Source organism: Cyprinodon tularosa, unplaced genomic scaffold, assembly GCF_016077235.1.
Source record: "Cyprinodon tularosa strain WSP-4 unplaced genomic scaffold, ASM1607723v1 ctg346, whole genome shotgun sequence".
Lineage (NCBI taxonomy): Eukaryota > Metazoa > Chordata > Actinopteri > Cyprinodontiformes > Cyprinodontidae > Cyprinodon > Cyprinodon tularosa.
This window is the reverse complement of record NW_024039059.1, coordinates 1,410,500-1,552,500: the sequence shown is the minus strand read 5'-3', so window position 1 is coordinate 1,552,500 and position 142,001 is coordinate 1,410,500. Positions and strand designations below refer to the sequence as shown.

Here is a 142,001-nt window from a genome sequence, read left to right as displayed (position 1 = left end):
AAAAGGTGCAGCACAGGAGGTTTTATGTTTTTACAGAATTTGAACTAGTTGAAGATACAACTACGCAGCTGGAGGAGTTCTGGTTCGACCATATTTAGACCATATTTAAAAAGGATTTTTTTATTTAAAATAAATTTTTTAGTTTTTAGTTTTGGCGTAATTACTGCTCTGAGTTGGTTGTTTTTTTTCAGCAAAAGTCATGATTTGGAGTCTGTATATTCTCCACCTAACATTAAATCAATCATTAAATTAGTTTAAGATTATTTATAATTGATTAATGATTAATTGATTGTGTCAGTTTTAGTTACAGCAACATCTAACTCCCCTTTGGAATTAATGAAGTATTACTGAGCATTGAAGTGACAAATACATACATCCGGTTTGCATTATTAGTCCATGACTCATTCTGACCATTTATAGAGCTATTCAACACAGTAATTGAAATCAAATGTTGAAAATGTATTTATTTCTAATCTGGAAAATCCTTATTTGAACCACTATTTTTAATAAAATAAATTTTACCCTTCTGGTGTTGATTTTGGGTTGCTTTAAAAACAGACAAATTGGATTTCTAATCTGCTGTTTTAAACTCTTTCTGATAAACTTCAGTTCTCAAACATCTGATCCAGGCTGAACTGTGATGTGTTTTTTTTTTTTTTTTTGTTTAACCATTTTTATTTGTACCTGGTTCATCTGTTTTTAATAATCATATCAGTTCCGCTTTAGTTAAATATCACTAGCCTAGTTAAAGAGTTATTGACCAACATATGTTAAATTTAGATTGAATAGAATTTGTTCGGAAATTCTTACATATTAAGAGAAGTTGAATTAATGTCATAGATGTTCAGTTTTTGGTTTAAAAAGCTCTGATCACTCTTTCATCCATTGTCTTTATACTGCAGCCATATTGGACTGGTTTTCACAGTGTGATACATAGTCATTTTATTTAATATAAAATAAGATAAATGCTTAATGCTTTTAAACAATGTTTAAAAAACTAAAAAAGTTCTCTTAAAAATGTTTTGGAACATAAGCGGTTGGACAAGACAATGTTTTCATGCTGATATAAAGCTCTTCCACCTTCTTAGAATCCACTGGCTCCATCTGTTATAAAAACAGTAGCACTAGTGACTAACTTCATAGAAATCCAGGGACATGAGTGATCAAAGCAGTTAATGAAAAACTGTAGGAACTTTAAACAGGTTTCTGAGGATTCATCAATACAGGAAGCAGGAAAAGAGTCAATGATTAAAGGCACCGCAAGATTAATGGAACTGTTTAGAATTACATTGGATGTCAGTTAATTTTCCCCTTTTCCTGCTTTGCCTTTAATGGGTCTCAGAGAAAATATGGGTAATAATCATTTTCAGAGCAAATATGAATACATTAATTAAGGCTCAACTAATAAAAACACCAAAAGCCATAAAAATGAATTGTTCAAACTGATACCAGGCAGAAAAATGGAGGGAATTTTGCAAACATTAAAAAAGAAAACCATGTAAATCCTAATAAAAGGGGGGTTACTTTGGAAATACTCACTTCTGCAGGACTTCGTCCCGGCCACAGACTTTAAGCAAATAACTAGAGAAGTCTACCTGGTCCAGTTCGTCATGAACCCAGCAGAGAGTCTGACTGATCAACAGCTCTACTGGAGAACTCACTGGAGAGGAGAGAAAGGGAAGATATACAAGTCAAAGGCATTAAGAAGAATTTTTTTTTATGTTACTGAGCATAAACACAGAAGGACCCATGTGTATTACATCAGATGTGCTAGCTCTGGCCACACACCAATATTACACCTGTTATAAACCCTGGATCATAGAAATGTACATATCATATTAAACAATAAGATTACAGCATCAATTTCCATGAGTTTTTTCTTAATATAAGTTGATTTGAAAAATGAAAACAATCTTGTTCTTAAGATATGCGAGAGTTCTGCTCTGGAAGAAACGAGAAAATACACCTTGCAGACATTACTTTTTTTCACATTAATAAATAGAAAGTAGCCTAATACATGTCATGTGTTCATACTGGCCGTCATCCATCTGGTATAAGCATAAAAAAATATATATTTTGGGGAATATAAACACAAGAATGTGTAGAATTACTTTATTAATTTATGAGAATCATAAAAAAAAAGTACTAAGATTTGGGTTTCTGAATCAGGGATATTCTTTTTTGCATCGATCAGAGCAAACCTGACTTATCAGAGCAAAAGAAAAAAAAAGTCACACAGAGCATCGTGCTAGGCGGTGAACAGTTGAGTCATCAGCTATGTGCTGGTTGGATAACAGGGCTGTTAAAAAGCGATGAGTTTATTATTCTGGAAGCCTAGAAATAATATGGACCACCACAAATTCTTCTCCCTATTGGATTTAAGCCTATGCTGAAGTGATGAATGATGCACTAAATAAAGACATCAGCCTCATTTTGTTTCTTTTTTTTCCCTAAGGACACAGGCATTTAAATATATTTATCCTCTTAAATTTCCTGATGTTCTCATTATAAAACTGACTTTATGGTGATTTTTTAAAACTGCTATTAAAGAGTAGATCGTGTGTCAGAGCAGCTGATTTTGTTTATTACATAATGCCACTTTGCACATACAGAGTTCAGCAGGCTGAGGTGATTTGTAATCGCGCTTATATAGATGGGATGCTCATTTTGTTTATATATAATTATTTAGTAGGCCTATAGCAATGAAAAAAGGAACTGTTTTCCATTTCTCTCTATTATGTAATGAAATAAAAAAACAGCATTTTCTGATAATATTGGTTTTAAGTTAAAAAAATAAATGAAGGGATGATAGAAACATTTACAATTGTACAGACATTGTCTAATGGGTATGATTTACAGTTGATGTTGGCGTTTATTCTAAGTGCTGCATAGATTTTCTTGACTGCTGAGAATGTGCAAGCAGTGCATGATTTCGCAAGCGTCCAGCATTGGTCTCCGGCCACCCCTGGTTCACTTGATTTTCCAAGCTGGCTGTTAGAGGCCTTGAAGAATCCTCAGGGACTCTATGAAGAGCAGAACTAATAAAGTACTAATACATTCCTGAGAATATGCTTGTTCATTTGAAAAATATTTGAATCCAAATCAATATACAAACAAGTAAATGTGATATGTAGAATAAACAAAACAAAATGAATATATCATAATTTTTAGCAGTTGTTTTCTTGTTCTTGGTAGATCATGGTAAAGATTGATATAGATCATAGTAAAGATTCAACGTAAAATTTTTGTGTTAATAAAGAACTTTGCGTCTTGTACTAGTGTCTGTCCTGAATTAGACCAGGAAAGATCAGATGTTTGGCTGATAGCACAAAAAATAACAAAAACACCCAAAGCAAAATTTGACAGCTATAAATGTTCCATTAATACTGGCTTATGTGTGAAAGCTGCCAAAATAAGCACAAAGAATTTTAATTGCTGAAATGTTGATTTTTTTTTATGTGCGAAACATAACATCTATCCAACTTTAGAATAACATACCAGGTTATATTAGACAAATATTGTTCATCAGAAATATATGTGTTCTTAGGACTTCTGTGTAATCCCACTGACTGAGAGGGAGGAGAGCTCAGCATCCACACAGCAGAAGACTGGGAGCGGAGCGCTGCTGATAATCCACAAACTCAGACAAACAGGCTCAGAGGCAAAGAGGGATAGAGAGTTCGCAGCCTGGAACATTTGGGCTTTGGACTCGGCATCTCTGCTCGGGTTACTTCACAGGCAAACAGCAGAGACCACCTCTGACTCCAGCATCAACAGACCACCACCCTTCAGAGGAATGGATTTTTCTCTCTGCTATAGAACTAGCAGCAGTTCTGCTAACAATACAGATCAATACACGGGTGTTTTAAACTAAAGTTTGACCAAGCCTACCTCTAGCAGCTATAAAACAGGTTTGCTTTTATGGTTTAAGCAAGATGAGAGGGTGAGTAAAACCAGAAGTTACTTAATATGTGATAAATTAACCAGACAAACAGTTTTAAAGACGTGGATGCAGAGATGGAAGCAGACACAAGCAAACAGACAACAAGAACCTGCAGCTATGTTTACAATTCAAAATCGGACATCTATGCTGATGAATTGCTTTTTTTTAACCTTTCACTGGAAAATGCAAAACCAGAACAAATTGAACAAATTATACTTTTAGAAAACTTGCTCGTATTTCAATCATGCCTTCTCGGAGTTTACCTGAATAAAGTGCAACTAAAAACAACCTTGCAAACAAACACAATCTGAACTAATTCCACATAAAAGGGATAAGGTTGAAATATTAAAATATTTTCACAGCTAAGTATTTTCAAAACCTGTAATACTAACCTCCAACAATGGACAAGATGGCAAAACATGTTACCCTTATTTTTTACTTTAAGATAATAATTTCCCTAAGTAAAAACTTGACCTATTAAGAAAAACTAACTAGTTATTGTTTTCAAATAGCTGTTATTGTAATAGATTTTATTTCCTTTAAATAAAAAGTTGAAAAATTGAGCCAAGACTTGAAAATAAAGTTACTCTCAAACACTCCAGCACTTTAAATTAGAGGGTAAAACCTCATATCATGTTCTATTTTAAAACCTGAGGGTTACTTAGGACGCCCAACAAGGACAAAAACAAAACCGTGTTTGTCCACTTGCATAGAACAGCTAAATGTGATATGAGCCATTTTCTGGGTAAATATTTTTCTGTTTTCAAAAATCCATAAAAAAAAAAAAAATAAAATAAAATTAACTTTGTTCAATTTTGACTTAGGCATAGGGCAGGGCGATATAGAAAAAAAGATTATCAATAAAAAAAAAATGCATATTGATCGATATCGATAATTATTGAAAAGATTTGAAACCATATTTTATGTGCAACTCTGCCTGGACTTTTTATGATATTGCTAAATGATTTAATTTTAATAAAGAACACAAACACAGACTTCCATTTAAATATTTATTTAACCAACTTTTTTAACCATAACAGAATTGTTTTAAAGAAAAATAACTTAAGAGACCTGAGTTATGTTATTAAATACTGACAAAGAATAAACTAAAGTGACCAGAAAAGTGACCAAAATAAATATAACAAATACATAAATAGAATACCCTATTTGGGTGGGAATAGTACACCACCAGCTTGTGGTAATTAAAAAGATTGTAGGACTAGGCTACCATGTAAACTTCACTCAACAAGAACAAAAACCCAAATCAACTCAACCTTTAGCCTAGCATTTCTATGGGGTATTATTTCTCACCCCTATTCTTCTAGAGGTGCTGCGGGCACCTCGTTATGGTTCAGCTTAGTTTCCTGCTTTTACCTGAGTTATTACTTTGAAGTTGCTGGCCCCTCAGCATTTTCTCTCAATTGTTAGAACTACGTGCCCCGAACTGAATGAATCTATCTATCTATCTATCTATCTATCTATCTATCTATCTATCTATCTATCTATATTCCTCCGAAGATTCCTCGGAGGAGAGCCGCGTCGGGGCCTACACAGCTCGTACTCCTGCGGGTGTGAGCGGCTGAGATGATAAAAAAAAGTTGGTTGTGTTATCAGACTTCGTTTTCACTGGTTCCCGACACATTTTACAGATGACTGTGGTTTGTTTTTTGTCCGACTTGCCATGACCGAAATACTGGCGAACTACAAAAACCCTTCTTTGGAACAATTTCCTCCTCCTCTCCTGCTGCGACATCTTCATGTGCTCTGTGTTGTGGTTTGAGAGGGCGGCGCTTGGTGACGGCGTGCCTGGGTCCGCGATTGTGATTGGTTGGGAGGAAGCAGTGACTAGCATAAACCTACATGCTAGGCTACAATGAGAAGGAAGGAAAACTGCTTTTCTTTATCGAACTTTTATCGACCCTGTTTTTTTCTATTGCGCCACACGTCTATCGATCGATATATATCGTTATTGAATTATCGCCCAGCCCTAGTTAGGCATACATCCTGTAAGGTTTGGCCACTAGGGGCGCTAAATTTATAACTTTCATGTTTAGCGCACCTGGTGGCACTGTCACAAAAGTCAACAAACAGTCAGTCGGCCAGCCTCCCGTGTCTTTTGATTGGGTACTGTGCTAGGCGCCCAGATTCAGCTCGGAGGACGTGAGAAACCCTGCTGCTTTCTGGAGAGCACTGCCGGGGCACGCCGGACCACGCCGCGTATAGGACCAGCGGTGGAGCTCCAGTGATCAGCTACTGGTTTGGATGGGGCATCTCGGTTAGCTTTTGTTTGTAGCCTGCTAGCTTTCTCTGCCTGCATTTTTCTTCTACTAAACATCAAAAGTAATAAAGATATATGACTGTATACTAGGAGCAAAGTGCTAACTTACCAGTCTAATAATTAAGTTGAGAAAAGAGAATCGCCTTTATATCCGGCTTCTTCTTTCAGCCTGTGCCAACGAATAAACTCCTTTCCAAGATCGATTCTTGTTTTAAATCGTGCACGATCTCTTTCACGTTTTCTCTTTTTAGCCTCCTCAGAAGGTTTAAACTTTTTCCTTGCTGGTGCCATGACCACTAGTCGAGCAGGCGGAAAAATAGTAGAGGAAAAGCTCTAAGAACCGATATAACAACCTGTGGCTGTGGTGATATGTTCTTCCAGGTCACATGACGTGGCCAACGACTGTGCGCCTTCTCCCAACTTACATAGTCTCTATTTTAAGAGGGGACCCCCGCTCGTAGCATCGATAGTGTCAAGTACTGTATATTGGCCTGAGGAATCATTTGAAATAACTCATATGCATCAACTATTTAGGTCACAGAGTCCACGGTGTGCCTTTAATAAATTCTGTTTACTAGGTAATATAAAAAAGGCAAACATATTAAAGGAATAGTACACCCAAAACATGATTAGCCTTCATTTTCTACTCACCTCCATGCTGAACAACACTCTGGAGTACTTTTTTGATATCTCAAATGCATCTGGAGATCTGGGAGGCTTCTTGCTGTCTGCTGACATTCAAATAATGGAGGTCCATGGCGCCCGAGACAGAAAGGTCCATAAAAGTCCACAAAAACGTGTCAATATTCCTCCATACTGCTCGTCCAATGTAATCCAAGTGTCCTGAGTGGGTAGCATCCAGAATTTACTCGAAACGAAGTCATTTAGAATGTTTTTAGAGCATAAACAGTAGTGTATAGGATTTCCTAATAGCGCCCCCATGCGCGCTCACGATTCTACGGAAGCCGGCAGACCAAACCAGCGCATTCAGCTCGGCAAAGAACTCATGCTCTTCCTCAACACTGAAGTCCTCAGACATTTTTCTTTCGTTGTTTCTTTCTTTGCACAGGTAAACAGCACATTTCTTCTTCTACGCTTGCATTATCGGCAGACCAGACGCTGAATGCGCACTTTCTTCCGGTTTGGTCTGCCGGCTTCCGTAGAATCGTGAGCGCGCATGGGGGCGCTATTAGGAAATCCTATACACTACTGTTTATGCTCTAAAAACATTCTAAATGACTTCGTTTCGAGTAAATTCTGGATGCTACCCACTCAGGACACTTGGATTACATTGGACGAGCAGTATGGAGGAATATTGACACGTTTTTGTGGACTTTTATGGACCTTTCTGTCTCGGGCGCCATGGACCTCCATTATTTGAATGTCAGCAGACAGCAAGAAGCCTCCCAGATCTCCAGATGCATTTGAGATATCAAAAAAGTACTCCAGAGTGTTGTTCAGCATGGAGGTGAGTAGAAAATGAAGGCTAATCATGTTTTGGGTGTACTATTCCTTTAAGTCATAAGAGTGATGTACAACATTCTGAGTTCCATACAAAAATAACAAATTTAATAAAGATAATTTGCAATATCAGTAATATAAATATTTAAAACAGAAGCAGTATTGATATGTGTCGTCTTTATAAGAGGAGGGAAACTCCTATTTAATCTAAACACCCAAAAAGTCACCTTTACTGCTACGGTGAAGAAGGATGGGGAGGAAGAACAAAGAAGGGAAAACAAATCACATAATTCTAGACTCTGTGCATTATATAATTCTTTCTAAAGTTGGAGTTTTAAGCAGATGAAACACTGATTATTATTCCATCTACTTCAGACAGTTGAACAGTGCCATACCCTCCTTAGGGACTCCTTCATGTGTGCGAATGATAAAGAACATTATCTGCTTTGGCAGATTTTCACCCTCTTTTTATTCTGAATAATCAAATATTTCAATACTGCCCACAGCTGCATCTAACAAAGATAACTGCTGCCATGTTACCCAACAAGTTAAAACAAACATACAGCCTTCCAGGATCTAATCAAAGCTGAATGTGTCTGAACAAACTCTAAGCTTTGCAATAAATCTTCTTCTTTAAGAGGAAATAATTCTGATAGTTCACAGCCTTTACAAAAAAAAAACAAACTTAGAGCCAGTAGTCCTTGCTTTTTCTAAAAAAGCTATAAAAAAGCTGATAGTTTTGTTGTATCCCAAACATTTCTATATAGCAGCCAGTAGCACATAACCCAGCTTTTACATCATTGCTTTTCGTCTTCTCCATTACGCTTAAAATCATTGTTTTTATGCAACTTCTCCAAACTATTTCCAGAAATATGTCCTTGGCTTTTCTTTGTTATAAATTCATGTCTCCTTAACTCCCTTCCCCCTCTCTTTAAACATTCTTCTTCGTTTCATTAGTGCACTGCTTTCCTCCTTCCTCTCTCCTCTCCTCAGCCACAATATGTAAAGAATCCTCACATCCAGCAGCATTTTATTTCCAGGCTCATGAAGATTTAATCTTTTCTGCAAGATCTGTATAAAAACTTGCACAAAGATCTTTGATTACTGCAGCTTATTTTTCTGCACTGTAACTTAACCGATAATATCTTAAAATCAGCCAGAGAAGGGAGGGTTCTATTGTCCTTTGCAAAAATAACAATTCTACACAATTAGGGACACAGTTGCAGCTCATAAAAGTTGATATGAAAAAACTAAAGAAACTGTAAGAAGAGATCAAAAACAGAGATTTGAAAACCTCTGTTTGATAAAGTTAAATTAAAAAAAAGGATAAACAGAAAAAAAAATGCAGAATCAGACCCATTTCAATTGGATGTCTTCACTTCCCTTCATGAAGGCCAGAACTGAGGCCCATTGTTTCTAAGAGAGGATTTTTGTCCCATTAGACAAATGCAGACCTCAACAATGTAGGTCAACACATTGCTGAAGACAAAACTGCTCTACACTAAATAAAAACAAAAGAAACAGGGAAACTGATTTTAGCTAGAGAGTGGGGTAGTGATGTTTAGGTGGAAAGGGAAGCAAACCTGGACAGACTGCAGCAATCCTAAAAGATGAATCAGGTGCACTGTAGATGGAGGAATATAGGGACTATAATTACTATGAGGTGTAGTCAGAGCTGGCCTTTTCAGAGAGGCCCATCAGAAACAGAGAGATTTTTTTACTAAGAATGTTAGCACAAGCAACGAATTATCAAAGTTACTTAAACCATTGGTACCTTCATCCTTTCTGCTAAAAATGCATCAAGCTAAAGAAGGAAATACAATAGAGTAAGAAAACAGGTTACATAAATTAAGCGGTCACAGAGGTAGAGCAGGGAATTGGTTATTATTGTAGAGTTGAATATGAACAGTTTAAATAAACTCTGCTTGCTAACTAGGAGACCTCTGATCTCAATTGGCCACCTGAGGATTTAATTAGAGGCATTGGAGCAGGTTAGAATGTAGATACATGCCACACTTTTAAGATCTGCATTAGTAAGAGGTTTATAAACCCAAGTACATTTTATTTATCTGCCTCACAATTTTTGAAAAACACGATGAAGCACAGCAAACTTTGCTAAGGGTTGCACCTCAATGCAGTTTGAGGACTGATTGTCGAGAAAATGCATTTTTCCACAAAGAAACAACACAGCAGGAAAGATAAAGAACAAGAGTGAGGAGTTATTTGGCAGCTTGGCTTGTGCTTTCTTTCTAGCATCCCTAACTGGACATCTAAACTCCTCACAATTAAAGGGAAAAGGGTGAGAAAATGTCTCAAGATGGCTTCATCTCTGTATTAGGCATTCAGCATATCTGACAATGCATAAATATTGGCAAGTGTCACAATAACATAAAATTAGAGATTTTTTTGCCGTCTCTTGAAGACTTAACCAGCTTAGAACATTCAAATAATACATCATACCACATCCCAACATTTAACTTCTACTCATGCTCATTTTTATTTTCCTTAACTGATTCAAAGAAAGCTACTGGTTAAAATGTTGATTCATGCTAACTTATGAGATGCTTACCATCACAGGTGAAAGTTACAGGCTGCTGAGATTCAGGGATTTCAATAGAAACCTTGACAGAGCAGTTGCTGTCGGTTCCACTTTCTCTCTGCGTGATGACGGGGCTTAGGACGAAGCCAGGGTTAGTTCCTATGTCGCTGTGAGGGAATTTGGAACGTAGGCTGGAAGAGAAAGAAAATCAACACATTTACTTTTAGATACATTTGTCTTCTTGAACAGCATGGAAAAAGCCCGCCTGGTGCATTAATCAGATGATATGGAATAGGCCTCTAGATAAATCATGGAAGAATTAAAATGTAAATACTTGAGAGCAGAATGTCCAGGTGAGGCAAATGGTTTGAAACCTAGCTTATCTGATCAAATATTAAGAAAGTTTTTCCTATGTCACATTTCCAAATGTTAATTGACCGCCCAGGATGTGGAGATGCTGTCAGACATAAGTGTTCATAGTGAAAGCACATGCAGTGAGCACGGTCTCATCAGAGCTCCACCCAAACCAAATACTGTGGGGAGAAATGCTGTGCAGAACCAGTGCACATGCATCTAGAAATTTGCCATTTGCAAACGCTTCAATAATTGAAGCAAAAAAAGTTTCTGCTATATTTCATCCTTTAATTTACTACAGACAAACTAATGTTTTATTTCTTATTTTCCCATTAGCACTGATGCTGCATTTTGATACTTGAACTGATTCAAGGTTGCGATTATTTATATATGGATTGCAAACAAAATGCTGGTTCCATGATTTATTGTTTTAGATTTTTACCTTTAGTTATCAGTTGATAAAATTAGCATTTTAAATTACAGATGGGAATTCAGAACTTTGTTAAAAATGTAAACAAAAGTTGTGGCTTTTTTATTATTTATTATTTTGATTTCTTCTTCTTCTGTCCGCTTATAATATATGTACATCCTCCCAATAGAAGGCAGCACTATGATTGATAGTGGCACTTTACAGCGACACAAACATGGTGAGCAGAACAATCCACGTGATGATCGTTTTGTGACTGAACTATATTAAGAGTTGGATGATCTCTCTCCACCACCTTCACTAGAGACAGAGGAAATTGGGGGAACAGAGGGAGGTTCTCTACAAGATCCCACAACACTGAGTGTACTGGTTTGAGCTTCTGGCTTAGAGCTTATGGACACTGCTCTCTCCTCCCACATACAGTGGTTCTAATACAGAACATCCTCAAATATCCAAACCAAACATCCATATAATCAAGAATAAACCAATGTTATGTCTTCTGACCCATTGATACAAAGTGAATGCCAAATTATTTGGCACTACAAAGATAAGGCAAACTCCTTTCGGTCTAATTTTAATAAATTTTCCATTTCATAGAAATATCAAAATGAATGTTTTTTTAAAGAGCTTTAGGGTCCCTTATACTAGACTAGAAAGATGATACAGACTGTATTTATCCAATTTAATGCATTTAATATTTTCATTATTTGAATAATGTGAAATTTTCTTCTCCGATTGTAAGAAAATCTTTTAATTTATTGTTAGTCTCTAAGCGAATAGCCACGATAGAGCTGCTGATGCCAGTCCTGCTAAATCACACCCCTGCCTCAGCCAGTAGCAAAAACCGGATGCAGTAACTCCTTTTTAACCTAATGTGGGTGCCAAAGAGGCCATTTTAGACACAAAAGCAGGGCTAATGTGAAGTAAAATCTAAAAATAATGCCTGGAACATCTAATTATAGTTTAACGTGCATTTAGGGATGAACTGTCCCTTAAAATGTATAAATATATAAAAACAAACAATATTAATTAAAAAATATTTCTGTATGAAAAAAATAACTTCTTTTAAAATTTCCATGAACACGTTTAAAAAAAAAAAAGAGTAAATTTTTTTTTTTGACAAAGTGAATACTTTTGGCAATATAGAATATAATCCGACATGCAGTTATATTGTAGAAATGTTATTGTACTGCTGATAGAAGTGATTTCATCTTACCTTCCCAAGTCTTTACAAAAGGCAACAATCTCCAGGTTCTGGGCATCTTGCTCCTCCAGCACAGTGTTCTTCACCAAACCTTTGCCCTTACCCTAACAAAGCAAAGGAGTCACAGAATAATGAAAACAAGAACTATTAAAAGAAAAACACAACAGATAAACATAGGAAAAAAATCTAATTTGGCAAAACTAAAAAATTGGTGGTCGGCCGTTAACACCAGACTCCTATCGGGTGATAAAAAAAATTTGATGTTAATCTATTCTCAAAGTTGGTTTGGGAGCTGGGTCTATAGCTATGACTTAGCACGGATGTATATCTGGGGGGGTTGAACAAATCAGTCTTGTGTGTAGGCCTACTGCTAACACATCAAATGTGACGTGTCAACATGGAAGCAGCTATAAACCCCCTAGGTTTGCTTAAGAGAAAATTTTTTTTTAAGAACGACCATGGCGACAAGCTTGTTCTCCAGGTGGCTACAGGTGACCCATGTAACTAACTACCTGCGAGGCGACCTATCATGAAGAGAATACATGACCAGCACACCTTAGAGAAAGCTGCTAAAGATGAGAAGTTGGTCGAGGCGACATGTTTAGCACTAATGGGGCACCACTGGACATCTATCAATAATGACAACTACCTCGCTGATACTGTACACCTCATCGATGCCAGCTGGAAACTTCACTCCTTCGCTTTAAGTGGCAGATGTTATATAATTTTAAATTACATTTAACCACGAATGATTCCCACAACATTATGTTTTCTTCTTGATGATTGCTTTGGTGAATGTGGGTAAATTGGGACACTTTTTGAAAATGTTGGATTAGTGATACTATGTGATGCAAACAGGAGATGAGGCCCTGGTCTAATGCGCCACCTGGCTTCAAAAACCTGTTCAAAGACATACTTTTACTTATCATTTAGGTAGCACAATCCTCATCTTATTTTATTCTCATCCTTATCTTATTTTCTTCTTGTGCTAATCTGATTTTAATTGTATCCTTATCTTATGTTATTCTTATTTGTATTACAATCTTATATTTCCCTCTTCTAGGGATTAATAAAGTAATTCTGATTGTTATTCATGAATCCCTTTGGCAGAATTCAAATGAGCCATTTTAATCTAGATTAATTCCAAGATTATGGTGAGATTAATCTAGATTTAAAAAAAAAAAATCTATGCCGACCTCTATGAAAAATACATATTTATTTAATGACCTAAAGTAAACACTTACATAAACATATATATCTACATTCATAGGGCAAAGTTGGTCAATGTCAGAGGAGCTTTAATGCTTAAAAGACAGATGAAGAGGAATTTTTTATTTAAACTTCCTTAACACGATAAATCCTACAGAGTGAACAACACATCAGGAATAATTATTATTTTACACACTTCAGATCTTTTTTGTTAGAATCTTTTGGAGTGACCAAGACTTAGCCTAACAATTTCTGGGTGTGTATTTTCTTCTAAATTACAGCTCTAAAGATCTTAATACAATAAAGCAGCACTCAAATAAAAGATTCAGAAATTTAGAACATTTGCACATTCATACAAAGAGTAATTAATCCTAAAACAGCTCTGTTTAAGATTTACTCTAAGAAATTCTTGGAGGCTAGAAATCATTACTACTTTCTGACTGTTACTGCTGTCTGGAATGTGCTTCCTGTGGCAAAGGAAATGAGAAGTGTAGGCTCCGCCCCTTCCTGCTACTGGCTCTGGATTGTCTGCAAAAGTGTTTAGTCACAGCTTGAAAATCTGTCTGACATCATCCCAAATGAGCCGGAGAGGGCAGCAAAGACAGAGGAGTGGATGAAACAAACATGCAGAATGTTGATAGTGGTTTGCTCCTTGTTTAGACTCTCATTAGGTTCACTTAGAGCTAAAAAAAAATGGCCAAAATATACAACTGGTAACTGGCCTCACCATGAAAGGGTTAGAGAACTAAAAATAAAAGTAGTAGCTTCAGAATCTAATTTTCCACAGTGTTCTCTATTCCCTTATAAGTGATAAAAATGAGGCATTTTGGAGAGGAAGGCCTCAAAGGCCTTCCTGTCAGGCTTTATCTTGTTTTTATTTCTGTATAATCAAATCACAGAGAGCAGATCTTATGGCAACCAATTACCAAAAGTAGAAAGCTATGAATACGCAATGTTTCTATTACAGGATGAATGGGCAGAGAAAATCTATTCAAAGCATGATTAGTGAGCAGCAAATACTGATGAAGAACAGTTTGGGTAAAGACATGTTTACTCCACGGATGGATTCACACCATGCAAATCATTTGGTCCATTTGTGTGGTGGGGTCTAATGCAAACTTTATTTTACTTTCATTTGGTAAGGTTAATTTCACTCGTTTCTCCACCTGGACAGAAATGACTTTTAAGACATTTTAATTTAAAGTCTTGACAGGAGTCTGAATGCACGCTGCAAGATCAACTCTGGCCTTTTTGAAATTGACCAAACATAGGAGGTGTGAATAAACCCAGAGAGCCAGAAACACAATCAACAGCAAGCAAACAGGTTGAAAAAAATTTGAGTAATGTAATCTCAGTGTAATGACTGCTGGATGACAGCAGACAGGTTTTCGCATCCAAAAACTGTTTTGGCTGTAATAATGGCTGCAGCGGCACAAACAGACTCAGGGAAGGTTCAATTACGATTACTAAATTGGTTGAAGATTATATCAATAATCAATTAATCACAATGAATCTGATTAATTGCTTCACCCCTAATTCCGGGGCCCTTTCCTTTTTAATATCAACATGCTATTCCTAGCTCAGATCATAGCAAACAAGAATATAACTATGCAGAGGACACACAGTTTTACATCACAATGTCACCAGGTGACTATTAACCCATCAGAGCTTTGTCTAGATGCAAAGAACAGATCAATATTTGGATAAGCTATAACTTTCTCCAACTGAAAAAAAAAGGAGGAGAGATCCAGAGTTATCTCACACTTTCAGATACTACAGCTAGAAACCATTGATTACTCTTTGTCTCATGATGTACTCAGACATGAGGTAAAATAAAAGCACATAAAGGCAGCTACTAAGTCAGTATTTTATCACCTGAAGAACATTTCCAGGATTAAATGACTAATGTCTATGCAAGATCCCAAATAACTCTTACATGCATTTATCTTTAGTAGAACTGATCATTGCAACAGTGTCTTTGTAGAAATCCATCAGACAGCTGCGGCTGATCCAAAACGCTTCTGCCAGTGTTCTCACTAGAGCTAAGAAAGTAGAGCACATCAGCCCAGTTCTGAAGTCCTTCTACTGGTTCCCTGTAGCTCAGAGAACAGATTTTACAATCATCCTGATAGTCTATAAATCACTGAATGGATCAGAGATTTGATTATAACAGATTTGTGGTCAGTGGTTCAACCTCCCAGACCACTCAGGTCTTCTAGTTCCAGCCTACCCTGTCCACCCAGAACTAGAACCAAACATGGAGAAGCAGAGTTTAGTCCCTTTGTTCCAATTATCTAGACCAAAGGTCTAGAAGACTGGAAAAAGTGCTAAAAAGCCTGAAGTTTTTTTGCTTTGTGTTTCTGATAGTTAACAACGGCTGTAAGAACAGTGGAAAAAAAAATTTTTTAAATAATTTTTGGTATGAATCGATGTAGGGATAATATCATAATCTATTCAGAATTGGAAAATATTTTGCAAGAGACTCAGACCTAACTGAAACGTGACAAAATGGGAGAAAAAAAAAATCTTGCAGAACAAGACGTCTATGTGACGGGCAGCCACAGAAAGCAACACAGGCGGAGAAAAGGGGAAAAAAGGGAGAGAGCAGTTAAAAAATATAGGATCAGTAGGAGCAACAAAATACCAGGATGGCAGTACTTTAAAGGTGTCACTATAAGTTAGAAGGAAGCGTCTCTGTTCTAAACATTAATCTGCTGCTCGACACTAAGTAGGAATGTGGCAGTCCGGAGCGATGAGAACAGCTCCTTTAGATTCACACATTGTGACTAAACCGTCATCTTTTCTCTCCACATCCGATATTGTGTCAGAACCCAGACTGTAACACCGGGAACACGCTGTGCAATGCGAAGGAAGATTAGTCATTTCACCGGAACAGACGTCATATGAGCCAATCTAAACGAGCAGATTTTTACACATCATCAATCTTGGCATCAACCATCTCATCATTGTTTATGTCTGATAGAATCCCGTTTCAGGTTTTGTTATGTGATTGAATATTTTCCTGCTTTAGAGGGATGTGAGCATCCTCTCTTTATAAACAAAGGAAGGGGAATGCAAGTTCAAATAAAGACAAGTATTAGAATCAATATTCGCTTCAAAGGGGTTCCTGAACACATCATCACAGTGAAAGATACGGACATGAAGTTTGATTTTTAATTTTTTCAAATGTCACTTGTCAACTGAGTAGAAAACGTTTAGGTTTTCAATCTAAAGCATATCTGAAATTTATAATCCTACCAGTTTTTAGTCTGCAGTGTTTTTAAAAATTCAACTATGTAAAAATAGGAAATGTAATTTCAATATATGGCTATTTTATGAAAGACATATTGCTAAAGTAAGCTTCATACCCTTTTTGAAATAATAAACTACATATATTTTACTATTTCAATTTCAAACCTTGTCCTCAATACTGAAGTGACTCTCTTCTAGTCACATAAGAGAGCAGCGATAAAAAAACAAAAAACATTTTACACCTGCCAGTGGTGCTGGCATTAAAACAGACCTTATTACTGTAAGCAAACTAAATTCTTATCAGGAAAGGATTGTTAAATTCTGTTCTAAAGTGAGAGATAATCAATAACAGAACAAATATGTTGAACAAAAATGTTAAACAAATGACACAAATGTTCAACTATTCCTGGTATTTTTTTCTGGGTCGACTCAACCTTTTAGTCCACTGAAGACAACTCTTGTGCAACTCCTCAGCCAATCTGACAAATGACACAATATCACTTTATTGGCCGCTTTCCTGTGAAAACATAACATCTATGAGTTGTTTTTTCTGCTTTTTGCCACACACATTTTCAGCTCATCAAACTGATTTTGATACAAATAAAGATAACATGGGTACATAAATTAAAAACAGTCTTCAAAGGACTTTAGGAAAATTAGATTTCCAACTAATCCGTCTGGATGTGACAAAGTCAATAAATTATTTACATGTTCAGAGCAGGTGATAATCAGGCTGCATTTGGCTTGTGTCATGCTGTATTTGACACCGTTCTTAGATCTGCTGCCTTACAGCAAGAAGTCCTTGGGTTCAAATCCTGACTAGGGCTCTTTCTGCATTTCTATCAGTATCCTGTATTTCTCCTTCTTTCTTTTTGGAGTTTCTATGTTTTACATCGATCTTTGTGGGTTCTCTCCTAATATTTCCTCCCATGCAGGAAATATCTGCATGCATAAATGAGTTTTTCTGATGTGTTTCTGTGTCTAAGAGTTCTGTGTGAAACTAACCACACAGCAAACAAACCCTTCTCTAAAGCTAAGGGACAGGTTAGAACCAGACAGTCGAAACCACGCAATGGAAAGGCTAAATGTTAAATAAGCATGTCAGTGATAAATTCATGAATTAATCTACAGTTGGTTAATCACACTGATCAACTAACAAAGCAGCCTTTTTCTTAGAAATCTCAGTTTTGTTCTTTAATCAAGAGTAGGGGTGGACGATATAACGAATATACTCGATGTATCTCGAGTTTTACGATAGTTAAAATGATTATCGCAGCCATTTAGTACAAATACACATGACGACATTCAGCCGTCTGCATATATTTTACTAAAAGTTTTATTTTTCCCCACACACTTCGAATGCATCATAAACCCCTCCTCCAAACAGGATTATTTTCTGTGGAGCACACATGCACAATGCAGCAACCGCCAAACAAAATATGGCCGTGTTTCAGCTGAGCAATATACGTCAGTGGTTTGGATTTCACGCCGAGGATGTCGAACAAATGGCGTTCATTTGTAAAACCAAAAACCATTACTGCAAAAGGTAGGAGTACACATTTATTCCACCACCAAAAGGTAATCCCCATTCTCTTGGCATTCTCTTGATGAGCTTCAAGAGGTAGTCACCTGAAATGGTTTTCACTTCACAGGTGTCCCCTGTCAGGTTTAAAGAGTGTGATTTCTTGCCTTATAAATGGGGTTGGGATCATCAGTTGTGCTGTGCAGAAGTCAGGTGAAGACACAGCTGATAGTCCTACTGAACAGACTGTTAGAATTTGTATTATGGCAAGAAAAAAGCAGCTAAGTAAAGAAAAACGAGTAGCCTTTATTACTTTAAGAAATGATGGTCAGTCAGTCCGAAAAATTGGCAAAACTTTGTAAGTGTCCCCAAGTGCAGTCGCAAAAACCATCAAGCGCTACAAAGAACCTGGCTCACATGAGGACCACCCCAGGAAAGGAAGACCAAGAGTCACCTCTGCTGCGAAGGATAAGTTCATCCAAGTCACCAGCCACAGAAAATCGCAGGTTAGCAGCAGCTCAGATTAGAGACCAGGTCAATGCCACACAGAGTTCTAGCAGCAGACACATCTCTAGAACAACTGTTAAGAGGAGACTGTGTGAATCAGGCCTTCATGGTAAAACAGCTGCTAGGAAACCACTGCTAAGGACAGGCAACAAAGATATTTGTTGGGGCTAAAGAACACAAGGAATGGACATTAGACCAGTGGAAATCTGTGCTTTGCTCTGATGAGTCCAAATTTGAGATCTTTGGTTCCAACCATCGTGTCTTTGTGTGACGCAGAAAAGGGGAACGGATGGACTCTACATGTCTGGTTCCCACCATGACGCATGGAGGAGGAGGTGTGATGGTGTGGGGATGCTTTGCTGCTGACACTGTTGGGGATTTATTCAAAATTGAAGGCATACTGAACCAGCATGGCTACCACAGCATCTTGCAGCAGCATGCTATTCCATCTGGTTTGTGTTTAGTTGGACCATAATTTATTTTTCAACAGGACAATGACCCTAAAAAGGCTGAGTAAGGGCTATTTGATGAAGAAGGAGAGTGATAGGGTGCTGCACCAGATGACCTGGCCTTCACAATCACCGGACCTGAACCCAATCGAGATGGTTTGGGGTGAGCTGGACCGCAGAGTGAAGGCAAAAGGGCCAACAATGCTAAGCATCTCTGGGAACTCCTTCAAGACTGTTGGAAGACCATTCAGGTTACTACCCCTTGAAGCTCATCAAGAGAATGCAAATAGAGTGCTTAGCAGTAATCAAAGCAAAAGGTGGCTACTTTGAAGAACCTAGAATACAAGACATATTTTTAGTTGTTTTACACTTTTTTATGAAGCATATAATTCCAAGTTTTAATTAATAGGTTTGATGCCTTCGGTGTGAATCTACAATTTTCATATTTATGAAAATAAAGAAAACTCTTTGAATGAGAAGGTGTGTACAAACTTTTGGTCTCTATGTGTATATATATATATATATATATATATATATATATTAGGGCTGCAACAACGAATCGATAAAATCGATAAAAATCGACTTTTAAAAGCGTTGGCAACGAATTTCATCATAGATTAGTTGTGTCGCGCGATTATTGCGTCATCCGCCGCGCCGTCATCACTGCCTCTTGACTGAAAGAGGAAGAAAAAAAAAATACGGCAGAGCGAGTCAGCGCCGCAGGTGCAGTGTTGCCAACTCCGCGACTTTTCAGACCCCTCCAGCGAATGTTTTTCAAAAAAGCGACTAGCGACAAATCTGGCGACTTTTTTCGGTGTCACTGGCGGCTTTTGGAGACTCTTACGTGAAAGCATGCATGTTTCTACTCTGCCGTGGGGCGCCTCCCCCACCCCAACCGCGTTTTCCCGCAGGAGTCCCTCTCAGTCAGAGCCTCAGCGTCCAGACTGCAAATGAAGCGCGCATGCACCGGGATTGACGGCGCAAATTGATCACAATAATTAAAATAGCCTGCGCTTTGTAAAGCGAAAAAAGTGATAACATGCAACTTTTTTCAAAAGAAATTAACATGGCACGGAACCACCATGTTTGTTTGGTTTTAAAGTGGGGAAACGTAACGTTAGTTTCTCAGGTAGCTCATCTGATGCTTTCCTTACCTTGTTAGTAGGTTACAGATAGTGATAAGGTTGGCTACTTATTTTACTTTTAATTTCATTTGAATTAGCTTAAGCAGCGTTTATATTTACTTTATAAATAAATTAACTTGCAAATTATGAGGGCAAGACTTTTAAAGTTTAAATCTTCTGGCAAAGATAAAGTAAAGATGATCCTGCAATTTATAGAAGTAAAGCAGAATAAAATCCAGCAAGATCAGTAATATGTCAATTAATTATCTGCCACATTCCCATGTAAATATCTGTCTTTGGAGGATGTGTTTTTTAGCACCCCTAGTTCTCTCATTTTTATTCCAAATACAATTTATAATTTGAATCACAGGGCTATTTTTATCTCTATGGTTCAGTATTTTCTCAAGTAGCAACTTTAACTGCTATACTTTCCTGTCTTAAAAGGCAGAACTCTTCTAGTCTAAAAAAAACTCATTTGTTTAAATGGGGGGACCTATTGTTTGAACCCCTTAGAGGCTTTTAAAAACAAAAATGTCTTTTTTTGCGCTTTATGAAACAAAGTACCCTATATTTTGTGGATGTACAGCTACATTTCTCATGTAAGTTTGCGTAGTTTTAACACAAACATTTATTTTTCATATTGCACCAGTACAGTTAATGAGCAACCTGTACTTGTGTGCTTGTTTGTTCTGTCTATAATGTTTATTTTGGAATAAAGAGGTTAATATAAAAAATATTTTTTGTCCGATTCATCGATTAATCGAAAAAATAATCGTCCGATTCATCGATTTTTAAAATAATCGTTAGTTGCAGCCCTAATATATATATATATATATATATATATATATATATATAGATACAAAAACCGATTCATAATTGGAAAATTGATTTTTTATAAAAAATTCAGGCCCCAAACATCAAGCACACTCTTTTCTACACAAAAGGAATTAGATATTCACTGGATGTTGACGTCTGCCGAATCTGAATCCAACCGTTCCTTTGAAGAGGCGCCAGAGAAAAGCTAGAGTCTCCCGAGCTGAATAAAAGGGAAGTCTGTGAAACAATAAAGTTTACCTCTACTCTGCTGGGTGTGAGATATTATCATTTTATCCTCTTACACATCTGCTGCCATAAATAGCAAAGGGGCAGCAAATGTGTGTTTAAGAAACATGCAGCCTTTAACCTCTAATAAGGCTGATCAGTTCATATCCAGAGTCCTGGTGTTGAATCTGAATCAATCCCACCAAGTCATTCCTCAGGTATCAGGTTTACAGTAGAGGAAGAGAAAAAGATCCTGAAAACAGAAACACCCTGAAGTGGAGAAGCATTAAAGAATGTTAAAATATACAGCCACACTAAAAACAATCGAACAATGGCCTAATGCCTCCCCACCCTTTTATTTAAGGTTTCTTCTCACAGAGTTAAACCATGTAGGAAATGCTGAGTGACGTTTCACTAGAAAGCCCTGACAGGATGTTAACACTAATGGATTTTGGAGGGGCAGCAGCTCACATCAGCAATACATTTTTGGCAGCATATAGAAAGCAAAGCTTATAGACAGCTAAGCTTAAAAGAAAGGGCCTGCAACAATCTGTAAAGTTTCTATCAGGGGAACCAACTACTCCTCAAGCAGAACTACTTCTCCTTTCAAAAAGGAAGTATATGATAGCTATCTAACTCACCCTTCCTGAGATAAGTTGAAAGCTCTGACTACTATGGACAAACGGATGATGAAACAGTATCTAATGTATTTTTTTCTTGTTTTATTATAAGCTATAGTATGGATTATACTTCTTTTATTAATTTGCACACCTTTTCTGTTTACTTCCAGCACATAAAAAAAACAAAAGCTGCATCATAATTAACCCTGCATTTGCCCACTGGAAGGAAATTTTGGTAGAATCAATGAAGGTGCAGGTTCTCACATTTGTTCATGGTGTGCAATTAAACTATCACCAAAGAAAACGGGGCGAAGTCTGTACTGTGGAGGCGTTGTTAGAAATCTTCTGAAGGTCTTGAAGTGAGCGGGGGAAGAGAGGGTGTTATGTAAAAAAAAAAGAAAAAATATGTACAGTGCACATCAACAAACCACAGGTTTCATTTTCTCTCTCAAACGGTTAAGTAGCACACACTGAGATAAAATGGGTCATCTCAGATAAAAATCAGCCTGCAAGACATTCAGGAAAAAAAGGTACAGGAGAAAACAGGCACACACATGCTCAACCCATCCTGATCTTAAATCAGAGCCGCTTGCTAAGGCATTACCTCAGATTACCACAGAATCAAGATTCCACTTTAAAAATCCAGAAGTTTGTGTTTTCAGGTGTCTTAATTTGATTTGACAGAATGCTTTACATCATTAGGTTCAGGTAAAAACCATTTATGCATCCAGACTGCTAAACTAACTGTGAGTAATAGCAACCTGTCTTTCTTAACCCGGACATGGCAGAGGGTGGTGAGCGATGCAAGAACTTCAGGGCTGCTTGAAGGAAAAAAATAAATAAAGCAAAGATTTGAACAGGCCTGTTTTAGGCGTTGACTGTTTGAGAAGCCTTCAGACGGATGCCTGACTGACTGAACTATAGATAAAGGAATTTGTTTGAATGAAGATCATCATCTACTTGAGCTTTACCTTCAAATAAAGAGGGTAAAACTGACAAAGTAGGTGGGGAGAAGTCACTAAACTATCAGGAAAGACGTAATTACACATCGTAAGATCATACGTATAAGGATGAAAATAGAGTGAAAGCAGTGGGGGTGGGGCTCAAGATATAAAATATAAAGTCAAGTTGATTTACTGTGTTTCACATCCTTCTGCTCAGTCCACCTTAAAATTACAAAATATTCTTCCCAATATCTTCTATGCTTGTTAACTTCTGGCACATTATTATCTTACTTCATAGTAAACATTATGTACTAGGAAGAAAGAAAAAAACCCCTGTGGGAATTCCTGGTGGTTCATTGCTTTTTCCGGTGAAAGCACAAAACAAAAGGCAATCAGACTCAAGATCATCATTCATTTGGGTTTATTTTTGTATACTAGTTAAAAACTCTAATTTATAAAGCCTGTTAATGTTTTAGTTTAGTTTTTCAGGAAATAAAGATGAAAAGTTTTATTTTTTAAAGTCCTTTGATGAATACAGATCAAAATTCACACATTGACTAGTCAACATTTTCATTACTGTTAAAAGTTTTCTAAAGAGTCAGTAGAGGCTGTTGATATCAGTGTTGTTTTTTGTCAACAATGACGATGATGAAATTATTTTGTCAACTTTCCTTTTTTTCATGACGATAACGTAAACTGACAAACTAAACATGGATCTTTGATGACTGAAACATGACTAGTCATAGGTTTGAGTTTTCTACGACGAGACAAGACTAAATAAAAATTAGCGGGTCGGTCAGACATTTAAACCGAAGCATTGTGATAAGTATCAGCTGTACTGATGTGTCCTGTTTGGTCATGCAGCCCCCCTGTCGTGCAGCGCTGCACATTCTGCATGACCGCAGATGAATCATGGCAGCAGCAGCAGGGGAGAAAATAAGCCGGAATGGTACAGTACTATGAGCTCAACTTTGAAAATCTCTGCTCTTCCAGCTGAGCTTGTGCAGAAATGCATCTCTGCACGAGTGTAGCTCAGAATATGCACTTTATGCTCCACTCTGATGGTTCGCTCTCAGCAGTATGGCTCAAACTATATGTGGCTGATCATCCTCTGCCAAGCGCAAAAAAAAATGCCTTCGTCTAACTATAAATATTTTATTTCTTCCAGCTCAGAAGAGGTGATACTAAACATTCTTTAAATTCTACCAAAAGGAATCCCTAAATTATATCCAAAGCAAATATTTCATTGCATCCTGTTTATTTTTGTATAAAGAGCCAGGTGAAAAGGTAGATCTTTTAATATTTCTTTCTCATTGTTTCTCTTTTCTATCTATTTAAATATGATATAAATGTTTCTGTTTATTGTCATTAAAACATTTTCTATGTTTCCTTTAAATATTTCAACATTTTAATTAGCATATTCATTCAATTTAGGTCTGGATTTCCATGACATTACAAGGCAATTATGTAGGTTCTCCCTGTATTGTTTTTTATATCAAAATGATGTGAATTTAAATCTACTTTGACCCCTGAGCAGCAGTAACCAAGGGGCAAATTCTCAGAGATAATGCCAAAATTGGCAAAGTAGAAAGAAGAATGTTTTTACTCTTTGCTTTTTTTGGAGCAATGAAGATTTTATTGATCTGTGTGTAATGCATAATTCATAGTGAATAGGAAGTGTTTGCTTTGGGATGGAAACCTTGTATGTCTAAAACCATTCCTTTATTGGACAGTTTGTTAGCTTTTCTGTCTGCCATATGATCCAATATGTTTTAAACTAGATTTGCTAGTTTCACAACTTTTGTGAGATACTGTTTTATAAAGTAAGGCATTAATTCATAAAAACGTTTATTTGCATTCTATAAAACAAAGTTTTCTGTCCAACAGCAATTATGAACTTTACGACAGCATTCTATTTCTAGCTATTGTAGTATCTAGTATGTATGTATGTATATATATATATATATATATATATATATATATTAGGGGTGGAACGATTCACAAAATTCACGGTTTCGTGGTCACGGTTTTCGGTTCGGTTCGATATATGTTGATTGTTACACCGAAATCCCATAAAAATTTATGAAATTAATGAAAAACTCCCCCAAAAAATAATGGATTGTAATTATTTTAAATGATCCGCGGAAACCATGGATCATTTCCGTATGTTTTGCTGCTTTGAATTTAATCATCTCGCGCATGCCCTCTATGATCTCCAAGGGACTCAGAGCGGAACGGACGGGAGCCACAGTGGGGGCTGTAGGCTTTGCTTTGAGCAGCCGGTCTGGAGCGCAGCGGGGGTTGCTGACGGAGTATGAGGGATTTCGGGGTTAGCATGACATGTTGGTCATGTTGCTGTTAGCATAAACAAAACGTGTTGCACAATGCTTGCACACTGTTGCACTTTTATCCACAACTTTCTTTCAGCCATCATTGTAGGTCACTCTAAATGCAAAGTGGTCCCTTACAGCAGACCTATAAAGTATTGCTTCCAACTCCTGTTCTTTCCCACTCGCCATTTCGACACAATTCTCCACAACAACTGATTTTTTTCTGCTACACCCGGCTACGCTGCTTCGCTTCTTCTTCTTCTTGTTTACTACTGGTGGTTGGCTTTGGTCTCAGTACCGCCACATTTTGCTATGGAGTGTAAACGCTTCGCCTATGAGAAAAAGGAGCAGCGCATGAACCGAACGAAACACATGCGAATCTAATAGAGACAGTCGAACCGAACGGTTCAGACGGTTTTCATAAATCGTCCCATCCCTAATATATATATATATATATATATATATATATATATATATATATATATATGATATATATGATCGATACACACATGCAGTGCAGTGCATGTGTATATCGATCCACAATGTCATGCGTAAGGCCGTCCTACGTGCTCATCCCTAGGTAGCTATCTTTTTCTTCGCATGCGCACTTTCAGGTGTATATCTGTGGTGAGCTACGGTACAGGGTTGTACATGGAAAACCCCATAAAAATCGTCTAAAAATTAAATCAAGAAAATATAAATGAGGATGTGGTGAGAACATTTCTGTAGCCTTGTTCCTCTTCTTTTATGTTACTGCCACAGAAATTCACTGTTACACAGCACAAAAATATATATACTTAAATTAGATAAACGTGGCAATATTTACATGAGACATCAAGTAACTAAAGCTCATTTATTTTTACTTTTTTTTTTTTTATCCTCTGAGATCCAGCAAATGAACGGAGAAGGGTCACCATAGGAAAACATAAGGTTGATTTGTTAGGCTATTCGAGTACTGTTCTGGGGCACAGGGGACTTGTACAGGCTTGTTCCTGTTTATAACAACTCAGGGCACCAGAAGAAGGAACAAGGGAAGCTAGCAAACTCACACAGCGCTGAGTGACCTCCCAAACCTGACCCAAGGAGACTGAAATAGTAAGCCTAGAGTTAAAACGGCCCAAACAGCACAACATCAGTGGTTCAACTAACAAACACATTCAAAGTTAGACATAACATATGGGCAAGAGTAAACAAGCACCTTTTTATCATTTCAAACATAAAGACATTCCTCAACCCTGGAACACTCACTGGGGTAAAAACAAGGAACAAGCTGCCTTTGATAGGAGGGAAAAAAAAAAAAAAAAAACTACAACAACAGAATCCTCTACTAGAGTATCACAGAGACGTCAGCATCCGAACTGCAAATTCGGACTGTAAAGACCTATATCTAAAAGTAGAAAAAATCACAACATTTTATTTACTGCAACTGTCAGAAATTCTATCTTGAAAAAGTTCAAAATAATCAAATTTGCTCAGGAAAAATCTTAAAAAAAGAGGAGCAGGAAGTACCTATTATGACAAATAAGGACAACCTCTCAAAACAAAAGAGCTCATCAGGTGCAAAGAAGTTATTCAAGTATCCTGGTATCCTGTGCTTTCTGAGGGTTGATATTATCTTAGGGATGGAACGAACGGTTATTTTGCAAAATTATTGATCTGTTAATTCTTTTTTCGTTTAATCGATTAATAATGGAATAGCCAAAGGTTCCTTAAAAAAGACTTTTTGGCAAATCAAAGCAGGTGAAACGAAAACTTTTTTCATGAGGAGGCTGAATAGAGCATATTGACATACGACCAAGATTTATTTATTTTTTTATCTTAAAAGGGGTCATAGAATGATTCTATAGGGTATTTGGTGCTGGTCCTTAAGGTCTCTGAATAGGGTGTGTACCACTGGTTGGGCTGAAAATGGCATATTTGCTGTTCTATGAGCCCTAATGCAAGCCTGGTTAAAAGCCCTAGAATGAAACGACAGGGCTTCTTCCTTTATGGTATGCTCATGAATATTTAGCTGAGCTGTGCACTGATTGGTTGTTTTGCAACGAGTGAAGCTGCTGAGCAAAGACGCATCATAGCAACAAGCACTCGCTCACTGAAACATCAAATTGTTGAAATGGTAGGGGGACCAGACGTCCTCTTTTTCCTGGACATGTCCTACTTTTCACACCTAAAAAAATGTTCGGGGGAAATTCTACCAAAAGGAACATATCCCTGTCCCCCGGGGTTTCAGCACCAGCCCAGGAGCTGATGGCTTGGTTTGAATGCCCGGTCCAGTCAGAGGCCCAACATCTGAGAAACCGGCCACAATCAAACTTGCTTGCGAACCTTCCACCACAACTATCCGGCCCTCTTTATAAACGACAAATCAAATTTACTTTATTCACTCATGTAAAGTCGTGCACTACTCGGGAGAATTTGTGAGAAACGGTTGGAATGGCCGTTTCCCTACAACTTTGAAAACATTTACCTTCTTATTTGCACATATGCCTGAGGGATGGGTTGTGAAAACATGATAAGACTTATCAGCTCACTGAGGCAGGCAACACACTTGATGCGAACTAAAATATTCTGTTTTAGCTGAGTAGCTATTTTAAACTGGCTCAGAGCTGATCCGTTTCTCTTCCAGAGGAAAGGTAGTGACCACTGTAGCTACATGCTCATACAGGAGTGAATGCTGCAGGTCAATGACTAATCTGTTGGATTTCCATAGACAGAAAACCTTCAAACCAATCTTTCTGAACTGAATAATTTCACTAAATCAAAATTTTAATGTACTTTATTATTTGAATAATTGTTGCTATGAAAATAAAGTGGGGAGTGGCGGTCCAATGTTGGGAGCCATAGACCTTTGATCCTCAGGTTCTGAGTTCAAGCCCCACTCCCACAGACCTTCACTCTGGGTCTCTGAGCAAGACTCTTAACACCAAACTGCTCCTTGGGTGCCACACAATGGTAGCCCACTGCTCCCCAAGGGGATGGATTGAATGCAAAGATATATTTCTCCAATGTGGGATCAATAAAGTTCAATTATTATTATTAAACTGAACCGATCATTGGGGCTCCTCTTCACAAAAGACATTTAATCCCAGCGCTGTGTATCCTGAGCCCATAACATAATCAATGACCCCTCACACCTCCCCCATGGACTGTTCTCCCTGCTGCCCTCTGGGAAGAGGCTTCACAGCACTCAATGCAGGACCAGCAGATTCTGCAACAGCATTTTCCCCACTGCCATCAGACTGCTGAACTGTTGAAAAACTGAGATTCTGCATCACACTGATAACATCATACTTGCATTCAGATGTTTTCTACTGCATTTTGCACCATATCTATTTATTTATCTTTGCACTGCTCTGAACCTTCCACATCAATGCCTTTTTGCACCATGTCTTCTCCCACACTGTTTATATTTGATCACTGTTGCACTTTATGAATGGAAATGTTCTTTTTTACTGCCAAGCTGTTTCTCATTCACTGTCGGAAAGCTGTAGAAATGAAACTTCAATACAGTTTGTCTAAGTCTATATTGTTTAATGTGTTGCCAGATAAGAACAATGAACAGACTATTATGTGTGACGTTATTATATTTATTCGAGTTATGTCCCTTTCCATGTGGACGATGTCGATAAAGCCTTCATTACATTGGTGTAGATTCCCTAGCTCCAATGCAAACTGGGAATTTGTGAAAGGCTAAAGGTTGTGCAGCAACGTTAAAGACAGCATTTGCAAGTCTACTGTTGTTTGAAAATGAACCCGGGAAAACCACGCTCAGTTGATCCTGATTATATTCACTAACAAAGCCTTCTGTTTCACTGATGGGAAGTTTCAGTTTCAGTGGTTTTAAATGTCATTTAGTCAGCTAAAACAGATGCCGTACATCTCCCTAAGTTTTAGTCCACATGAATCCAGTTTATTTTTACATGTTCAACAAGCTGACAACGAAATTAAAGTAACATAAATGTTACAAATAACATATTTCGGCCGTATTTCAGTCATGCTAACTATGGAATACAGTTTAATTGTCCTAGCAGGAATATCCTAAAATGTATTAAACTGAATATTTTAACTAAAGACTAATTTTGAAGAGGTTAAAAATGCCCAAAGGTTGCAGTTGGGAGAAGCACACAAATTTCTGGAGCTTCTTCCAACAATTTAAAGCAAGGGTGAAATTACAAAAACTGATAATTTGTCCTGAATTAATAAAACCACAAAAACTGCTGAGGAAGTTGAAAGACCTGCACTGATAATCTTCCCTAGGTCAGTATCATTTCCTGTATTATCTTAAACAGGAAGTACAGCTGGAGGAGACCTTTTCTCCGAGAGACATCCAGATCTGCTTAGAACATCCCGAGACCTAAGAAAGATGGCGTATTAATTGGACAGAACTAAACCTCCACAACGCTTATTCCAAAATATTGGTTTGACATAATAATCAGGTGGAGCGTCAAAAAGATGACAACTGTCCACGGAAAATTTAGATTTCTCTTGTTTTATATATCGATTTATGCTATTTACTCACTGAAAAATGTTTTTCACACAATGCTGAAAAATGTTAAACTTGCAAGTCCACACAATGCTGAGTGAGGGGCGTTTGTAGACAAGACATACTTCTTCCCGTGACAAGCCCGATTCTTTCTCAAGTTTATTCATAACATGTTACTGTTTAACCAAAGTGTCTGTAACTTGTTTTGACTTTGACTACTTTCCATTATTGTCAGTAAAGGGAACGAATGCTGCCAGATCAGAACAGGGATGATTACCATGCATAAGAGCCGTATGATGAACTGTTCTCTCTTTGCAAAGATAAATAAAATTGCCGACTGAGTGAAATCCATCAATCTCCTTTTATTTAACTGGAGAGAAAAGTTTAATACTTTTTTCCCATGACAAAACACACCCAAAGTGAAACATGCTGTTGGAGGCCTCATGTTAAAGAGGTGCTTTGGAACAGGATTGAGAAATGGTGGAAATGGAAACAGAAAAAAAACCCAACAACCTTAGGTAAACTGTTGGTTCCCTACAGGCTACTAAAAATAGCAAAAGATTAAGCCAGATTCAAGAACTAAATTAAACAGGAAAATTTATGTTTTTATCTAAACTCTATTGTGGATGGTCGTATCTTAAAGTGTGCGTCTAGACTTCTAAGATCACCCATAAGTCTCTTCCAGTATCATAATCCAACAGCAGCCTTACCTGATTGGTTGATTTCTGCTGAGAAGACGTCCCTGGGATGTGGAGCGAGTGGCTCCTGGCTACAGGTGCCCCGGTTGAAGCTCTTCTTTGCTGTGAATGAACTGTCTGTGAATCATTCCCCTCCAGAGTGGGGCTCCCTTTGCCACCAACATTGCTCCCTTCTGTTTCTAGCACAGCATCCCAAGGATCCCCAGGAGAACCCCCCTGTTCGTTGTGTACTCCACTTCCTGCCGTCATGGTGGCTTCCTCATTCTCAGCTTTATGTTTTGTAAGTGGGTCCAGATCCAGCCACTCAAAGCGGCTGATGGGAGAAGATTCAGCAGCTGCTGTGGGCTGTGGCGGGGGGTTTGGTGCCAGAGAGGCTGTGCCCACTTGTGAAGAGTCTGCCTCAGTGCTGGAGGATCTACCGTTCTTCAAGTATTCTGAGGTGCTTAAAATCTTGTCAAACAGTTTAGCCATTTCAGGGTCCACGGTTGGTTTTGAGTAGACCATCGCTGGAGGAGCCTGGATAGGAGGTAAAGCCAAAAAGGATGGCTGCTGAGGTGGAAGAGTCATGAAGGACGTCATGGGTGGAGTGAAACCATTTTGAAATGTGCCTGGTTTGGGAAATGGAGCAGAAGGGAAGAGTGGGCTGGGTTGATGAGTTGGAGTGCTCAAGCTAGAATTAGATTGAGTGGGAAGAACTGTGGTCCACTGACTGCCCTGGAAAGGAGAGGAGCTGCAGGGGTTACCACCAGGGTAGGAGGCACTGAGGTTGAATCCCAGCAGAGCTGAGGGGCGGGACGCTTTGCTGTTAACGCCAAAGTTTTCATCGAGAAGAAGCTTTTCGAGCTCCTCATTGGTCAGTTTGTCCACGTCAATATCTTTAAACTTGCCCCCCTCTTCCTGCTTCTTGGTTTCTGGGAAGACAATGAGGTCCTTGTCAGTTGCACTTGCTGAAGGCAAAGTCTGAGCGGCATTGGCATTGCTGGACTTTGATGGTTTTGAGGCAGACAAGTGGGTTAAAAGTGAAGGCGTATGTTTTTTCTCTCGTTTCAATTTAGCCAATGCCTCTTCTTCCATGCGGAGGGCTTCCTCCTTACCCACAACCCCCTTTGGCTTTGGGACATCCATCTTGAACCCATTACCATTATGTGTCTGGGCCATTCTGTCAGGTGGAAGGAGCCATGAGTAGGACAGCCTTTAAGTCAGAGTGGCCCAAATGGTTACAGTGCAAAGACTTAAATCCCTAAGAAAAAAAGAAAAGAGAGAAAAAACACTTTAAAAAAAGGGTGAAACTTTTTCAAAAAAAACAAAAAGAATGTAATAAAGCATCAAATAACCAGCCATACCAAATTACTGCCACAAAACAAACCAGTCTGAGTTTTTTGGTTGATTTCCAATCATCAGATTTGGAAAGATAAAATGTACTGATTTCACTGATTTTTAAATAAAATCTAAGAAAAGAAATCCTGCCTTCCTGCCATTAACAGGACAAAGAAGGGGTGATATCACACTCTGTGTAGGAGGTCATAAGGTATAAAGCAACGTTTTACTATAACTATAAAGTAGAGTTATGGATTAGTAAAGAGGTTGATTATTTAGAATCAGTCCATCATCTCATATTAGCATGGCTAGAATGAGTAAGAAAGACCCTCCTTTTGTCACTACTAGGGCTGGGTATTTTTGCCAAAGTCCTAAATCGATTTGATTTTGATTAATACGGTTCTAAATCAATTAATTTGGATTCAATCTGTTTTTACAATAATGAAAGTGGTTCAACTGTGTTTCAAAATACTCGTGTATTTTTTTTTTCCTGTCATATTAAATACAAAATGCAAACTTGTAAATCAGACAGTTTAAACTTGAGATGTGAACAAAACTGTCTCAAAGGGACTTGTCTGTGAAAAGTAAAAAAGCGAAGCCTCACTCGAGCAGAGAGACGTGACACAACAGGGACACAGCAGGCATGCATGAGCTGCATTATCTTCACTGCACAAACCATATGTGCATCGTTGTCTATAACAACTACTGCTGGTCAGCCTCCATTTGTTAATGTATTTAGACAACCTATTGGCTATATCTGGCTTGAAGTCATCTTGAGAGCATCTTTCCGGCTCATTTGAATGTGAACGTCACGCACTTCACTATAAAATTAAACAATCTCATTCCCTAGACATCGATTTTGCAGAAATGTAAAGGAATCGATCCAAAATCAATTAAATAAATTTTTTTTCCCCAGCCGTATTCCCTACAGTATCCAGATTAGAGCAGGGAATATTAGCCCGAAACCGACGGGACCCGAGAGGTCCTGCCGGGTTCGGGCTGTACTTTTTATTATTTCATTCGGGCCGGGCCGGGCTCGGGCTTTAAACCGTTATATGTGCGGCAAATAAATGATCCTGTGATAACGTTCGATCTATACGCGATGAATGCAAAATGGATGTTACAGAAGTGAAACGGAGATTAGCCCTTAATGCGCACAATTGAAAAATGTCGGGCTGCAAACGGGTCGGGCTCTACGAAGCTGTCAATCATAACGGGCCGGGCCGGGCCGGGCACGGGCCTGGTTCTTTCGGACTCGGGTCGGTTTCGGGCTGACTTTCAAGGCCCGTTTCATGCTCTAATCCAGATCCTCTATTAACACCGAGATTCACCCCGAGGCCAGAAACCTTTCCATTTTAAGCATGTTCCAGTTCAAGCAAAGGTTAAAGGTGCAAAAAGACAAAACAAAGCAGCTTTTCTGTAATGCATTTAGCCTTCCTATTATCTACTGATAGCCGTAGCCTCTTTCACTCACTAGGAGTCTAAAATGGACTGTTGAAAGTAGTGTTGTAGGAAAATCAAGATTTTTACATGTACCTTCAGTAACGGCAGTGTTTCCCAACTAGGGGTACGCGTACCCCTAGTAGTCTGCCAGCGCATTCCAAGGGGTACATGAAAATATTTTATTTCTTTGGTAGTAAAATAAAATAGTCCTGGGTTCAATTGAAAAATTAAACAAGCTTTTATCAACCAAAATGTAAATTTTGTTCTTTTTTTTAGTTCACCTTCAGCTTTGACACACATCAAAACCAAGCAGAGTAACAGACTGGATGTACAAAGCAGCCTGGGATCAGCTGTTTCTCAAACTGAACTATCAGAGCTCATCAAAACAGTTTAGGTGTTTTGATGAAAACAAAGTAAAACTAATGAAGTCAGTCAGACTATATTTTTTGGTCTGTATTTTGTTCCCAATTCATCAAGTTCAAATGTGATTGTAAGGTAGTTACTCAGATGAGCTCCAGTTTTATAAATATAGGTTTATATAATGATGTTATTTTCTATTTATTTTGATTCCTCACTGACTTCCAGGCAACATACTTATGATGTTTTTTTTTTTATTTAAGACGGAAAGAATAAAATGATAATTAAAAGCTCAAATTAAAGAACTAAGTAATATAGTCTTTATTTTATTATCAGTTATTGTACATTCCACTTTAGGACAATCATCAATACTTTTGAGTGAGAGGGGTATTCATTATAAGAAAAATCATGATCAAAGGGGTACACAAGTCAAAAAAAGGTTGGGCAGCACTGAGCTACGGGACTAATATTTAAAAGAAATAAGCCCAGTTCTGCCAATTGAAACGAGCGCAATTACACAACTATTATGTGATGTAAATAATAACAAAAGTCATAAAGCTGTATCAACACTGTATAAAGGATTAATAGTTAATAGGAAAACCTCAACACTATATATTAGGGCATAAGTGACGTCATGTGGTATACTATCTGTAAATTGCCGGTTACCACTACTAGTTCTAGGAATTGGGAAATTTACTGTTGGAAAACAGTAGCCAGGTTTTTTATTACTCCATGGATAAAAAAGGCAATGTCATCCTTAAACCAACCCTGCTGGAAAATGTGTGGAGAACAGAATGTGGGTCACGCACATATCTTCTGGCAGTGTCTGCAATTTGTCCCAATTTTTTGACCAAAGAAATTGATAAGATACTAGGGTACAGCATCCCAAGAACAATACTGAAATTACTTTAGTTATGTGAAGGAAGCAGAGGATCAGAAGAAGGATCTTTACTTATTCAAAATTCCGTTGGCAGCAGCACAAAAGGCCATCACACGTTAATGGTCCAAACAAGAACCCCCAACAGTCAAAAACTGGTTGGACATCGTAGAAGAAAATCACAGCATGGAAAGACTCACTTTTATAAAAAGGTTGCAAAAAGCTAAATATAAAGAAAAAATGGACAATGTATATTAATGATCCCTGACCACATATTATCTATAAATTGTTCTGTTTTATATTATTTGTTCCTTTTAAAAATAATAAAATGCAAGAAAAAAGTAAATAGTGTCTTATAAAATAGTTCTTCATAATTCTGGTCATCTTCTTGCCTCATAAAAAAAGAGAAAAACTTACTAAACCTGAAAATAACTGAGTCTCATTCCCTCAACACCCATATTTTCAGAATTTTGTTGGTAGTAGCTGGCTTCTTATCTATTCAACAATTATATTAAGACAGACAGAGTTTCTAAAATCACCCAATGTTTGTCAGCAAGTTCTGTTGACCAGTCTCCTTTATTAGAACACTTATGTGTTTCGATCAACACATGTTTTTTACACCTTTGCACCTGCTAAAATTGGGGGAGTTAAAGTCAACCCACCAATGTCACACCTGGATGACTTTTCTCAGCATGGTGAAACAAGTATGCTGCAGTGGTACGACTGAAAGTTTACTTTACTGCTCCAGAGGGTGCGCACTGACAAGACCCACCTAATTCTGAGGAAATTCAGAGGAAAATATTGTTCGATAAAAAAAAAGAAAATCATGTCTAAGATCGCATACCAACAACTTGTATTTACAGCACCTTAACCAATTTTAAGGAAATCCACTACAGACATTTTACATTTTTGCTCAAATTGCTTCAAGTTAAAACCATGTCCCTTTTATTCTGAAAACACGATGCATACCCTGAAAGCAAAGGGGGTATAATGGGTTTCTAATTCAACCCACTAAGCTACATCAAGGCTTATAAATCATGAATGTTCTGTTGCTCCTATTGACAAGCTGTTTTGTCATATAAGATGCTCGGTCAGCTTGATATTAAAGGAAAAGTCCGGTCATATTCAGAATTCAAACTTCTGAAAGTACTTTAAATATGAAATTATGGGCGTGCAGTTGGCGCAGTGGTTAGTGCGCACGACCCATGTATGGGGGCCTTAGTCCTCGACGTGGCCGACCTGGGTTAGAATCCGGCCTATGGTCCTTTGCTGCATGTCTCTCCTCCTCTCTCAAACCCCTTTTCCTGTCAGCCTACTGTTGAATAAAGGAGCCACTAGTGCTGCAAAAACTCAAAAAAATATATATTTTATATATATTAAATTATTACATACTGTACAAAAAATAAGTGTTTTTAATTAAGAGTAATTTCATTAACAAAGAACTCCACTGCCACCTACCGGTTTGTGATGTCATGGTGCGGTATCAGCTGTTGATCAAGTCCTAATGCTGTATCTGGTGTTTGTCACAACATGCTATTATCTAAGTCATCTTGATTACATTCTTCTTTGAAATCTTTGCTGCATATGACGTGCTTTTCTCTGGCGAGATGTTCGATTACAAATCCTCCCTCTACCAAGTTGGCAATCCAACGATGAACCCCAGTGGATCATGAACCAGAGAGGTGAAATAACTATTTTTTTTTTTCACTTTTACCCGATGTATTACTTCATCCAACTGCCATGCACTTGGGCATTGTCAGTTTAACTATGGCTCTCAAGAATTTCAATGGTAAAGACCTCTGGAAATCTAAAATGTTGTTGATTGCAGATGTGTCTAGTAGTTCTTATTGATTTTGCTTGTAAAGCGGGGAGAATGGCGCTAGGCTTACCGCACCGTCACTGCCGGAAGATGTCAGGAGTGAGGTGTTACTATATTTGGGCAAAAATGGCCACTCCAAGACTCTGTGATTGCAACGAAAATTATAGTTTTTATTTACTCATTAATGCTAAATTCATTAAATCACCACAAACGTATACGTTTTAGGTATAAATAATGATCCATTGATTATTGCTTGCTGACCGGACTCCTTTAAAACCTGGAGCATCGTTTGGGTCTGATTCTTTGTTTTAATAGCCATTACATCCAGACAGAACAGTACATCACAATAAACTCCTCTTTATTAATGTTTACTTTCATATCAGAGCGCCATTAATGCACCTGGGGTGCCTACACTCCAGGATGGCTATGAATTACCGCAAAACAGCTGACTCGTAATGATTGATGAACAGTTTTCTAGTTATTTTTTCAATTATTTTAGCTGAACTAAATCTGCTCAGTTTTTCCACTATTTAATAAATCCTTTTTACATGAATGGAAGAAAAGACACGGATGTGTTCCATACGACCTAAACATTGGCTGACATATTTTTAAGAGAGTGAAGAAACTTTTCTCAGAGCGTCCAGTGGTTCTGGATGACACAGGGTGTCCTCAAAGCAACCATTCATTGACTGATCCCAGAGCAGCTCTCCTGAGCTTCCCCTCCCATTGTGGTGGAGAAGGCTGGCTGTGCCGGGACTCAGGCTCGCCCAACACTATTGTGCAGCTGAGGAATTCGGCATGCTGAAAAGCTCAAAGCATCCCCCCACCTCTTTTCTTTCTCCTTCTGTAGGCTTTACATTAGTGCCATGGCTAAAGACTGTCTTATCAGCTGCATGAACCCTGCATGTATTAGGCATTTCACTAGGGGAGCTTGGTCCCCAGGTTAAAGGCAACAAAACTCAGGAAAAGCAACACAGGATTTTTTTTATTATTTTTTTTCCTTTTTGCAGAAACTCCCTGTTCACTGATACTGAAGCTACATTCCAATTTTATCCAATAAAGAAGTAGAACAAATAAAAATAAAATCCCAGTTTATAAATTGTATCTATGGACTGATATTTCTCCTGTTACTAGAATTAAAATCAATAAACTAGCAGACTCAAGTCTATTTTGGTAGTTTTAGATTGTAGGATTAATGCATCACAAATGGATCAACATTTTACAATTTTGGTTTTTGCAGACAAAATCATAAACACCTATATTTTTCAGTTAAAATCTAAATGCAATCGATTAGGTGGAGAAGACATTTATAAAGAAAGACACCTGTACCTATGCAAGATCTCAGGGATCTGCTGAATGAGCTGAGGAGAGCTGGGACCAAAGGAACAAAGGTACCATCAGTGGCACACTATGCCTAGAAGGACTCACATCCTGCAGGGGCAGGCATGTCCCCCTGGTAAGACAGAACATGGCCTGACCCGTCTGGAGTTTGCCAGAGAGCAGACGGGCGTTTCAGAAGAGGTTTAGGATAACACCATGGGATCCAATGTAACCAAAGTGGAATTTTTTGGCAGAAACTGAAATCATCATGTTTGAAGTAAGAACAAAATTGAACTGCAACAAGAACAGCATGAGGGTGGGGTCATCATGCTTTGGGACTGTTTACCTACAAATGAGACAGGATGACTGCGTTAAGTCAGAGTTAAGCAGGGCCTACACCATGCAATTTTTTACAGTCGTTGCACGGAGCTGCTGCTCACACTGTACGACTAATCGCAGGGTTTAGACGTACAGTGTGAGTTCACAGCTCACGATTTATGTTCATCCCAACATAGATTGATTTTCTCCCGACCTCACGATTCCAGATCAGGGGGTGGACGTGAGAGGCTGATCGCCCCTCTAAACCCCCGTACACTACACGACTCACGATCAGGCTGAAACTTGGCCCGATCGAAAGATTCTCGCACGACTGGAAAGTCGCCCCGAAAATCAAATAAAAACAATTTTAAAAAATCACAAAGTGTATGCCCGGCTTTATCGTATGTTTGAGACAGTCATGAATGACAATCTACTTCATTCTAATACCAACTGGCCACAGCTCCAAAAACAATTCGGATAGCCGAAATGCAATTTATGACCAAGTTTGTGTTTTTTTTGTGAGCCTTTTTTTAACAACACGCATAGCAGTGCCAAATGATGCATTGCTAATGAAAGCCAACCAGACACTGAATCGGCGGAAGTAAATATTTTCATCCGAATAAAAGTCAGTTTCTGGAATATTTCCTTATATAGTTTATTTTCATCTAAAACTTTCTTCTCTCTGTATTACGGTATGGCAGCATGCCCACATTTAGAAACTGTATTTGTGCATAAATCATGGAAAATTCTGCTGCTCTTGCGTTTGATTTGCTGGGGCTACCGTCTGTCTCAAATTGGTCCACATCATTGGATCCTGTAGAATGTGCATTTTCCAAAGAACTTTTAAGCTCCCTGATTGGACAAACGGTTATTTAGATACTTTTACTTAGCTTTATGTATATACTCTGTAATTACAGAATGTAAATAAATACTGCGAACTTGTGATTTTTGCAAGAAAACTGAAATTCTATAACCATATATACAGCATTCCAAATTTTAAATTAAAGTATAAATGCCAGATTTTTAGATATTATGCAAAACTTTGCCAAAACGGCACAACAGGAGTTGGAATGGATTTTTTTTTGCAATCTACACAATTATAACTTCTCAGTTGCTTTTTGGATGGACACCAAACTTGCTACATAAGTAACCAAGATGTTGTATTTGCAGCTTATTATGTTTGTTTAGTTCGTTGCAGGAAAAGTAAGAAGTTTTGTATGTAAACATCTGTGGTTTTCTTTAGGCAGAAGTTTTTTTGGGTTTTTTTTTTTTTTTTCAAGTGGTAGGGAAATCATATTTAAATGTCAGATCATTCTGGCTTAAACATGTATATAAATGTACTCTTTATCAGTAAGTAAGTGAGTAAGTAAGTAAACTTTATTTGTATAGCACTTTTCACAGACGAAGTCACAAAGTGCTTCACATGATAACATAAAAACAACACAAGTAAAAACAGATAAAATGCAATAAAAGCTAAAATAAGTAAGTGAATAAAACAAAAAGCTATGTGCTTTGGAAGGCTAGTGAAAACAGGTGTGTTTTTAGCCTTCCAACAATATTATCCTTTTTAAAAAAAAAATTGTGTCTTAAAATCTGTTGGGGGGGGGGGGGGTATCTTATGCAGGCCAGTTAGTTATATGTCAGCCTGAACACCTAAATTCAGCCAATCATATATCAGCGGTCATCTATCAATCAAATTTTTTTGGTCATAGCATCTTGATTCATATGTCGCAGCTAATATACGCAACGGTTGAAATAACAAATAAAGTGCTGGTTATACTCCTGCAGCAGTGTGACCCAGTGAGCTTGACGCAGACATTTTTCATTTATGCCCAGTATTGAAGCGTGGTCTGCGCTATACGCTGTGGGTCTAGACACGGCCGAGGCGGTGAGGAAGTGGGGGCAAGTTTGTCCAACAACGGAGGGACATGAGGGCGAAAAAGAGCGGGGATCCAGGTGGAAAAAGGGTCCCAGCGTTCTCGCGCAACTCACTCTCCTAGCTGGTACATTTCATGAGTTGTTTTCCACAATTTTGGTCATAAAAACAAAACAAGCCGGCCTCCTGTCTGCGGCACTGTCTGCGGTCCGCTAACAGAACTGGCAGCGTTGCGAGGCAAGGGCTCAAACATGTACGGCTGGAAGCCTTCTACACCAAACCAAGCTTCTGCCGCCCTGGCGTCCTCTTTGAAACATCTTCGTTCCCACTTTCCTCCTCTAAATAAAAAATGTATGACAGAGCAGACTCATCCATGACCTCCTACACTAAACTCTCCTCCTCTTGCATGTTTCCACTGTCCATAGCGTTCCTTGACAGTGCCATTTCTAAGTCACCAATTTATTGCTACTTGGTCCCAATATAATTTCCCATTGGGAACCTACTAGCACTAAATTGTTAACTGGTTAACAAGATGCTTCAGAGAAAGCGGCAACAATCAAACTTGTTTGCAAACCTTCCACCACAATAATCTAGCCTCCTTGATAAATGACCAATCACATTCACTTTATTCACTCGTGTAATGTCGGGCACCACTCGGGAGATTTCGGAAATGCAACACTTGGAACAGCCGTTTCCCTACGACTTTAAACCTTATTTACTCAGGCCCAGAATAATTTACTTTCAAATTTTCCCTAAATTCGCAGTTTAAGCAGTGCATACATTGAGAAATGCATTATAAAGTATGAATATGCCTTTTTTGGAAAACAGACCTGCGGGCTTAAGAGGCTAAGAGAAAGCAACAGTTATCCCTTCAACTGCAAAAAGTATCATTTAGTAATCATAATCGGACTAGTAACATTTGTTAGTCACTTTTGATGATAACAATATAAAATAGTAGAAAAAAAAGAAAATAGTCATGTATTTCACTTCAAATCTTAAAACTGCTCATCCTCATAATTTAAAAACCTATATATCATACCAGACGTATTTTTTAAACAGCATAATTTGGGTTTTTTTGTGTGATTTAAAAGCGTGATGAGCTCTGCCCAATAAGTTTCAGCGTGCAGCACTAGACAGCGGAAAGGCAGAAATTCAATGCTATCTACAGCCAGAGGAAAATCTGGAGCCTTTGCAACTATTTCTGCCTTATCCTTGAAAGTACTGTTATTTACAGCTGCCTTGAACTTTTTAAAGATTGCACCAAAGTAATGCACCTTGATAACTGCAACCAGCATGTTTGGTGCATGAGGGACATTGCGATAATATACAGGAAAGATGAGATTAACAAGTATGTGGGGATTTTGTAATTAATGTGATCATCAGAGTATTGAACAATAATACTGTAGTTGCATGTTTCCTAATATTTTAAAGCTTTTATTAATCATTTAGTATATTCTCATGAAACAATACATGCAGCGTTCATTCTTGATAGAAGATTTTTACATAAAGCTTAATTTAAAATAAACATTTGTCCATTTTATTAAGAATACTTACACTGCTGATTAGGGCTGGAACTAACAATTATTTTGCAAATCTATTAATCTGTTGAATTTTTTTTTTTTGATTAATCGATTAATAATCAGACAACAAAAGGTTCCTTAAAGAAGACTTTTTACGAAATTAAACCAGGTGAACCTAAAACTTTTCCACTTGTCAAGTTCTGGATAGAGCATATTAAGGAATGATTGTCTTGTTTTCCTCTTAAATGCATAATGTGTTTTTTTTTTTTTACAATCTTGAGTGGGTCGCTCTGTCGGCTAAAGGCTTGTTTTAGAGTATCTATACTCCAGTTAACAATTAATTGACTATTAATTAACCTGTTGATTATTTCAATAATTAAGTAATCATGATTAAGCTGATAATTTGTTCCAAAAAAGTAAAAAAAAAAAAGACACAAAAAAAATCCACTGCAGTTTCTTTTAAAGATTGAAGATATTTTTCTTCCAACCAAGGAAGTTTTTTTTCAATTCAAAATAAAAAAAAAGGTGATTGTTTCACCCTTATATCTGATTATGATTTTTTTAATAGTAAAAATGACAAATCGGCGTCAATATGGGTTGATAGGATTTAAACAGTGTGATCTACACTTATTTTCCACTTTGAATTTGGACTGAAATGTGACTTATGGATCTTTTTCCAAAGTTATAAATAATAAAAATACAAAAGTGCAGACATTAACACTAAACTGAGCAGCAGATCAAAGTACAAGCCAAGATCCTTATAGAGGAAAATATGTAACCAAGTCATACAGCAATTTGAAACTCTAAAAGCATCAATAAAGTGAACGATTGCAACCTTCTACCTTTTCCTGCATGGCTGTGGCACTATAATGTGGCTTTTTAACAGTTTATAACTTCACATATATCTAAATAAACTTTATTTTACATCATTTTCTTTTCATTATCAAAATAAATAACTAAATAAAATAAAATAAAAAACTGTGACAAACACCTGGAAGTCTTAGTAAATACAGAAGTAGTAATCTAATCTAATCTGTACTACAGCTGAGACTACAGAGCCAGATCATTTCCTGGAACATCTACTGTAAAAACAACAACAAAAAGAAACAACCAGCTATAAACTAATAAGTATTATAGGTTGTTAAAAACTAAACAGGTTGTTGGATCAGTTATTTCGCCACTCTGTCAGTTGACTCATTTTGTTTGCCATTATCTCATCTTTGTTGGGCTTTTATGTCAATCTTAGACAGTTAAAATCAGCGATGTTAGCATGGTGCGATATTAATAATTAGTACAAAGCAAAGTAGATTAGCTCATATAGCAGCTTTTTGCTACTTCTGGTAGCCGCTTCAATGGAAATCCAACTTTATAGGATGTTTCAGGCTAAGTTAGCTGCTAAACCAGCTCAACCAGTAGCAGCGACACAAAAACACCTAACCTAACCCGACTTAAACCACTTGGTCAGGTATTGAGTGACACTGGTTTAATGATATAAAAGTACTCAAGCAACTGGCAGCTCTGCTCCTTCCAACTATAATCACAATAAGAAGAAATGCTGACTTTCTGAAACGAGAAGCAATCACATACGACGACAGCAAAACAGCTAACAGCACCATCTTTAAAGTTGAACTTCTTAAAGAGACCTGACGTTAAAAATGGTTGTTTCTCACCTTTTAGCGGTCCGGTGTTTGGAGCCATTTTTCCTGCAGCCTGCATTTTTCCATCCACTTGCACAAAGGGGACGTCAGTTCCTGTTGAGTTGGTCGACGGAGTGTCGACCGACTTTTAGATGAAGTGCGGAAAGCGGCGTTTCTGCTAGGATGAGTCATATGGATAGACAGCGCCACCCCATGGACAAAAGCAGGTAGTGCATCAGTGGGCAACACGTGCAAAACAAGTTTTCATCAGATAGCTAACATGGTAGTAAGTAGTTGTTACACAAAATAATATTAAATAACCTTTGAAAAAATACTAATAACTCTAGGTCTCCTTCTACTACTTGAATTTTATTATTTTTCCAAACCATCCTTACACACACACACACACACACACACACACATACAATGGACTGTATATATATATATATATATATATATATATATATATATATATATACATATATGTATGTGTGTGTGTGTGTGTCATCCTCAAGCTCGGGTCCTGGTAGTTTGAGGGTTCTGCGCAGTATCTTAGCTGTTCCTAGGACTGCGCTCTTCTGGACAGAGACCTCTGATGTTTTATCTGGAATCTGCTGTAGCCACTCTCCCAGTGCTCCAATTACCACTGGCACCACTGCTGCTCTTACTTTCCACATCTTTTCTAGATCCTCTTTCAGCCCTTGGTATTTCTCAAGCTTCTCGTGTTCTTTCTTCTTGATGTTGCTGACGCTTGGGATTGCCACATCTATCACTACTGCCCTCTTCTGCTGTTTGTCGATCAACACGATGTCTGGTTGGTTAGCCATCACCTGTTTGTCAGTCTGGATCTTGAAGTCCCATAGGATCTTAGCTCGGTCATTCTCAACTACCTTAGGAGGTGTCTTCCATTTTGACCTTGGGACTTCCAGCCCATACTCATGGCAGATGTTCCTGTACACTATGACAGCTACCTGGTTGTGGCGTTCCATGTGTGCACTTCCTGCCTGCATTGTACACCCTGCTGTTATGTGCTGTATTGTTTCAGAGGCATCTTTGCACAGTCTGCATCGGTGGTCCTGCCTGGTGTGGTAGACCCCAGCCTCTATTGATCTTGTACTGAGTGCCTGTTCTTGTGCTGCCATGATTAGTGCCTCTGTGCTGTTCTTCAGTCCAGCATTTTCCAGCCACTGGTAGGATTTTTTGATATCAGCCACTTCTTCTATTTGTCTGTGGTATACGCCGTGCAGCGGCTTGTCCCTCCATGATGGTTCTCCTTCCTCTTTCTTGTCCTCACTTTCGGTTTTCTCCTGCCTGAGGTATTCACCAAGCCATTTGTCTTTGGGGGCCATCTTCCTGATGTACTCCTGGATCTTAGTTGTTTCATCCTGGACAGTGGTCTTGACACTCACTAGCCCTCGGCTTCCCTCGCTACGCTTGGTATACAGCCTCAGGGTGCTGGATCTGGGGTGAAATCCTCCATGCATTGTGAGGAGCTTTTTCGTCTTGATGTCAGTAGCCTCTATCTCATATCTCCTCTAATGAGGATATATATATATTTATAAGGGATGGAACGGTTTATGAAAACCGTCCGAACCGTTCGGTTCGACTGTCTCGGTTCGGTTCGCGTGTGTTGCGTTCGGTTCATGCGCTGCTCCTTTTTCTCATAGGCGAAGCGTTTACACTCCAGAGCAGAAGGTGGTGGTACTGCGACCAAAGCCAACCACCAGTAGTAAACAAGAAGAAGAAGAAGCGAACCAGCGTAGCCGGGTGTAGCAGAAAAAAATCTGTGGCAAATGGGAAAGAACAGGAGTTGGAAGACGCGCCAGCAGCACTTTATAGGTCTGCTGTATGGAACCACTTCGCATTTAGAGTGACCTACGATGATGGCGGAAAGAAAGTTGTGGATAAAAGTGCAACAGTGTGCAAGCATTGTGCAACACGTTTTGTTTATGCTAACAGCAACATGACCAACATGTCATGCTAACCCCGAAATCCCACATACTCCATCAGCGCTCTGCCCCGCTGCGCTCCAGACCGGCTGCTCAAAGCAAAGCCTACAGCCTCCGCTGTGGCTCCCGTCCGCTGAGCTCTGAGTTCCTTGGAGATCGTAGAGAGCATGCGCGAGATGATTACATTCAAAGCAGCAAAACATCCGGAAATGATCCATGGTTTTTGCGGATCATTAAAAATAATTACAATTCATTACTTTTTTTTTTTTCTCATTAATTTCATTAATTTTTATGGGATTTTGGGGTAACAAACATATACCGAACCGAAAACCGTGACCACGAAACCGTGAACCAAACCGAACCGTGGATTTTGTGAACCGTTCCACCCCTAATATATATATATTTATAATCCATACCCTAACTTTCCTGTGTAATAGCCTCTTAAAATTACTTTGTGTTTGTATATACCATTTGTAATCCATACATGCATAGTTTATGTACACATGTGGATAAATATTTCTATCCTGTATAGCACTTCTGCATAGATGCATTTCGTTGCTTTGCACTTGTGACAATGTAATGTCAATAAAGTCGAATTCTATATTATTCTATGATTAACCAGGGTTCACAAAGTGCTGTAAATATTGTAGATAAAAATAGACCGGAAAAAGAGAGGTTAAAACAAAAATGTAGATACATTAAAAGAAAATAAAAGACTAAATGAAAATATAAATAAAGCCAATTTCTCAGGAAGAACAAAGCTGTTTTGCAAAAAGGTTTGTTTTTTCAGACCGTTTTTAAACTCCAAGGGAGATGAGGTTTGTAATATGTGATGACAGCCTATTCCATCTTCCATCTTCAGAAGCTTTCACCTCTAAGTTTTGTTAATTTTCTCACTTTAGGGAGCTGCTGGTGAGCAGACCTAAGGAAGCGGTCAGGTACATATGGTTTCAGGGAGCTCAGAGAGGTAAGGGTTACCAATCTATTGAAAAATGTAAAAGCAAATAAAAACACTTTAAAATGGATCCTGAAATGCACAGGTAACCCATAGAGTGACAATAAAACAGAGTGCTCAAACCTTCTTGTTCCAGTTAAGAGCCATTCTGCAGCATTTTGAATCTGCAGGCACCTGATAAATTTGTCACTAATAAATACTGTACGCTACAAAAATAATACGCTAGAATAATAGTCTGAGCATATATTACTGTTTTAAGCAACTAACTTGCTTTATTTTGGCTAACTGCCTCAGTGTCATGATCGGTTTAGGGATAAACCCACATGCAGAACACCACTGAGACTTGGTAAAAGGTTTAACAGAGTTTATTAGAGTTTTCACACAAACAAGACAAGATTCAGGTTCTGGTCCGGGCAGGATACTCTGGCGTCTGCAGAGACGGATAGTTGGTTAGCTGGGTATGCAGATAAGTTAAATGGGTTTTCAGATATTTCAGTGGATACCTTGAAGAGGTCCAGGTTTGTTCAGAGAGAGGGAACCGGTTGGGACCAGAGACTGTTGGTTCAGCAGAGTGCTTAGGCAGCAGCAGCGTCTTACTTCTGACTTCCAGTGAACAGACCTTGGTTGAAGTGATTAGCTCTTTCCCAAGAGCAGCAGGTGGATTCCAGAATGTAGTCTTCAGGTTTGGCTCTCTAGGGCAGGCAGGCAGATTCAGGTTAAGCTCATCCAGAGCTTCTCTCGAGAGACTGGTTTCCTAGGAGCGAGGAGACAGAGGCAATCAGAATAAGGTTTCTCTAGGAAGATAACTATTAATAAATTCATAGGCTCAGGTTCGCTAACCAAACTTGGCTAACACTGCGGCATCGAAGCAAGGTCTGGCAGCTGCTTATGAAGGCTGGTCTCCTGATGAGCTGATGAGCGTCAGCTGTGCTGGAGGGCTCCAGCCCAGGAGGATCCACAGCGCACTCTGCTGGAGAAGGTGGAGAATCTCCAGATCCCAACACTCAGATGGTAGGAGCTGGATTTCATTACTGGCCTAATTTGACCATCAGGTATCAGAAAACTGTGCCAAATTGGAAAGATTTACAGAGGAGGTTTCTAACGTATTACTTAAAACCATTACTTCTGTTTTTTGTCCATTAAGATGCAGAACATTTAGAGTCATCCATGCATTTATATCATGAAGGCATTTAAGCAAAAATATAGTAAGCAGTAAAATTGAGAAATTAAGGAATGATCTGAATTTCAGTTGTTTTCTGAAAAGAAAGCCAAATGGAAGTAGGTAAACAGAAAAAAGAAGAGGGCCGACCACTGAGCCCTGTGGGACACTATAACAAATAGAGGCAGATGATGATTCAGAAAAATCTAGTTTAAAGGAGAAAGATTTGTCTGCAACTTTTAACTCCTACTCACTGTTCTAACTAGGCTCAATTAATGAAGTAATCCATCTCTGCCATATACCAGAGAACTGATTTCCTTCTCTTCCAAACAGCTATTGGCTCTCAGACAACAGGTTGACTGGTGGTTTCCATGCTCTTCTCCTCGGGGCAGATCTTGATGATCTGTGCCCCTCCTACCAGGTGATTGTTGTTCCCACTGGGATGTAATTAACCACCTCTGGAACAAGCAGTTCTCCTTTACACCAGAATATGGCAGCAGTGATTCCACCGTGTGGACCGTTTTGTGGCATGGTGTGGAGACAATCCTCTGATCCTGAATGTCAACAAAACAAGGGAGGTGATTGTAGATTTCAGAAGACACAGCAACAAGCTGAATACTATTAACATTATGGGAGAAGAAGTGGAGGTGGTTGAGGAGTATAAATGCATTGGTGCTCACCTAGACAACAAACTAGACTGTAGACACAACTGTGACAACGACAATGCAAGTGAATTTTCACTGTCTCTACCTGCAGAAGGAGTTAATTCTGCAGGTCAATGACTAAATGCGTTGCACTGATGGGTTTCGGATAAAAAAGTTTTAACTAATCCATCTGTATGATTTGTATAGTCTGTGAAGTGCCTAGAGATGGAATATGTGTTGTTAATTGATGCTATATGAGTACATTTTGCTGAACTGAATCAAGAACAAGTTCAATAAAAAACATTTTTTTCTTACCAATTTAAACCATGATTAATTACATGTTTGCACACTGACTGACTGTTAAAGTGTGCTCTTGTCTAGTGTTATTCTTTTTACTCATTTTTATTTTAGTCTTTATTACACCAAAACTTGCAACTAACTTTACATTTGATCAGCCTGACTACACCATACACTCCATCATGGCATAGCCTGAACGATTGGATGATTACACCATTATCAGAAATTCCGTAATATGTTATGATCAAACACCCATATGATAAAAATTGCCCCCCCCCCCCCCCCCATGATAGGAAACCAAAGAGCTCTGACAAAATATGTCATAACTGTTAGATTGTTGCCAGATGTTGCAGACCTGAAGATCTCCTTTACTGACAATCCTTCCTCCAACTACAGTTAGACTTTGCAACCATCATTGCTCAAAGCAAACTTTCAATTAATCAGTTGGTGTTTTATCAGACAAAAACTGACAATTAGCTCACCATTGTGTTATTTTTATGATGTAATATCCTGTATGGTACGCCATCATTCTGATTTTGCAAATTTACAAAACAAATGTCAGTGTCTCTTAACTTTTTACAAATATAACTGGATATATTACAATATTTTCAAGCGTGTCCTATTTCACTTAGATGCATCTGGCATACACTAAATAGAAAGGTCGGTTTTATATCCGTTTTCTTTTTCAAACTTCTCCTTTCGTGTGTAGCAGCATTTTGTGTTTTTTCCACCTCTTAGGGGTGAGTCCAAAAAACTTGTTCTGCATCACAGATCTAGAATCTGCAGGTGCAGCGAGCTTATATTTTTTCAATGTCAAACACGAAAACAAAGGCATTTTTCAGCCACTAGTGGATTTATAACGGAGGTAAAAACACTGCTGGTCGATAGGGTCGAATAAAAAAAAAATGACTTTTTTATTAAAAACCGCCCCTTCTATGTTTGTCTAAACGCCACGTACAGTTTGGCTCAACTCAGCTTAGGTCACCGTTAGAGATCGAGACCCGTTTGATTGGCAGCCGCACCATCCAATCAGGGTCCAACGCGACAGTTTTACGAAGAACTTGGACTTTCTCGGCCCAATGGAAGCAGACTGGGGGCGGGGCGTTGCCATGGTGAACGAGAGCTCTTCTGTTTAGGTTGTGGCTACCTGAGGCTTGTATTGGTGGACAGATGACGGCCGAGAACAAGCTCCGATGAACCTGAAGCTCTGAGAGGAACACGAAGGAGGAGAAGAAGGTCCTAATTTCATATATAAGGTCTTTTATCAGTTAAACATACGACTTGTGGTTTATCTTTTCTACATTTTGTTGATAAAAATTAGCATTTATCTTTTCTACATGTTTCTAACCTGTTAATCTACCATTATTTTATGTGTTTGCTGGTTTAATTGTTCGAGATAATCTTCTGTCTTTAATCATGTGTGTTAGTCGGTCTGGTGGCGTTTGTTTTAAACACCAACTCTAACTTGGACAAACAATTAGCTTTTTCTTAGTAGCAATCATAAGGACATGTAGGCATGAGATGTTTTCTTCTGAGCACAGTGGTTTGCAAATGTGTTCACACACTTTGAACATTTTATTTTCTCCCATCACACATTTTACTGTGATTAGAATGGGACAGAAAAATCGCACATTATTTTCAGAATTATTTTATAAAGTTCTGCATCCATTTGTGTTTTCATCTTCAGTTGGGAGAAACTCCACCTTTCAATGGATTTATAACTCTGGCTATTTATTTATTTATCTATTTATTTTGAGGGGGTGTTCCTTCTCTGAGACCTTTTTACATTTTCTTGTAGCCAAATAGCTCAAGCTTGGGCTGGATGGAGAGGGTTTGAGAAGAGTGATTGAGCTTTGATATGGATTCCTAAGTTGATTTTGACTTGATTATCTTAACACACATATTTCTTTCTGCCTAAATGATTCCAGTGTATTTCTGGCTGTATATGTATTTCAAACTGGTACATGAGGCTCTAGGCCTCTCAAGTATTTTGCAGAATCTAACAGTTTTTTTTCTCCCCCTGGGATTCTCCCATATTTAGCTTCATCCATCCCCACATCAGTACCGTCTCAGGCCTGATGCTTATCATTATGGTGTATTCCAAGTTGGAATACTTTGTTAGTTGTCATTGATAAAGAGCTAAAACTGCATTTTGTTCTTGTGGTCTGCTCCTTATATTACTATGATTTAAAGTGGTTGTGTTTTCATTGGAAAATGGGTTTAATCTTTCCCATTAACGCCCGATTTGAGCACATCTAATAGTTTCTGTCTCTTTAGACTAATTATGTGACTCCTGAATGGATCTTCGGTCATGTTATTTCATGATGGGGTTTCAAAATAAAGTGGGCTGGAAATAAATAAAGTTCTCTCTTGAAATATTCAGAAAACTCTGCATTATTTTCTTCCTACTTCATAGTAATGTGATAGCTTGGATAATCCATCACATTAAATCCCAATAAATGTAAGCTTTGTAATGAGACCAAAGTGGACTGTATGTCATGGAATATTTTTGCAGGCACTGAACAAAAAGAGATACCAAACTATAACTTGTGTGTTCTGTGTTTTTCATAGATGGTGAGCAGTAAAGCCTTGGCCCGCTGCGGGCTGGTGCTGCTCAGTTTGTGGTTGTGTATCCACTCGGTACCTATCAGTGTGGAGCAGGCCAAGGACAAGCCAGAGGTGGAGGAGTTGGAGCCACCCCAAAGTGCTGTGAGTCAGCAGAATTTATGGCAAATGCTAGGATATTCTTTTTAATAAGAGGTTTTACACCTCACACATAAATACTGTCTGGGTTTGCAGTGTTAAACACATGCAAATTACTCTTAACCAGAGGAAAAAGCCCACAGAAAAACAAACAGCCTCAGAAAAAAAGCTTTTAACAGTCATTAGTCAGCGGTAAATGACCTAGAAGGTATTTTAGTAATGGCCCTTTTTAGCATCTGGCTCTTCTGTTTGTCAGGACACCGGCCTGCACTATGACCGCTACCTCAGGGAAGTCATAGAGTACCTTGAAAAAGACCCCCACTTTAGAGAAAAGCTGAAGAACGCCAACATGGATGACATCAAGGTGCACACGAATTTGCAAAAAGCCCACTATTTAGCTACCGATTTGTTTGCACTTGCTCTTCAATTTCAACTCTTCCCTGTTTGCAGCAAGGGAAGCTTTCCAAGGAGTTGGACTTTGTTCAACACAACTTTCGAACTAAGCTGGACGAGCTGAAGAGGGAGGAGATGAACAGGCTGCGGATGCTGATCAAAGCCAAACACGACCTCCTCCAGGAGGGGAATGGTGAGTTCATGCTGTCAGTTAATGCTGCGTCACTACCACATGTGGGCTTCTTAGAATTACACAACATGTTCCGTAATACAAGTCAGAGGTTTGTTCATTTTAACCGGTCGCAACTCGAACAACCGCAGTGTTTTATAGTCTTGAATGTGACAGTTGCAAAACAAGGCAGTTGAATACTTTAGCAAGACTCTGGTGGTAATCTGGGTTTAGCAGAAAAAAAAACATTATTATAAACCAAAGTAAGATTAAAGATCAGAAATACGGGGTCATAGTTCACAACTTAAAACACCCAAACTAGCTCAGTAGTCATTCTTATTTGACTTTGCCTTTTTTCTCTTCTGTCCAGGAAACACTCTGGACCATCAGGCCCTGCTGAAGCAGTTTGAGCACCTCAACCACATGAACCCACACACTTTTGAGGTGGAGGACCTGGATCGCCTTATCCAGTCGGTACGCATAGCATAACCCTAAAACAAAGGACTTTGAGCACATCTTACACTTAGAGCCTCACTTAGTCTGTTGTTTTTTAATGAAAATGTTTGTGCTGGTCCGTGTACAGCCAGAGTCCTAGGAGTTCAAAATGAAAGTATTATAGGAGTGTCAGACAATTAGAAATGCTCTGTCTTTTACTTTAAGATGTTTTATATTCAGAGATGGTAGACATTTGAAAAGCCAGAGCTTTGGTTTTCCTGTATGCTCATAATGCTGAGGAAGTAGCCTCATAGCTAACAGTTGAAGGCTGAGCAGCTGAGCAAAAGGCAAATTATAGATTGAAAAGCCTTTAAAAAAAGCGATGGGTTGAGATTTTTACATATTTGCTACATTGTTTTGTTTTTATGTCTCAGCAACCAGGGTTTGTGTTGCCAAGGTCTTTATTTTTTATCAGGATAGTAGTAGTTCAGTGGTAAAAAGCTGCCTCTGTTTACAGATTAGAGGTTGGTTAATCTTCCACTTTGAGATAATCCAAATACTTTTTCCCTGATTTTTATTTGGGAAACAAAGAATCTAAGCATCAGCTTTCAAGTTTTCCAAAGAATTTAGGTCCTCTTACAAATATCTATACTTTATCCAAACTATTCCTGTATTACAGCAGGATCGTTATCCTAGTAGTAGTTGAACCTTTGTCCTAGATCAGGGGTCGGCAACCCAAACTGCTCAAAGAGCCTGGAATGGCAAAAAATATAAAAGTCTTATATAAACCTTGTATGGCAACACAGGCTTATTAGCCCACTATAAAAAAGGACTGCACTGACCTAAATATATAATAAGCATTCATATGTTGCAGGCTATGACCACTGATCACTGTTTACATTTGTTGTTTAAATTTATTTTATTTATTATACAAATGTTTCCAGCATTGGAAAACATGATGAATGTTTCTTTGACCTCCTGCACACCATATTTAGATAAACAAACCAAAAAAAAAAAGAAACATTTATATATAAAAATATGAAAAAATAAAAATAAATCATACATTTTTTAAAAAGCTCCAGGAAGCCGCAAGGGGGCGCTAAAGAGCTGCATGCGACTCCAGAGCCAGGGGTTGCCGACCCCTGCCCTAGATTCAAAGTTTAATGACCTTTGCTTCCAGGATTGAGCTATTTTTTTAGCAGTTTTCATCTTCTAATTAACTCTGAGCAGGTTTCTGTTTCATGCCCACAGCATCATGATGCCACTACCTTGTGCCATTTCGGGGGGGATTTGTTCAGAGTAGTGTGCAGTGTTTGCTTCTAACACTCGTGGAGTTTTGCATATAGACTAGAAAGTTTAGTCCCAATGTCGTTTCTCAGTCTCTTGCACCTTTTTTAGGTGTTTTCTGTGTTCCTGATATGGCCAGTGACAAACCGCAAACAGAGGTGTCAAGTAACATACACATACTTTGTTACCTTACTTGAGTTTAAATTTTGATTTTCTAAACTTTACTAGAGTGAATATTTTTTAGACAACTTTTTACTTCTACTCTTCATTTTTTTTTTCTTTTTTTTGGCAATTGTCCCTTCTTTGTACTCATTACATTTTAAAAATAGACTTGTTTTGTTTCATTTAAGCTAATTGTCATTATGGCCTGTTGGTTTCATCCAGACTCAGTACTGCACCACCTTGCTGTTCACCACATACAAAAATAAGTAGTTTTTTAAGATGATGCAAAGTAAAATTTGACACTGTTACCATTAGTTATAAAACTAAGAATATTAAGTATCAGGAAGTTATCATCCCAAACTTTAGAATAATGTTCCTTTATTAACTTAATGAGGTAACAATAAAAGTTTTAAAGCTTCTGTCCTTAAAATTTTTTCCAGGATTGCTTTTATACTTTAAGTAATTTTAAAAATGGTACTTTTACATTTTTACTTGAGTAAAAAGATTAAGTTGATACTCTTAACGTCTATAAAAGTGTTTTTAAACAGTAGGATTTATACTTCTACCTGACATCTGACCGCTAATAGCTCTGATGACTTTGTTTTAAGATTGCTCCAAAAATGTCAGATGTGCTGGCTACCCGATGCATCCGGTCTGTTCGTCTCCAGTTAACACCCTTTTTAGATTTGCAGACTTTCCCCCCACTTGTAATTAAGATCTTATTTATTTAGCTTTACACCTACAGCTGACAAATTTTGTCCTGGGAAGAAGTAAACACGCTTTTCTTTTCCAATATTTAAGGCAACCAAGGATCTGGAAAACTATGATAAGGAACGCCACGACGAGTTCAAGAGGTACGAGATAATGAAGGAGCATGAGAGGAGGGAGCGCCTGAAAACGATGAATGAGGAGGATCGGAGGAAGGAGGAGCAGCATTATGAGGAGTTAAAGAAGAAACATGCCAACCATCCCAAAGTTAACCACCCTGTAAGATGGCATTTGTGTCTTTTTAAGGTGGCTGAGTGTGAGAATGTGGTAAAGAGTGTTTTAATTTCAGCTCAAATGTAATCTGGGTAAAGAAGGCCTACCAAGTCAATATCTTTATTTCTAATTATTTTATCATCTTAAAGGTATAGCAGAGGATGTTCTTTTTCTGAGTGGATCATTAAAATAAGTGGTCCCCTTAATTTTCAAACATTCTGGTGATATTTTTACGTAAGGCTGTCCTACAGTACATGCTCGTCGTTAGAGTCTGACATGGTGGAAACATTTTAAATCTTCTTTTGGAAAGTAAGGTTTTATGAGTGATGCAAACAGCAACTTTTAAACAGAGCGTGCATGAGGAGAAATGGGCATTCTTGCTCTTGCACGCTTTTATTTGGCGTTCCCCTTTCGGTAGCGGGTACAGGGTTGTGCATCCAGTCATCCAGGTCATTGTCATTCCAAGAAAGTAAAAAACAATCTACTGAACTTTGTTTCCAAGAAGACGTTTCGCTTCCCATCCAGGAAGCTTTTTCAATTAAAAAAATTTCAGAAATAGCATTTGGTTCCCTCAGGAACTCAAGCCCTCAGAGGGGGTGGACTCGGGTTTCAGCTTTCAAAAAACTTACAATGCAGTGATGCAGTTGATTTCTTCCCGCACAGTTGATATCTTCCCCCCACCCCCATAGGGGGGAACAGAACACCTCACCTGTTCAGCCAGGCCAACAATTTCCTCTAAGGACTCCCCTTTCAGAGACATAGACAGGTATTGGTATTGTAGGCTAACAAAGAAGCTAAAGGACCCCCATTCTTAAGGGGCGAACCCAATGGCGTAACGACACAACAATAGGCCCGTGAGCAACATTACCTGGGTAAGCCCCATGTGAAGTACAACACCTCAACACTACCTCTTTTTGGTATCCATCATCGCTAACACATTGTACATAACGTTTATGGTTTTAATCAATGCTCTGATTACCCATAATTCCAAGTCGTATTGTAAAAAATAAAATACTCAAATACATTGTTCTTTTAAGATATTTTTTGCGGTTTGAAACATATTATATGAGTGTTTATTTTTTTCACCAACTGTCTAATGAACTATACGCAGTTATTAACATAGTAATTAAAAGTACCACTGTCTGCTTTACTATTGGTGTCGTGTTTAAACGGCTCACCATCATGTGGAAATCTTGAATGTGTTCTGGTATAAATATGGTCCAGTCAGTCATTGTAGTATCAGGTGGGTTTAAGAAGAATTTTTCGCCCCACTACATCTGCTAAGAGACGTCCTAGACCACAATTTTGTAGGGGTCCTACCAGGTGTCAGTGATGGGGCCCCTAAGAGGTCGGGGGGCCCTAAGCAACTGCATACTCTGCTTACCGATAGTTACGACATTGGGCGGACCCGTTCCTCCGGTTCAATTTGCATGTTTTCCAAGCCATAACAAGACTTTGTTTTTGGTCCACTCTATAAAGCTTTGAACATTTGTTTGTTTTCTTGAACTAACCAGCTTATAAGTTAATGATAGCATTATCTATTCGAAAACCGGTTTTTAAGCATGTTTAGGATCCTTGTCCCATCTCAACACCTATCCGTGTCCAAATTTTAACCGTCTAGTTGTTGGTTTGAGGTGAAGTTGAAGAGACTGGGGGTACGAGCAGTGCTGGAAGATTCCCGTCATGATGCTGCCGCCATCTTGCTTGTCAGGTGTTTATATGTTGTGTGCCTTGATCATTAGTGGTTCCTGGGTTGTCTTTGACCAGTCAAATAACCCCCCCCCCTATGTGATAGGGTTACTCTTCAGGCCAGGTGGAGAGAATCTGGCACACATTTTGGTATCCTAACAGAAGAATTTTCTAAAACGGTTCAGGCTTGGATGAAGCAGGCTCACATTAAGCCTCTGGAATGGCCCTGACCTTCATAGAGAAATTATGCTTGAAGACAAAATCTGTGGCTGGAAATCATTCTTTTTTTTTTTTTAAGATCAGAACTTGTTGAGGGTCTCTGCCACCTGCTACACGCCATTAACCGATAAATGGAGATTTATGCGCATTTTAATGCATTTTTAGGTATACATTTTGGACACCATGCCAAGTTGAGAAAAAGGAACAAAAAAGATCAACTATTTGTTTGAAAATCCTTCCACCATGGAGAAAGACTAACTCCAACCAACCACTACAAGCTGTCTGTAAATCGCAGTGATGCCATATATAAACGTCAGATTGATACTGTACATTAATTTCCTATTTACGCTTAATGTTTGTGTTCAGGGCAGTGAGGACCAGCTGAAAGAGGTGTGGCAGGAAGCAGACGGTTTGGACCCAGAAGACTTTGAGCCTAAAACTTTCTTCAAAATGCATGGTAACCACAGATCCACAGCGTAGTCCAGCACACCACAGTATTGCAACAACAGCTGTAATTTCCTTGAACCTCCAAACATCTAACTGTAGAAATTCAACAGTGACTTAAAGGGGAACGCCGTTTTTTTTTTTTTTTTACATTGGCCCCTTGATTTTAGGTTATTACATCATGTTCTACTCACCCATATTAGTTTTGTGTCATTTGGAGCTGTTCTGAAGAAATTCGGTTTTGTAATCCAAGTAAAGTCTTCCTATGGGCAACGGTTTGAAGGCACAAACTTAACTTTTCATAATTAATTCTTTATGGTACCCCAGCGTTCATAACATGTAGGCAAATCACTGTCCCCCAGACACCCGTGGTTATATTTTTTATATTTATATTTTTTAAAAACAAAGTGGCGTGTGTACGATATCATCCACTCGCGCCGGCTACCATTGATTCATCCTGTCCGCTGAACTGCTGCTAGTTTTACTTACATGCCTGGAAGATGTCTAGTGCTACTACCACAGATGATCTCGCTCTCAAAACGCAATTAAACGATTCAGATTAGCTACCCGGATGAATAGAAGGGGTAGAGCGTAGCCGCCTGTGGCCTGGGCTGCCTGTCACAACTCCAGTCCGGCGCGCGGATGACGTCATACACACTCCGCTTTGGTTTTAAAAACTATAACATAAAAAAATATAACCGCGGATGTCTGGGGGACAGTGATTCGCCTACATGTTTTGAATGCTGGCGTACCATAAAGAATAAATTATGAACAGTTTAGTTTGTGCCTTCAACTCGTTTCCCATAGGAAGACATTACTTGGATATTTCAAAACTGAATATATAATATCTAATATATATAATACGTAAAATCAAGGGGCCAATGTAAAATTTGCATCTTTGAATACCGACTTATGCTGAAGATCTTTGTTTTAGACAGCAATGGAGACGGATTCCTGGACGAAAGTGAACTGGAAGCTCTCTTCACAAAAGAGGTACTTCTGTGACATCAGGGGACAATATCGAAAACAAAGAAGCCTTTGTAACACCTGTATTTCTGCAGCTGGAGAAGGTGTACAATCCTGCGAACGAGGAGGACGACATGGTGGAGATGGAGGAGGAGAGGCTGAGGATGAGGGAGCATGTGATGAATGAGGTCAGGATGGAGTCTCTCTAGCAATGAAGCCCTGATTAGCTTTGATTAATGACCTGTATGTAGGTCATGGCTGGATCTCAGCACAAATGTTTCATTTAACAGTTTTAAATTAAACAAAAGCATTAGTTTACATTAGGTACCGACTATTAAAGTATGTGTGCAAACCACCAGGTGAACTCTCAATGTGGAAACTGTTCTTTTTATAAATGCAAAATATTAAAGAAAACAAGGTTTGATCTTAACACAAAGATTGTGGATAAAAGCTGCTTTTTGTGCTGATTGTCAGGTGGACACCAACAAGGACAGGCTTGTGTCCCTGAATGAGTTCCTGGCAGCAACCCAGAAGGAGGAATTCCACGAAAAAGAGGAGTGGGAGGTAGGATTACCGAGCCTCTTATCACCTCTCTATTTTAATGCTTTCACTACACCATAGTTCAGATTGGTTTACTACATGCAGTAATCTTGCTAACAGTGAGGGTAGCCTTGTACAGAGGAATGGATAATGGCTGAGGAGAATCATTAATAAACAGTATGAATGTTTTTGATTTAATCTGTTTTTTTTTTCAAATAGTTTGTAATAACATGCATCCAAAGCCTGTGAAGTAAAGCAGGCCCACAGTATCATGGATCCTCCACTGCTCTAAAGGTTATGAGGCGCTTCCCTGTTTTACATTCATAACCACTGTAAGCAATTATGCTCCTCTACTCGTCTCAAATAGAGACTTTATAAATTTGATTTTTAAGGAGTTATATTCTGGTATTTTACTGATACAGTCTGAAGTTGTCTTTAAATTCACATTTGATTAATTTTAGGTGAAAAAAAAAAAAGATCAAATGCTCATTCTGACCCCGTTTTCTGGCACTACTTTTTTTTTCTTAAGAGGTTAGGCACAAGAATTTGACTTGTATCTTAAGTTTTTCAAGCAGCAAAACTTGGTAACTGCCTAAAGGTGAGTCACTAGTTGTTGGAATCGAAACAACACTGGCAAATTTGAGCACCCTTCCATGAGGACCAAAATGACGCTCTGTGGGAAGAACGCCCTTTTAGGATTTTTCCAGAGAAAAATCCAAAAAAAAATCCAGGTGATGACGCCTTTAACCATCCTGTACACCAGTGTTTCCCAACCGGGGTACCACTAGTGGTCCATGAGTGCATTGCAAGGGGCACATGAAAATATTTTATTTCTTAAAGCTACACTGTGTAATAATTACAGGGATATACAGTCAGAAATGTAATATATTATACATAACTATGTTATTTTATCATCATCTACGAGCTCAGCCTCTTAACCTTAATATTTGCGTTGCCTTAGAATTCGTTATTTATAATTACATAGGAGCGGGTCTCGCAGCCATGGAGGCAGACATCTTTGCGCTATGGCAGCGCAGAGCCAACAAACTAGCGATTGCGAGATCGCCAAAACGTCACAACGATGTAGAAAAAATAACGGGTATATTTATTATCTTAAGTCTACATGAAATCTATACCCTACACAGACTAATGAAATACTATCTGTAAAATTATCTATGTAAACAAACCTCATCACTTGAGAAGGTAGGCGATGCGGACGTCGTGGAAGACATTTTGTCCCGTAATGCTCGCCGTACTGTTGGGGGGGAGAAGCGGTGGGGGGGAGATGTTCATGTTGCTGCAGTCTGCAGTCTGACCGCTAGATGTCGCTAAAAGTTACACACTGTAGCTTTAAGTAGTAAAATAAGATTAGGATGGGATCGGTTTTGCTGTGCTTTTGAGGAATTTATTAATTTGGTTTTTTTTTCACTAAATATTTGGAATCAGTCTGTAGAATAGGATGTAGGGAATTGAGCCATTTAAGTCTAACCTTTGTTTCATTGTTTATTCTCCCTGCCCCCCACAGACTTTAGATCAAAACCCCATTTACACTGAGGAGGAGTTGAGGGAGTACGAGCGGCAGCTGGCCACAGAAGAGAACAGCATCAACATGAAGGCAGTGGAGCTGCAGAAACAGAGGGAGGACCTGGAGAGAAAACAGGAAGAACTGAATGCTCAGAAGTTGGACTTAAAGCAGGTAAATTAAGGAACCTCTAGTTTTATATATGTGCTTAACAAAACTAAGATATAGGACTTTAACTTTTGCATAACTACAGATACACTAGCTGACACTGTGAGATCATATCTCAGCTGATCTGTGAATAAATTGCAGGATTAGTTATTATTAGAAACATAAATTGGCATCACTGTTTTAGTATATTTTAAGATTTTTTTTTCACACCTTCCCTCAAATTGTTTTAAAATACAGTTTTGGACCCTGAAATTAAAACACATTTTACTGTAGATGATGCATCAATAAAAATAAGGTAAAGCATTAATGGTTTTTTTTTTTCTTTCCCTCCTCTGCTCAGGCAATGGAAGAAGTGGAAAGGATTAAAACCCAAAGTTATAAAGATGAAGTGAAACGTAAGTATGACAATTAATAAAACTTTATGTGATGGTAAAATATAAATATTTAAAGCCACTGACTGAGTTAAAGGTCCAAGTTTTCCACCTTTGATCTTTAGTTTTTTAGCCTAAGTTATTTTTCAAAGAAGCCAGGTCATAATCTTTTATTTTATTACATTTTGATGAACTAAGCAGCAGTGTTGTTTTTGACAACCATCTTAGATTTAGTCTTAATCTTCAGGACGAAAACTGTTATCAGTCGCATTTTAGTCATTAAGGTATGTGATAGTTTTAGTTGACTAAAACTTAAAAGGGTTTTAGTCTAGTTTTATTCAGTTTTATGTTGAAAAAAAAAGTTAACCTTTACAATTTCAAGTAACAACCAGACTGTTTACCAGACTGACAGCTCTAGCCTAGATACTACAATAGCTGGGTATAGAATGCTGAATGCAGTTCATAATTGCTGTTGGGCAGAAAACTTTGATTCATAGAATGCAAATAACCTCTTTTATGAATTAATGCCCTACTTTATAAAAAAAGTGTCTCACAAAAGTTGTGAAAATAGCAGATGTAGTTTATCACATCATATTGCTTAATGTAGCAGATGGGTAAGCTAGCAAAATTTCCAATAAAGGAATGGTTTTAGACATACAAGGTTTTCATCCCAAAGCAAACACTTCCTGATCTAATTGGAATTATGCATTACACACATTAATAAAATATTCAATACTCCAAAAAAGCAAAGAACAAAACAATAATCTTTCTAACTTGGGCTTAATTTCAATTTGCCCCTTGGTTACTGCTGCACAGGGGTCAAAGTAAATTTAAATCCACAGGGTTTTGATATAAAAAAAAAAATACAGAGAAAACTTCCATAATTGCCTTGTAATGCCATTGAAATCCAGACCTAAATTGAATGAATACGGTAATTAAAGTTTTGACATATTTAAAGGAAACACAGAAAATGTTTTAATGAGAATACACAGAAACATTTACATCATATTTAAATATATAGGAACAAGAATAATGGGAGAGAAATTTTCTAAGATCAATGTACCTTTTCACCTGGCTCTTTATCCACAAATAAACAGAATTCAATCAAATATTTGCTTTGGATATAATTTAGGGATTCCTTTTGGTCAAAATTAAAGACTGTTTTGTATCACCTCTTGTGAGCTGGAAGAAATAAAATCTTGATGGTTAGATGAAGGTGTTTTTTACGCTTGGCAGAGGATGATCAGCCACATATAGTTTATTAAGAAGTGAGGGCAGGAAGAGCCATACTGCTTAGAGCGAACCATCAGTGTGGAGTGAGAAGTGCAGACTCAGAGCGGATTTCTGCACAAGCACAGCTGGTGAGAGTAGAGTTAGCAGTACCAGACCATTCCGGCTTATTTTCTCCCGTGCCGCTGCTACCATGATCCATCTGTGCTCATGCAGAATCTGCACCGCTGCACGGCAGGTGGGCAGCTTGACCAAACCGGACGCAGCAGCATTGCTGCTACTGCTTAACTTATCCAACAGATTACAGCGCAATTGACGAAAACTCACACCTATGACTCATCATATTTTTGTCATCAAAGTTCCATGTTGAGCTTTTCAGTTGTCGTTATCATCATGAAAAAAAGGAGCGTTAACAATGTAATTTCATCATCGTTGATGAACAACACAGCTCAGTAGTGCATCTTTATAAAAATGTAATTTTATTCCTTTTTTTCCCCCCATGAATAAAAATCAGAACTTAGATGTTCATCTGTATTAATCCCAATCTGAATCCATGCAGAAATGTCCCTTCTTAAGAATAGTATCCACACTGCCATGCAGCCACCATAATATTTCACAGTGATGATGGTGTGTAGAGATTATGCACAGTGTTCACTTTCTTCCATACATAGTATTTTGTATTGAGGCCAAGAAGTTATGTTTTGGTTTTACATGTTCCCTACCTGGCTGGTTGTAGCCTGTGAACACAAATTATTAAAAATTTATTTTCAAATGGCTTAAACTGCTTTTGCCCTTGCATAAACATAGCTCTGTGAGATGTTTAAAGATCTTGTCGTTATAGCCAAACCTGGCTCTAAACTTTATCCCAGACCCCATTTGCTGGGTTTCTCTGAGACCAGAAACAAAGCAGCTGCATTTAGAAAAGGGTCAAATTACATGCAGGGGGACATTATTTACCAGATGGTTAGCTTGAAAGGAAGTAGAATTTTAATTTAGGTATATCGTAGTAAAAAGTACTGTAAAACTGTAAACTTGTATTCATGAAAAATAGTGCATACACCCATCCTATTATCTTCCTCCATTTTGGGTGTAATTTAGGTCTGTGATTATGAACCAACAGAATATAAAGGTTTTTAAAAGAAAAAACCTGAATGTAACTCTTCAGTCTGAACAGACAGTGGTGCAAGTAAATCAACGTGAAAGGGTTTTATGTTGATCACTAGTATTTCAACTTGTAACTCCTGTTGCAGAGCCTGGGGGCCCGATAGCAGACGGTGGAACGGCACCAGTCGTACCAGGGAACAACCAACCACTGCCACCTGGTCACCAGCAACAGGAAGTACCGCTGCCTGGACACTCCTAGGCCCCCCATCACCATGCCTTCTAGGAGTGAAAGTCTCAGCATTTTCTTTTAGTGAACCAATTTTCTGGTTAGATTTCCAAAATTATCTCTGATGAAAGGAAAAGCAAAAGCAGCCAAAGCATTAGAAGCCCATGAAGGAAGCTGAATCAGGGCTCAGGTTTAGTGCCAGTGCCAACTTTCCCCTTTCCGGGGCCAAATCAGCTAAATGAGCCAGGCTTTTCTGCACGAACAATCGGTTATTTTGTTTCAGTTATTACAAACTTCCATCACAAAGAGAACTCTGAATCCTCTGTGGGAAAATCCCGGTGTTGAAGCACGGGATAAATTATTGTTTGGTTTTGTGGACTGAGGTTTGTTTATAAAATAAATCATCTACAGCTGAGACTGGACACATATTTTGTAATTAGAAGATAATCCTGAGAAAAGTGAATGTCAGTAAAACATTTTTTTTGGTTGAAGTTATGTCACTTACTTCCTGTTTTAAATGTACCCTTTTTAGTTTTGGATCCATGGTGTCCTCTGCACTGGATGATTGAAAAAAAAATCATCATTCCTGCGCTGTATATTTAATTTGAACATTTTAAACTGTGATTCAGTTCCATGTGTTTAGTATATCAATACTCAGTTTGTGTTTTGTTCATGATAATTAATTTATTCTCAAATCTACTGGAAAATAACCTGTAGAAGTTTAACAAGATAGGTGAGGACTGTGTGAGTTGACTCTCAGGGGACAGATTGTTCTTTTTATTTTTTTTTATCCTTAATTTAATTTTGATCATGGAAATAGTTCAGCTAAAATATAAGCCTGTTCACTCTGTTTTATTTTTCCAGTCAGAAGTCTCCTGTGGAATGGCATCATTCTGTACATTGTTTGACTGTTGCTAATTAAATGAATGATCTTGCAAGTGTAATAGTTGTATCTTTACAACACTTTACAAAAAATGCTCTAAACCTAGAGCCCTAAAAGTAGATTGGTGCATTATCAGTGAATACAATGGATTTGAGAAGAAACACTTTTTAGGAGCACTGGGGGATCATCGTTATTGGCACCCCAAGGTAAGTTTAATTGTATAGCACAATTCAGTACAGGGACAATTTAAAGTGTTTTACATGAGTTGGACAATAGAATAGAAGACAATAAGAGTAAAAGAAAACTAGAAAATTCCCCAAGGAAATTGGTGCATAGTTGTTATATTGCAGTGAAGGCTATATGGGTTAATTGATTATTAATGCGTCTTGAAGGACTGTTTTATTCTAATTATTTAAATCTAATTGTATATATTTTGTCCTCTTTGCTATCGGGCAGGTGAATTTACTATATTGGAGATTAATAATTGAACTTTATTGATCTCACATAGGAGAAATTTACCTCTGCATTTAACCCATTCCCTTGGGGAGCAGTGGGATGCCATCATGGGGCTCCCAGGGAGCTGTGTTGGGTTAAGGGTTTTGCTCAGAGGCCCAGAGTGGCAGTCTGTGGGTTTCGAACTCAGACCCTCTGCATTCAAAGCTCTATGCCCTAGCCACTAGACTGCCATGTATGTATGTATCTGTCTGTTTATCCTCTTTTTTTTTTTTTTTCTTTTTAAGGAAATTTTGAATTTTCAGTGTTTTGTTTTTCAGTTTTTACATTTTCAATGCCAAATCTCTTATTTGATGTCAATGCAAGCTGTCACTGATTTAGCTCCATAAGAACACATCCTCCCACCTTGGCCTGCTGAAGAAATATGACCTGCCGAGGAGAAACATGGCTTTGCTCTGCTGCCTTCACCTGCAGCAAGACCAGCTCCACCAAGGGTCCTTCCCCTCACCACCAGTCATTTACTCAGAGGAGAGGCACAGTTCTCTACAGTAGGTTGAGGGTTGACTGGGGTACTGTTAAAATTCAACAAGCTGTTCTGGAGCACTTAATCTGCTCCTCAGGTTGCTGGAAGGAAGATGATGAGCTGATGATGGAGGCTGCCTCTGCGGCAGAGCAGCAGCTGTCTACTCCTGGTAGGTTGCCGTTACGTGCAGTCAGCGTCCGAAATTAATTTTTTGATTCACCGACCAAGTGGATCATAAGATAAGATTATTTACCTGTCAAGCTTATTTTACCCAGCCAGAAAAAAAAAAAAAAAAAAAAAACATGCTCTCATACATTTTAAAGGAAAATTATATTTCACTAAAGCATTATGTTAAATGGAAACAAAGTGAAAGAGAATGTAATTATATCCAATACATTTGTAATTAAGAGCTTCATTCAATAAGGGGCAAAATGATTTTATTTGACGAGTGGACATGAATAAAATCTTTCAAAAAGCTGCAAACTATTTTACGGAAGAGGATTAGGGCCACTGAAAAAAATAAAATAAAAAGTTGACTGATTTTTACATTTTATTTCAGTTTGATGTGGGGAAAAAAGTCAGAAATCTGACTTTTCTATCTATAAACATACATACATAATTTATGGATTTGTATTAATCAACCTGTTTCTGATAAGTCATCCAAAATGTTTCATTGTGAATAAGTAGTCTGAGCGGTTCAAACAAAATTAACAATATTGTAATCTTTTTTTTCTTTTTTTTTTAGCTCTGAATCTACCGTGGTAGAGTTTGAACTTCTGAGAAAATATGTTGTTATTGTTTTGAGGACGCCACATTATTTGGTTTGCATGCAGAACAACTTTAAATCATTCACGTTTTTCAAGTTACTGGCAATAGAGTATGGTTTTGTCTACTTTTTACTATTGGTCTAAATTGTTTGCTTCACTGGTACAAGTAGAATGACAAAAAGCAACTCAGCACAAAACGTTGATTGCGAGGAAATGTTTGTCATTTCAGAGTTAGGAGATAATATTATCTTGCCCATCTGTGGAAAATCTGTTAAAATAAAAGGAGGGCATAATAGGATATGTGTGATCGAACCCGCGGCCGACGTCGTTTTAATTAGCAAAGCGTCTGCTTACCTGCTGAACTATTGATACAAACACTCCATCTGACCCCACCTGCGATCATCAACCTGTTGAGTGTGTCTGCTTTGCCTGTTGAAGAGCTGGTCTAGATCAACTGGTGACAGTTAATGTTTCAGAGTCCGCTGTTCACTTAAACCATGTTTGAATTCCAGAATATCAGATATTACTATTTTTTCCTTCTTTACTCTTAGAACAGAATGGAGCCTCCCTGTTAAGAGATAGTTAGACAGCAGGTTATGCTATGCTATTAAAAGAAAAAATAATAACCAGATCTTTTTTTTTTTCGATCAGATATCTACCGTAAAATCTCCCTGTTTTATTTATTCATTGTTTGGCAGCAGTTAGCCTGAAGGCTGTGCTGCTTATTTTAATGCTTTAGTACAGCAGGTTCTGCATTTGTTCGCCCCAATGCTGAATTCAGAGATTTCACTCTTCCCCGCAGCAGTTATGTTATTTTGCTTTGTTCCTGCAACACATCTTAAACTTTAAAGACATTTACAACTCCTCTGGAAACGAGTTGGACTGTAAGTGATTAGTTTCCCTCCATATAAACAGTCAGCGCTTTTGAGAAAAAAAAGAGGAACATTTTATTTTCGCTCGTTTTAATTGACAAGACATACAGGACGACAGAAAAATGCAGAAAAATACACCGTTAGATGTTGCCATTGACCTTTTATTGCACAGGCTGTTTTTACTTCTCATACAGCTTTCTGTGGTTTTTCTACTCGGTTCTTTCTCTCATCGCTGAGGCTCTGAAACAAACAGATAAACAACAACAGGACAAGTTCCTCAAATCTCTGTGTGCGGGTTTGGAGAAATCCCTAAAACTGTTGACATTATGAATGTTTTTGTGCTCTCATTTGTTGTTGTTTTGATCATTATTGGATGATTGTTTGTCACATCACGTGACCTGTCTAATTTAACACACTCGTGTATAATAAAGGGTGTGTCCTTCAAAGGAGGAACAACACAGAAACTGACTGAGTCTCATGCTGTCACGTTGAACGCTGCGCCGAAAAGTTGATTCTGCTAACAGGTTATGGGCCCAGAATGTCCAGAATCAATGCAGAAACTGTTGAATGTCCAGACAGACAGTGAGCACCTGCTTTGTAAGTAAACAAGGAAAATGAACAGAAGAGAAAAAGAAATGGCACACAGCCGCTGGTCAAGACTTCTCTTTGATGGAGACGAGAAAAATTATGAACTATGGGAAACAAAGTTTTTAGGACATCTTCAATTGCAAGGGCTGAAACAGAAAATTTTGACAAGCCCCTCCGATGATGACAATGAAGAGGAAGATGCGACGAAAAACGCTGAGGCTTATGCAGAGCTCATTCAGTTTTTGGATGACAAAAGTCTATCACTTATCATGCATGACGCAGCGCCAAAGAGTTTGCATTCCGGGTGAGCGACGCTGACATGCGAATGGACGGCATCAAGAGGAGAGGTCTGATGGTGGACGCTGGTGCGACATCGCACATAATCACTGACATCAGGAAGTTTCGGAGGCTTGATGAAAGTTTCCAGGCCGAGACGCACTGCGTGGAATTGGCTGATGGATCCAGGTGTTTTGGGGTTGCTAAGCAACGAGGAGACGCGGAAGTGTGTTTGATCGACAGCAGAGGTCGACGTCTTAAAACAGTGCTGAGGAATGCATTGTACATCCCTTCATACCCGCAAGACATCTTCTCAGTGAAAGCTGCAACATCCACCGGGGCAACAGTGGTCTTCAAAGAAGGAAAGAACGTTCTTCTCAGAGACGGAACCAAGTTCCCCATTCACGTATGTAACAAACTGTATTACTTACAAACAATGGACAATGAATGTGGTGATCAGTGTAAAAAATGTTATGACTTACAAAGTTGGCATGAGATTCTTGGACATTGCAATTACAGAGATGTACTGAAGCTAGAAAATGTTGTTCAGGGCATGGAAATTAAAGGGAGAGGTGACCCAATGTCATATTGTGAAGTCTGCACAAAAGGAAAATTTGTTCAAACTAGGAACAAGGAGCCAGATGCAAGAGCTAAAGAACCATTAGCAATGGTCCACACAGATTTAGCAGGACCTATAGACCCAATGTCCAATGATGGTCACAGATATGCATTATCCTTTACAGATGATTATTCCAGTGCAGTCTTTGTATATTTTTTGAAAAACAAGAGTGACTCAGTACAAGCAACTGAAAAGTTTATTGCTGACATGGCCCCACATGGAAAGATTAAATGTATGAGGTCAGACAATGGTACAGAATTCACAGGAAAAGATTACCAGGCATTACTGAGCAGAAATGGTATCAGACATGAGACATCAGCACCATATTCTCCACATCAAAATGGTATGGCAGAACGAAACTGGAGAACTCTATTTGACATGGCTAGATGTATGTTAATCGATGGTGAGTTACCGAAAATGTTATGGCCATATGCAGTTCAGATAGCTGCTGCAGTGCGAAACAGATGTTTTAATAATCGCACAAAGCAAACGCCTTATTTCATGTTGACGGGCAGAAAACCTAACATTTCTAGGATGCACGAGTTTGGATGTGTTTGTTACACTTACAAACGAGAGAAAGGGAAGCTGGATTCAAGGTGTGAAAAAGGCATTTTTATAGGGTATGACAAGAATAGTCCAGCCTATATGGTCTACTATCCAAACAGCAGGAAAGTCCAGAAACACAGGCTTGTGGAATTTGTAACCAAAAAGAAAAATGAGATGGATGTAACTTTGGATGATGATGATGATATGTTTAGAATTTGTCCCAGAGCAACCAAAGCTTCAAATGCTGATCCAGTAAATGTTTCTGATCATAAACTGAAAACAGAAGAACCACCAATGGCGAGTACCAGTCAAACAACAAAACAAGAAGAACCTGAGAAGCGATACCCTGTCAGAGAGAGAAAGAAACCCGGTTATTTAGATGACTATGTATGTAGTATTGATGAAAAGGAGATAGCCAACATTGATTATTGTTACTGACTGATAAGTGGAGTACCTCAAACCTACAAAGAAGCTGTAACATCTGTGAATGCAAAAGAGTGGGTTACAGCAATGGATGAGGAAATGGAGTCATTAAAGGACAATGTTACTTTTTCCCTGACCAACTTACCTGTAGGTAAAGCTGTAGTGGGGGGTAAATGGGTGTATGCAATTAAAAGGAATAGTGATGGATCAGACAAATATAAGGCTAGATATGTTGCTAAAGGATTCAGTCAAAAGAAAGGTGTGAACTATGATGAAACCTTCTCACCAACTGCTAGCATGACGAGCATCAGTCAGCATCAGCATCAGAGTGTTGATGCAAAAGGTGGCACAGGAGAACATGTTTGTTCACCAGATGGATGTAAAGACAGCATATTTACATGCCCCAATTGAGTGTGAACTTTATATTGAACAACCAGAGGGCTACAAGAAGGAATCTCAAGAAAATGAAAGACTGGTGTATAAACTGCAAAAATCTCTTTATGGACTTAAACAGTCGGGCAGAAACTGGAACAAAATGTTGCATGACTACCTATGTGAAATCAAGTTTGTTCAAAACCCTGCTGATCATTGTGTTTACACAAAGATTACTGATACTGAAACTGTGTTTATCATTATATGGGTTGATGATTTGCTTATTGCTGCCAGTGATACAAATATCCTTAGAGATGTAAAAGAGAAACTTGCATCCAAATTTAGGATGAAGGACTTGGGAAAGTTGACACATTTTCTTGGCATTGACTTTGAGAGAGATGTTGACAGTATTAAAATGTCAAAGTATGTGAGGAAAATACTGGAAAAGTTCAATATGGAGAACTGTAAGCCACGAACTACCCCTTGTGAGCAGAAACTTAACTATGCTGATAATGCAGAATTAATGAGTGATGTCAGAAAATACAGGGAGGCAGTAGGAAGCTTAATCTATTTGTCAACATGTACAAGACCAGATTTAAGCTATGTAGTAAGTAAACTGGTACAGTACTTTGCAAACCCAACCACAGAGCAGTGGAATACTGTAAAGCATGTTTTCTGGTATCTAAAAGGCACACAAGATAAAGAACTATGTTTTAAAAAGGGTGCCTGTGATGACCTTATATATGCATACAGTGATGCTGATTGGGCAGGTGATGTATCAGATCGAAGAAGTACAACTGGTTATTGTATGAGTCTAAATAAAGATGGTCCGTTAGTCTCATGGAAAACCAAAAGACAACCCACAGTAGCTCTATCTACATGTGAGGCAGAGTACATGGTACTAGCTGCTACTCTACAGGAATGCTTATACCTGAAACAACTGTTGTTCAACATGGATGGTTTGGATTATTTGGCTAAGATTTATGAGGACAATCAGGGTACCATATCCTTAGCCAAAAATCCTGTGTATAGACAAAGATGTAAACATATTGATATTAAATATCATTTTGTCAGATCAGTTGTAAATGAAGGAAAAGTCTTTCTAGAGTACTGTCCAACTAATGAAATGGTTGCAGATGTACTAACTAAACCAGCAACAAAACTTAAGTTGAGGAAGTATGAAATGTTTATGTTCGGTGTATCATGAATGTATTTTGGTTGAAGTATTAAGAGTTAGAGGAAGTTACCCAAATATGAGCAAGTGGGGGTGTTGACATTATGAATGTTTTTGTGCTCTCATTTGTTGTTGTTTTTTTTTATTTGTTTTTATTGAACTTTTTTGCAAAGCAGGGAAACATCAAATATTAAACAGTCTACAAACATTTGAGAGGGATGTACACATATATAAGAATAATAAAAAATAAATAAAAAAAAATAAAAAAAAATAATAATAATAAAAAATAAATAAATAAATAAATAAATAACAGGTGCCCAAAAGCAGAAAAACAAATAAACATAACACTACGAATTGTCCTCTTGTTGCCAGGCTAAGTCAATTAAACCCAGTCTCAATCTCTGAGCTACAGACGCATCCAAAGAGTCCAAAAAAGGGTCCCATGTCCGGTGAAAAAGAAATGGTTTGTTTTTCAACGCTGTAGAGAAGGCTTCCATTGGAATGATACTTATTATAGTCTGTGTCCACTGGCTTATGGATGGAACTCTATCAGAAATCCACAACACCATAATACACTTTCGAGCGCAGTGTAACAATATATGTAGAAGATCCCTGTTACCAAAGTTATCTGGCAGCTCAACATTCAGACCCAGTAGACACGTTCTTGCACCCAATTGCAGTTGGTACTTAAATATTAAACGTAACTTGTCTATAACAGATTCCCAGAATTGCAGAATATGAGGACAACTCCACAGGCAATGAAACAAAGAACCAACAGCAGACTGACATTTGTTACAAAGGTTTGATAACGCTGGAAACATTCTATGTCTCTTCTCAGGTGTGATATATATTCTATGTAGAATTTTAAATTGTCTCTCCCAAGTAGAATTCGATGCTAACGCCTTGAAGGGTCGGCTACACAACTCAACCCAGGCCACATCCTCTATAGGGCCTAAATCCACTTCCCACAGGCCCTTAACTTTGTTAGAGTTATCAGTTTTAAGATCACCTAAGGTATCATAAATCTTTTTAGTTATACCCTTAAGCTGCGTGGTCTTTAACATCAGCGATTCAATAGGAGAGACAGCCAATCCCCCACTATACTTTCTCAATTTAGAACTGATGAAGCTTTTTACTTGGAGGTACTTCAAGAAATCCTTATTAGTAAGACCATACTTAACTCTCATCTGATTAAATTTAAGAAGTGAGCCCTCATGAACCAGGTCACCAACCTTTTTAATCCCTTTTATAGACCAGTCTGCGAAACCACCATCAAGACCAGGAGAAAAGTCAGGGTTTTCTTGAATAGGAGTGAGAAGGGAGAAGCAGTTACTGTATCCTTCCAACCGCCTGACCCTACGCCAGATAGCAATCATATTCTTTAAAACCATATTGTTTTGGATGAGTACTGAGGCTTTCTCAGTGGATGTATATAGTAAATTCCGCAAAGGAATGCCCTTTAATGGGGTGGCCTCAGCGCTCAGATAAATGGAGTCAGGGTCACCAATAAAGCATTCCATAAGGAATTTAAACTGTGCTGCCCAAAGGTATAACGAAAGGGAAGGAGCGGCAAGACCACCCTTCCGTACAGGTAAGCAAAGATAACTATACCTTAATCTGGGAATTTTCTTATTCCAAATAAATGAGATAATTGAACCATTCAATTGTGACAAGACCCTTTTAGACAAAACAAGAGGCAACATCTGAAATAGGTACAGAAGGCGAGGTAGAATGTTCATTTTGACTAAGTGTATACGACCCAAAAGAGACAGAGGGAGGCTGCACCATCTTTCTAAATCACGATTGATTGATAGCACTAAAGGGGTATAGTTCAGATTGAATAGATCTTTTAGGTGCGGTGAGATTTTTATTCCTAAATAAGTGAAACCTGACGGGGACCATCGAAAAGGCTGAGAAATGTTTGAGTCAACCCCATGTATAACAGAAATAGGCATAGCCTCGCTTTTAGAAAAATTTATCTTATAGCCGGAGAAAGAGCCATAATGTAAAATCAGTTCAATAATTTTAGGAATCGAGTGTGATGGGGAGTTTAGAAAAATCAATACATCATCAGCGTAGAGTGAAATTTTATGCTGATAATTATTTAAAAAGAGTCCTTCAATGCTTGCATCTTGTCTAATTGCTGCTGCAAGGGGCTCCATGGCCAGAGCAAATAACAGAGGGCTCAAAGGGCATCCCTGTCGACTACCACGACCAATGCTGAAATTCTCTGATCTGAGACCATTAGTAATAACAGCCGAAAGAGGAGACATGTATAAAATCTGTATCCATTTCACAAAGCCATCACCTAAACCAAATTGTTGAAGTGTAAAAAAGAGATATGGCCATTCTAAGCGGTCGAAGGCTTTCTCAGCGTCAAGAGAAATAAGTAATGCCTCCGGACCAAACTGGGATGAATGCTGGATTATGTTAAGCAGACGCCTAACATTGTTTGTAGAATATCGTCCTTGTATGACTCTGGTTTGGTCATTCTTAACAATAGAGGGCAGCATACTCTCTAAACGTATGGCCAGGATCTTAGATAGTATTTTCAGGTCAAGGTTTAAAACCGATATAGGCCTGTAAGAGGCACAGTCTTCCGGGGGTTTCCCTTTTTTCAAAACTAATGAGATATTAGCCTCCATTAAGGATGGGGGAAGAGCACCAACAACATATGAGGATTGAAACATTTCAGATAGCGGCGAGATTAGAATTTTACTAAATTTTTTATAAAATTCCCCGCTGAATCCATCCGGACCGGGAGCTTTGTTATTTGGAAGTAACTGAATTATTTTCAAAATTTCACTCTGTGTTATAGGCCTGCATAGGTCATCCCTCTGGGTTTCCGTAATTTTAGGTAGGTTTAGTCTTGAAAAAAAGTTTTGCATATCCTGTATGTGTAAGGATTTAAACTGAGAGGCATATAACTGCTTATAAAAATATTTAAACATGTTATTAATTTCTGTAATGTCATATTTAAGGAATCCAGAAGAATCTTTAACACACGGGATATTGCGAGAAGATGTCTTATTCCGAAGGAGATTAGCTAGGTAGCGATTTGGTTTGTTAGCAAATTCATGCAGCCTTTGCCTCATAAAAAACATAGATTTCTCAGCCCTCTTCGTTAGCAGCCCCTCCAAAGAGGTTTTGACCACCTGGATTTCATTCCCTAATTGTTCAGAGAATCAGAATCAGAATCGGGTTTATTGCCATTGTTAGTGAAGAGGTTCACAACTAGGAAATTTCTGTGGTACAGTCGTGCAACATGAAACATATATGAAATAGTAAATAAAATTATAAAAATCTCTAAAAACACTAGGGTATAAGGCATGCAAAAAATATACTAATATATACACTTAAGATAAAAATATGGATAAATATAAAAAGTAAAATGTACAAGATAGTGCAAATAGAGCAGTGTGCAATACAGCAGTGTGAATGGCATGGGCAGGTTATGGAGTCTGACATATAGTGTTCATGAGTCTTATGGCAGAGGGGAAGAAGCTGTTTTTATGGCGGGAGGTTCTGGTCCGTATGGACCGTAGCCTCCTCCCTGAGGGGAGAGGTTCAAACAGTCTGTGTCCAGGGTGAGAAGGGTCGGCTGTGATGCGACCTGCACGTCTCCTGGTCCTGGAGACATACAGGTCCTGGAGTGATGGCAGCTTACAGCCGATCACCTTCTCAGCGGAGCGCACAATGCGCTGCAGTTGGTATCTGTCCCTGGCGGTGGCGCCAGTGTACCACACGGTGATGGAGGATGTGAGGATGGACTCAATGATGGAGGTGTAAAACTGAGGTGAGGCATTGTATCTAATCCGGAGATCATGCAGCGCCAGTTCTAATTTTCTTTGCTCCATCTGATTTTTCTTCTTTAGACCTGCAGAATATGATATAATTAGTCCGCGAGTATAAGCTTTCAAAGTGTCCCACAGTAGACCGGGAGAAACTTTGGGGGTTGCATTTATCTTTAGAAAGTGCTCCAGCTGCTCATTTAAAAATTTCTCAAATTTAGGGTTGTGGATTAAAAAATTATTAAATCTCCAAGTCCGTTACAAAGGGGCAGCATTCAAATGATTTAACTGTATATAAACAGGTGCGTGGTCTGATATAAGAATATCTCCAATTCTACAACTACTAATATTACTCAGTGACCGTTTGGGAGTGAAAATCTGATCAATTTTGCTACTTGTTTTATGAACCCCTGAGAAGAATGTAAACTCTTTATCATTAGGATGAAGTACACGCCAGGTGTCAACAAGATCAAGTTCGTTACAGGTGTCCAAAAGTGCTTTGGCCCTTTTAGGAATTTGAGACTGTCTAGATGGAGATTTGTCCATAATTGAGGAGAGATAACAGTTAAAATCTCCCGCTATCACTGAGTTGTCACAAACCCAATCCGAAAAGGAGGAAAAAGCCTGAGTAATGAAGTCATTAGACTGTACTGGTGGAAAGTAAATATTCAGAAATGACACTGACTGGCCATGTAAGGTGCCCTTTAAAGATATGTATCTCCCAGACTTATCACTAATTGTTTGGGCATTCATCAGTGGCAGGTGCTTATGTATTAGAATAGCCACCCCCCGACTCTTGCTCGTAAAAGAAGAACTAAACACCTGACCAACCCAATCCCGTTTTAACTTAAGGTGCTCCTGAGAAGTCAGGTGGGTCTCCTGCAACAACGCCACGTGCACCTTTTCCTTCTTAAGAAAGCTCAGAATCTTTCTCCGTTTGATAGGGTTGTGTATACCTCCCACATTCCAAGTACAAACGTTCAACACTGAGTTATCATTAATCATCCTGTATTAAGTGTAAACACTGATACAAACCTGAGTGACGATAGCCATGGTACAGACATTTTGGGCTCAAGAGAGATAATAATAAAATAAGGGGGACAGAAAACTAAAGCACAGGTTGTAAGGAAGATACACGTAAAATAGGAGAAACCAACAACCTGCTTTGCTATAAGAATTAACACAAAACTATTTACAAAGAATATGAACATCAAAAAGTAAAGGAAAATAGAGGTCAGACGAAGGTCTCCGACACCCAACATGGGGTGCAAGCAAACTTTCCAACTGGAACAGAGGAAGATGCTGGACCAGGATAAAAGTATTTTCTCCAAAATCAGTAACATGGAAATAGCTGCCAACCTGCAGCTTTATCAAAGTAGCATTCTATATAATGGGCCCATAAAAGAAAGTAAGCATCTCAGCTATAGAAAAGTAGGCACATGTTAATAATAACTATACAGCAGTTTTTGTCAATTATCTTACATTGTGAACCAAAAATAGGATTGCTGAGACCCATTCAAGCAACATATCCAGAATCCCTCAAACAGCCCCTGCTACTGGGGGATATCCCGAATTTTGTGACGATTTATCCAAGTAGGCTGCAACAGCTCCCGGTGCTCTGAAAGATCTCTCCACACCGTTGTGCTTAATCCTGAGGACGGCCGGGTACATCATGGCGAATGAAATCCCCATCTCTCTCAGACGTTGTTTCACGTGGTAGAATCCCTGCCGCTTCTTTACGACCGCAGCGGAGAAATCCTCGAATATCATGATGGGGGCGCCGTTGTAGATTAAAGACTGCATCCTCCTGGCTGCTTGCAAAATCCGAACTTTATCCTGGAAGTAATGGAGCTTTATGACGACTGCACGGGGCCATTGCCCCGGGGAAGGAGGGCGAGCGAGCGTGCGGTGACAGCGGTCAATTTCAACGGCGTCATCCTTGAAACTCACACCCACCAACTGCGGTAACCAAGTCTTAAAAAATAACACTGGGTTGGTACCTTCGCTGCCTTCGGGAAGCCCAATAATGCGTATATTGCACCGATGGCTCCTATTCTCTAAATCATCAATCTTGTCCAAAGCAACTTCTAGCTTGAGCTCAACTTCAGAGAGTTTAGCATGGTGATTAGCCATAGCATCCTCCTGGGTTGATATGCGCCCCTCGGCCTCTTTCATTTTTGCGTCCAGCGTGGCTATATTAGATGCAAATGTTTCCAGTCTTTGCAAAACGGGATTGATCTTCCCTTCAAACGAGGCTTCTACACCTTTCAGCACTTCCGCGGTTATCCTTTCCACCAACCTGTCGGTGTCCACTTGGCCGTGGTGTGAAGAGGACGGAGTGTCCGCCATTACAGGAGAAGCGCCGTCACTCGGAGGGGGCTGTTTTTCTCCGGCTTTGACCGATTTAGTTGCAAGGTTGAGCTTTTTCTGAGTGCCAGGCATCACGCAACAATTAAAAGCTGAGATATACGCTAACTTTGATCAAAATATACCCAAACCAAAACCTAAACAAATGCCAAACTGCGGGAGCGCACGGAAAACACAGCTACTCCGCCATCAGCGTCACGTGACCCCTCCGCTCTCATTTGTTGTTGTTTTGATCATTATTGGATGATTGTTTGTCACATCACATGACCTGTCTAATTTAACACACTCGTGTATAATAAAGGGTGTGTCCTTCAAACAAAGGAGGAACAACACAGAAACTGACTGAGTCTCATGCTGTCACGTTGAACGCTGTGCTAAAAAGTTGATTCTGCTAACAGTTTTCTTAATGCAATTAAATACCTTGCTGACGGTGACTTCTTAAGATCTCAACGTATTTCGCATCGATCAGATAACAAAATAATTTGTAGTTCTTGGAGTCTACACGCAGTTTACTTCCTGTTTGAGGCGAGGGGTCCTGAAAAGCCCCGCCCACAGACACATCTGCAAAAATCAGCGGTTTTCCAGCTGCCGGTCTTGTGCGAAATTCTGTTTCCCCATGAAAATCTGTTCCCCCTGTGTCGGGAGCGCGCATTGCAGCCAGAGAGGCGGATCTGACCATTCTCAAGGCGCTCCTGATCATTTTTCGGTAAAAACAGCTCATATAATCATCTCAACTTTGTAACATCCATTTTAATCGGTTGCTCTTTTTAAAAAATTGTAAAATAAATACATTAACGAGGTCCTCTTACGCTGTTTTGTGTTGTTTTTTTAAACGCCAAGAGAATCTGTATTTCTCCAACTTTTGTCCCTTCAGCCTGACAGAAATAAACGTCAGTCACCGAACACAACAACAGGTAGTGTATTTTTAATTTTTCATTGCTGATATAAGAGGATGGAAACTGGCTGATAGCAGGGCACACGGATTAAGACGTCCTGCGAAGATGAGAGAAGAATTTCTGGTTAATCACCTTCTAATGTAAAATATGACAGATTACTGGATTAAGGACATTTATAGTATACCACATCACACATATCAATTTTAGAGAAATTGGAAACAGTTGCTCTTTGTTTCCCAAAGATATGGGAGGAGGAGAGGAGAGAATGGATGTTTCAGCTGCCTGAAATAATCTGTTCCCCCTCCATAACAGGGGAAGAAATTAATTTACCTGCAAGTCTTTAACTGTGCTTATTCCCCTCATCACCGAGAACAAATCCTGTGGATTTGGTCATATTTACTCTTTATTTGCAAAAATTAAAGGGGGGGAACAGATTATTTCAGCTGCCTGAAATAATCTGTTCCCCCTCAATAACAAGGGAATAAATTGATTTACCTGCAAGTCTTTAACTGTGCTTATTCCTCTCACCACCAGAACAAATCCTGCGGATTTGGTCATATTTACTCTTTATTTGCAAAAATTAAAGGGGGGGAACCATATATTTCAGCTGCCTGAAATATTCTGTTCCCCCTCCATAACAGGGGAAGAAATTGATTTACCTGCAAGTCTTTAACTGTGCTTATTCCTCTCACGACCAAGAACAAATCCTGCGGATTTGGTCATATTTACTCTTTATTTGCAAAAATTAAAGGGGGGGAACAGATTATTTCAGCAGCCTGAAATATTCTGTTCCCCCTCCATATCAGGGGAAGAAATTGATTTACCTGCAAGTCTTTAACTGTGCTTATTCCTCTCACCACCAAGAACAAATCCTGCGAATTTGGTCATATTTACTCTTTATTTGCAAAAATTAAAGGGGGGGAACCATATATTTCAGCTGCCTGAAATAATCTGCTCCCCCTCCATATCAGGGGAAGAAATGTATTTACCTGCAAGTCTTTAACTGTGCTTATTCCGCTCACCACCAAGAACAAGTCCTGCGAATTTGGTCATATTTACTCTTTATTTGCAAAAATTAAAGGGGGGGAACAGATTATTTCAGCTGCCTGAAATATTCTGTTCCCCCTCCATATCAGGGGAAGAAATTGATTTACCTGCAAGTCTTTAACTGTGCTTATTCCGCTCACCACCAAAAACAAATCCTGCGAATTTGGTCATATTTACTCTTTATTTGCAAATATTAAAGCGGGGGAACCATATATTTCAGCTGCCTGAAATAATCTGTTCCCCCTCCATAACAGGGGAATAAATTAATTTACCTGCAAGTCTTTAACTGTGCTTATTCCCCTCACCACCAAGAACAAATCCTGTGGATTTGGTCATATTTACTCTTTATTTGCAAAAATTAAAGGGGGGAACAGATTATTTCAGCTGTTTTAGCTGCCTGATATAATCCATTCTCCCAATAACATGGGGAAAAAAATTACCAGCAAGTCCTTAACTTTGATTCAAAAACATCTGCTCTTCATTTGACAAATGGAATTTAAATCTTTCCATAACTATGTTAAAATAAAGTCTTGGAAGAATAAATATCAAACATAGTTTTTAAAATGTCATTTATGAAGCATTAAACAACATGCATAAACCAGCACACCACAGCAAACTCAGGAACCTAAGGCAAACATGCAAAGCAGTAAAAAATTTTTTCAGTTGGTGGGCTAGCCACACACGCCTGATGGAACCACCTCAGGCACATGTCACAGAGGATCTAGGAAAGAAACCAAAAATGTAAAGTTTTATTTTAAAAATATGTCTTTGCGATTACACTACGCAATCAATAATTTCAGATTCCCTTATATTCCAATTGCTGGAGGATCCTATCAAAGCTTCATTATGCAAGATACAATTTGATAAAACTTGTCCTCTTCATTTAACTTATACTAAATTTTTTAAAAATTCTAAAAAAGTTCTTCCCCAGTTCACGTCCGTGTCACTTTCTATCTCTCCACAGAAGTGACACAAGTCTTTTAGGTCATCTGGTAATAACAACATTATAAAAACATACACACACACACAAACACACATGATTATCCCAGTACAAACAATGTCCATAAATAAATGTTTTCAGATTCCATGTTAATGTATTAATTTTGGGCTAAGTATAGATGTTTCAGTGAAACATACAAATAATGGTAATTGTGATAGCAATTGTCATTAACACTCAAAATAAGAATATTAATGTTATCCTCACCACTGTTAAGGATAAGTCTCACAGCAATTTCAAACCTCATGCTGTAGACTGCCTCATTGGAAACAGGAAAATCCACAACCTCTTTTGCTAGGATCATTTCTGCAAACTGAGAGGCACAGCTTCATTTAATGGATTTAAATTTAAGTTACAAAGAAAGTATTCCCTGTGCATGTGTAAAAATATATATCAAAATCCTGAAGTCATACACTGTGTGACAATATGTATGCATCTTCGGTGCAAATGCACCACATGATGTGCTATCCTGTTGTTTTGGATGCTTGACAGTGTCACATGTCCAACGTGAGACATTGCACCCCTTCTTCCTCATAAATGCCCTGTAAGTATAGATACATTAATAAGAACAATTTTATATGATTTTCATTCTTCATTAAAAGTTTCATTTTTAACCCTACCTTGTGATTTGCAAGCATTTCTTGATTTCTTGTTTTGATTCCCCCAGTGGATCCAAGAACAAAGACTTTTTTTTTGCGGATAGATCACCTAGAACGTGCATTTGACATTATTTATGTGTTTTTTGTTTATGAGATAAGTATGCTAATTAATGTTATTAAAGTAAAAAAAAAATGTATTACCACTAAAGTCCAGTGGTGGTGTTGATTGTTTATTCCCAGAATAATTTCATAATTCATTGGGTTCATCTGTGAATGATAAAAAATTAATTAAACATTTTTATTAATCAAGAACAAAGCATGTTTTGTAACACACAGGTGATAGAAAAAAATTGTTAAAAGGATATAACCATAAACATTTTTTTTTATTGATTCCAAATATATTACTAACACAAGGAGGAGTAATACATATACAGTCAACTGCACATAATGAAATGTGTAAGATACTGTATACCTTTAATCTAGGACTATTTCCCTGCCACATTGCTGTCATTGCAAAGGAATCTATGAACACCGCCTGTCCTGTGTTCTGTCTGTTGTAATCATTCACGATGACAGCCAAAAATGCATTAATAGACTGCAATGTGTTACAAGAAAAAATATTAGTTATATACTTTAACTGCTGTGATATTCCTAAACAATATGGTCATTGTACCTACCTGACTCACCAGTTCCATGCCAGGACCAATTTTGTAAATGTCAGAGTAAAACTTATATGCATTCACTTTTGACAGAAGGACAAAGACGTTTTTTCCAGAAAAAGCTTCATGGACATCTGATGAGGAGGAGGGGTTGAGGAGAAGTGGAAAAAGAAACAAAAGTTAAAGATTATTTTCATTATCATGGCACCTATTTCAATTTTACAACATATTACATATGTTATCCAATGATATGCAATTCATATGATTGGAGAATGAGAAAGTATTAACTTCACAGATTCATTCAGCTACTTTGAACATAGCAATAATAATAAAGCTAGAACTGTTTTTACTGACTCACTGAAATTATTCTTCATTAAAAAAAAGACTAAATTGCATATCCATACAAATACATTTTTAACAGACACATATGTATGATAATACAAAGTGAAATCTATGTGCTTTGATACATCCATCCATTTTATGTCACGCTTATCCCAAGCAGGGTCGTGAGGGGTGCTGGGGCCTATCTCCAGCTGTCTAAGGACGAGAGACAGGGTTGCTTTGATATATATTTATAAGAATTTAAAAGAAAATTTACATTTCTCTGCTAGGGATTTTCTCTGCGTATCAGGTGGTGCTGGAGCAGAGGGAGATAATCCTGGACCAGAGGGAGATGATGGAATCAGAGGGAGGTGGTGCTGGAGCAGAGGGAGGTGGTGCTGGAACAGAGGGAGATGATCCTGGAGCAGAGGGAGATGATGGAGCAGAGGGAGGTGGTGCTGGAGCAGAGGGAGGTGGTGCTGGAGCAGAGGGAGATGATGGGGCAGAGGGAGGTGGTGCTGGAGCAGAGGGAGGTGCTGCTGGAGCAGAGGGAGATGATGGGGCAGAGGGAGGTGGTGCTGGAGCAGAGGGAGATGATGGGGCAGAGGGAGGTGGTGCTGGAGCAGAGGGAGGTGCTGCTGGAGCAGAGGGAGATGATGGGGCAGAGGGAGGTGGTGCTGGAGCAGAGGGAGATGATGGGGCAGAGGGAGGTGGTGCTGGAGCAGAGGGAGGTGCTGCTGGAGCAGAGGGAGATGATGGGGCAGAGGGAGGTGGTGCTGGAGCAGAGGGAGATAATCCTGGACCAGAGGGAGATGATGGGGCAGAGGGAGGTGGTGCTGGAGCAGAGGGAGATAATCCTGGACCAGAGGGAGATGATGGAATCAGAGGGAGGTGGTGCTGGAGCAGAGGGAGGTGGTGCTGGAGCAGAGGGAGATAATCCTGGACCAGAGGGAGATGATGGAGCAGAGGGAGGTGGTGCTGGAGCAGAGGGGGAACAGAATATTTCAGACAGCTGAAATAATCTGTTCCCCCCCTTTAATTTTTGCAAATAAAGAGTAAATATGACCAAATTCGCAGGATTTGTTCTTGGTGGTGAGGGGAATAAGCACAGTTAAAGACTTGCAAGTAAATTAATTTCTTCCCCTGATATGGAGGGGGAACAGATTATTTCAGGCAGCTGAAATATATGGTTCCCCCCTTTAATTTTTGCAAATAAAGAGTAAATATGACCAAATCCAGGATTTGTTCTTGGTGGTGAGAGGAATAAGCACAGTTAAAGACTTGCAGGTAAATGAATTTCTTCCCCTGATATGGAGGGGGAACAGATTATTTCAGGCAGCTGAAATATATGGTTCCCCCCCTTTAATTTTTGCAAATAAAGAGTAAATATGACCAAATCCACAGGATTTGTTCTTGGTGGTGAGAGGAATAAGCACAGTTAAAGACTTGCAGGTAAATCAATTTCTTCCCCTGTTGGGGAGGGGGAACAGATTATTTCAGGCAGCTGAAATATATGGTTCCCCCCCTTTAATTTTTGCAAATAAAGAGTAAATATGACCAAATCCGCAGGATTTGTTCTTGGTGGTGAGAGGAATAAGCACAGTTAAAGACTTGCAGGTAAATTAATTTCTTCCCCTTTTATGGAGGGGGAACAGATTATTTCAGGCAGCTGAAATATATGGTTCCCCCCCCTTTAATTTTTGCAAATAAAGAGTAAATATGACCAAATCCACAGGATTTGTTCTTGGTGGTGAGAGGAATAAGCACAGTTAAAGACTTGCAGGTAAATCAATTTCTTCCCCTGTTATGGAGGGGGAACAGATTATTTCAGGCAGCTGAAATATATGGTTCCCCCCCTTTAATTTTTGCAAATAAAGAGTAAATATGACCAAATCCGCAGGATTTGTTCTTGGTGGTGAGAGGAATAAGCACAGTTAAAGACTTGCAGGTAAATTAATTTCTTCCCCTTTTATGGAGGGGGAACAGATTATTTCAGGCAGCTGAAATATATGGTTCCCCCCCTTTAATTTTTGCAAATAAAGAGTAAATATGACCAAATCCACAGGATTTGTTCTTGGTGGTGAGAGGAATAAGCACAGTTAAAGACTTGCAGGTAAATCAATTTCTTCCCCTGTTATGGAGGGGGAACAGATTATTTCAGGCAGCTGAAATATATGGTTCCCCCCCTTTAATTTTTGCAAATAAAGAGTAAATATGACCAAATCCGCAGGATTTGTTCTTGGTGGTGAGAGGAATAAGCACAGTTAAAGACTTGCAGGTAAATCAATTTCTTCCCCTGTTATGGAGGGGGAACAGAATATTTCAGGCAGCTGAAATATATGGTTCCCCCCCCTTTAATTTTTGCAAATAAAGAGTAAATATGACCAAATTCGCAGGGTTTGTTCTGGTGGTGAGAGGAATAAGCACAGTTAAAGACTTGCGGGTAAATCAATTTATTCCCTTGTTATTGAGGGGAAACAGATTATTTCAGGCAGCTGAAATAATCTGTTCCCCCCCTTTAATTTTTGCAAATAAAGAGTAAATATGACCAAATCCACAGGATTTGTTCTCGGTGGTGAGGGGAATAAGCACAGTTAAAGACTTGCAGGTAAATTAATTTCTTCCCCTGTTATGGAGAGGGAACAGATTATTTCAGGCAGCTGAAACATCCATTCTCTCCTCTCCTCCTCCCATATCTTTGGGAAACAAAGAGCATGTTTCCAATTTCTCTGAAATTGATATGTGTGATGTGGTATACTATAAATGTCCTTAATCCAGTAATCTGTCATATTTTACATTAGAAGGTGATTAACCAGAAATTCTTCTCTCATCTTCGCAGGACGTCTTAATCCGTGTGCCCTGCTATCAGCCAGTTTCCATCCTCTTATATCAGCAATGAAAAATTAAAAATACACTACGTGTTGTTGTGTTCGGTGACTGACGTTTATTTCTGTCAGGCTGAAGGGACAAAAGTTGGGGAAATACCGATTCTCTTGGCGTTTAAAAAAACAACACAAAACAGCGTAAGAGGACCTCGTTAATGTATTTATTTTACAATTTTTTAAAAAGAGCAACCGATTAAAATGGATGTTACAAAGTTGAGATGATTATATGAGCTGTTTTTACCGAAAAATGATCAGGAGCGCCTTGAGAATGGTCAGATCAGCCTCTCTGGCTGCAACGCGCGCTCCCGACACAGGGGGAACAGATTTTCATGGAGAAACAGAATTTCGCACAAGACCGTCACCAGTTGATCTCCTCCCCAGTTGATCTGTCACACTGGAACTGCTGCATTTATTTTTTCTAGGGATTGTTTGAGAAGTAAGTCATTAGAGATGAGCATTCCTGTGGTGGATTTTAGTGTTTATAGTCTAAATAAGGAAGATGCTACAGACGAACAGCTGCGAACCCTGAGTGAGGAGCTGAAAAAAGCATTTTCACAAGTTGGATTTGTTTTCCTCGAAAATTCCGGGATCACGCAAGAGGAGGTAAGTCCTCCTGAGAAAATGTACAGGTTTGATATATCGTCCAAAGTGAATTTCGTATTTTAGTTCTTGCATATTTCCACAGGTGGACCGTGTAATGGACATATCTAAGAAGTTTTTTCTGCAACCAGAAGAGGAGAAGAAGCCCTTCAGCAGGAAGAGTTTCACTAACAGCCCCAACCACGGCTGGGTGTCGATGGAAACTGAGAGGCAGGTCATCCAGATGTAAAATAAACCCTTGACAAAATTAGAAGTGCCGTGTAAAATTATTCACACCATTTCACCTAAGACAGTCTAGCTGTAGACCCGCACCGTGAGGTTTCCTCCTAAGCTGTCAGAACCGGAAATCTTTTCGAGGCCTTTCAAAGTTATTCTTCTTCTTCTTTATAGGATAAAAACGAAGTTAATTCGAAGCTTTTCTAAAATAGAAGCTAGTATACCGCAACATTTAACGTTCCCGTTGTGAATTTGAAAAGGAATAATCCTGTTTTATTGATGTAAAATGCATGTGTAATATAAAATGCATGCATAAGTTTATATGCAAGACTAAATCTTCTCCTACACCATCTTCCTCTCCTTTGCATCGGAAGCTCTATTTCTATGTCTTTAAAACAAATTCTCATTTATTTCCCTAATTTCTGCAGTAAATGAAGTCCCAGTGTTGTGAAAATTGGCACTTCCGGTTGCCATGGTGACTCACCAAATCTTGTTATGCACGTGCTTAACTGAGTGGACCTACTCAGAGTTAGTTCAACTAACTCACAGCAGCTTTTATGAAACTGACAATTCAGAGTTTCTGACCTTAGGCAAGATCAATTCCGAGTTGAGGATTTCAGCCTGAATTTGATAAAACCTGCTTTGTGAAAAGTTTCAATTTGTCCTTACTTAGGCCTACTAGCCTACTTTGCATTATCCTATTGCATAACACCTCAAAACAAAATGCAGACATTTGTTGTGGTAACATGAAAAGCTCATAGGGTATAAATAATTATAGAAAGCTGGGTAAAATAATATGTTAAATCTTGTTGACTGATCTTTAATCTGGAAAATATTTTTTTAGGTTAAACCCGAGCCGGCCTGGAGACCTAAAGGAGGCCTTCAACACTACATCATTTCACCCTGACATTGTAAGCGTTCACAGGGAGGATTTTACTCAGCGTGTCTTTCTGTGTTCTTACATGTGTTTGTGTTCAGACATAATAAAAAAGACCCTTCTACAGTGCCTATCAGTTTGAGGTTAAAGTACACTTCAGTGGATGGTTTCACGTCTGTCTGTATTGATCCAGAGTATTACAGCAATAATGATAAGATTAGGAAATATAAGAAAACTCAGATATTAGTCTCGTTTACAATTTTCAACATTTGAGCAAATGTTCAAAAACTTTTAAATGACATTTCAGCTAACACTATCGCACATTTTATTCTATAATTAAAGTGTACTTGGTATAAAACAGCAAGATTGTAAGTAAGTATTTTAAAACGATAATTTTACCTCATCATAGCCACAGATATTAATTGGTTCTTTGTAAAAAAAAAAAAAAAAATGATAAAGGGACAAAAAAAAATAAAAAATTTTTCCTGTAGGCTATTGGGGAAGGTGTCTCAAAATAGGATTTTTTGAAGACTTGTTCAAATGTAGACAATTGTAAACAGCCCCTTCACCATAAAAAAAAAAAAAAATTCAGTTGCTGGTTTTATAAAGTGCTGATTTTTGTTTATATCAGACCTTAATCGGGCCAGTCTCATAAATAAATCATAAATATACTTTGATGTAAAATATCCAGTTGTAAGTGGCTGTTTGTCTATTGTAAAAACGGAATTCAAAATTAGTAAATATTTCTTCAGAAAAGTGTATTTTCCTAAAATTGGAGCAGATAATTAAATTATCCACTATTAACCCTTTATAGGGCAAGTTACCATTTTTGAACACTTGCATATCCCTTACAAATGTAGTCCCCACCGTCCCTCAGTCAGGTCTAGAAGCACAAGATCTATAACCAGCCATTCAGCAAAGATGCTGCTACATGGCTGTACATCTTATTTTGGCATTTGACCAATTAGATGAAGCCTTAAATGATATATTACCTACTGTAAATTAACTTAAAAAAATGTAGTGAGTCAAGAAATATAGGTAAAAAACTAATTAAGAAGTTAATAAGACTAGCTAACAATTATATTTAGGTTAATAAACTAAAAAAATGTAAGAACCACTATCAGCATTAATGCCTCTATGGTTATGTTGTACAAAACAAAAATGTTTTTCTTTCACTTTGTGTTTTTAAAGAATTTCTAGTAGAATCCCTATTTTTTTTCTTAATATATTCATTATTGACATAAATCTTTGCCATCAAAGTATACATGTTTTTTTTTTTTTTATCTTACAACGGTAATACGGTGTTGTCCTGGATTCCAATAACACTAATGGTTTGAAATTTAGATTTTGAAAGTTATTTCACCAAGTGCTCTCTAAAGGGTTAAAATTACAATTTTTTTAGCCCTTAAAATAAGCTGATTAGATATGTCCTTGATATGTTTTCTTATTTATTTTAAATGTAAATCATCTTATGGTCTTACTTCCTTCCCAAATCGATGGCAGATGCTCTTATTTCAACTAACAGTCTCAGATTTAATTCTTTTCCGTGTTTTCAGACTTTTAACAGGTTTTCTTCCATGAACCCTATCCAGCCTTCATGTTCATGCTGTAATCCCACAGCATGATTCTGCCACAACCATTTGTCACTAAGGGGATTTTGTGCATTATGTGAATAGGTTAAAAAGAGTATTACGGTAATGCTTTTAGGAGGCGCTCAACATATGTAGTCTTTCTGTTGTCCAAATCTGCAAATCCCGTCTGGCCTTATGAAAACTGTACACCGATTTTAAATGTGACTAAGATCTGGAGAAATTCCTGGTTAGGAGCCTAACGTTTCAGTGTGATGATCTTTGACCATTTGAGGTTCTCTTATGTTCAAACACTATCTGACATACAGGAGAGGGAATTGAGCTGATAAAATGGAGAAACCACTCGTCCAAAGTGCATTCTTTTTTGCTCTAACAGATAATAACCAGATGTTTTTTTCTTGGACTTTATTGAATCTAGAGCTGAAACAATTTTTCGTATTACGGTAATCAATTATTAAAATAATCGTCAACTGATTTAATAATCAATCGTTAACTGGAGGATAGAGACTGTAAAACATGTCTTTAGCTGAGAAAGCGACCCACTTAGAGCAGAAATTATATCAGAATTGAAAAAAAAAATGTAAATATTATGCATTTAAGATGAAAAACGTTTTTATCTGTTAATATGCTCTATCCAGAAATCCTCAAGTGGAAAAGTTTTACTTTCACCTGGTTTAATTTTGTAAAAAATCTTCTTTAAGGAACCTAGTTGCAGCTCTATTTGCCTCCCTTTCCATCATTGGGAGTATTTGCCTTGTGTTGGGTAGTTAGACTTTCACTCGCCTACTGCCAGAGTGAGCTCTTCACCGGTGGGAGCATGATTCAGCAATACATTCCTTTAGAAACAGTTGGTGCTTAGGGGGAATTGGGACCCAAAGCCTTTTTACTGCACAGACTCTTCGCCATTTGGACAACTGTGCTTTAATGCCTTTTAAAGCTCTTTTTCTTGGATGTAAAGGAATTAATAAATGATTTAAAAAAGATCTTTGGGAATAAAGCAAAGTAATAATGCTTCAAGGCATTTCTTTAGTAGTAACATTTCTAATAATATACAGCAATGCTTTAACAAGCTTACACTGAAATGAAATGAGCTTATGTTTTTGTAATCAGGAAACACAAAGTTATTTTTTTACAAAAAAAAATACTTTATTTTTTGGCAGCTAAATGCATATAAAGATGCATGATAAAAAGTTTCTAAATTTTGGTTAGTACTTTTCTCTGCTCAGGTTACTTTGCTTCTCTACTCTGCAGAAATGGCCATCATCAGATGCTGTGAGAGGATTCCAAGAGATCCAAGTGTCTTTCTTCCAGCGCTGTAAAGAGTTGAGTCTGCGGTTGCTGAGGGTGATGGCCCAGAGCCTCGGTCTGGATCCAGATGTGTTCCTGCGAGCACATCGATTTATAGGAAGTAGGTTTCACAGATTCTCTCTCTGGTGTCATGGTGCATCATGGAGAGAAATTAATTCTGCTGAAACTGAATATGTAAACTTTCCAAGCTTATGTATTTTAATAGAGCTGCTGTTTCTCCTGTAGCTGATGAGAACGGCACGACGTTGCGCTCTCTCTACTATCCCCCGGTAAGAAGAGAGAGCGCTAAGGAGGGACAGCTGAGATGTGGCGAACATTCAGACTACGGCAGCATCACTCTGCTTTTCCAGGGCTCCGATGGTCTGCAGGTAACTCTATCACCTTCTGTTAAGTATGTTCAGTACATGCATCAGCAGGATTTGATCATAGATTTTATATTGGGATGGAGTTCAAATTTATAGAAGGTAAAGTTGTTTTTTTTACATGTTTCTTTAGCCTGATTTTTTTTAGAGTTGAATTCTTTATTTAAAGTATCATGCGATGCAATTTAGGGTCCTTTAATTGTTTAAATTTTATTTTATTCGATTGCTGAATATGTTTTTAACCATGTTTTGTATGTGATCCTCCTTCCAGGTCTGCACACTAACAGGGGAGTTCATCTCTGTGCCCACTATCCCTGGAGCCGTCTTGGTCAACATTGCTGACCTGATGCAGCGCTGGACTAGTGATCACTTGGTCTCTGTGGTAAATTAAAAAGGATTTGACACATTTTCTTTGCTGTCTTACATGAAATGTTGACTGGATGTTAAACATCAAAATAGTTTTGAGCTGTTGATTGCATTTCACTGAAAACTTAAAAGTTGATTCTTTTTTTTCCTCTTTTAATTGAAAGTTGTTAAAATTGCACAAGTACGGTAATAGGTGAAAAGCCTTTAAACATAAACACACAGAAAACAATGTTTAACACCCTTTAAATAACTTTTACCTGAACAAAATATACCGTAAGAGTTAAGCACCCCAAATCAAAACATATTTAAAGTATTATTCAGTAATGATTTTTTACAATCTAGTATTTATTTACCTTTTCTTTAACACACACTCTAAATAAATCCTTATTTACCATCTCAATACGTTTTAACTAGTAATGGCTAGTTTAAACCGAGGCTTTAAGGCGTGTGTCGATTAGTGGAGGAGGCATTCCCGTGAAGCGCGTATAGAGGCTTGCCTCATTTAGGGGAGGAGCCAAAATTGGATATTGGATATATTCTAAGAATAGATTGGTTATTTTTCCAACCAATTTAGTTGATTAAAACTATTTTGGTCATATTAAACAATATAATGATCAGAAACTAATCAAGCCACTGGTTTCAGTTGTATTATTAGTATTCAGAAATATTATTTTCTGAAAGTGATAGTGGTATCTGCAGTAGGGGTCTGTCTTTCTATCCAATGGTTATTGGGTCCAGGCCTGGACTTGGCTTTTGAAAGTGGCTATAATACTTAACTAGTATTTTGGACCAAAATAATGAATAAAATACTGACTGTGTCATTTTATCATAAAGAAAGCAACCATATAAAAGTTTATAATTTATGTAGAAGCATCACAAACATTATTGATTAATTTATTCAATGCTTCACAGACCGAAGCCATAGTGTCATTATAATCACACTGCATGTTTTATATTTGTTGTCCACTTGATGGCACGTGAGCAAACTAATTGGATGGAATGCTTCAGTGCTTTATGGAGCTTTATCTCGCCATCAATCATTTTAGCATTTCAATCTCAATGTACCATAAATTAATCTATAATCTTTCCGCACTTCAAACAGTCTGTGGCTCACCGGCTCCTTTTCTTTGGAACAAACTTTCCTGCAGTGTCATCTTCACCCAGCCACCCTCACAGGCCGCATTGCTGTTCTGTGAGTGAACATCTCCCAAATCCTAATTTGATTATCTTCACCTGGAGCCTGTTGTCTCCAGGTTGGGAGACACCCCCACCTATGCTCAGTCAGAGTAGGGCGGGGCATGAATTAAAATGTTCCTGTAATGAAAAGCACAAACAGTTAAACTCATCCTTCTATTATATATATAATCTATTATTGGACTAAAGTTTATTATCAACTATTTCTAGACTAAATCCAGACTTGGGCTAAAACCAACATCTAAATGATGTCTGGTGTTTGGGGGGTAGAAGTTAGAGTGGGAGTGGTGGCATCAGCCCTCCTCTATACTGTCATCTGCTGGACCCCTGGCAGCGCAGAGAGGGACAGAAACAGGCTGAACAAACTAGTAAGAAAGGCCGTTTCTGTCCTAGGCTGCACCCTGGACCCAGTGGAGGAAGTTGCTGAGAGGAGGGTGCTGTCCAAGCTTATATCCATAGCATATAGCATATATTATATATGGACAACACCTTTCACCCTCTGCACCAGACTGTAGAGGAGCTGAGCAGCTCCTTTAGTGAAAGACTTTTACTCCCTATTTGTAAAAAGGAGCGCTACCGCAGGTCATTCATCCCTGCTGCAACCTGACTCTACAATGCAACACTATAACAGCAATAACTTGTGCAATGTATAATTCACCATTTTATACCCTGTGCAATAACCTGTTTCTCTATATTTGACACCCAGTGCTATAACTGTATATATAAATATAAATATCCATCTACTTAAATACCCATGTAAACACCCTGTGTACCTGTATAATGATCCTACTATAGAAAAAAAAGCTGTCATATGTGGACCATTGTATATACTGTATATATCCAAGAACCTTTTTTCTTTCTTTAGCACTGTCTTCTTCTCTTTTGACTATTTAAGCTGACGTAACGAGTAAATTTGTCCACTGTGAGATCAATAAAATCAAGTAATATGGCTTCCTGTCTTCGCAGCGTCACCGTGTTTTGCTGCCCCCAGCTGGAGACTCAAGCACTCGTCAGTCTTTGGCCTACTTCGTCCAGCCAGACGACGAGGCCCTAATCACGTGCTACGATGGCTCAAACAAATACCCTCCCATCACAGGAGGCGACTATCTCAAGCAGCGATTCAGCGAATCGTATGGAAACAGTTGAAGACGCGCTCACCAGTCGGATCAAATGGTGCACAAATGCCAAATTTCTCCAGCACATAACATTCTTCGTAAAGATTTGGATTCCACACCTTGACCTGGATGCAAATGGATCAACATTTATAAACAGATGCGGGGAAGAAATATTTTGTTACCTACTAGCAAAACAATCTAAACTGAATGAAATGTTTAAAGGTATTTTGAATAAGAAAGCTTTCATTGACCCCATGAAGTCATTCCACAGGAAACTTCCACGTGGCAAACTGTTTTTTCTTTTTCACTGATGTGTTTGTAAGAAATTTTAAATCAGGATCTAATAAAACCATGTTTCCCCTTAAAATTAACTCACACTGTCCTTGATGTTAATAAATATTTTACTTTAAGTAGAGCTGGAAAATAAAGGATCACAAACGACATACAAACTCATCTGAGGAGGGGGACATACTGAAAACAAAGACCCAAATTATAAAGTGAAACAATTCAATATACGCATAGGAATCATTTCTTCAAATATCCACTTCAGGGGAAACAATGGATGCTAAACTTGGCCCTGATTCAGCTTTCTAATGCTAACACAATGTGCACTGTGTTAAAGTGACTGTCAAAGGTCACTTTATGCTGTCCTTTGATCAGGTTGTGTAAGGAGTTCAAATGCAAGTGCAAACAGTGCCCACCTCTGCAAAGATAACAGCCTGATCTTGAACATGAAGAGGACAAAAGAGATCAACATCAACTTCAGGAAGAACCGGTGTTCAGTCAGATGAGCATACCCAGTCATTACCCATTTATCCTTGTAGTGTATCCCTTTAGATTTGTTAAAAAAAAAACAACACTTTAAACTACCTCATCGGGTGTGTATACCTTTAGTCATATACTAAAAAACTACTTAATTGCTTACTTTTTGGTGTTTTTTGAAGCATATGGCGATCTGACTTTCAATTGATTATTTTATACATGCCCAGCTCAGCTGTAGAGATGGTCAGCAGCACCAAATTCCTAGGGATGCACATCACAGACACCCTCACCTGGACTGTAAACACCACCTCACGGGTAAAAAGGGCACAGCAGCGCATGTACTTCTTGCGGAGGATGAGGAGAGCCCACCTGCCCCCACCCATCCTCACCACCTTCTACAGAAGCACCATAGAGAGCGTTCTGACCAGCTGTCTCACTGTGTGGTGTGGAGGCTGCAGCACCTCAGACTGGAAGAAGGTGAGAAGAGTAGTAAGAACAGCAGAGAGGATCATCGGGGCTCCACTTCCCTCCATAAAGACATTTCATCCCAGCGCTGCGTGTTCCGAGCCCGTAACATCATCAATGACCCCTCACACGCCCACCATGGACTGTTCTCCCTGCCACCCTCTGGGAAGAAGCTTTGCATCATTCAATGTAGGTCCAGCAACAGCTTCTTCCCCACTGCCATCAGACAGCTGAACTGCTGGGAGAAAAAACAAAAAAAAACTCTAAATCATGTCACAAACTCTGCATCAAACAGATAACACCAAACCAAAAATACTGCATATTTGCACCATACATAGTTCATTCTCTTAACTTCCATTTTAATGCATTTTTTGCACCATGGTTGTTCTCCCACACTGTTTACATTTGATTACTGCTGTATTTTAAGGAATGGAAATGTTCATTTACTGTCTGAAAGGCTGTACTAAATGAATTTTCATTTTTGTATACACTCTGTATATACAAAATGACAATAAAACTAGTTTAATTCTAAGTCTCTCCATGCACATGCACACACATTGGATCTGAATAAATGGTCTTAAATAATTATTATTCAAGACATATTCACCAGTGTTATTTTAGGGAAAGCAGGGTTTTTTTTTTTTTTTTTTTTTTTTTTACCATATACAATGATGATTTAAGTGGAAGTCAGTGGAAATGGTTCATTCCTCTCTGTAGGTATTAACATGCAGAAATGTGAAATACTTAAGTTATTTATTTGGTGTCTGTACTTCAGTATTTTTTTTTTTAGATAGTTTTTCTTTACCTTAACTCACTACATTTAAAGCTAAAATATCTTTACTTTCTACTCCTTGCTTTCTCCAAACTGGCTCATTACTTTTATTATACCGTAATTAAGACACAACAGCTGCAACAAAATGGTGGTAAAACAAGAGAATCTGTGAAGTTGGAGCTCAGTTCATTCATAGAAAGACTCTGATAGGGACAGAGGAAGATGGGAGGGCTGAGAAACTTTGCAAATTCTGTGGCGTAGGACCTTCTCCCTCCAATCCTCCTTTGTTAAATTTCAAATTTATATGTTTGTTATATGTCGATGTTACACGCAGCTTTAATTCTGTAAAAACCAGAGCTCTAAAAGTGCTCGACTACTCATGCAGGAGTTCTGTTCAGCTCAATATACACTGTTAAACTTAAGATAAGTGAGTTAAACTCAAATAATTTGAGGGAACAGATTGCCTTAAACCATTAACATTTACTAACTCAAACTATTAAGTTGAATATAATAATCCAATCAAGTATATTTAATATTTTTGATAAGGTAACATTTTATTATACCACATATATATATATATATATATATATATATATATATATATATATATATATATATATATATATATACATGAACCGCACTGATTAAATCTAACAGAAAGCTCATGGTGTTGCAGCACTGTCAATCTGCTAATCGGGGCCATTTTGCTATTGCCTCATCGGTGCTGGTGAGGCAGGTATGAGACAAAGCAGGTAAGGAACAAGCACACACCTTTAATATTTAATTTCATGGCAGTCTTAAGAATAAAAAAATGCTCAATTTGGAAAGCTCGTTGCCAGTTTGTTTAATAAATGTCTTCTTTGAATGCATAACATCTAATTTCTCCTCTATTTTTTAGATATGAGGGTTTAAAAAAGTGACACACAAGTAACATTTTTTAATCAGCAACACACTTGAAGGTGTTTTTGTTAGATGGTTTAGTTTTGTTAGATGAGCGCAGTCATTCTTTTTTTCTCCTTTGAGTCTCTAAAATGCGAATCTCCCCCCTTCTTTGACAGAGAAGAATGACCTGCATCCGCAGATTAGTATCGATATCGAAATCAGACCTTTGTCGCGCCAATCAGATGGCTCCGTTAGTTCCAATCTAAGAAGGCTCTTCCAGCTGTGCTCAACCTTTATGGCCAGTTGGTTTGTTTTTAGCTTGTTAGCAGCAGCAGCAGCAGCTAATACAAGTTGACTCCGACTCCACATGGAAATAAGGATCCAATCGGTAACGTGACTTGATCGTAGCGCATGTATTATGAAAGAAATTATGGAGTTGTAATTCCAAATCATTTTAAGTAATGTTTTAAGAGTGCAATTTTGCAGCAAAAACTTAATGACATGTTTCTATATTAATTAGAACCCGCTTAAAATGGGTGAAATTCAGAGTGAACTTTGGAAAAAAAAATAAAAATTACTTTCAGGAGTAGTTTTACAGCATTATACTTTTTACTTCGACTGATTGGGCTCCTATTATTTAGAATAGAAAATCCTATTATTGTCCCACAATGAGGAAGTTCTGGTGTTTACAGCAGCAAAAACATTATAGAAAAAAATGGTAACACAAATGTGTTCCTTAAGAGAGTGTGTAAAATAACATAATAGTGAAGAGTTAAAAAAAAAAAATTTAAATAGGCTACTATACTGTTAAGTGCTTAAACAATATAAATGCTGTGCACCTGGAGAATAAATAACCAATATACAGCTATGGACATTTTAACAGCAATGGATATTTGAAAATAGCAGCAACATCAGAGATGTGCAAAATGACAGCAACATGTTATTTAACTGAAACTGTGCTAAAGGAAGCGTGATACGAGTAGTTATATAGTTTATATAGTTAACAGAAACCTCATAGCTATGTAGTTTATGTAGTTTTAAAGCTGCCTAGTTCAAATGCTTTGGTACTCTGCCCACCTTTCGTTAAATGAAATCTCATCCCTGTAGTTTCTGTCACACAGTGTGACTTTGTTGCTGATCAGTTTTCCTGTCTTTGTTTCTCCAGATTAACATTGTTCAACAGTGCAAATGGCTGTAAGTTAAACTTTATTGCTATGATGCATGTTCAGGCACATGTTGGCTTCAGGGAGTTCAAGGATGAGACCCTGGAGAGCCTCTACAGCTCCAAGGACCCTGAGAAAATCCAGTATGAGAGAATGATAGAAACTGTGTGTGTTTTGCCTCTGCTGGGATGTCAGAATCTGCTGACTCTTTGTCTCACCCGCTCAGCTCTCTCAACTATCTGCGCCGGACGCCAGCCTTTCCAGTTTGCCAGAAGGAGAAGGCTATGGAACATGTCCGGCGCGGAGACAAGGAGAAGGTCTCCACCTCCACCACGGCAGCCTTCGACTTGACCATCATGTCCGCCGAGGGACTAGCATTGGCAGGGAAGCTGTCAGCGAGGACTGCTGTACAGTCTGTTTTTTTTTTTTTTTTTTAGATTATGTTTATTTAAAAATTCAGAGATTGTTAAAATAATTTCCCTCTGGGATTATTAAAGTATGTCTGATTCTGATTCATCAGTGCTGCATCTAAGTTGTCTTTTTGATTTCAGCTTTGCAGGCCTCTGTCTGAGGTGGAGACGCAGGCTGCGCTAAAGTGGGTCTCCTCCTCACCTAAGCCTGTATTTACAAGTGGGATGAAATTCTAAAGAGATGCAGCGTGACTCTCTTCTGTGATTTTATGTTTACGATTTCATCTCCAGCCTGCAACAGAACCTCTAGACCAGCTCCTTCCACAAAGACACCTTTGGAGCCCAGTGATGAGGAGCTGGTCCAGGCTGCTGGCGACATGGAGGAATGTAAGTAACGAGCATCTAATTTATCAGACTGTTTACAAGAAGTTACGACTGATGCTCCCATTTTATTTCACAAATGATGAAAAAAAAAATAAACCACATGAACCTGAAGTGAAACAGTAAGTTGGAGTCAATAAATAATTTGATTTTGGCAATTAGCTGCAGCTCACTCATCACTAACTGGCTGCTGCTTTTCACCTCTAGATTCCTCATCACGTCACCCATTTCTTTTTCTTCTTGTCGCCCACCACACTCCTTCCCTGTCTTTATCATTTGTAGCCATTAATCATTACTAGCATCCTGCTGATGCTTCTGCTTCTTTTTTTGTGTTTACTATGGGAGCTGCAGATTAAACTTGTGTTTTACTAAGACGTGTGTTTTGTTCAACCTCAGATGAACAGGCGGGTCCTTCCACCGCCTCTCTGCCTCAGAGGGTGTCCCCTGCTGGACCGGGGGAACCCACTGATGAGGAGCTGCTGGAGGCCACGCAGGAGCAGGGAGAACCCCTGCAGCGGCTGGATCCTCCAGAGCCACCCTCCATGCAGGAGACCCCGTCCAGACGGGACCCTTCACCACCTCCTGCTGAGGTTTGCTGACAGAGAGTTTATAGTTCAAGCAGCCAGGAATCAGTAGAAGCCTCGTTTGCAAGTTTCTGCAGATGCTGCCTCAGTCCTGGAGGGCAGCGCTTACAGCAGAGCAGCAGGAGTGGATCAGTCAGATGCTGTTCGTCAGGGACCACCTGGGGAGGCCTCGCCTCACCACAGACCTCAACCTGTGGTGGTTCCCTCCACAGCCCCAGCCGGTCTACCACCAGCCTCCTGCATCCCCTGAGCCCTTCTTTGCATGTCGGCTGTTCCTGTGGATGCCCCACAGGATCTGGCGTCTGCAGCTGACGTGCCCCCAGCCTTCGTGCACCGGGTCCATGGCGAAGGCTGGGCTCTACAGGACCATCCAGATTGGCCTGGACATTGATGGCTGGTACCTCATGGCCGAGTAACTGAAGTGCCGTCAATGTAAGAGGAAGGTCGCCGGATGGTCACAGGGCATCATCAGGCAGCTGCCCCCCACCTACAGCTGCCAGTTTCCTGCTGTGCTCACGTACGAGTAAGCACAACCACAGTAACTGTCTTAGTTGTTTATTAATTTAAAACAAAGGTGTCATTGATAGAAGGAGAAGAAGGTATCTTAAAGTGGTATGGTTTTCCTGCAGGCTGTCCTGTGACCAGAGGTTGGTTGAACAGCTGAGGTATTGCACGCTTGGAAACAGTGCGACCTGGCTGTACAACACCCTGCGGCAGCAGCACTCTGATGCCTGGATGCGGAGATCGATCCACTACTTCAGCGGGAGCGAGAAGTTCTGGTCGTTGTGCTGGCCATTGTTGTCTGAAAATTTTGATTTCTCTTCTATTATATGTTAATTTATTCTATTTACTCACTATAAAACTTTTCACTCAGTCTGTTCCTCTCTCAAGGCCACACCATTCTCTGCAGGATGGTGTTTGAAGACCAGACATTGCTTCATAACAAACCAGATTCTTTCTCACGGTTTATTCATAACATGTTACTGTTTAACCAAAGTGTCTGTAATTTGTTTTGACTCTGACTACTACTACTACTACTACTCCGAACGCTGCCCAGTTCAGAACAGGGCTGAATGCTGTGCCATTAAGGCTGTATGATGAACTGTATTCTCTTTGCAAAGATATTAATAAATGTGCTGACTGAGTGAAATCCATCGATCTCTGTTTATTTAACTAGGGTGAATGGTTGAATACTTTTTTCCCACTACACCATGTATGTGGAATAAATAATAAATACATTTAACCCCCTTTGTACATAGGGGGCAGTAAAACCAGTTCAGAAGCAGCCAGTTATGGTCTCATAACTTAAAACTAAATACAGGCTGAACACAATAGCAAAACAAATAAAGGTGTTTATTTCATCAAACATTTCATCATATAGGACAGAGTTTTAGGGTCTCTGAGAAAAAAACACAAAAACAACTTCCTTTGTAAAGGCTGGTATCTGTGTCCAAACAAGAAAATAAAGGAAAAGTGAAAGAATGGAATCTAATAAAAAGAAAATAACTTAATTTAAATCCCACATCAAAGAGGTTTCTAGAATTTTCGTCTGAGGAACATTGCAAAAATTAGAAATCTCCTGTCCAGGGGTGATGCTGAGAAACTAGTCCATGCATTTGTTACTTCAAGGCTGGACTATTGTAATTCTTTACTATCAGGAAGTCCACAAACTGTAGTTAAAAGCCTTCAGCTGATCCAAAATGCTGCAGCCAGAGTTCTAATGAAAATGAAAAAGAGAGATCATATCTCTCCTATCCTGGCTTCTCTTCATTGGCTTCCTGTTAAATCCAGAATAGAATTTAAAATCCTCCTTCTCACATATAAAGCCTTAAATGGCCAAGCTCCATCTTATATCAGAGATCTGATTGTTCCTTATGTTCCTAACAGAACACTTCGTTCTCAATCTGCAGGTTTACTAGTGGTTCCTAGAATTTCTAAAAGTAGAATGGGAGGCAGATCTTTTAGTTATCAGGCTCCTCTCCTGTGGAACCAACTACCAGTTTTAGTCCGTGAGGCAGACACTCTGTCTACTTTTAAGGCTAGACTTAAAACTTTCCTTTTTGATAACGCTTATAGTTAGGGTGGCTCAGGTTATCCTGAGCTATCTCTATAGTTATGCTGCTATAGGCTTAGACTTTTGGAGGACATAGGGACCCCCATTTCATCATTCTGCTTCATTCTCTCTCTGTTCTCCTATTCTGCAGAATCTGTTAGTTCAATCTCTAACCTTCTGCTCTCTCTGCTTTTTCTCAGAGTAGCTTTGCCTCGTCTGTTTCTGTTTGGCTGTGACGACATCCTGGAAAGAAACATCAGCTGTGCTGCTTCCATCAACACCCTTGTTTATAGATGTTGGAGATCGGCCTGTTTTCCAGTGTGGTCCTGTTTCTCTGACCGTGACTGAGTGGATGTGCTCTCTTCGTCCTCTGGAATGGGAGCTGGCTCGGAGCTCGTCTGCCTGGCTGTGTGTTTCCTGGACGGGGCCGCCTTTTACAGCTGCTTTTTGTATCTCTGCTTCTGTCTCCTTGAACCCCAGTCGGCCTCGGCAGATGGCCGCTCACACTGAGCCTGGTTCTCCTGGAGGTTTCTTCCTGTTAAAAGGGAGTTTTTCCTCTCCACTGTCGCTACAAGCATGCTTAGTGTGGGGGATTGTATTTGAGTCAATGAGTCTATGCAATCAACTGGTTTTCCTTAGATAGAAAACTTTGTATCGATTTGACTGTATGATCTGGTTGAACTGTAAAGTGCCTTGAGAGGACATGTGTTGTGAATTTGGCGCTATATAAATAAACTGAATTGAAATTGAATTGAATTAATTTCACAATCTGAAAAATAAAGTGGGATTAGTTGGAAGGAAGGATGAGAAGCCCAATTGTTTTTTTTGCATTGATCCAGTTTTTCTTGAAAGGTGCTGAAACATGTTTTGCGTTGATAGGCCTGCATGGATTTCTATTTACATTCAGAGATTTTCATAGTGGCGGACTTGCTCCTCCAAGCTGCAGGTTTGAGTTATAGCTTATGGTGAAGCAGGAGAAATGACACTCCATTGTGAGGCAGAGTTTCAACCAGTAATCTCGCCACCAGTTAATCTGTCACACTGGCGTTAGGCTGGAGATCTACCCCCCCCCCCCCCCCCCCCCCCCCCCCCGAACAACAACTACATATTTTAGTGGGATCATAATCCTGATGAACTGACCATGGACATAATATAAGGAGTGACCTTGGATTGATTGCTTTCACCTATAGTCAGGCATACACTGTAGGATTTTTTTCAATAGCTGCATGCAGCTACAGCTCACACTTTTCTTTTGGGTGGGTGGAGATCATTTGGGCTGGTTAGGAGTCAGATCGGCTGTTTTTTGAGTTAACCTATTAAAACACATGTCCACTAATCATTCATCATTACTGAGTCATAGCAAACCCTCCCTGACCTTAGATATAGATATATATAGATATATACCATAAAATGTCATCTTCAGAAACACAGCATTTATATTCTCTGTCACTTATTCAGTTGTGCGACAACTTTTGATGTGATCTTTTGCTGCTGTAACACCACAATTTACCCATTGTGGGACAGTAAAGGGATGTTCTAGTCTCTATATACATATATATAGTGTATATATGTAGTTTAATAAGTAAAAGCTCTGATACTCTGCACAGATGTTCCTGTACACTATTCCAGCCACTTATTTATGGCGCTCCATGTATGCTTTCCCTGCTCTTCTATATTATCTTTATAATATATATATATATATATATATATATATATATATATATATATATATATATATATATATATATATATATATATATATATATATATAATTCACTGTCACTTATCTACAAATCTTATTTTTAAGTGGCCGTTTTATCATATATTTGCTTGGTCGGATCGAAAGGTTCGAAAGCCTTAAACTACATAAGACATGCTATTTTTATTCACTGATTCTTGATATCTGAAATACAAATGATGATCAGTAACATATAGATCAGAAATTTATTTTTAGACATCCCGAATGTTTATTTTAGATAGGAGTAATGTCATTTTGGGTATTTGAAAGTTAAAGCCCAATACACATGAATGGGGGAAAGTGATGTCATTTGTAATAGTAAGAATTACATTTCAGATATCTAAAATATTCATTTTAGATGGGAAGAATACTGTTACAGATATCTGAAATACATATCTGGTCAAGCAAATATATGTTAAAACGGCCACTTAAAGTTATTTCAGATTTATAGATATCTAAAATGTAGTTCTTACAAGTGCAAATTGAATTCCAGATAACTTAAAATGTAATTTCTACTGGTAGAAATATAATTAGTGATATCTATAATAAAGCTCTGACTAGGAATATTGTAATTTTGACAAGTTGGAATTTGTTTTAGTGCTATCTATAATAGAAATGTGACTAGCCAGTCTGCCTATTTTATGTTTAAGAAGAGCCTTGTTCTTTTTGCAAGTGGCATTCAAAAATATCTGGAATTCTAATTTAACTAGCCATAAAATAAGTAGTTGATATCTCTAATGACACTTCTACTAGTAGAAATATATTTTTGATGTCAAGAATTGGATTTCTGGATAGCTGTAATGTTATATGCATTTCTGATATCTAAAATTGTCATAATGGCCAACAGTAACCATATTATGGAGATCTGAAATTAGAATTCATCATTGTCAGAATTCTTTTTTTAGATTGGAAAAATGCTTATTTTGAATAGGAAGAATATTATTTTAGATATCTAAAATGTTCACTTTAATTAGGAAGAAATGCATTTGAGCCATCTGAAATATATATTCAGTCAAGCTAATAAATGTCAAAACAGCCTGCCATAGTCAAAGAGCAGCCAGGCGTCTCTGCTTCAGAGCAACTTGACCAGCATCATGCTGGTCAAGTTGCTCTGGTAAATGCAAACAATAACGGTAATTTCAAAACCAACACAAGTTTAAAGGTGATAATAGTTTATTTTTATTTTTATCAATATGCCGGGGCGTTGCATAGGCTAAGAGCTTAACGACGCCAAGCTACCAGACGGAGTGGCGTCACTGCTCTCCGCCATGTCGAAAGGTCAAAGCCTAGCTCATCTCGGAAACTCGGGGTAGAATTTTCTCAGCTTTCCAGTGGAAATTAGACGACTGGGTGTTGATGAGCGATTTTTACGTCGGCTTTTGATAGACCACTTAAAGGCACCTTAACTCCACTTTGACAGAACGACATTTCTCGGAGTTTGGTTTGCGCTTGAAGATTGAAACAGCAGCGCCACCTCGTGGCTGTCTCTTTACAGTGCAGTAAACGATTTTCCCCCATGTTTAGAACACAGCCCCTGAACTGGGAGCAAGAAGTGGAAAAAAGGCTTGAAAACATTCTTTATTGTTTTCATTATTTTTAAAAGATTAAAAATGAGGAACGCTTCACGAATTTGCGTGTCATCCTTGCGCAGGGGCCATGCTAATCTTCTCTGTATCGTTCCAATTTTAGTATATGTCCTAGTAAACTAGGACACTCTAGAGGAGGCTTGGAGTAGGAGTTATACCCCCACCTTACTGTGTACCCCAGCAAGACGGTGTAATGTTTGATTTTTATTTATTTAGTTTTTATTGCAGAAAGTCTGATCAAATAAAAACATGTTGTCAAACCTGTAGATCTGATTATCTGAGTGAGCAATTCTATATCACTAACTTTGACCCAACTCACTTCTGATCCTGGTAGGTTTTCTGTTTATTCAGCGTTTTGTTGTCACAGATGCATGATGGGAACTTAGACCAGGCCTAACATGATTGGCTGGCTTTTAAAATGAAAACTAGTCCCTCATACTCGCTGTTTAGTGAAATCCGAATAGAAGACTCGCTCGTTTATATGATCTAGATTTATCTACCCGTTTCCCAGCTGTGTTTGTTTCCATTTAAAGAGAATTTAGGCTGAGAGGAGATGCCTGCAACAGCAGGACACACGGAGCTCCATCAACAGCTCTCCTTGTTATGATCCTCTAGTGCCCTCCGGTGGCGGCGCACGATTACTGCATCCACATGTATAAACACTGAAAGCCATTCTGTTGCTCTGACTTTTTAGACCTATACTAAAACAAAAAACATGCATAATAAATTGAAATTGTGCCCTTTTTTTTTTACAGGTTACAGAAATATCTGCAGACCAAGGCTGTGAGGCTGGAGAAGATCACACTTGCAGTAAATATATTTTTTCCTACCTCTGCCTTGAATGTGGGTGCAGTTTTAATGATCCTATTTCTAATAAACACTTATTGTTCTTGTAACATAAATTCTAAAAGTTCGAATGAATTAAATGAAACTGCAGTTTATTTAATCAAAAACATATTCCTGCGAGACAGGAATAGATGGACATTAAAGACGAAATATCTGAAAAGGGAATCTGAGCTGTGAAAATATTGACAATACTTATTTTGCTATCTAGAATTAAATTACATATACTGAAACAAACCAGAATGCTTGGTAAATTGTTGACCATACAAATGATTTTTTGCATTACATTAGAGCTTATGAAATGTAAATTACTGGTGTGTGGGATCAATAAAGTTACTGTATTAAACAAAGAACCTTTTATATATTGAGTTTGGTACCTTTTCTCCATTAACTTTAGTTCGTGTGTCAATTAAAGCTAGGTAGTGATGGTTAATGAGGCATCTTGAAGTGTTTGGACACATTGCCAAACTACTGATACTGTGTTGATACTGTCTCGCAGAATACTGACACCTGCTGGACCTTTAAAGGCACTACAGGCAGCTTATTTGACAGCCTAAAGTGAATTGATTTGATGACCTAGTACAGGGGAAACCAATTAAAAATCAATGGGGTCTTAATAAAAAAAATCAACAACCAGTAAAGGTCCGGAGTCATTTTGTAATATAATTTGTCACTTTAAACCAAATTTATTACGGAAGTAAAATGAGGTGTTTATTAATCCAGGTTATAGGGATGCATAAAATTTGACTGTATGATGTGGTGAATAGTAAAGTGCCTTGAGATGACATGTGTTGTGAATTGGTGCTATATAAATAAACTTAATTGAACTGAATCGACTTAAAAAAAAAAATATAGAATTTTTTTCCATTTTAAATCTAAAGAGTTTTTTTTGTTTTCAGTTTGGTATATAGACAATTTCCTGATTCACATATTTTATAAAACATCTGAACTGACCGTTTTAGTGATACCTGGGAGGAAAAGAATGACACAAGAAAATAAAAATAAAAACGCAACGGCTGAAACATTCCTATTGCTTTTAGGCTGCTCCAAACGTCTTGATAATTTTAGTGATAAACCGCAAAAGATGAGACTTTTTTTTTTTTTAGCAGATACATCATGTTGGCAGATACGTTTTTAAACAGTTTGTGTGTCAGTCAGTCAGAAACGACTCCTGTATCGATCACATGACTTTCTTTGAACGACACTTACACCGATACAGCGCTTTGCTCTATGGGCTCAATGCATGCACCGACTTATGGGGATTGCTGGACCCACCACTACAGCTAGGGCATTAACAGAAAATGAGCTCTTAAAATCCTATTTCTATTAGTTTACAGCGCAGCTTTGACTAAAATAAAACAATACATAATAATCTGAGAGTGTAATACTGTTAAGAAGGGCATGCACAAAAACTAAAATCAAAAACTGAAATTTCAACCTGATGCTCTGATTGAAGACCAGCTCCAAATGATCTTGGCTAAAGCTGTAGGTGCAGATTTACTGCCGTCGCTGAAACTGTTCAGGAATAATCATGAGGGTGTCGATGTTAATGACAAATCCCAAGACAGCATATTAAATCTGACAAGAAACAGTTTTATTAATTTGATTTCAACTACAATTTACTTCAAGACAACAATGAACAGTTAACATTTATAGATGTCAAAATGACGAGGAACAATAATGCAACAAAAGAAAATAACATTTTTATAGATACCATAGTGATGTGAAAAACTGAAAGCATTGAAGTCCAACAGAAACAAAACAGAAAACCATCAGAACCAGAATAAGGTGACCAGATTTCTATAATCCAGTCTGGAGACATTTCCAGCTCGTCGATTAAAAGAAATAAAGATCATCAAAATTAACTTAGGAACCTGGGACAGTGATGCTTTTATCTATTTTTACATATTTATTGATGTTTAAACAACAAAGTGTAAAATCCAGGGGGCCGTTTCAAGAAGCAGGTTTACTGAATAAGTTTTCTTAACCTGAAAAGGGAAACTGACTTTTCCATTTCACAAAGAGTTTATTCAACCTCAGTTTCGGTTGCCATAGTAACATTCTCCCCAGAGCTAACCTGGATGGTAGCAGGTTTTCTTCAGTAAACTCTGTCCTCTGTCTCCGCTCTCATTACAGCCATTGAGGCTGTTTTATTTCCTGATTCAGTCAGATTTTTCGTAGCTCTGAAGCCTCTTCCCAGAGGGCAGCAGGGAGAACAGTCCATGGGGGGGATGTGATGATGTAACGGGCTCAGGACACGCAGAGCTGGGATTAAATGTCTTATATGGAGGGAAGAGGAGCCCTGATGATCCTCTCTGCTGTTCTCACCACTCTTCTCACTTTCTTCCAGTCTGAGGCGCTGCAGCCTCCACATCTCAGAGACTGTCCCAGTCCACAACACCTTCATTCAGACCTTCATCTCCTCCTTCTCTGCACCATCCTGGATCGAGTAGTGGATCGATCTCCACATCCAGGAACCTGAGTGTTGCCCCTGCAGGGTGTTGTACAGCCAGGTCGCACTGTTGCCAAGCGAGACCTCAGCTGTCCAACCACCCTCTGGTCACAGGACGGCCTGCAGGAAAACCATACCACTTTAAGATACTTTCTTCTCCTTCTATTAATTGTTTTATAATAATAAAGAACCAAGACAGTTACTGGTTTCTTACTTGTACGTGAGCTCAGCAGGAAACTGGCAGCTGTAGGTGGGGGGCAGCTGCCTGACGATGCCCTGTGGCCATCCTGCGACCTTCTTCTTTAAGATGGGGAAGGAGTGTGGTGGGTGACGAGAAGAAGAAGAAACGGGTGACATGATGAGGAATCTACAGGTGAAAAGCAGCAGCCAGTTAGTGATGAGTGAGCTGCAGCTAATGGCCAAAAATAAATTATTTATTGACTCCAACTTATTGTTTCACCCTAGGTTTACTTTTTTTTTATCATTTGTGAAACAAAATGTTAGAAAACTGTCAGCATCAGCTGTATCTTTTTTGTAAACAAAAGTCTGATAAATTAGATGCTTGTTACTTAAATTCCTCCATGTCGCCAGCAGCCTGGACCAGCTCCTCATCACTGGGCTCCACAGGTGTCTGTGTGGAAGCAGCTGGTCTAGAGGTTCTGCTGTCGGCTGGAGATGAAATAATGAACCTGCCTTCTGGGACCTGAGATTCTGAGCCGCAGTGCTGGCCTTCAGGATGAGGCTCCCTAGATCAGAACCCCAGGTCCCAGCTTCATGCAGCTTGTTGATTCATATGGAAAACTAAAACCAAACAGGCAGAGGTAGGAAAAAAAATATATTTACTGCAAGTGTGATCTTCTCCAGCCTCACAGCCTTGGTCTGCAGATATTTATAGAACCTGTAAAAAATAAACGACACAATTTCAATTTATTAGCATTTTTTTGTTTTAGTATAGGTCTAAAAAGTCAGAGCAACAGAATGGCTTTCAGTGTTTATACATGTGGATGCAGTAACCGTGCGCCGCCACCGGAGGGCACTAGAGGATCATAACAAGGAGAGCTGTTGATGGAGCTCCGTGTGTCCTGCTGTTGCAGGCATCTCCTCTCAGCGTAAATTCTCTTTAAATGGAAACAAACACAGCTGGGAAACGGATAGATAAATCTAGATCATATAAACGAGCGAGTCTTCTATTCGGATTTCACTAAACAGCGAGTATGAGGGACTAGTTTTCATTTTAAAAGCCAGCCAATCATGTTAGGCCTGGTTTAAGTTCCCATCATGCATCTGTGACAACAAAACGCTGAATAAACAGAAAACCTACCAGGATCAGAAGTGAGTTGGGTCAAAGTTAGTGATATAGAATTGCTCACTCAGATAATCAGATCTACAGGTTTGACAACATGTTTTTATTTGATCAGACTTTCTGCAATAAAAACTAAATAAATAAAAATCAAACATTACACCGTCTTGCTGGGGGACACAGTAAGGTGGGGGTATAACTCCTACTCCAAGCCTCCTCTAGAGTGTCCTAGTTTACTAGGACATATACTAAAATTGGAACGATACAGAGAAGATTAGCATGGCCCCTGCGCAAGGATGACACGCAAATTCGTGAAGCGTTCCTCATTTTTAATCTTTTAAAAATAATGAAAACAATAAAGAATGTTTTCAAGCCTTTTTTCCACTTCTTGCTCCCAGTTCAGGGGCTGTGTTCTAAACATGGGGATGCGTCCTTCGCAGGCCGCAGCAGGGATCGTTTACTGCACTGTAAAGAGACAGCCACGAGGTGGCGCTGCTGTTTAATCTTCAAGCAAAACCCAAACTCCGAGAAATGTCGTTCTTTCAAAGCGGAGTTAAGGTGCCTTTAAGTGGTCTATCAAAAGCCGACGTAAAAATTGCTCATCAACACCCAGTCGTCTAATTTCCACTGGAAAGCTGAGAAAAGTCTACCCTGAGTTTCCGAGATGAGCTAGGCTTTGACCTTTCGACATGGCGGAGAGCAGCGAGGCCACTCCGTCTAGTAGCGTGGTGTCGTTAAGCTCTAGCCTATGCAACGATGCGGTATATTGATAAAAATAAACTATTATCACCTTTAAACTTGTGTTGGTTTTGAAATTACCGTTATTGTTTGCATTTACCAGTTGCTAGCTTGCTGCCAGTCAATGCATCCTCTTCCTTGGGCGCTAGGTTAGAGGCTGTCCACGTCATGCTGGTCAAGTTGCTCTGAAGCAGAGACGCCTGGCTGCTCTTTGGCTATGGCAGGCCATTTTGACATTTATTAACTTGACTAAATGTATATTTCAGATGTCTCAAATGCATTTCTTCTCAGTCAAAGTGAACATTTCAGATATCTAAAATAATATTCTTCCTATTTAAAATAAACATTTCAGATATCTGAAATAAAATTCTTACTAGAACAAATGACATCACATTTCCATTTTTTTTAGTTCCAGATATCTAAAATAACGTTCTTTCTATCTAAAATAAACATACTTCCTATCAAAAAAATGAATTCTGAAGAGGATGAACTCCAATTTATATAACATTACAGACAGGGGCGTCTCTAGGTTTAAGAGACAAAGGTGGCTCAGCCCCTAGAAGATGCAACAATCATAGGCGCGTAGCGCGCGCCGAAATTTTTTCAGTGCACCTGCTAAGGCGTTGTCTAAGACAAGGGTGTAACTTTGTGTTGAAAGTTGGTGGGGACGGCTCATAAGGAAAGGGAGCTACCTGCGCGACGCCTTATATTTTGTGCAAAAAATATCACATAAATCTAAACAGACAGTACAAATCAAAGAAATCAAATAAATATATCAATTTTGTAGAACATTTATTGACAGTCAATTTTGGGTCACTTTTTAAAATTAATTTACTTTTAAACCAGGACTCGGACAAGATCTTATGGGGCCTTAAGCAGAATATGATTAAGCAACTCCGTCTTTCTGTCAAGAACATCCACCAGCAGGGTATCCAGGGGGGGATTTACCATTAGGCAATACTAGGCAGTTGCCTAGGGCCCCAAGTTCCTGGGGGCCCCATAAAACTCTGTTTACATGTATGGTTAATACAACTAATCCTTATTTGTGCACATTAATTATGTTTTTGATAAAAATCCTTTGGCTAAAATGCCATCAGAACGCTGATAAATAGAGAGGAAAAAGGGACAAGAAGAGAGGGACAAAACCTAGAACAAATAATGGATGTCTATTCTATTAACATTTCTCTATCTGTAGAATGGGTCTGTTTTATGGGTTTACTTCTCAGGGGGCCCCCTGCCTGTCTTTGCCTAGGGCCCCAAATTTCCTAAATCCGGCCCTGAGGGTATCAATACTGATTTGATAGAATCTGGGAGAGCGGACTATGTTCAACCATCCATTTTCTTTAACCTTATCCCTCAGTGGGATCAGGAGGTGCTGGTGCATATATCTCTAGCCACGTTCTGGGTGAGAGGTGGGATCACCCTGGACAGGTCACCAGTCTGTCGCAGTATGTTCAACCAGCTTAAAAGTAATCGGTAATCAGATTTATTATTTGCACTTTTACTAAGTGAACTTTCTAACTCCCTTAAATCTGAAATTCCAATGCCAAAATTCTTTAAATCTTTTATCTTTGGACCCCCTGCAGAGTGACGTCACACCTGCAAGATCCTATCCTTACCTTCCTGCTAGATTGCAAAAAGCAGCTTGCTCATAAGTTGTCAACTTAACACGCTAAATCTTAAATGTAGGTGTACATATAAAAGAAAAAGGGGCGCAGTGCTTGCTACTGAATGGCAACACTATGACAAATATATAACAAGGTCAGGAAAAAGTTTTAAGTAAAGCCGGGATTAAAACAGTAGCTACAAGAAGCTTCAAATAAAAGGTGTTCTTTATGTTCAACCTAAACACCAACTCCGATAGACTATCAGTAGAGCAGGTGTTTAAATTAATCAATCACTGCTGCGAAAGCTTATAGCAGTGAAAGCTAATATACCACAGCCATCACTTAATAAACGCAAAATAAACAACCCTCTAAAAACGGAAAACTGCAATGGACTGAAAGTCCTGTCTTTTATGTGGGAAATTATTTGCGTGTGTTTTAGTATAATTCTGATATATTGGCGCTGTTGTCTGTTTCTATGGCAACGATACTGAATGAAGTGTAGCTTAGAGACCTGCATGGGTCGAGTTTTACCAACCCGCACCCGCCCGAACCCGTTAGGATGACTACCGAACCCGACCCGTCACCCGCGGATATCTTCAATTCAAATCCGAACCCCACCCGACCCGTTGATATTTAACCCGCAACCCGACCCGTTAACACATCATAGGGTATTGTACGCTGCGCTGCACACAGTGCCTGATTAATATAACATTTCTGATGTCCATAACAACACACACGCATAAAAAAAAATCACCAACTACCCGCCCGCACTAAAAAAATATCCGACCGACCCGTTTATTTTTGCTCACTGCTCCTCTCCCATAAGGCTCGGGCACAGCGCGTTGCATTCTGGGTACGCCGCCATATTGGTAGCTAGTTGCTACGGTAAACAAAGACCTAAAACAGCATAGAGACAGAGCAGAAAGACGAGTAAACAGCGATGTTAAAAGCGAAGAAAGGATGCGGAATATACCGAGACACACTGCAGAGGGAAGCCAGGGACCGTTATCTGCAAAAGATGGGCTTCATAAACGGACTTGATCCCTACGAAGTAGAAAGCAAGGAGTGGTGCGTTGGGGAAGAATTTCTACCGCCGTTTGCAAGGGAGGACGTATTTTCGTATCTAGTGTGTGGCGTCAGTGCCTACACACATGAAGAGTTTCGCTGCTACAAGTCGCTAGAGGCTTACAAACAGCTGACAGATGGAAAAGTTCATGACATGGAAGTTATCAAGCCGAATGAGAACACAGTCATCAGAGCCAAGGTAAGCTACCGTCTCAACATGGTGTGGTGTTTGTTGTGGTGATAAGACTAGGTGCTGGCACTAACGTAAAACATCAAAAATGTATCTACTGGCTTTCCTGGTGAAACAACCAAAACTATTAACCCTATTATAAACTATTAATGACTAAATAAACAGAGTAGGACAACTGTTTTGTGTTTCAGTGGACCTGGCTAACCCTCTGGAACACAACCCTACTTCAGCTCATGCTACATGCTACAGATCAGCCAACAACGGTTAACTTGAAATGATACATGAATAAAAACAGTATGTTCTGTAACTTACCAGAATGAAAATGCCGGGAACACACTCTCGTGGACGCAGGGATTGAGTTGAAAGTTATATTTGGCCGTCTTACAGCAGCGACCCATGCTAGCCGGCGACTCTTTGTTATGGAGGACATTTGTTTTCCATTGAGACGCCTCCAGGTTGGAAAACGGTAAAAAGACAATCCATTTGGGATTTTTTTCCCCGTCCAGTCACAGCTTGCGCTACTACACCCTACGACACAGCAACGGGCGACCATAACGACAGCAGAGGTAAAATGAAACGGCAAAAAACTAAGCAAACTACTAGCAGAAGAAAGCTCGTCCTTACAGGCGCGAAGTCAAAGTGTAAACAGTGGGCTGACCAGCTATCAATATGGCTGCCGCGCAACGTGTGACGTCATGTGCCCGAGCCTTATTGGCTCACTGCTCTGAGCAGAAAAAAAGGGAAAAAAAAATTTTTTTTATCGCAAAATAATTATAGGGTGGCTAATGCCAAAGAAGGGATGACTGAAGCCACCCTTAAATAGGTCTAACGACGCTTATGATTACAGATATCCAGAAGTCCAATTCTTGACATCAAAACTATATTTCTACTAGCTTTGGTGCTATATATAATAGAAATGTGACTAGTCAATCTGCCTTTTTACGTTAAAACAGCGACCCATAAATTTTTTAAATGTTGGTCAAAATATGTTTTCAAGTATCTAAAACTGTATTTTGGATAGGCATTATTAAATTATTAGAATTTAGATATCTGAAATTCCTATTTAAACAGTGATATATTAATAGTTTATATCTTTAATTATTTTTGGATTTCTGGATATCTAGATTGTTATATTCTTTCTTGATATCTAAAATTGTCATTATGACTAGCAGTAACTCTATTATTGAGATCTGAAATTAGAATTCATCCTCATCAGAATTAATTTTTAGATAGGAAGAATGTTTATTTTAGATGTCTGGAAGTAAGAGCCCAATAAACATGAATGAGAAACGTGACGTCATTTGTACTAGTAAGAATTATATTTAAAATATCTGTCTGAAATGTTTAATTTAGAAAGGAAAATGTTATTTAAGATATTGGAAATGTTCGTTTTTACTAAGAAGAAATGCATTTGAGACATCTGGAATATATATTCAGTCAAACTAATAAATATCAAAAGGGCAAGACAACCAGAGTGAGTATGGCAGGCCGCTTTGACATCTATCTATCTATCTATCTATCTATCTATCTATCTATCTATCTATCTATCTATCTATCTATCTATCTATCTATCTATCTATCTATCTATCTATCTATCTATCTATCTATCTATCTATCTATCTATCTATCTATCTATCTATCTATCTATCTATCTATAAATACACTATATTGCCAAAAGTATTTGCTCACCCATCCAAATTATTGGAATCAGGTGTTCCAATCACTTCCATGGCCACAGGTGTATAAATTCAAGCACCTAGGCATGCAGACTGTTTTTACAAACATTTGTGAAAGAATGGGTCGCTCTCAGGAGCTCAGTGAATTCCAGCGTGGAACTGTGATAGGATGCCACCTGTGCAACAAATCCAGTCGTGAAATTTCCTCGCTCCTAAATATTCCACAGTCAACTGTCAGCTGTATTATAAGAAAATGGAAGTGTTTGGGAACGACAGCAACTCAGCCACGAAGAGGTAGGCCACGTAAACTGACGGAGCGGGGTCAGCGGATGCTGACGCGCATAGTGCGAAGAGGTCGCCAACTTTCTGCAGAGTCAATCACTACAGACCTCCAAACTTCATGTGGCCTTCAGATTAGCTCAAGAACAGTGCGCAGAGAGCTTCATGGAATGGGTTTCCATGGTCGAGCAGCTGCATCCAAGCCATACATCACCAAGTGCAATGCAAAGCGTCGGATGCGGTGGTGTAAAGCACGCCGCCACTGGACTCTAGAGCAGTGGAGACGCGTTCTCTGGAGTGACGAATCGCGCTTCTCCATCTGGCAATCTGATGGACGGGTCTGGGTTTGGCGGTTGCCAGGAGAACGGTACTTGTCTGACTGCATTGTGCCAAGTGTAAAGTTTGGTGGAGGGGGGATTATGGTGTGAGGTTGTTTTTCAGGAGCTGGGCTTGGCCCCTTAGTTCCAGTGAAAGGAACTCTGAATGCTTCAGCATACCAAGACATTTTGGACAATTCCATGCTCCCAACTTTGTGGGAACAGTTTGGAGCTGGCCCCTTCCTCTTCCAACATGACTGTGCACCAGTGCACAAAGCAAGGTCCATAAAGACATGGATGACAGAGTCTGGTGTGGATGAACTTGACTGGCCTGCACAGAGTCCTGACCTCAACCCGATAGAACACCTTTGGGATGAATTAGAGCGGAGACTGAGAGCCAGGCCTTCTCGTCCAACATCAGTGTGCGACCTCACAAATGCGCTTCTGGAAGAATGGTCAAAAATTCCCATAAACACACTCCTAAACCTTGTGGACAGCCTTCCCAGAAGAGTTGAAGCTGTTCTAGCTGCAAAGGGTGGACCGACGTCATATTGAACCCTATGGATTAGGAACGGGATGTCACTTAAGCTCATATGTGAGTCAAGGCAGGTGAGCAAATACTTTTGGCAATATAGTGTATATATATATCTTCTTGTGTGATCACCGCAGTCACTTCTGAGAAGCTCGCTTCACAAACTTCTGATGCGCCTGATCTGGTCTTTGATTGGATGGTCAAACATGCTGAATACTTGCGTCCCCCACCCCCACCTTCGTCAATGCTGAGCGGAGCTATCGATTGCCCCAGGATAGTGCCACCAAATCAGTACTGCCAAATAGAGTCAAGGTTTTCCAGCCCAAACATCTGTTAAATACCACCACATCACACAGCAACCCACCCAGGTAATATATTTGTATTTGTGTGAACATGAACACACTTCAGCACAACTTAATCAAACAATCCAACAAAATCTGTCCAGAGTTGTTCTCCATAAACAACGCTGACCCCGCCACCACAGCCATGTCAGATCCAGTGAGAGTCATGTGACACATCCCATACTGACATGTTTGCAGATAGATTTATAACCATGTAGAATACTCCTCTTTTTACATTTAGAAGACAGTGCACACAAGCAGATATGCTAAGCTTATTTTGACATAGCTAAAATATTTACATTTATTATAGTTGACTTTGAATTATTTATTACCTTTAATGCTTATTGGCCGGAACATTGAACATCTGAACGCTGAACTTTTACTCTGATAAACTATAATACAATCCATAGTGTTTGGTGATCAGTACATTCTGTGTTAATCCAGTTCGCACATCCATCAAACTTGACAGGGTAGGCAGGCCCATGTGATTTCTGGAGTCGCCTTTAAGCAGAGCAACTTGTGAAAAAGCTCTTTCAACTGGTGCATTTGATAAAGGGAGGGTGAGGAGTTTAATTGCACCAAGCGCTAAAACTCAAAGCAGTGGTTTCCTCCAACATCTTTAAAAGATTCCTCTTTTAACCAGGAAGCATCGAATCGATCGTCAGTGTGAGGTTTATCACAACAGATCCACCTGCTGCTAAAACTAGCATAATCTATGGCCCCATTACACTAGTTCTCTGTTGGAAACACCCTGGCAGATGATATTAGCCAATCAGTGATGGAGAAAGGTCAGGGAGGGTTGGCTATGACTCAGTAATGATGAATGATTAGTGGACATGTGTTTTCATACGTTAACTCAAAAACAGCTGATCTGACTCCTAACCAGCCCAAATGATCTCTATCCATCCAAAATGAAAACCGCCCAATCTGTCAACACTGCACCAAATCACGTCAGCGTCCATAAACTGGGCATAATTTCAGGCTTTTCAGGCTAATTCTATGGTCGTGTGAGAATTTACGATCTGGCCAACTTTCAACCTGATCGTGGGTCGTGTGTCCTGTAGTGTACAGGGAGTAACGAGGGGAGATCAGCCTCTCACGACCACCTCCCGATCAGGAATAGTAAGGTTGGGATAAAATCAAACATGTTTGAAATTCAGTTTGCTGTCTCAAGGATTCTTCTTCTTCTTGTTCTTCCTCTCAGATAAAAACACAGAAGTATTGCGGGAGTTTGAGTGAAATGGAGTTCTTTCTGTAAAATTGACAGACTGTAGTTGCCACGATTGCTTAGGCACGACTTTGTCCAAATATGTTGTTGCCTTTTCTTTTTAGGGCTTTGGGCACATAAAATTGCACAAATTGCCAAGGCAACGCTGCTGTTTCGTCATACAGTGTGAGCTGTAGCTGCTTGCAACGATTGAAAAAAATCCTACAGTGTATGCCCGACTATAGGTGAAAGCAATCAATGCGAGGTCACTTCTTATATTATGTCCATGGTCAGTTCATCAGGATTATGATCCCACTAAAATATGTAGTTGTTGTTCAGGGGGGGCAGATCTCCAGCCTAACGTCCGTGTGACAGATTAACTGGTGGCGAGATTACTGGTTGAAACTCTGCCTCACAATGGAGTGTCATTTCTCCTGCTTCACCATAAGCTATAAATCAAACCTGCAGCTTGGAGGAGCAAGTCCGCCACTATGAAAATCTCTGAATGTAAATAGAAATACATGCAGGCCTATTAACACAAAACATGTTTCAGCACCTTTCAAGAAAAACTGGATGTCATCCTTCTCATCTTCTCATCCTTCCTTCCAACTATTCCCACTTTATTTTTCAAATTGTGAAATAAAGTTATTTTCTTGTTATTAGATTCCATGCTTTCACTTTTATTTTATTTTCTTATTTAGACACAGACACCAGCCTTTACAAAGGTGGTTGTTTTTGTGTTTTTTCTCAGAGACCCTAAAACTCTGTCCTGTATGATGAACTGTATCAGGTCACACAAACAGTGGTTTAAGGAAAGAAACACCTTTATTTGTTTTGCTATTGTGTTCAGTCTGTACTTGTTTTACTGCCCCCTGTGTACAAAGTGAGTAATATGTATTTATTTAGGTGCATTTCAGCTAATAAAATCTGTATCAAGTACCTGGTGATGTGGAAACATTACTTTTTATGTATTCATAGTAGAATTTAAACACCAGATTTAGCAGCTATCACTACGGTGTGGTTATCACACGCCATGGCTGTTTGACATTTTTTCATTTAGAAAAAGGCAGATAAGAAATCAGGAAGCAATCAACTAGATTAATTTGTGACAAATAGGGTTCACAACACAGCTGTTTGGAGAGATTAGGTGGCTGTGTGGTTGCCTGATGAAAATCCTGCAAAAGTAAACAAACCAGTGGTGGAGCCAGATGGATAGTTGGGATGGCAACTTTGTACATAGGGGACCTGTCATGGATGACCCAGAGGAAGAGGATCTGCTGGTGGAACGCATGGATGATGAGGCGGTTAGAGATGAGGACTTAGTGGAGGACAGGGGCAGAGCTAGATGGGGGGCCAGGGGTGGCCATTCCCACCCTTAGGCAATCATTGGCCACCCCTGTGGCCACCCATACCATTTCCCCCCCCTCTATTACATATGGTGGCAGCAGTAATACTCTCAAGTGGAATATTCAAAGCTTTTTTTTTTTGTGGTTAATTATGCACATCAATATACTAACATCAAAGATGATAAGTACAGAATTCATGCTCTTTTCAGAACTAGATTTTGTATTGACAATGCAAAAGATTTACGCCCCAGAACTCAAAACTGAAAGTTTTATACGCAATACCTTTATCTAGAAATTATGGATGTTTAAATATATGTGTCTATTTGATAGGCTGTAGGAAAGTATAGTTTGTCTTTATTTAGAAAATATGGATGATTTGCTACGCCTCTGGTGGAGGAGAAACCTGATGACTCCTCAGAGACTGTCCCAGTCCACAACACCTTCCTTTAGACCTTCAAGTCCTCCTTCTCTGCACCATCCTCACCACAGCCCTCCCCCTCCAGCCAAGGCCTGCATCCTCCTCTGCACCCAACACTAGCCTCTAGTCCAGAACATCAGCTGGGTCAGTGGTCTACTCATTAACTCAGCCCCAATTCCCTCATATCTGTTTTACATGCTGTGATTGTGTTTTAATGGTTCCTTGCAGGCTGTAGTTTTTGGACCTGATAGCATCCCAGCCAGGCCTGCCTCACGAGTTCTGATGTCAGATTTCCACAGCCATTTGTCACGAGGCAACAAATCCGGTTAGGAAGTCCCACCCTTAAAATCTCTAGCTGCAGTATCACAGCATTACCAAAATAAATGTACATAAACAACGAATCTGAACACTGAAAATAATAACAATAAAAATGAACACAATAACAAGAAAACTAACAAATGAAACCTACAAACTATTTACATGTTTATTTTGTTTTTTTAACATTTTCTTAGTTTTTTGTTGTTTTTTTACTTCTAAATTTACTCTTTTAAGTCCTTCCTCCAGTAGGACACACCAGCAACCTTGGCTGCTCACACATGCCAAGATAGTGGATCGATCCCCGCATCCCCAGCCAGGCGGAACTTGCCAAGCGATCAACCAGAGCTGTCCAGCCACCCTCTGGTCACAGGACAGCTTTCAGGAACAGCATACAACATTAAGTAACTTTCTTCTCCTTCTATTAATGACAAGTTTGTTTTTTAGGATTGATTCTGCTTCTGTAAGTAACATAATCTAGAAAGTTTGTAATATTAGATGCACTAATTTACCCTAATCTTTGAACTGGTGTGAGTATTTAGGTGTCTGTTATTGGCAATTAGGTGCACGGCCAGGATGTCTAAAAAAACCAACAGGAAATAAGAAACTTCTGTAAACTAAAGTTACATTTAAAGAAATGTGTAACACCCCTCCTATAAAACCTTCAATCGCTCCATAAAGCAGCATCTCCACTTCAAGATGATCTTCATCATTACATCATCACGAAGCTCTCAAAATTCTTGTAAAGTATATTACAATGCAAAAAATGTAAATCTAAGTAATTCACTTTTTTTTTTTAAATAAGTTCTTGAATTGAGCAGATGACTGAGGCACTTTGCATGTTGATTCAGACAATTTGCATGTAAATTAGGAATAAAAAACAGCTGCAGTTTCTAATTTAAAATACATTTTTTATTTATCATATTTTAGGGGTCAAAATTCTCATTCCATTGGCAGATCATCTGATTTTCCTAAATAAATACGGTTAATTTAAGATTTTTTTTTACTTCATTCTACATTGCTTTTGCAGTGTACTTTTGGTTTTGAGTTTTTACGGCACTAGTGGCACCAGTGGCTGACAGGAAAGGAGGTATGAGAGAGGGGGAGAGACCACAGGTTGGTTTAAAACCCCAGGTTGCCCACGTCAGGGACTAAGGCCTCCGTACGTGGGTAGTGTGCGCTAACCACTGCGCCACCTGCACGCCCTGCAGTGTGATTTTAAGTTTACTCTTCCTACTGTGCCTCTCTGACTCCTTTCCTCCCATCTTTTCTTCTGTATCTCTTGCATCTCTACTATCCCTCTCCTGACAAAATATATGGATGAACAATTGGACAATTTGGGGTGCAACAATCCAACATTATGCTACTGTTGAAATTTAAAAACACTTAGTTTTACAATCCTTATAAGCTTGGAAGTATAAAATTATATTCATAGATTGTATTTTTTTTCTTTCTGATAATATGTAACGACAAATGTTGTTTATCAATAAAACTACACTGAAAAAACTTTCTGAAAAGGAGTTAAAATGTCTAAAAAGAATTCACCCTTAATCTGAGTAGGTAGATGACTGTCCAATTGACTGAGCATTTTCACTTTTACAATAAGATAATTGGATAATATGCACTTGAAATGAAACAACGCAATTGTTTTTTTTCTTATTCTAAATGTAAATTGTCTTGTTAAATTGGCAATTCCCTTACAATACAAGGAAAAAAATCCCATATTTTATTTTTAAAAAATTAAGATTTCAATTCTTTGCAGTGAAGCAATGGAAACCAAGAAGAACTACTAGGAAACATGGTGAACTGATATGCAAGTATTTTATAAAAATAATATAAATCAAAATTCCACCCTTCTCCACAGACTAAACTTCATTGTTCAGTGTTTAAAAAGAAAGTCAAATGTCGGCTGAGTAACGATACGTCTCGGCGTAGAAATGCGCTGTCAGGCAGTCACATAAGGCAAGCTGTCGTTTTCAATGAAGTCCGTTCACACTCTTTTCAAGACTGGAGTTAAAATCTGAATCCAGAACTACAACAATTCTCAAAGTCTTCATATGAAGCTGCACGGAAGCTCCACAGTTTAGGTGCAGCCCAAAGAAACACTGAAAATGACATGTTGGTCCTTAATTTCCAGGAGTCAGGTGAGCATGGAAGAAGCTGTGGATCTGCTGGGCGCTGGCCTGGCCCACCAAGGGTTCTAACTCAGCTGGGGATGCATTGGAGATCTCTTGGATGCTGGGAAAGTTCTGCATCAGAGTCACAGCTCTGACCTTGCCGACCCCGGGGATCTGCTGGACCAAAGCCAGAGTGATTGAATCCAGCAGCCGGCATGAAGTCCTCCGTCTGAATGGGTTCTCCCTGCCCTCCCCATGAACCTAAAACAAATGGAGAGAGCTTTTTTTATTTAAGGAAACTTTATTTTTTTTACTCTGACACCAATTTATCATTGTTTTTTTGTCATTGTTTTTAAAACACATTATTTAAGTTATTATTACAAAAGGGTAAAATGCTATTCTTTTTCCGACTTCAAAATAATTAAATTTCAATTTACTATAAGGGCAAAATCTGAATAATCAGATTCACACAAGCAATGGAACATTTGCCACTATGGCTGAGCTTCAATTCTCGCTGTGCTAAAGGGAAACCACCAATAGCTGCACACCTGATTCCACCTTCCTGATGCAGCACTTCCTAGTGCCCCCCTGATCTTTCAATAAATGTTCAACTAAATACCTCAGTATTTCTGGTCTGGTTGATACAAATATTTCACCTTTTATTGTATTTCTTCTTTTTTCCCATCACAGCCTACATTTTATACATATTTTGCATTGTTCCTAGATGATATAGAGGATGTAAATAACTTCTTGGCTCTAATTAATGGATTTAAAAGTAATCATTGGCTGTGTCCGAAGGTCCGCTCTAACCCCTAAATCCCTCCATCACTATATAGAGCAGGGACTATATATTGGACTTTATTGTGAACTCAGTTGACTTACAGCACGGTCAGATGATCACTGAGCTCTCCTCACAAATCTGGAATATATCTGCTTGTTTAGTGACCATCAATGATCACTACCTTCTAGGTGCATTGTGGGAAATTTTGAGTAAGCTACTTTTTCATCCACTAGATGTTCAGAGACTCATCTAATCTTTTTAGTTTCGGACTCTGTAACCGCTGCTGTGGTAACATCTTCTTGCGTGTCCATCATGGTGCAAAGCCGCGTGACGTAAAGCGGTGTAGTGTCGCAAAACCACGTTCTCTACACATTATCTTTTTATTCTCTTTTTTTTCCGTGATATACACTTAGAGTTTGCATAGCAAAAACGCAAAATGTTATATTAACAAATTATATTAAAATGTATATTAGCAGTAATAATAATAATAAAAAAGTTTATCACGATAGAAAAAATAGAGGAGAAAGGTCACGATAGACATGTTTCTCTCGTCCTCACGATATATATCGCCATATCGCCCAGCTCTAATAACCACTATATAATTGGATCTGTGTTGTGCAACCTGCTATGAAGAGGTCAGATATAGGTCGCAAATGAGCAAAACGATCCGATGTGGGTCACTTCAGGCTGATCTGTGAACATAGCCTTAGTCAGCCTTTAATCACCTGAAGAACATCAGGATTAAAGGACCAATGTCCAGCAGGATCTAGAAAAACTCTTTCATGCATTTATCTTTAGTAGAATCAATCACTGCAACAGTGTCCTCATAGGTTTGCCAAAAAAGTCCATCAGGCAGCTGCAGCTGATCCAAATCACTGCTGCCAGTGTTCTCACTAGAACTAAGAAAGTAGAGCACATCAGCCCAGTTCTGAAGTCCTTCCACTGACTCCCTGTAGCTCAGAGAATAGACTTTAAAATCCTTCTGTTAGTCTAGAAATCACTGAATAGATCAGCACCTCGATCCATTACAGATCTGTTGTCAGTGGATCAATCTCTGATCCACCCTCTAGTTTAAAGGAATAGTACACCCAAAACATGATTAGCCTTCATTTTCTACTCACCCCCATGCTGAACAACACTCTGGAGTACTTTTTTGATATCTCAAATGCATCTGGAGATCTGGGAGGCTTCTTGCTGTCTGCTGACATTCAAATAATGGAGGTCTATGGCGCCCGAGACAGAAAGGTCCATAAAAGTCCACAAAAACGTGTCAATATTCCTCCATACTGCTCGTCCAATGTAATCCAAGTGTCCTGAGTGGGTAGCATCCATAATTTACTCGAAACGAAGTCATTTAGAACGTTTTAGAGCCTAAACAGTAGTGTATAGGATTTCCTAATAGCGCCCCCATGCGCGCTCACGATTCTACGGAAGCCGGCAGACCAAACCAGCGCATTCAGCTCGGCAAAGAACTCATGCTCTTCCTCAACACTGAAGTCCTCAGACATTTTTCTTTCGTTGTTTCTTTCTTTGCACAGGTAAACAGCACATTTCTTCTTCTACGCTTGCATTATCGGCAGAGCAGACGCTGAATGCGCACTTTCTTCCGGTTTGGTCTGCCGGCTTCCGTAGAATCGTGAGCGCGCATGGGGGCGCTATTAGGAAATCCTATACACTACTGTTTAGGCTCTAAAACGTTCTAAATGACTTCGTTTCGAGTAAATTCTGGATGCTACCCACTCAGGACACTTGGATTACATTGGACGAGCAGTATGGAGGAATATTGACACGTTTTTGTGGACTTTTATGGACCTTTCTGTCTCGGGCACCATAGACCTCCATTATTTGAATGTCAGCAGACAGCAAGAAGCCTCCCAGATCTCCAGATGCATTTGAGATATCAAAAAAGTACTCCAGGGTGTTGTTCAGCATGGGGGTGAGTAGAAAATGAAGGCTAATCATGTTTTGGGTGTACTATTCCTTTAAAGCTGTCTTTGACTGTTAAAGTTAAACTGTTAACTGAGGTATTTTTAGTTTAAGGTTGTGATCCAACTGTTTTTATTTGTTTTTCTACCTGCTTTATCGTGCTTTTATATCGATTTGCTTGTATTTTGTTTTAATTTCTTACATTTTTAAATTAATTTAAAGCCCTTTGAATTGTCTTTGTACTGAATTGTTCTATACAAATAAACGTGCCTTGCCTTCTGCAAACATCTCCCACACTGTTTCAGGTCTTCTCTAAGGTTCAAGATCCTGATCAACACTGGATACTTACAATCTGAGTGATGAGCTGAGAGGCCTCCGTCTGCCCACCGACAGGCAGCAGAGACAAACCCAGGTCCAACACCACAAACTTCTGCAGGGCGGAGAAGTACTGCTCACTGAGCCTGGTCCTCTCCGCCAACACTAGCTGCTGGAAGCTGCTGCTGGCCTGGAAAACAGCAGGAGAGCAGAGCACAGGTGAACAGGTTCCCTGCAGAACATGCAGCTGAAGGACTTCCCTTACGTTTCTGTAGCGGACCAGCTTCCTCCTGAACCCGTTTCCTGCCACCATGTCCCCCTCAGACACGTACAGGAGGCACACTTTGTTGGGAAGGAGGAAATCGGCCACAGCCAGTTCATTTTCAAACAGGACTTTCAAACCAGCTTCTGCAGAAGGAGTAGAGAGAGTTTAGCTTCCTGGAACTGAAGCATTATTTACCTTAAACTTCATCCATTAAAAAGGAGCAGTCAGTGTATGGATTCATTACATTAGAGTGCTGATATGATGATACTCAGTCCATAAATTATGACCTAAATGACCTCTGTCCAGCTGTCTTTTTTTTTAAACGGAGAATGAAGTCAACGCGCAAGCTGATCCAGAAGTCTGATGTTCCTGACCTCAACCACGCTGCTTTATCGCATCGACAGAAGAAGGCTCTGTTCGAATCCATGGGCTGTGTCCTCCGAAGGCCAGATTCAAAGGACGATTACGTCATAGCGCTGCGCCGAGGTCTGGTTGGATTCTAAGACTACTCGTTATGCGACCTACAAATGGGTCCTTCTTTTGGCCCGATATGAAGGATGGTTCCAATGTGTCCTTGGATATCCCTGAATTCATTGGTGAATGTTGGAAGTTCAGTTTAATATAATACAAGTATGTAAATAATTCCTTCTAAAATGAATGAAAATAGTTGTTTTAATGGTTATTGAGTCAGATATGTGGCGGTAATGTTTGATTTATCTAAAGGTTTTTATCTGTTACTGTGTGAATGGGTTTGGCTGTAATTTAAGGACAGATTCTAATATACCTGCAGTGTGTAAATCTGATAGGAATTTTATTTTTCAATTGCTATTTTGCACAATTTGCTTAATTTCGCAGATATATACTGTATATATATATATTTTATTATTGTTTAGATTTACTTATATATTTCTACCCCTTTTATAAAATAGAATAAAATAGAACAGAATATCTCTTTTTTGTCCCAAAATGGGCAAATTTACAGAAACAGAAAGATTATTGAAAATGGTCATACAAATGTGGACCTTAGAAAAATTTATAAGAATAACATAATAGGGAAGAGTAAAAATATAAACAATAATATACTGTACTGTTAAGTGTTAACAATATGAAACTGTGCACCTGGAGAATAAATAATCAATCTACAGCTATGGACATTTTTACAGTAATGGAAGTTTGAAAATAGCAGCAACATCAGAGATGTGCAAAATTATTTATGCTCCTGGTGGTTGGCACCTTTATTCCATTCTGGATTCTCATGAGTGAAGTCTTTGTTCACTTTACGATAAAGAAGGAGAAAAAAATTATAAAAAGAAACAGTTTTGAAAAGTTCAGTATTCGTTCTTCTCCTGCTTTCTGTGTCACTGTCGCGGTTGCTAAGCAACATAGCGTACGGCGGAGAAAGCCGCGCGAAGGGTAGACCCATAGATATCCATAATAAAGGCTAGATGTCTTACGGCGGAGTCTCAAACGTCATCACCGGCGGCCATCTTACCTCAGGCAGGCTTTCTGTTGTGGTCTGTGGTACCTAATGTAAGGTGAGTGATCAGCACGAACACAAATACTCTTATCTCACTGAATTCTTGACGGATTTACAAACAGTTTGGTTTCTTACAAACATTATGAACGTGGCTATAATTCTAGATGCTTGAACATGTCGAAATTGCAGATTTTCTTGTCGAAAAATGACTTAATCGCGCAGCATAGTTGTGCATCACGGCTACTTGCGCAAATTATCAAGGCTGAGATTATTAGTCAATTATATAGGTTTTACTGACACCAATAACGATTGTATGACAATTAATCTTTGGTGTAAATTACAATATTTGTGGATGTGGTTGTAGTTATTAGTTGGCTAATAACAATAATCTGAGTGCTGTTGTATTTTCATTATTAGCCTAACGTTAGCTGGCTAATAACAAGAAGCTGCAAAGTGAGACCTAACGTTAGTAAGTTAGCAGCTAACGTTACAGTTTAGCTAGCTGCTAACGTTAACCAGCAACTTTACATCAGTGGAAGAGGCAGAATTTAACATGATTTCCAATCGATTTGGTTTGTCAACACATCTTACATTATGTTACAGGAATTTGCTGGGTTTATTAAAAGGAAGATGCCAGACTTTTGCTATGACATAATAGTATTACAAGACTGTTGTTGACTCAAAGCTTTTATAAGTTTGTATTAGTTTCATTTGGACAACTTAAAGATGGTGTTGTGCCAAACATTTTCAACTTTCCAGCTCATCTTCAAAGGGCATGTGTATCATTGAAATTTAATCACATATTGATATACCAATCTTATACACTGTGAATTGTTGTTGGTCACTTTTGTTTTTGTTTCTGCAGGTTATATAATGTGTAAGCAGGAGGAGAAGATCGTCCATCCCCGTTTGCTGACATTCCTGCACTAGTACATGACCACAGCTACCTTCCTGTCCACTTTGATGGCCTTGTGGACAACGGTCTCTTGTACATTATACAGAAGCTCAATAAAACCATCCTTTTCAAAGGGCATTAGCCAAGCTATGTTTTTTGGGTCATTTTTTAAATCTCTGTCTTCCATGTGTACACCATCACAGTAGTGTAGGTGGGGATTTCAACATGCTACATCTATATATACTTGTGAAGGGGACTATTGTACCAATTTTAATAGCAAATAAATGTCACTTTTATAATGGTTTAAAAATAGGAACTTTTGTGTAATTACCCCTGATATATAATCCGAATAGTCTACATGAAACTTCAAAGTGTTACCTTTAATTTGAAACCTGGATTATGCTGCTACACCAAGAGGTTGCCACACAATAAGCCTTTTCTGTCAGTATTCAATACTTTATTATAACAATAATATTCATATTATAAAAGTATGTATGTAAATATAAATAAATTAGGACTGTGAAATAATTAATCACACCCAAATAAAAGTGTTTATATATATATATATATATATATATATATATATATATATATATATATATATATATATATATATATACACACATATTTATATATAGGTATCTATATCTATATAGATATCTATATAGATATCTATAGATATACACTATATTGCCAAAAGTATTTGCTCACCCATCCAAATTATTGGAATCAGGTGTTCCAATCACTTCCATGGCCACAGGTGTATAAATTCAAGCACCTAGGCATGCAGACTGTTTTTACAAACATTTGTGAAAGAATGGGTCGCTCTCAGGAGCTCAGTGAATTCCAGCGTGGAACTGTGATAGGATGCCACCTGTGCAACAAATCCAGTCGTGAAATTTCCTCGCTCCTAAATATTCCACAGTCAACTGTCAGCTGTATTATAAGAAAATGGAAGTGTTTGGGAACGACAGCAACTCAGCCACGAAGTGGTAGGCCACGTAAACTGACGGAGCGGGGTCAGCGGATGCTGACGCCCATAGTGCGAAGAGGTCGCCAACTTTCTGCAGAGTCAATCACTACAGACCTCCAAACTTCATGTGGCCTTCAGATTAGCTCAAGAACAGTGCGCAGAGAGCTTCATGGAATGGGTTTCCATGGTCGAGCAGCTGCATCCAAGCCATACATCACCAAGTGCAATGCAAAGCGTCGGATGCGGTGGTGTAAAGCACGCCGCCACTGGACTCTAGAGCAGTGGAGACGCGTTCTCTGGAGTGACGAATCGCGCTTCTCCATCTGGCAATCTGATGGACGGGTCTGGGTTTGGCGGTTGCCAGGAGAACGGTACTTGTCTGACTGCATTGTGCCAAGTGTAAAGTTTGTTGGAGGGGGGATTATGGTGTGGGGTTGTTTTTCAGGAGCTGGGCTTGGCCCCTTAGTTCCAGTGAAAGGAACTCTGAATGCTTCAGCATACCAAGACATTTTGGACAATTCCATGCTCCCAACTTTGTGGGAACAGTTTGGAGCTGGCCCCTTCCTCTTCCAACATGACTGTGCACCAGTGCACAAAGCAAGGTCCATAAAGACATGGATGACAGAGTCTGGTGTGGATGAACTTGACTGGCCTGCACAGAGTCCTGACCTCAACCCGATAGAACACCTTTGGGATGAATTAGAGCGGAGACTGAGAGCCAGGCCTTCTCGTCCAACATCAGTGTGCGACCTCACAAATGCGCTTCTGGAAGAATGGTCAAAAATTCCCATAAACACACTCCTAAACCTTGTGGACAGCCTTCCCAGAAGAGTTGAAGCTGTTCTAGCTGCAAAGGGTGGACCGACGTCATATTGAACCCTATGGATTAGGAACGGGATGTCACTTAAGCTCATATGTGAGTCAAGGCAGGTGAGCAAATACTTTTGGCAATATAGTGTATCTATATATCATGTTGCCCTTCAGTACACTGAGTTTTAATAGCATATATTGATTTAACATAAATACCTTGTGCATGTGTATATTTATTGCACCTGTATGTTCTATTCAATGTTCTTTTCATATGAAATACCATGGTTATAATTATTCATAAGTGTGCAGTATCATAACTACATGTCTGACTTTTGTTTAACAAACCAAACAATTAGACAATTGAGGAAGTTATGGTTATAGGGCTTGGTCGTCGTGACGTAGGCACTTCGCGTCGCCGCCATGTTGAATGCGTCTTTTACCGCGGCTCAGACTACTGCCTATGACTACCGGGTACTGTACTCCCTCTCAGCCGTGTTTTAATTTGATTAATTTCACCTTAACTTGATTTCAACCATGGTAAACCGTTGCTGTATTGTGGGCTGTAACAGCTCAACGCATGATCGCCATGGAAACATAGAAAATGGGTTAACTTTCCACCGCTTTCCTGAATGGACGCGTAACCATGGAGACCAAGCGTCAGAGATAAAGAGTCGTCGGCTAGCTTGGATCGCGGCTGTAAGACGACCGAACATAACTTTCCACAGTATTCCAATGTCATTGAGAGTGTGTTCATTTTCATTCTGGTAAGTTAAAGATGCACGGTTTTATTTTATAGCCTACTTTGTTTCTTTCCTTCAAAGTTGGGATCTTTTACGGGAAAATAATAAAAACGGCAGCGGGAAAATGCTCAAATACGTGAGAAACCCGGAGGGTTGGCAGTTAACGTTACTAACTACATCTTTGAAACACACAGCAGCTAGTTAAAAGTACATTACATGCGTGAGTGGTTGTTAGCACTAGCGGTTAGCAGTTGCTAAACTAGCAGGTTCCAGAGCCCGACTGATCACAGCTTACCTTCGTACGAATTACTCTGTTCCCACTGTTTGATGGCTTTATGATCTGCAGCTCCTGAACCCATCCATTCATGAACTGCACATGAGACTCCAAGGACTTGTAGCTTCGGAACTGTTTTGAAGTATAGGCGCTCACTCATCGGTGCTCCACTCATTGTTTGGAACTTTATATGGATCCAAATGATTAATAATGCTGATTTTGTCACCATACCGGTCCCTGGCTTCTCTATTTAATGTGTCCCGGCAAATTCCAGATCCTTTTCGGGATTTTAACATCTTTTTTCTCTCTACTTCTGTCTCTTCTTTCAACAACAACGTTGTGTCAGAGCTATGTTTACGTTTGCGTAGCCGTCAATATGACCGCGACGTCCCACAATGCAACGTGGATCCCGAGCCCTATTTAAGTACATGCGCCTTTAAAACACAATGTTACGAATGAGCGAACTGCCTTATATTCTTTGATATAGAAAAGGCATATGACATGATGTGGGTGGATGGATTATTAATTAAATTATACAAGATTGGTATTAAAGGGAGAATATTTAAATGGATTAAAGACTTTTTAACAGGTAGGAAAATACAAGTTAGAATAGGAGAAACTACCTCAGGAAAATATAAAGTAGAAAATAGAACTCCACAGGGGAGTATTATAAGTCCACTTTTGTTCTCAATTATGATAAACGATGTATTTAAAGATATTGAAAAAGACATGGGGTGTTCACTATTTGCAGATGATGGAGCTGTTTGGAAACGAGGGAAAAATGTTGATTTTATTGTTAAAAAATTACAAAAGGTTATTATTGAAATAGAGAAATGGGCGTTGCAATGGGGATTTAAATTCTCAGTTGATAAAACAAAAGTAATGTTATTTACTCAGAAAAAAATAAACAAGGAAATAAAATTAAAATTATATAAACAAGAGTTAGAGCAGGTAAAGTGTATAAAATTTTTAGGATTATGGTTTGATGAAAAATTAAAATGGCATATACATATACAAAAAGTTGTTGATAAATGTAAGAAAATCTTGAATATTTTGAGATGTTTGGCTGGCAGTGACTGGGGAGCAGATAGGAAATCACTAAAACAGATTTACACAAGTATGATAAGATCCAACATAGACTTTGGTTGTTTAGTTTACGGTTCAGCAGCTAAAACACATCTAACCAAATTAGACATTATCCAACATCAGGCACTAAGATTATGTACTGGAGCATTTAAAACCACACCAACAGCAGCATTAGAAATAGAAATGGGAGAAATGCCATTAGATTTAAGAAGAACAAAATTAGAAATCAATTACTGGTTAAATTTACAAGGAAATAAAGGGGATCACCCAACTTTGGACATTTTAAATCCATGCTGGGAAAAAGAAAAGAAAGAAATGAGGAGTTTTGGATGGACAATTGAAAATAAAATTAAAAAATTTAAAATGAATAGTTTAGAAATGAGTCAAACAACACCAATATCAATTATACCTCCCTGGATTCTACCAGAAGCAACAGTAGATATGTCACTAATGGAAAAGAAACAAGATAAATCGTACACGGTAGATATCAATTTAGTACAGTTATATTTAGACAGTTATTATCAATATATTCAAATTTATACCGATGCATCAAAAATAACTGAGAAATTAGGAATAGCATTTGTAGTACCAGAATTCAATATAAAAATAGGAAAACGGATTACAGATGGATTATCAGTATACACAGGAGAAATGTTGGCAATATTATTAGCATTACAATGAGTAGAAGATATAAAACCGTTAAAATCAGTCATTTGTTCAGATTCAAGCTCCGCATTGTTAAGTTTAAAAAATAACCAAACAGATAGTAGGATGGACATTTTATTAGAAATAAATCATACACTGTTCAGAATACGAAACATGGGGCTGATAGTTACATTTGTGTGGGTTCCAGCACATATTGGGGTAGAAGGAAACGAGTGGGCAGATAAAATGGCAAAAAGGGCAATTAAACATTCTATTAGTTTTATAGTTAAAATAAGTAAATCAGAAGGAAAGAGTATTATTAAAGAGAAACTTATGGAAATTTGGCAAAAAAGGTGGGATGAAGATAAAACAGGAAGATGGTTTTATAAAATTCAGAAGATGGTAGGAGAAAGAAGAAATGGAAGAAGAAATAGAAAGGAGGAAAGAGTGATAACAAGGTTAAGATTTGGTCATACAGGACTTAATTATACACTTTTAAAAATACAAAAACATAAAACGGGCAAATGTGATTTCTGTGATAAATATGAAACCATAGAACATGTTATATTAGACTGTCATAAATATGAAAGAGAGAGAAGATATATGAGAAGAGAGTTTGAAGACATTAAGGAGAAGGTCAATTTATTAGATATACTGAGGAAAAATTTAGGGAGTAAACACATACAAATAATTATTCGTTTTCTAAAGAAAACGAAATTATTCCATAGAATTTAATTATAGTAAGTGTGTTTGTGAGTGAAGGAATGATATACAAAGCTGTGCACAAATTTGTTTATACTTTTAAGTGTGAATGTGTGAATGTATGTTTAGAAGAAGTTAGGGTAGAATATATCAGGATAAATATTTAAACCATCACGAACCACACTCCATACCAGTAAGTGGCGGTAATGCTACTAACAGTTTGTTGCCAACCGCCATAAAACACGAGAAGAAGAAGAAGAAGAGCGAACTGCCTGTGGTAAGATGGCCGCCACGTGCGGACGTCGACCCCCATTGGCCAGCAGCGCGGACGAGACATCTAGCCTTTATTATGGATATCTATGGGTAGACCTGTTTGGATTCACAGCCAAAACACTTCCGGTCTCTTCATTTTCAAGGACTTCAAAGGATCCAGTCCAGGTAGACCGGGTCCCTGGAAGACGCAGACTATTAATTCGAACAGAGCCGAAGACTCACCCTTTAAGCCCTGAAGAAGAGAGGAAGTCCTCCATTTCTCACTGCAGACCACGTGACCGTATGGAGGAGCGGCATTCACCAAGGCAGTTGGCTTAGGTTCCATTCAGAGGAAAAACTACGACATCATCGACTTCATAAACACTGGGCGCCTCTACAAAAACAAAATCTTCCTCTTCTAATGATTTCCGAAAGGCTGAAGGCTGCTGGTGGGAAATGCTGCCCCCTGCAGGCCTGTGAGGAAAAGTCAGAGGACAAGGAACTTCTGTCCTTCATGAAAAACCAGCCATCCTGTTTCATTAATCTCCAAGAATATATCTTTTCAACTTTAGGGGGCTCACTTTCCTTCTCTTCTTTGATTAAAGCACTTCTTCCAAGGGCATTGATTCACAAACATCATTGTTCTCTGCCTTAATCTGAAATGAGCAGTGGCCCTCACACTTTAAACAAACAGGTCATTATTTTATCCTGAACGGTTCAACATATAAAGTTAAAAAAGTTTGGGTATTTAAAAAAATTATGTTTAATAATGAGCTCAACCAATGGTATTATTTAACTGACGATTTAACTGTAGCTTGTTTTTACCTCAACCTGTAAGAACAGACTGATTTCTACACTCCCTTCAACAAGATTTCTGTTTCGTCAGCTGGTTTCTACAGGAAAATAACATTCCTGATTCACTGGAGAAATGCGTGGACATTTCATCAGAATCTCCAAATAAACAACCAAATGAGAGATTTTTCCTTAAACTGTTGACAGAGTTGATTTATCTGCTCTATCTTAAAGCATAAAAACTAAACATATATGATTCCTCTAATGATCATTTTAATTGAAAATATTTTGTTGTTGTCTAAAATATTGTTCTGATGGGGTCATCTGCGCTTCAGGAAGTCCTGGGGGAGGAGGCTTGGGAGATCCGGTGTCCATCAAGCTTTAGACCTGTAAAATAAATCTTAAATAAAAAGTAATGATTTCCAACCAATCAAAGATATTTTGTTGTTAAAAAAAAATAAATAAATTCAAAATTTTTATGTGAAACTGTGTTTTTACAAAGATAATTTTACATATGATAAAAGAAAAAAACAATATATTTCTCCTTTGTTATCCCATTATCTACACCTTTGTTATAAACACAAATAACAACTAGGAAAAAAATATAAACAATACATCACAGAATTATTCAGATTACTTACATACTTTAAAATGACTTCAATGATAAACATTTAAAATATATGGAAAGTAAAAAGAATTTATATCTAGACAAAAAAGCATCTAGACTAGATAAATTATATTGGTAATGATATAGATGGGAATTCCCAGAAAAAAACTGATGTTTCTTTATTCAGTTGAATTCTGTTTCTTTATATAGCCACAATTCAAAACACACATCAAATCAAGACAAAGAGAATATTAAATGGGGACAGATTTTATATTCTCAGAAAAGAAGAGCGTGTTATTTAATCATTAAAGCTACAGTGTGTAATAATTACAGGGATATGAAGTCAGAAATGGAATATATTATACATAACTGTTATTTATCATCACCTATGAGCTCAGCCTTTTAACCATAATATTTGCGTTGCCTTAGGATTCGTTATTTATAATTACATAGGAGCGGGTCTCGCAGCCATGGAGGCAGACATCTTTGCGCTACGGCAAGCGCAGAGGCAACAAACTAGCGATTGCGAGATCGCCCATTACGCTTGAAAGTAACTATGGCAAGTTGAGAGAGATGAACTGAGACGGTACTGAACAGTAGATGGCAGTATTATGCCTGAGAAGCGTTTAGTCTGCCTGAAACCAAAGAAGAAGAAGAAGCAGGTATACGGCGCTTCAGTAACAAGAAAGGTGAACAAGGCGGCAGGCGTGAGTGACTTTGCAAACTGTTTGGCACTGTGTGGCCAAACATCAGACGAATGGAGGATCATGCCTACTCTGTATCACAACGAAAAGCGGCGGACACCGAACCCCCGTCATCTAAGAAGCGGAAACACGACGAGAATAAACGCAAGCGTGACAAGAAACGGCAAAAAACACGGATCAACATTGGCACGGCATTTACACAATGGAAGTCACTGATGGAGAAAAAAGGTTTTCAAAGTGACGCTCAAATCGCCAGTTTTCTGTTGGACAGGTAATTAATCCTACACACACAATTGTCTTTTTATACACGTAATACCCCACCCCCACATCCCGTTTCAACCAAACTATTGTCAAGATGTCTGGTAGCATTACCTAGATAAGGCCACAGCTTCATAAAATTACCACAGCTGAAAGTGGCGTGTGTGAGTGTGAGAGAGACAGATATATGAAGCTGCATATCAGCGAGCTACGGATATATACCTCGGTTACTTCTCTCCGGCTCCTTTGGAGATCTTCAAGCCTTTCCCCCTCTGCTCTAGTCACCCCGCTGGCACCTCTCCCTCGCCTGGCCCTGGCTGCACGCCCAACCCGGCCTCTCTGCCCTCTTCCTCGCCCTCTTCCTCTCCCTCTTCCTCGCCTTGTAATCCCCGTGCCACAAACAAGACTTGGACTCTGTAAACAGGGAATATATATTCTTCCAGCGAACACAATCTCGCTGTTAAACTAATGACTACAATTACTTCGTCTGTTTATATCACCATGCAAAGCAGCTCACCAAAACGTCACAACGATGTAGAAAAAATAACGAGTATATTTATTATCTTAAGTCTACATGAAATCTATACCCTACACCAGTGGTTCCCAAAGATTTTCTTCTGGGCCCCCCTTTGGATTACAATAAAATTTCCGCGCCCCCCCATCCCGCCCAAACAACCCCCCTCCCCCCCCCCGACCCCGAAAAAATAAATAAATAAAAAAATAAACTGGGCACACACATCGTTCAACCAGATATAATAAATCTATACACATATTTTGTTTTCAAACTCCACTGAAGTTTATTTCACACTTCAGGTTGCAACAAAACAAACTGCACCATCTTTACAGTGGAACACTTTTGTGTAACTGTATTTTTTTCAGTTCTATAATGTAGATTAGAAGAGGATTCTTTGTTGTCTGTGTTATTTTAAACATATTTCTTTTTTTTATTTGTAACAATATTTAACTTTGCTATAATCTATGGCATTGCGCCCCCTAGGGGGCGCGCCCCACACTTTGGGAACCACTGCCCTACACAGACTAATGAAATACTATCTGTAAAATTATCTATGTAAACAAACCTCATCACTTGAGAAGGTAGGTGATGCGGACGTCGTGGCAGACATTTTGTCCCATAACGCTCGCCGTACTGTTGGGGGGAGAAGCGGTGGGGGGGAGATGTTCATGTTGCTGCAGTCTGCAGTCTGACCCCTAGATGTCGCTGAAAATTACACACTGTAGCTTTAAACGCAAACAACTGGTTTCCCAACTTTTAAGGATGCAGACATACAATATCATATAGATACAAAAAAAGAGTTACCTTGTGAAAGAGACCAAAACCTTGTCAATGCTGCACCAAACCTCCACATCTCACAACACTCACTGCAACATGGATGAGGAGAAATTAATTTTGGAAGTCTAGCATCATGACTAATTAATGGCAGCACTGCTACTCGGCTGTGATCTCCCCCATCATGGAGGCTTAATCAACCATCCTAGTGTAATCCTGAAATACATATAAGTCAACTAAACCACTGAGCATTACAAGGCCCTCATTTGTTTACACAGACCATATTTCAAGAAATATGAATACTTTGTCATCATGTTTTCAGTGTATAATTATGTTGGAGACTAGCTTTGAGTACAGAAGTACAGGTAACTATAGTTGCAAGGAGCAAAAATACTGCAGACCTAAAACTGTTTAATTGTATTGTTAATACAACTATTCATTAATTAAGTTTTTGATAAAAAAAAATCCACTGCGGTGTCCACATTGAGGGAGCCGGTTTATCTTGCAATTACGTAAAAATAAACCCTAAACGAAGCAGTGTTCTGTGCTGCCATCTAGTGGTAAAACGATAATTAACTAACTAACATCATGAATAAAAGCAGGTGTTTAGTTTTTTTTAAGTAAATCTTCACTCGGTGTTGAGACACAAACAGACTCCCTGCAGAACCCAATGGGAGAGGTGCAGGGTAGTAAACAGGTCTGCCTCAAACACCAGTCCCACGCCCATTGCATTCCTCCGCATTGATGTTGTGTACACCGGTGTCCTTCTGTGGGGAAAAGACATACAATGATACACAGAAAGAAAAAAAATGTACAAATCACATGGGAAGAAAGTATATAGAGGTTTTATGCAGACCTGTAACCTAAGGCGGCGTGTCTCAATGGGGATGATTCTCAGGATGCACAGTTCAACCACAGAGACCTTAGGTTTACTTCTCATTAGACAGGTGTTCTCTATGTCCCAGTCTGCTCCCTCCAGGTACAGGCCAAACACAAAGCAGCCTGCAGCCAACAACACCTTTAGTAGTTAGAATTAAAAACAAAAGAACAAAAAAAAAAACCCTAGGACTTGTATTACCTTGTTTGGGCCTGACTGTGATTTCATCCTCACTGCGATACTGGGTCACTTTAACGTAGAAAGATCCAGAGGCCAGCCGTTTGTCCTGTAGGCAGCTTGAACCAGGGCAGTCAGATAAGACTCTGGGACATGAAGTCCTGATAGCCACATGACTTTTGGCTCACCCTCATTCACCTGAAAAATGTATTTAAATGGTACTAGTGAGAATTGAATTTCTGATATTTCAATGGGCTGTTTGGGGATTTGTTAGCTTGAATGAAGATGTATTTCTACTATATGAAATGTATTTTTTTCTAACTAAAATGGACATGTCAGACATCTTGAATATAATACTCACTAGAGAAAATTACTTTTACTTCCAGATGTCTGAAATAACCTTCTTCCCATCTAAAGAAAAACATCCTGGATGGTGTTTTCACATGTTTAGTGTACACTGCAGTATGGCTCCAAATGTTTAACTGTTGTCATGCAGCTCATAAGCTGGTCGGGCATCTTAAAAGTTACAGTCAGATTAGAAGAGCTGAGTGAAGAGCTTTAATAATGAAGAGGAGGGAACAAGCTGGTCATTCCTGCTCTATGAAATGACTGGATGTCTAAATTGATTCATTTTGTTTTAAGTGAGCTCATCCTTGTTGTGATAAAGGTTTGGTTTGCACTAGAAAGCTTTATTAGAATTGGAAAAATTCACAGCGCCCATTTAAAAAAGGGGCTGGGATCTCTGTTGTTTTACTAAAAAAGGTGCAAATTAACACAACATTTGATTAAACAGGACATCGGTCATGTCTGGAGCAGGAAAGCTGCTCCACGACAGAGAGAAGGGGAAAAATCTTAAACTGGTGATTTAATAAAGAAAAGAACTTGTAAAATGCTGACTAAAGTGCCAATGAGGGTTTATGAAAGGATGGATGTCGAAATATTTTCAGAGCTAGTTAGACGTTGTTTGGATGATTAAGTACATTGGTGAACAGTCTTTAAAGCAGAAGTCCAATCAGCAAGGAATAACCAAAGGATCATTATTTATACCTAAAACTAATATGATCGAGGTGATTTAATGAGTTAATCAGTAAAAATATAAAAAAATAATTTTTGGAGTGATCAAAGAGTCAGGGAGCTGCTATTTTTGCCCAAATATAGTAACACCTCACTCCTGACATCTTCCGGCAGTGACGCTACGGTGCGGTAAGCCTAGCGCCATTATTCCCGCTTTATGAGCAAAATCAATGGGAACTACTAGACACATCTGCAGTCAACAACAACTATTTAAGATTTCCAGAGGGCTTCACCTATGAAATTCGTCAGAGCTACAGTTAAACTGTCAATGCCCACGTGCATGGCAGTTGGATGTTGTAATATATCGGGTAAAAGTGAAATTAAATCTTAAGTCATTTAAGTTTTTTGATTCATGATTCTCCACGGACGGGTTCGTTGTTGTATTGCCAACTTGAAGAGGGAGGATTTGCCATCAAAGTTCTAGCCAGAGAATAAACATGTAATATGTAGCCAACATTTCAAAGAACGGCGTGGCATGCAGGGTCAAAGAGGGCTGCTTTCAGAGCAGCAAGGACTTTCCTGCCATGACTGATAATACTGATAATAATTGACCTTTCACTGATTCTTGAAACTTTGGCAAAAACATGTCCCACTAAGAAAAGTGCTAATCCTGTTGCAAATAAATAAAATTTTCATAAATAATAAGAATCAAAGTTATAATCAGGGGGTCCTTTGCACATATGTAAGGTTCTTTTAAAGGTTTATTTTCTCTGAAATTAATCTAATGATTTTATGCTGGCCCATTGCCTACAAAATCAGTTGTCCTTGGATAGGAGATAATCATTTCAACTTGATTAAAAAAAGAAAAAGTAAAAATTGAATTGAGTAACATGTTTACCAAATGAAAGAGTACATTGCAATATGTATGTAAAACTACAAACAGTGAGTTTTGAATAATATTTACTATTATTTTGTGATTGCTTAAAATGTGTCCCACATATTTGTCACCACCGTCGGATATTCATAAAAAGCAATAAAATCATGCAATTAAAAGGTCAACTACATTTCTGATGACCCCATTTTCAAATGTTCAGCTCTACTGCATGCTTCAAGTTCACTCAAGCTCCTGTAAGTTTGCTATTTTCTCTTTAATTTGTTCATATCTTTCAACACTGCTAATGTCACAACCATAACATGTCAACACTGTCTCTTTTGTATAAGAATATTAGTTTAGATCAGGGGTGGGCAATTCCAGTTCCTGGGGCCCGGTATCCTGCATCTTTTAGATGTGCCTTTGGTTCAACACACCTGAATAAAGTACTCAGATAATTGGAGGGACTCTGCAGGAACCGACTGCATACTGAGGAGGTAACTCAGCCATTTGATTCAGGTGTGTTGGACCAAGATGGATCTAAAAGTTGCAGGATACCGGCCCCGAGGAACTGGAATTGCCCACCCCTGGTTTAGATTATGACATAAATGTTTACTTTTTAAGAAGAGGTCTAAAGCAGCTAGCAACAGAGACGGAGAAACAAGATGGCTAACGTGAACAACTCCTGCATATCATTTGAAAGAGTAGTTTTTTGTCACCACCGTCAGACGTCACCACCGTCAGGTTTTCTGCCTAAAGGTGGCGATGTAAAAAAAACCTACAAATGGTCCTCAATGGAGGCTGGAATATAATTGTTGATCTGTAATGTTCCATTAACCTCTTTTATATTTTTGTTTATGTTTATATATGTAGGGGATGAGGTGTGCCTTCCCTCTCTCTCAATTCACTATTATGCCATGTTCATTTGGCTTACGTCATTTGGGATGGACATAGTGCGCCTACTACCTACCTACATAGCACAAAGTATACATTATCCCTTGTAAGCTGTGCATCTCCTATGACTAAAGCCTAATAAAAATGGCATGGCAACATTTAACCAAATCAAACATTTACTGTAATTACCCCCAATTTCATAGTCATTACACTAAACTTTGGTGAAGGAAGGGAAGATAAAAAAATCAATGACTCAGTTCAATCAATGACCTGAATGAAATGGAAAAGAAGTCAGCGAAAGGCTTGGAAACGTAGACAACAAGTATCAAGTGAATGTAAGAGAAAGGGCTCAGATCACCCAGAAACTGCCCCAGACGGTCCAGTGGATCAGGCCATGCACGAGCCAGCACGGACTAGACAGGCTGTAGCAGGAGTAGGGGACACTAGACCACAGTTTAAGATGATGTCAGTGATGCATTGTACATTATTCCTACTGGTAATTACTTTATTTTTTACTATGATGATTTTATATTTGATAATATGGGGATGGGGTACTTTTAAAAATGATATTGCTTAACTGTACCTTATATTCCTTGAAAAATGTTTGTCACAGTTCTCACGATTGTTATTTTTTGGACAAAATAGTTAAATAAAGTTAATGAGCAAGAAACCATCGACTTTATTTATATACAGTTTTAATTGTATGTTGTAATGAGGGCATTGTCACCACCGTCAGTTCTAAAGTCACCGCTGTCAGAAGGCTTTTTGTTTGTTTTAAATAAATATGCTGTGCTGTTCTGTCATTAAAATAATATATTTTTTTATTTTTAATACAAAAATATGTTTGTTGAATAAAAAACATAACATTTTCTATTTAGGCTTAAAGTAAACATTGTATGATGTTAGATCTTTTAAAGGACTTCTTGTGAAACAATATAGAAAATTAACAAAAGTAAATATTTAACATTTAACAGCATATATGTGTATTAACAATGCCAGATAATGATTTATAAACTCTAAATACATATTAGACCAAATAAATAAAAAGTAATTTGCTTTTTATTGTGTCTGACGGTGTTGAAAAAAACAAAGTAATAACGGGAAAAATGCCTATTTTATGAAAAAAATACAAAGGAGGTTTCACCGGTAGATTGCTGAACAGCCCTTGGTCTATGACAATATACCTTCAGATTTTGTAATTAAACTAACTTTTTATTTTCAAAATTAAAACCTGTTTTATCCAAATTCCCAAGAATCAGTGACTTATTGATCTCACATTGGAGAAATTGTGGAGGTTAAGGATCTTTGCTCAGAGACCCAGAGTGGCAGTCTGTGGGAGTGGGGCTGGAACTTAGAACCTCCGGGTTCCTAGCTCCATGTCCTAAACACTAGGCCGCCACTCCACTAAAAACTCGTCGCCTGGCTGGGAATGGAACCCGAACCGCAGCAGTGAAAGCACCAAATCCTAACCACTAGACCACCATGAATCAGCAAGCACCTGGACCAGATCAACTTTAAACCGCATTTGGTCCATGTCAGTCTGTGAAACTGAAATTAATAAAAACATTCACAATTAATAAAAAAAAAACCTAAAACCAAAAATAAGCAGCTAGGGCTGCAGTTACATTAGCCTGCATAAAACCTCCTTCTTAATAGAAAGTTCACACAAGTTAATGGGATCTGAGGAAATCATTTTTCTGCAGCTGTTTTCCATTGGCTGCAGAAACAGATTCATTACACTGTTGACGATGGTTTCTTTGGAAAAGCTTCTTGTATTGGCTGCTTAGTCATCGGTCTGTATATAGAAGTGTGTTACCAAACTATACTGCCATGCTACAATCGCCATAGTAACCAGTTCAAGATGCAAAGGGCTGAACCGTACTCACTTCACTAAGCACAACACATAGATTAATTAGCTACAAACCAAGTCATGGTTTCATATCTTTTATTTCTGTTAATTATCATGATTTGTTCCTTACTGCTAATAAAATAAATAATAATAAGATTAGAATATAATAACCGGACAATAGAGAAAAATATTTTGAAATGGAAATTTGGGCTTGATTACAGTATTTTTAATAACCGATTCAAGTTCATATGCAAATGGTTATCTTTTTTTTTTTTTTAACCTTCATTTAACCAGGAAAATAAAATCCCATTGAGATTAAAAACCTCTTTTTCAAGGGAGTACTGGCAAAGAGGCAGCAAAGTTACATAAGATACATTAAGCATAGATGCATAAAAATAAATGACAGGTAAATAAAAAAAAACATCAAGTAAAATTACAGATCATTGAGGCTGCTTCAAATTCTTTCACCTTCAACTTAAAAGAAGAAAAACTCAGTCAACTTCCAGTTTCTTTGTAAAATATTCCACTCAGATGGAACTACGTAGCTAAAGGCTTTCTTCCCCAGTTCTGTGCAGGCAAATGGAACAGTAAGCAGCTGATGGTTGGATCTCAGGGCAGAAGAAGCCATGCTTTTCTGTGTAAGTAGGTACAAATGTAAGAGGGCAGTAATCCAAGAAGGGCCTTGTAAATAAACGTGTACCAATGACACTGCCTTCTCTTAGAGAGGGAAGGCCATCCCACCTGAGAGTACAGGTCACAGCGCTGTGTCATGGCTCTACAGTTTGTGAGGAACCCTAATGAAGCATGGTAAACAGAGTCCATCATTTGAAGACATGAAGATGCAGCATTCTTATAAAAAAGGTCATCATAATCTAAGACCGATAAAAACGTGGCAGAGACAAGGTGCTTTTTTACTCCAAAAGAAAAACATCTCTAATTACAAAAGAAGAAGCCCCGTTTTACTTTTAATTTAAGTTTATCAATAAAAGGTTTGAAGATGAGGAAGTCATTAATTACAATTCCAAGGTATTTATATTCATGCACCACCTCGTTGACATTCCCCTCCAGAGTGGACACTACTGGAAGGGTTTGAGGCACCTTCTTATGATTTGAAAACAACATTAACTTTGTTTTGTCAGGATTAAGAAACAATTTAAGATTAATAAATGAATACTGTACAGCAACAAATGCTTTCTTTAGGGAATAAATAGCCTGTTTAAGAGATGCCCCAAAGCAATAAATAATGGTATCATCAGCATAAAAATGCATATTAGCATCAGAAAAATTTTGCTCAACATTGTTGATGTACAAGTGTAGTGGGAAAAAAGTATTCAACTATTCACCCTAGTTAAATAAACGGAGATAGATGGATTTGACTCAGTTGGCACATTTATTAATATCTTTGCAAAGAGAGAACAGTCATCATACAGCCTTAATGGCACAGCATTCTGCCCTGTTCTTATCTGATCAGCGTTTGTCCCACCTTACTTACAACAATGCAAAAGTAGTCAGAGTCAAAACAAATTACAGACACTTTGGTTAAACAGTAACATTTTATGAAATAAAATAAATAAGAGGGGGCCTAAAACAGAACCTTGTGGCACACCCTTGTGAACAGTAACAAATTCAGAACAAAGCTCCTCACATTTTATACACTGAGACCGGTTTTCTAGATAATTTGAAAACCAAGCAACCGCATGCTCTGACAGGCCAATAAGAAGTAACCTGGGTTTTAAAAATAGCATGGTCTACGGTGTCAAAAGCTTTTGAAAGGTCAATAAAAAGTGAAGCACAGTACTATTTTTTTTATCAAGTGCTACAATTATATCATTTATCACATTGGTTGACAAATGGGCTTTAATTAAATGCAAATTCTAAACCATTGCATACAATTTTATTTGTACATTTCTTCAAAATAACACAGTAAAAAGACATAGAAAATTATAAATCCATTTTATTTGATACTCAATTATGTTTTTGTTTTTGCAACAGTACATATAATACAACATTTTTGAAGTGATACTGTTTTTATAAGAATTTCTAGGCAGTGAAGACAACACAAATACAATTATACTAAACAATATATTTTACCACATTATAAAATATAGAATATTTACATTTGTGGCCAAAAGTTTTAAGAAGCACAAATGCTTTTCCCCTCCAAATAGACTTCTTTTATAAATAAGCTATTTTCTTCATCGCTATGAAGACTGATCAGCTAAGATGCACTAAACAGTTCGATCATTGAGAGGAATATGTTTCAGCTTGACTGCAAGATGAACTGCTAGCATCTTTTCACCAATCTAATTAGGGGAAGCTGTCTATAAGGAGAAGCCAGCTACTATGAATCAGTCTGACTTTATCAGAGGAACAGAGAAGTTGGGCTGAAAAGAAGAGGTGCCTGAAATCATTCTTTCTATCAGTGGATCAACCTCCCAGACCACTCAGGTCTTCTAGTTCCAGCCTTCTCTGTCCATGCAGAACTAGAACCAAACATGGAGAAGCAGCATTTAGTTCCTATGCTCCACTGATCTGGAAACAAACCAGAAGACTGGAAAAGTGCTGAAAGGCTGGGTTCTTTACAGTCAAAGTTAAAAACCCATTTGTTTAGAGCTGCTTTTCACTGTTGAAATTAAACTGCTAACTGAGGTATTATTAGCAGTATTATTATTAGTTTAAGGATGTGGTCCAACTGTTTAATTTTTTTTATTACCTACTTTGTCATGGTTTTTTTGTGTGTCTTTTTTTCTTTTTCTTTTGTTTTTCTATTATTTTCATGTAAAGCACTGTGAATTGGCCTTGTACTGAATTGTACTACACCAT

At 38.6% G+C, this 142,001-nt stretch overlaps 5 protein-coding genes, 4 long non-coding RNA genes and 2 other non-coding genes across 16 annotated transcripts in view; 6 read left to right on the top strand and 5 right to left on the bottom strand.

Annotated features, from left to right (window-relative positions):
* The window catches only part of pik3c2a (phosphatidylinositol-4-phosphate 3-kinase, catalytic subunit type 2 alpha), a 64,273-nt gene extending 21,238 nt beyond the window's left edge, over positions 1 to 43,035 (bottom strand). The window contains exons 1-5 of one of the 2 annotated variants that reach the window (XM_038294794.1): positions 42,903 to 43,035; positions 30,398 to 31,625; positions 12,219 to 12,310; positions 10,252 to 10,412; positions 1,540 to 1,660 (exon numbers count right to left, since the gene is read on the bottom strand). In XM_038294794.1, the coding sequence (XP_038150722.1) occupies positions 1,540 to 1,660; positions 10,252 to 10,412; positions 12,219 to 12,310; positions 30,398 to 31,543 (1,520 nt within the window). In that variant the 5' untranslated portion in view covers positions 31,544 to 31,625; positions 42,903 to 43,035. Of the gene's footprint in view, positions 1 to 1,539; positions 1,661 to 10,251; positions 10,413 to 12,218; positions 12,311 to 30,397; positions 31,626 to 42,902 lie in introns of those variants that run through there. The other variant, XM_038294795.1, reaches the window with a different exon arrangement.
* Positions 43,036 to 48,982: 5,947 nt separating this feature from the next.
* LOC119789742 (nucleobindin-2-like) lies at positions 48,983 to 63,426 on the top strand. The gene is made up of 13 exons (XM_038294800.1): positions 48,983 to 49,109; positions 50,445 to 50,582; positions 50,833 to 50,940; positions 51,027 to 51,162; positions 51,509 to 51,612; positions 53,824 to 54,009; positions 56,278 to 56,368; positions 57,290 to 57,348; positions 57,417 to 57,509; positions 57,796 to 57,885; positions 59,387 to 59,557; positions 59,892 to 59,946; positions 62,403 to 63,426. Exons 2-13 carry the CDS (start codon positions 50,445 to 50,447, stop codon positions 62,513 to 62,515), a joined length of 1,344 nt encoding a protein of 447 aa, XP_038150728.1. The 5' UTR covers positions 48,983 to 49,109; the 3' UTR covers positions 62,516 to 63,426.
* Positions 63,427 to 66,125: 2,699 nt separating this feature from the next.
* Positions 66,126 to 76,721, bottom strand: LOC119789748. The gene is made up of 2 exons (XR_005281627.1): positions 76,557 to 76,721; positions 66,126 to 66,220 (listed from the first exon to the last, which is right to left on the bottom strand). It is a non-coding gene; the product is annotated as an uncharacterized LOC119789748 (long non-coding RNA).
* A 7,199-nt stretch (positions 76,722 to 83,920) lies between these two features.
* si:dkey-10o6.2 (uncharacterized protein LOC100124608 homolog) lies at positions 83,921 to 91,538 on the top strand. The gene is made up of 7 exons (XM_038294801.1): positions 83,921 to 84,143; positions 84,226 to 84,350; positions 85,201 to 85,267; positions 88,074 to 88,230; positions 88,356 to 88,498; positions 88,764 to 88,874; positions 91,019 to 91,538. The coding sequence occupies exons 1-7, from the start codon at positions 83,991 to 83,993 to the stop codon at positions 91,196 to 91,198; spliced, it is 936 nt and encodes a 311-aa protein (XP_038150729.1). The 5' UTR covers positions 83,921 to 83,990; the 3' UTR covers positions 91,199 to 91,538.
* A 2,741-nt stretch (positions 91,539 to 94,279) lies between these two features.
* Positions 94,280 to 97,516, top strand: LOC119789746. Of its 5 annotated transcripts, XM_038294808.1 has the most exons (7): positions 94,280 to 94,436; positions 95,214 to 95,623; positions 95,763 to 95,806; positions 95,913 to 96,008; positions 96,399 to 96,592; positions 96,664 to 97,109; positions 97,216 to 97,516. In XM_038294808.1, exons 4-6 carry the CDS (start codon positions 95,999 to 96,001, stop codon positions 97,000 to 97,002), a joined length of 543 nt encoding a protein of 180 aa, XP_038150736.1. In that variant the 5' UTR covers positions 94,280 to 94,436; positions 95,214 to 95,623; positions 95,763 to 95,806; positions 95,913 to 95,998; the 3' UTR covers positions 97,003 to 97,109; positions 97,216 to 97,516. The 5 variants fall into 5 exon arrangements, with proteins under 5 accessions (XP_038150736.1, XP_038150732.1, XP_038150735.1 ...); XM_038294804.1 differs by having other exon boundaries at positions 95,763 to 96,008; XM_038294807.1 differs by lacking the exon at positions 95,214 to 95,623 and having other exon boundaries at positions 95,763 to 96,008.
* Positions 97,517 to 101,983: 4,467 nt separating this feature from the next.
* On the bottom strand, positions 101,984 to 102,089 carry LOC119789764. The gene has a single exon (XR_005281631.1). It is a non-coding gene; the product is annotated as a U6 spliceosomal RNA (small nuclear RNA).
* A 55-nt stretch (positions 102,090 to 102,144) lies between these two features.
* LOC119789747 lies at positions 102,145 to 105,413 on the top strand. Its single transcript, XR_005281626.1, has 3 exons — positions 102,145 to 102,616; positions 102,719 to 102,773; positions 105,157 to 105,413. It is a non-coding gene; the product is annotated as an uncharacterized LOC119789747 (long non-coding RNA).
* Positions 105,414 to 106,783: 1,370 nt separating this feature from the next.
* On the top strand, positions 106,784 to 106,889 carry LOC119789763. The gene has a single exon (XR_005281630.1). It is a non-coding gene; the product is annotated as a U6 spliceosomal RNA (small nuclear RNA).
* A 9,418-nt stretch (positions 106,890 to 116,307) lies between these two features.
* On the top strand, positions 116,308 to 117,088 carry LOC119789751. The gene is made up of 3 exons (XR_005281629.1): positions 116,308 to 116,418; positions 116,503 to 116,599; positions 116,852 to 117,088. It is a non-coding gene; the product is annotated as an uncharacterized LOC119789751 (long non-coding RNA).
* Positions 117,089 to 118,391: 1,303 nt separating this feature from the next.
* Positions 118,392 to 133,321, bottom strand: faap24 (FA core complex associated protein 24). The gene is made up of 5 exons (XM_038294803.1): positions 133,288 to 133,321; positions 130,091 to 131,026; positions 121,994 to 122,136; positions 121,763 to 121,918; positions 118,392 to 118,967 (listed from the first exon to the last, which is right to left on the bottom strand). Exons 2-5 carry the CDS (start codon positions 130,191 to 130,193, stop codon positions 118,716 to 118,718), a joined length of 654 nt encoding a protein of 217 aa, XP_038150731.1. The 5' UTR covers positions 130,194 to 131,026; positions 133,288 to 133,321; the 3' UTR covers positions 118,392 to 118,715.
* Positions 133,322 to 134,036: 715 nt separating this feature from the next.
* On the bottom strand, positions 134,037 to 134,704 carry LOC119789749. Its single transcript, XR_005281628.1, has 3 exons — positions 134,575 to 134,704; positions 134,360 to 134,498; positions 134,037 to 134,263 (listed from the first exon to the last, which is right to left on the bottom strand). It is a non-coding gene; the product is annotated as an uncharacterized LOC119789749 (long non-coding RNA).
* Positions 134,705 to 142,001: the final 7,297 nt, after the last annotated feature.

Coding starts and splice junctions, on each gene's coding strand:
- LOC119789742 (XM_038294800.1), top strand. CDS start 50,445: ATGGTGAGCAGTAAAGCCTTGGCCCGCTGCGGGCTGGTGCTGCTCAGT. Junction 50,941..51,026: donor CCAACATGGATGACATCAAG/GTGCACACGAAT, acceptor CCCTGTTTGCAG/CAAGGGAAGCTTTCCAAGGA. Junction 57,349..57,416: donor AAGCTCTCTTCACAAAAGAG/GTACTTCTGTGA, acceptor GTATTTCTGCAG/CTGGAGAAGGTGTACAATCC.
- si:dkey-10o6.2 (XM_038294801.1), top strand. CDS start 83,991: ATGAGCATTCCTGTGGTGGATTTTAGTGTTTATAGTCTAAATAAGGAA. Junction 84,351..85,200: donor GTGTCGATGGAAACTGAGAG/GCAGGTCATCCA, acceptor ATATTTTTTTAG/GTTAAACCCGAGCCGGCCTG. Junction 88,875..91,018: donor GTGATCACTTGGTCTCTGTG/GTAAATTAAAAA, acceptor CTGTCTTCGCAG/CGTCACCGTGTTTTGCTGCC.
- LOC119789746 (XM_038294807.1), top strand. CDS start 95,891: ATGTTTACGATTTCATCTCCAGCCTGCAACAGAACCTCTAGACCAGCT. Junction 96,009..96,398: donor TGCTGGCGACATGGAGGAAT/GTAAGTAACGAG, acceptor GTTCAACCTCAG/ATGAACAGGCGGGTCCTTCC. Junction 96,593..96,663: donor CTTCACCACCTCCTGCTGAG/GTTTGCTGACAG, acceptor AAGTTTCTGCAG/ATGCTGCCTCAGTCCTGGAG.
- faap24 (XM_038294803.1), bottom strand. CDS start 130,193: ATGGAACCTAAGCCAACTGCCTTGGTGAATGCCGCTCCTCCATACGGT. Junction 122,137..130,090: donor TCTTCTTCAGGGCTTAAAGG/GTGAGTCTTCGG, acceptor CTCCTTCTGCAG/AAGCTGGTTTGAAAGTCCTG. Junction 121,919..121,993: donor AGCTGGTCCGCTACAGAAAC/GTAAGGGAAGTC, acceptor GCTGTTTTCCAG/GCCAGCAGCAGCTTCCAGCA.